Here is a 110,224-nt window from a genome sequence, read left to right on the forward strand (position 1 = left end):
CTCTTTTCAAAGAGGCAACTTCTCTTCTACACATTCCCCCTTTCATATGGAGATGGCTGTGGCTCCCAATCATGGGAAAAGCTGGGCTGTCTTTCTGCCACCAAATGCTCTGCTAGCTGACAGAGCCCAGGGAGCTGTGAACATAGAAACGGGGAGGGAGAGGCTGTAAAGGAGTTACCTAAGGCAACACCGTCTTAGTTCACAAACGCAAGAATTTCCAGCTTACACTGTCCCACATGGACAAGCTAATGTCCAGGATAGGTCAATGGGTTTTAATTCCTACTGTTCCAGTTTTTTGGAAGCCAAAGGTTTTCAGACATAAAAAAAAATGTCAGACTACAAGTGCCTGTACTAGGCTCCTTCCACCAGAACTTCTCCAACAAAGAACTGTGTGGTGAAGCAGAGATGCCCATGATGAACACCACAGGCCCCTCCAGAATTTAGAGAGGCTTGTGCTTCCCTCTACTGTCAAGGCCAAAAAACTTTTCTTTCATAACTTCAACCTAAAAATCCTGAAGGCCTAAGAGAAGCTTATGTCCATACTGTTCAAATCTGTAAAGATGCAGGTTAGGGAACAGGGAAGGAGACACAGCTATTTAGAATTATAGAATGTGTATCTATGTCATAAATGTAACCTATAAAAAAAGTACTATGTGAGTCAACAGATAATGCTGGCTACAGTAAGAAGATATGAGAGGACCAGGTTGTACATTAAGGGCCAAACTAAATGCCAGAGGCCCCTGTCCGTCATGGGTGCTAAGATGAGGTCTGTTCAGAAACGGTTTAGGAATCCTCAGGGGAAAGGCCCCCTCCACCTGGGACAAGGGCTCGGTACCAGAGCATCTGCGGCAAGAGAGCAGAAAAAGGGACCTTACGGACCCAAGAATCTATACCTCCAACTTCCACCCTTCCCCTCTGCGCGGCAGCTGGAGAACACGTGCTGAGCGGCTGTGACCCATTAGAGCCATCAGAGCAACACAGAGGGCAGCAGTGCGGGCACATGCAGTGACGCTCGGGCTGACACTCATGTGCGCACACGGAGTTAAGCCAATTCCAGCGGAGTCTGCACATGCTGCGCTGCCACACTGCTTACCTCCGAGAGGGGACAACCCAGGAACTGGTGGTGCAGGCAAAACACATTCGAATCACAGACATTCTATTTAGATACCAACAGCATTAATTAGGCACAGATGTTAAGTGTGTTTAATGATCTCTTTTAAAGATGTTTTCCATAGATGCTTACTGGTGTTATATAAGCACAGTAAGAATTAGGTAAGTCACCCTGAAATAACAGCATTTACTGTTTCAGAACAAGAGAATAAACAAACACAGTAAACGCAGAAGTCTTTCCCCGCTGCTGTTAGAGAAGCCTGTGTCATGCACTGCTCATCAACAATGGGCAAACCACTGTGTCAAAGAGGTTCAAAGGATTGCACCAGAAAGACGCTAAGGCTGGCACAGGAGTTTCTGACTCTCCCACCAAGGAAAGGTCAGTTGACTAACCACTCCAGAGAATAGCAGAGCTTAAACGGACCTTGAAAACTACTCACTTTTCACACCTCTTTTAACAGAGGCAGGAGACAGGGCTGGGAATGAGATATTGCTAGTTGGCTGCAAAGATGAGGCTGAGAATGAGATACCGCTGGTTGGCTGCAAAGATGAGGCTACCACCTTCCTTCCCCCCATACCTTAACATCCGTTATTCTAACTCTGAAATAAAAATATTTTTGAAAGTGTAACAGGGCTGAAGTTACAGGGCTGATGAGTTAGATAATATCCCACTGTAGAGTTACTGAGTTCCGGTAATAAATGCTGATTTGCATTCCTCTCTGGGCCCTTCATCTCATGCCTATCAGCCTGGCTGCAACCATCCCCGTGAGTGCCCAGAGATGCAAACAGAGCTCAAGAACCAGGTAATCCCGTGTCAGGATCCAGGTGCTTTTTGGGTGTTCTTACCTTCTCGCAGTTGTACTTGAAGATCTCATCAGAGAATGTTCTGCAAGTTCTTTGGCTGTGGCTGAACTAAGAATGACTTTTGAGTTCTCATTAGATGACTGCCAAAGTCAAATTGAGTTTCAATCAAGAACTCATTCAGCCAAGATGGAAACACTGGCTGGCTTCTGGAGCTTGGAGGGTGTGAGTTGGTTTTAATTCTTGCACATGGGGTAGGTTCCAGAAGTGGGTGAGCCATGAGCTAGTAACTGCCCAATAGTCAACTCTTCAGAGGGGACATCTTGCCAGAGAAGTGCAAAATCAGACAAGAAACCATCACTGTCACTTGTCTGACTTCCTGCCAAATGCAATGACAGGCAAAATCATTATGATGCCTGATTCAGTACCATGACATGTTCTCATTGGTGTCAGTTCTAAAATTTTGAAATGTTTTGTGGTAAGGGATTAAACCGCTATACTGAGAAAGTAATGTTGCAAATCACTGGAAAATCAAAAAAGAAAATTCTGTGTTTAAAAAAACAGTGATGTTAAGATTGAAGATGCAGGATGCAGCATACGGAGTCCTAAACTGCCAGGATGCATGCGGAAATTTCCTAGAATATCAGGGTTCACGCTGCATGGTCTGGACTGTGTCTCACAATATACACAAGAAACGCAGCAGCTCACACAAGAACCTGGTTATTCGGGGCCACCATGGAAACTTAGGACTTGTCTTTCACCATTTATCATTAAAATAGCAACCATGTGAAGCAACACAAGTTCTGACTGGGATCTTTTTCCAATGACAGACAATAGGGAAGCAAGACAGAGGCAAACAAACAACAGCAGACCAGAGGCCACCCAGAATGGCCTCACTGCTGTTTCAATAGGGAACACTGCAAAATCTAGTTTTCCTAAAATCCACATCCTTTGATGGCCAGAAGGTAGAGGTCCACCTATAAAGTAATGATCTTGTCTGGTGCAACTGTAGTCCCAGATACTCAGGAGACTGAGGCAGGAGGATCACTTGGGCTCAGCAGTTCAAGTCCAGCCTGGGCAACACAGCAAGACCCCATCTCTAAAAACAAATAGCTAAATAAAATAATAATCTTGATTTTGATTTTTCAAGGTGAGTTGTCTGATCTTCATCTTTCTCCAAAGGCCATTTTATGTAAAAGTCATAAACAAAGAAATGAACTACTCAGAAGCAGAATTAACAGAAGAATCACAACAGAATTCTGAGAAATACCCTCTTTCCAATATCATAAAATGCATGAAAATAGAACATCAGACCCAAAGGCTCAGAAGGAAGTCACTGATCCTGGAATTGTGTAAAAATCAGGGCCAACTGATCAACATTCAGAGCCCAGTAAACTTGATCTAAAAAGACTGATATTTGAAAGATACTTAAAAATTCAAAATCATCTAGTATCCAACAATCTCAAAGGGCACTCATTCTTGATTGGGTGAATATAATATTGCATTAGTTAAAGCATAAAATACTGTTTATAATTTTGTCAATAAACCATTTGAATTTCAGATAATAATTAACGTTGGGCTCACTTCAGGAATACCTTCCTCTTAAATGTTGCTATTAGCAGAGCTCTCTGGACTGATAGGCTGTGTGTTTCTCCCCCTCAAGGGCAGAGGGGATTGTCACACATCAGCCAAATGCATGTTTTCCACTCTTTTTTAAATAAAGTGGGTTACGTCAAGGCTTTTTGAAGTAGCCCATGGGTGTTCTCAATGAGTAGGCACATCCCTGGGCCAGGAGGAATGTGTCATTATTTGGTGGCCCCTCCCTTTGGGGGTGATTCCAGCTTCTCCCACTGCATGGGAGTGACCCATGCAAGGTGGTGGGCTCATATTTATTAGTGTGCACTCCCTGCACTAATAAATACGAAGACTCAAGGAGCATCCTAGACAGGACTTCTATTCTTTAAGCCTAGCAGGATACTTGGCTAGAACTTGCCCTTCATATATAAGTGAGAAGCTTAACAGCCCATTATGCTGCTAAGCATGGCAGAAACTGGGCACTGGATAGAATGTTCCCAGAGGTGTGATGGTGCTAGTAGTGCAGACTGATCCCAGAAAAGAAACAGCAGAGCCTTGCACAGAGAGGCATGAAGCATCTCATCCCCACCAGGGAGCCCCATGCATAGTGATAAAGTGAGAAGCAAGCACGGCCTGGGTGCCCACCAGATTCATGGAGGGGCAGCTGTGCTGGGAACTACCCTGCCGGGGCCCTGCACATTCCCCAGCTCCTTCTGCAGCCAGGCATCATCATCCTCCCCCTCCCCCCCTCCCCCCCTCCTCCAGCAGTTTCCTCTTCACAGTGCCCAGCTCCTGGTGGGCTTCTCACTTGATATTGTTGGCCACTGCCACCGCAGTCTGCAGATCTGGCTGGAATCACCTCCATTCCTTGGCCTCCTTCTGAAAATGCCAGAGCCCACCCCTGTGTCAGACGCCTGCCAGGGCTGGTGTCTGGGCAGAGACCCCAGAGTCCGTGTGTCAGTCACCAAGAAAGAACAGCCAGCAGTGCTTAGTGAGGCCCTGCTTTCACCGTGTCTCACTGCTAGGAAAAGGCACTGGTGGGAATTACACCTTCAGGTTATGAGAGCTTTCCATCTTGACAACAAATGACTGCTTTGATTTTACTTTCTGCTGGCAAGAATTTACAGTTTCAGGGCCCATGTCATGAAAATGTTCCAAGAGAAAGCGGGATAGAGACAGTGATCCAGATCTCCGAGGGGGTAATTTATAGGAAGACTGTGGTGAAGGCTCCCGCCACATCTCTCCTGTATCTGCTCAGTCAGAGTCTTTAGTTGCCTCCCCAAATCTTGACTTCTGTTCCTCCAGCTTGATCACATTACCTAGAAATAGACAATTCAGATAGGCCTTGGAAGAGTTGTGAGACTCTTGAGAGAAGGTAAGTCAGGTAGCAAAGGGGCAGCTCTAGATGCCACAGCAGGTGTTCAAATCTATCCATTCTACTCTAAATGCAACTTTTAGCAATTTCAATTTACCCTGCAAAGAGGGGCTGGAAGAAGTAAGTTCCTCCAAGATAGGGAACAGGATGATCTGAAAAACACATGGTGCATATTGAGGTTATAGCCTCAGCAGACAGAATGCACAACCAAATAGCAGCACTACGGGAAGAGGCCTCCATGGCCATGCACGCTTGCACACCGAGCCCGGCCTCCCTCGCACTCACACACAGTCGTCCTAAGCATCCTTTATCACTGTGAGATAGAGGCTTTCACATAACAGAGCACATGACTGCTTATTCCTCCTGTGGTTTATAAAGCACTTTCCAGAGTCATGGGTGTCAATCACAGTTAAGCCTCTGAATCACTGATGAAGCTTTTGAAAAGCACTTACGTTCTAGTCCCACACTCCAGGCACATGGAGGCAGAATCTCTAAGGGCAAATGGAACCCAGGGATGTGTGCATTTAACATCTTCCCAGGCGGCCTGTCTGCCTCTCCCTACTTAAGGATACCTGCAGCCCCTCATTCTCCCGGCATCCAATTCTTTCCATATGGCTATGAGTCATTCGAGTTTAAATGTGATGGTGTCAGTCACCGAGCTGAAATTTCTCAACAGGTCCTCATCCTCTAACCTAGAGCATTAGTTTTCTCTGAAGGATGTGAATCAGAATCACCAGAGAAGGCTAAAAAGATGCTTGTGGGCAGGTCTTACCCCAGCAGTTCTAGTTCTAGTGGGCCTTGAGTCTGCGTCTGGGATCATTCTGCAGAGTAGAAAACACTCCCTAATTTCCTCTTATTTTTCAGTCCATTTCTCTCCCATCAGGATCTTATGGGAAGGAGTGATTGGTCTAGGGCCGGATTCGTGTGTCCCAGGGTCTCTGAGCAAAAAGATATCTGAATAATAGTTCAAAATCCTTTTAAAAAGTTTAACAGCTTTTCAAAAGATGGCTTGGGTTATTGTCAGTCTTGGATATATGATGATATAACCACAGGGGTGGGCCTAAATTTTGCTGTGGACATTAATTATACACTGGTTTTCTTGGTGTGTCTGTGCTGACTTTTAAGGATTTAGGGACAATACAACCCCATTTTCAACAGCAAAATATCACAAAAACAAAAACAAACAGAACAGAACTTGTCTTCTTTGACTTTTCTTCTCAATCATGGTGCTGGGTTTGGAAGGATACACTGACGATGATGGCGTCCAGGTTTTCAGTTGTATCCTGAGAACAGCCTGGATGGCACCAACACTGAATGTTGAGGTCCCGCAGTTCTACTGCGTGTCATGTCCAAGGAGAAATGGGGCAGGCGCTGTCAACTCTCACTTGTACCAACTCATCAATATCCAGAATACACAGTCAATTCTCAGGTTCGTGCACAGAGTTGCCATGCACACCAAATCAGCAAACACTGAACTATCATGAAAAATACAGGTTAATACAGGTTAGGTTCCCGAGATCCTCTGGTCACAACATTCTCATCAACTGAAATGCCATTTGCATTATACAGGTTCATCTGCCAGTATCTCCATAAAACAAGCAAGTCTCATCAGCAGTGGAAATCCATTCTTCCCATTTCCTTCTTCCTAATACTGAGCAAGTATTTTTAAATTCTTCCTCAGCCTCCTGATCTGCAGAATCTTGCCTTGCCTGCAAGGTTAATCTTTCTCACATTTTACAGCCTTTTGACACTTGGGAGTCGACCAGCATTAGCCAAGAAGGATTTAATATTTTCCTGATTTTGGGCGATGTGCACGTAAATGTCTTTGGTTTTCAGTCTCACAATAACGTTGCCCACTGCTTTTTAAAATTGGCTGTCTTCTCATGAATCCATGAATTTGGCCGCTTTTCTATCTTTTCCACGGCTGCATCACACTCTACAGATGTCCCTTTAGCACGTCAGGGCAGCTTTACAAACGTATTGTCAAACGTATTGTCAAATACAAACATATTGTCAAACTTCCTCTCCCTTTCTCTGATGATGTCAAACTTCCTCTCCCTTTCTCTCCCTTTCTCTTGTCAATTCAACAACTCACGCTTAACAGCACAGGAGCTCATGCCTTCACGAAGCTTCCCTAACACACGTGTTTTCTCTGCACGTCTCTCCCAGCCTCCCTGTGCTTAGGGACAGTGGACAGCACTGCAGCACTGCACTTGGGGCCATTTTAAACAGCGAAGTCACCAAAACCAAGCAAAAAAATGCTAAAAGTGCAGTACTAAATAGACCACAGAAAAGACGTGTACAGTATGAGAAGGTCAAGTATTCGTCTGACCTCATGGGGAGCATAAGCACCAGATGACTCAACTTTTTCACTTCTCTGTGCATGTCCAAAAATGACAAAAATGACTGTGAAAGTGCTCAGTGTGTTGATTTGGGGGTTAAAATACATTTTAGAAGCTGGGTGCCATGGCCCATGCCTGTAATCTCAGCACTTTGGGAGGCTGAGGCAGGAGGATCACCTGAGGTTGGGAGTTCAAGACCAGCCTGACCAACATGGAGAAACCCCGTCTCTGCTAAAAAAATTCAAAATTAGCTGGGCATGGTGGCGCAAGCCTGTAATCCCAGCTACTCGGGAGGCTGAGCAAAACTCTATCTAAAAAAAAAAAAAAAAAAAGAATTTTAGCAAGCAGGTGGATTTCAAAAATGTGAAATCTGTGAATAAGGAGGATCAACTGCATGGGGTGGGGAACTTCTCAGGCAACTGACCAAGCTATTCTTAGTAATGGCTGGTGTGACCTAAATGCTTTGTCCATTAAATCTTTTTTTTTTTTTTTGAGGCGGAGTTTCACTCTGTTGCCCAGGTTGGAGGGCAATGGCGCAATCTCAGCTCACTGCAACCTCTGTCTCCTGGGTTCATGCGATTCTCCCGCCTCAGCCTCCTAAGTAGCTGGGATTACAGGCATCCGCCACCACACTTGGCTAATTTTTGTATTTTTAATAGAGACGAGGTTTTACCACGTTGGCCAAGTTGGTCTCAAACTCTTGACCTCAGGTGATCCACCCACCTCGGCCTCCCAAAGTGCTAGGATTACAGGCGTGAGCCACCACACCTAGCCATGTCCATTAAGTCTTTTGTCACAAAAGCAAAGAACATTAGATATGACAATTTGATAAGGCTCATTTGGACAAAGCAGGCAATGTTTAATCTCTTTTAAAAATTTCTTTCCCAAATCAAAGCAAACAATGAGCTCATAAGCCACATGATGATGCCTCTTCAGCAACTAAGTGGCCGACATCTGTAAGTTACTTGATATCCTATCATCAATGGCACACATGCAGGAATTGTTTTCTTCCTTAGACCAAGAGCACACATTGTTCATCCACTGTGACACCTATCATCCATCTCTATTAGATCTAAGAGACAACACAGAGTCAATACTTGGTGACTGGCAAGGTATTTCTTCTGAATAACCCATTCCTACCCCACAGAATGTCCTTAGGAAGAGTCCCTGTGAACTCTCACACAGTCACAGCTGAAGTGTCCCAACTTGCAGCCTCCAAGCCGATCAGGCTGCATAGAGACAGCGGCAGCAGCATGGCTCACACACAGCATATCTAGCACAGACAAGAAATATTTGTGGTCAGCTACAGTGATTCACATCTGTAATCCCAGTGCTTTGGGAGGCTGATTTGGGATAATCGCTTGAGCCCAGGAGTTTGAGGCTGTGGTGAGCTATAGTCATACCACTGCACTCCAGCCTGGGCAACAGACTGAGACCCTCTCTCTAAAACAACAACAAAATGAACAACAAACAACAAAGCATTTGCTATTTTTCACAGTCACTTATGTTGCTTATTTTTTTCTTCTGTTACCCAGTTTTAAACTTAGTTTAAGAGATTAATGATTGTTTCTTAGGGGCCATTCTTCCTGGGAGACTACAGCACACTCAAATGAAAGACTCTTCATAAACCCCAGCCAACACACGGTCGAAAACCTTCCCACAGTCACCCACTGCTGCTGGGTTCTTTAGTGTCCTACTCACTCCCATTTCACATTTCACCTAGGCTTGACCCCACTTATTTTTTAGCTCACTGATAAGTTGATTACTGTGTAACCTGACAGCCTGGTGCTGTTCCACCTCATGTTCCAATGCAAACATGGTTTCTTTCATGTCTTTGATCTCTGTATCACTCTCCGATGTTTCTTCTCGTAGCTTTAGGCTGGTTCTGTTTAGCTGTTCTGCTTGGTGATTACACATCTCCTTCAGGTATGAATAATCTTTTTCCACTTAAAATAAAAGGACAGTTCCCTGGTTGGTTTAACAACAACAAAGTCCGCATGGTGATCAGTCCACTACAAGCCAAAGCCCCATCATGGACACAATATACCCATGTAACAAACCTGGGCATGAACCCCCTCAATCTAAAATAATACATCACAAAAAGCCCCTGGCAAGTCAGCAGCAGGCTCACGGACACAGTGGCAAAGACGCTCTTGGCATGTGCTATTTCTTGCATTATTGGCCTCAGAAACAGCTGAGGCTACGAATAGTCAGAGAAAGATGATGTATGCTTCCAAACGGCTGGATTTTGTGCCCCTTCCTACAAGTCAAAGGGAATCTGCACGCACTTAAATATTCCTCTTTCCTGCAGCTGGGGGAGCAGTGCTTTCCTGGGAGGCACTGGCCCTGCACCAAGAGGGCTCCTTGGTGTGGCCGCCCCACTCCACATCAGCTGTGGAGTGGCGCCCTCTGCTGCTGAGCTGTGAACAACGCCCCTGAAGCCAGGCTGATCTGCAATCTCCTTAGCCATAAGATACTTAGCCATTAAGTTACAATGTTTCTTTAGAGAAATACATTATGAATGTGATAGAGAAACACAGTGGAAGGCACAGAGCACTGAAACGTACACACACCAGAAGCAGAAAAGTGGCACAGTACAGTCGTTTCACCTGTTCAATTTTTGATTGTTTAATATTTTAAATATACAGGAAACTACCAAAAATAATGATAAACAGGTACCCAGACTTAACAATAACTTTTGCCACACTTGCAAAATCTTTTTATTCTAGGAAGAATTTTTTAAGCTTCAATGTTCCCTCCCACCTCCAAGAGTAATAAGCATTATCCTAAAATTGATATGTGGTCATCCCTTGAATGGTTTTTCACTTTCACTATATATGTATGTATCCATGATAATGCGTAGTATAATTCGGGGTGTTCTGAATGTTTTACACAATGATTTATATATATTGTGCTTTTAGAGTGTACTATATTATGTCGGATTTGTAACATGGTAACATGCTCTATCCCTCACCATCCTATGCTTATTATGCCCTTGCAGCTTGTTTTTAGCTGTGTTTTCAAAATGTATCCATACTGATACACATCCTGCTAGGTGGCTACTTTAGTTGCTGCATAGTATTCCACTGTCTGCAGAAGAAACTATCAACAGAGTAAACAGACAACTTATAGAATGGGAGAAAATATACAGTTAAGGTATATATTAACAAAGGGAAGCCAGGCAGGTGGCTCTGGACTGTAATCGCAGCACTTTGGGGGGCCAAGACGAGTGGATCACCTGAGGTCAGGAGTTCAAGACCAGCCTGGCCAACATGGTGAAACCCTGTCTCTACTAAAAAATACAAAAAATTGGCCAGGCGCAGTGGCTCACGCCTGTAATTCCAGCACTTTAGGAGACCGAGGCGGGCAGATCACTTGGTCAGGAGATGGAGACCATCCTGGCCAAGATGGTGAAACCCTGTCTCTATCAAAAATACAAAAATTAGGTGGGCGTGGTGGCGTGTGCCTACAGTCCCAGCTACTTGGGAGGCTGAGGCAGGAGAATATCTTGAACCAGTGAGTCAGAAGTTGCAGTGAGCCAAGATTGTACCACTGCACTCCAGCCTGGTGAAAAACTGAGACTCTGTCTTAAAAAACAAAAAATTAGCTAGGTGTGGTGCTGGGCACCTGTAATCTCAGCTATTTGGGAGGCTGAGGCAGGAGTATTGCTTGAACCCTGGAGGTGGAGGTTGCAATGAACTGAGAGCACGCCATTGCACTTCAGCCTGGGCAACAACAGTGAAACTCCATCTGAAAAAATAAATAAAAATAAAAAGGAGCACGGCGAGAAGATATAACAATTATAAATTTATATAAACCTAATGACAGGATCGCAAAATATATTTTTAAAAATTGACAGAGCAAAAGGGAGAAACAAATACTCTTACACTAGTATTAGGATATTTCAATACTCCACTTTCAATAATAGAACAACCAGACAGATCAGTAAGAAAATACAGACCTGAACACTACAAACCAATTGGACACAACAGACATATACAGAACACTCCACTCAACAACAGGAGAATACACATTCCTCTCAAGCGCACATGGTACATTCTCCAGGATAGACCACATGTTAGGCCACAAAACAAACCTTAATACATTTTTAAAAATTAAAATAATTCAAAGTATCTTTTCTGATCAAAATGTTATAAAACAAATCAGTAACAAGGAGAACTGGAAAATTCACACGTGGAAATTAAACACACTCTTCTTCAATTGGTCAAAGAAGAAGTGACAAGGGAAATTTGAAAATATCTTGAGACAAAGGAAAATGAAAAGGCAACATGCCGAAAGTTATGAGATACAACAAAACAATATGAAGAGGGAAGTTTATGTAAATGCATACACTGAAAAAGAAGAAACATAACCCGATCATAACCTAATTATACACCTTCAGGAAACAGAAAAAGAAGAGCAAACCAAACCCAAAGCTAGCAGATGGAAATAATGAGATAAATAACATACAGAATGGAAAAACAACAGAGAAAACCAACAAAACCAAAAGCTGGCTCTTTAAAAGATAAACAAAATTGGCAACACGTTAGCTAGACTAATAAAAAGAGAGAAGACTCAAATTAACAATATCAGAAATGAAATTCATTAAGAAAAAGAAAACTCAAATTATCAAAATTAGAAATGAAATATACTAAGAAAAAGAGAGAAGACTCAAATTACTAAAATCAGAGGTGAAACTGGAACCAGTATTATTTATTTTATGGAAATAAAAAATATTGTAAAAGAATACTATGAATAGCAGTATACCAATAAATTTTATAACCTGGATAAAATGGACATATTCCTAGAAACACATAATTTACCAAAACTGCAGAAATAGAAAATTTGGTGGCCGGGCGCAGTGGCTCAAGTCTGTAATCCCAGCACTTTGGGAGGCCGAGACGGGCGGATCACGAGGTCAGGAGATCGAGACCATCCTGGCTAACACGGTGAAACCCCGTCTCTACTAAAAAAAAAAATACAAAAAAATCTAGCCGGGCGAGGCGGCGGGCGCCTGTAGTCCCAGCTACTCCGGAGGCTGAGGCAGGAGAATGGCGTAAACCTGGGAGGCGGAGCTTGCAGTGAGCTGAGATCCGGCCACTGCACTCCAGCCTGGGCGACAGAGCGAGACTCCGTCTCAAAAAAAAAAAAAAAAAAAAAAAAAAAAAAAAAAGAAATAGAAAATTTGAATAGACCTACAACTATTGAGGAAGTCAGGAGACTGAATCAGTAATAAGAAACCTACTGGCCGTGTGTGGTGGCTCACACCTTTAATCCCAGCACTTTGGGAGGCTGAGGTGGGCAGATCACCTGAGGTCGGGAGTTCAAAACCAGCCTGACCAACATGGAGAAACCCTGTCTCTACTAAAAATACAAAAATTAGCCTGGTGTGGTGACACACGCCTGTAATCCCAGCTACTCAAGAGGTTGAGGCAGGAGAATCGCTTGAACCTGGGAGGCAGAGGTTGCAGTGAGCTGAGATGGCACCACTGGACTCCAGCCTGGGCAACAAGAGCAAAACTTCATCAAAAACAAAACAAAACAAACAACCAAAAAAAATCTACCAATAACAAGCCCAAGACCAGACTGCTTTACTAGTGAACCCCACCAAAACATTGAAAGAAGAACCAACTCCAATTCTTCTCAAACTCTTACCATAAATCAAAGAGGAGGGAACACTTCCTAATTCATTCTATGAAGTCAGCATTACACTGATACCAAAGCCCAATGAAGACATCAAAAAAAAGAAAATTACAGACCAATATGCCTTACGTATTTCAACGCAAAAATTCTCAATGAAATATTAGCAAAGTGAACCCAACAGCATATCAAAGAAATTATTCACCATAAGCAACTGGAATTTATTCCCAGAGTGCAAAGATGGTTCAACATACAAAAACAATCAGTAAAATGCATCACATTAAAAAAAATTAAAAGGCCAGGCACGTGGCTCAAGCCTGCAATCCCAGCACATTGGGAGGCTGAGGCGGGTGGATCACGAGGTCAGGAGATTGAGACCATCCTGGCTAACATGGTGAAACCCTATCTCTACTAAAAATACAATAAATTAGGTGGGTGTGGTGGCGGGCACCTGTAATCCCAGCTACCCGGGAGGCTGAGGCAGGAGAATCACTTGAACCCAGGAGGCAGAGGTTGCAGTGAGCCGAGACTGCACCACTGCACTCCAGCCTGGGCGACACAGTGAGACTCTGTCTCAAAAAAAAAAAAAAAAAGAAAGAAAAAACTGTATGATCATCTCAGTTGATGCAGAAAACATAACTTTAAAAAATCCAATACTTTTTCATGATAAAAACACTCAAGAAATTAGGGATAGAAAGTAACTTCCCTATCATGATAAAGGCCATATTTGAGAATCCCACAGCTAACAACATTCACAGTGGTGAAAGAGTGAAAGCTTTCCCCTAAGATCAGGAACAAGATCAGGATGCACACACGCACCTTCTCTTCAACATAACACTGGGAGTAAATAGCCAGAGCACTTAGGCAAGAAAAAGAAATAAAGGTATAAACATTGGAAAGGAGATCATAAGATTATCTCTGTTCACAGATAACATAATCTTCTATGTAGAAAACACTAACAATTCCATTCAATGGGGAAAAGGACAGTCTCTTCAACAAATTATGCTGGAAAAACTGGATATCCACATGCAAGAGAATGAAGTTGAAGCCTTACCTGACACCATATACAAAAATTAACTCAAAATGGACTACAGGCTAAACTATAAACGTTTTAAAAGAAAACACATGAGAAAATCATCAACTGAATTTGGAAATGATATTTTGGATATGACAACAAAGGCACAGACAATGAAAGAAAAAAAATGAGATAAATTGAACATCATGAAAATTAAAACTTTTGTTTTAATTTTAATAGGACCAAAGGATACCACTGAGAGAGTAAAAAGACAAGTCACAGAATAGAAGCAAATATTTGCAAATCATATATTTGCTAAGTGATTGATATCCAGAATACATAAAGAACTCCTGAAACTCAACAGTAAGTAGTGTGCAAGATGAAATGAACGGCTGTAAAAAACAATACTGAACAGGCAAAGTACTTGAGAATTGTTAGTTGGCTCAAGAAACCTAGAGAGAAGTGGAAGTTCAAAGAATGTGGGTGGTGTCGTGTGTCTGGACTAAACTGCAGGCTTCCTGAGGCCAGGGACTCTGCCATATATATATACATAGTAGGCTCTCTGTCAGCATTTTTTGGGTGGATGGATAGGTGACTAGGATATTCAACTGGAAGGCAGGTTGGAGTCATATTGCAAATCGTGTTCATTGCTAAGTAAGAGTATCCAGTATATATTAGTACCCAGAATATATTAATATAAAGAATGCTTATAACAGAATAATGAAAAGACAACCCAAATGTGGACTAAAGATTTCAAGAGACATTTTACCAAAAAAAGACCTATGACTGGACAACAAGCACATGGAAAGATGCTCAACATCACTTGTCACTAGGGAACTGCAAATCCAAACCTCAGTGGGATACCACCTCACACCCCCTGGGATGGCTAGAATGAGAAAGATGGTCAATGACAAGTGTCAGTGAAGATGTGGAGAAATCGGAACCCTCATGAATGAAGTGAATTATAAAATAGTGCAGCTGCTTTGGAAAGCAGTTAGGCAGATCCTTAAAATGCTAAACGTAGAATTGTATGACCCAGTAATTCCACTTCTAGGTATCCATCTACTCAAAAGAAATGACACATGTCCACCCAAAACTTGAACCCAAGTGTTCACGGAGACATTATGAATAATCATAGTAACTAAAAAGTAGAAACAGCCCAAATGTCCATCCACTGATGACTGGATAAGCCACAATATATCTATAAAATGGAATGTTATTTAGCCACAAAACTGAAGCAAGTACTGATACCTGATACAACATGGACGGCCTTTGAAAACATTATGCCAAGTGAAGCACCTAGTCACAATACACCACATATGATTCCATCTATGGAAAATGTCCAAAATAGGCAAATCTGTAGACAGATAATAGATCAGTGGTAGCCCGGGGCTGGGAAGGAATGAAGATTGACAAGGTTTCTTTGTGGGGTCATCAAAATGTTCTAAAATTAGGGTTAAACTAAAATGAGTTAGGTTGCATAACTCTGTAAATACACTAAAAAACAGACTTGCATACTTTACACAAGTGAACTTTATGGCATGGAAATTACATCTCAATAAAACTGCTTATTCGAAGGGAAGCAAGAAGGGGGAAGTTGGTGGGAAAAAAGACTTATAATAAAGTTCTGAGTTTCAAACCATCTGACTATACTATCTATTCAAAAGCAAATCTAAAATCAAAGGATCAAACAAAATTAAAGACAGACTCCTGATACTCCCCCGATTTGGGCTGGGGAGTGGAGAAGAAGGGAGCTACCACCCACCCTGCCATAGTGTGAAGCAGTGGCTGAGTAAAGTCCAGCAGTGGGTTCTATGCGACAAGGGCAGCCTTGGGGAGGTTCCAGGGCCCATTCATGGCCTGGAAGCCACCAAAGCCACTGGACCTGAGGCGGGGAGATAATGCCCGACTAATTAGATGGCAGATGGCCCCAAGTGACTGGAGGAGCTGTCCATGCCCTTCCTCCTCTACCACTACACCTCGACCTACATAAAATCTCAGAACCACCATCAAGCCCAAAGAGGAGCACGAAAACCCCAACTGACACCAGTCAGGCAGAATAGAAGCTTGAAAGAGAAGCTCCATTAACGAAAAGGGAAGAAAGGGAATTCCTCTCTGACACTAGCTCTGTGGGCTGGGCTCACACCCTGGACTACCGCAGACTGGGATGTAGCATGGAGACTCTCCCCTGCATCCCGAGACCAGAGAGCAACCAATGAGGGTGATTCTCAGAGCCCTCTGCTGTGCCTCCTCACGTGCTTGGCCGGTTAACAGGTGTTGCACCAAGAAAGATCTCTGTAGTCAAATTAGCTTGAAAAATGGTAGGTTAAAGAAAGTCAAAACATTTTTTTTAAACTGTAGGCCTTCTCAGAGCCTTTTCTTGTGATTCTTCAAGAGGGAGTCTGGCAGGTTCAAAGCACTTTTGTGTTTTTTGAGGGATATCTAATAGGAAAGACAGTCTTCTTCATTTCACAGCTGAGAGGAAGCGGCTCAGCCAAGCTCCCAGAGTGGGTCAGTGAACAACCGGCCAGGGCTGATTCGGCACCACCAGACAGCCTCTGCCACTGCCACTGCCAGGTCACAGTTCTGGCTGGGTTCCGAACCATGGTGCCAGAGCTCTGGGGAATTTCATCCTGTGTCGAGGCAGCCTCTGGTCACTGCCTTATCCAGCTCTCTCAGAAACTACATATCTGAGCCCCTGGTCGGGTACATGTCTGGGACATGGTCAGTGAGCACAAAAGATGATCAGAGAACAGATCTGCTCCCCGCCTGGGGTGTGGGGACAGAGCAGCAGGGAAAGGCTGTGAATCTAGGCTGTGTTCGGGATCCATCTGGCGGTGGGGTCCATCTGCACAGCGAGGGACCTGCAGTTTTCCCCTCAATCTGTTGGATGTAAATCAGCCACAACCCCTCCCAGCCTCGTGCCCGCACCTTGCGTCTCTGAAGCCCAGGTGGGTGGCTAGGGTCCAGGCTCCTAGCAACCCATGAGGCACTGCCCACCAGTGCGCACAGAGCAGTGGAAGGCCTGCCTGGCCTTGGGATGAGGTATCAACTATGGGATGGCCCAAGTCTTCTAGATCTGGTCCTGGCCAAACCCTTGGTCCTGATCTTCTGCCCCACTCTGCCACACGCCCATGGCCAGCTCTCCAGCCTCCCAGCATCACTCAGGCCCTTCCTTTTTCCTGGACATACTTATTCATTGCCTGGTCAGCTCCTCCTGCTCCTCCCTCAAGGCTCCACTGAGGTGTCACCTCCTCCAGGAAGCCATCCCTGACTTCCCCAGCCCAAGTCAGGTGGTTTTCATTCTCTGTGTCTCGTTGGCCCTGTCCAACATCCAGCAGAGCACTTGAGAGGCTGAACCCCTGGGCTGGACAGCCTGGGTTTGAATCTTGATCCTGCTGCACACCAGCAGAAGGCCTCGGTAGCAATTTATGGAACTTCTCTGTGCCCGCATGTTCTCTAAGCAAGAGGGGACGAGAACATTGCCCATCTCACAGGTGGTTATGAGCATGAAGTGAGGGAGCACAGTTACGTTCTTAGAGCAGGTTCTTGGCAAAGCAGTAAGTCCTCGATAAAGGACGTGGAGGATGAACATTGGCCTGTATTGCACTGCATGGTGACTGTACTCCTGTGTCTTCACCATCCTCTGAAACCTCCCAGGGGATGGGAAGCCCAGCAAGTCAACAGCAGAGTGACAGGAACGTAAAAGCCAAAGAAAGCCCATGGGCCTTTGGGAAGAAACTGAAGGACGAGGAGGACGCGGGCAGGTGGAGAGGAAGGAGGGAGGCTCCGGGAAGCAGCTGGAGCAGGGTGATGGTGCACAGAGCAGGAGAGGAGATGCAGACGGTCAGCAAACATGGAAAATGTCCAGTCTCCCAAAAATCAGAAAAACACAACTGAACAATGAAAAACTCACTTTCACCCATCAGGATGCAAAGTTTTAAAGTTGCTAACATCAAGGGCAGAGGGGTGATCTACAGAAACATGAACTCAGGGCCCACTGGAGGGAGGGAGTTGGCAGCAGCATTCTGGAGAGTAACCAGACATGGTCAGTTAAATGCAGAACACAGACCTAACCCACTCCTCAGAAATTCTCCTCCTCGGTGAGCCTCCTAATGACAGTGAGAAATGGGAAACCATGTAAATGTCCATGCAGCAGAGGATGCCTGAATAAGTAGGGTGCACAGGGCAGAGCCAGGAGTCTATGCCATAGTTAAGAGTGTGAGACAGATGTGGAAGCTCTCAGGACAGATATTGAGTGAATACAAGTAGTTTACAGCATGAGCCTTACAGTACTGCTACTAGAAGGAAGTGAGTGTGAGTTGTCCAAGTCCTTGGTGTTTTGAACAAATAACTGAACAAAACACACAAAGTAGTAAAGAAATTAAACACAGGAAAGCAGGGATTTATTAAAGTGAGAAAGCACTCCACAGGGTGAGAGTGGGCCCGAGCATTGGGCTCAAGGGCCTAGTTACAAGGTTTTCTGGGTTTTAAGTACTCCTTTTGAGATCCCTATAGGCTACTCCTTACCTGGATGAAGGATTTGGTGGTGGCTAATTAAAGGCTGGGGCGAATTGGTGCCCTATGCAGAGGAAGGGATGGCTCATGCTTGGCCCTGGCCAATATTATATGAATGAAACCACCCATGAAAACACAGTAGGTCGATACTAAGTGGAATATGCACCAAAATGCAAGGGTCCTTAACATTCAAAATAAATCATGTAAGTTATCCCATTAGCAGAAAAATACAGGAGAAAATAGTAAGATCATTTAGACGAAAAGTTTTTTAAAGCATTTAACAAAATTTAAAATTGAACCACACACACACACACACACACACACACACAAACTTGAGTAAAACATAAAAGAAAACGGGGCCAGGCACGGTGGCTCACACCTGTAATCCCAGCACTTTGGGAGGCCGAGGCAGGGGTATCACCTGAGGTCAGGAATTCAAGACCAGCCTGGCCAACGTGGTGAAATTCTGTCTCTACTAAAAATAGAAAAATTAGCCAAGCAGGGTGGTGGGTGCCTGTAATCCCAGCTACTCGGGAGGCTGAGGCAGGAGAATCACTCGAACCTGGGAGGTGGAGGCTGCAGTGAGCTAAGATCGAGCCATTGCATTGCAGCCTGGGCAATAAGAGCGAGACTCTGTCTTGAACAAAAAAAAAAAAAAAAAAAAAAAGTCAATAACAAACAACATAATTAATAGAGAATTATAGGAAGCTTTTTTCCCCAGTGCAGGACTAGACGAGGATGCCTGCTGTCACTCTCTGATCAGGACTGTAGTGGAGAAACAATACAGTAAGAAAAAAAAAGGCATTAGGATTAATTTTTAAACCAAAAAAATTGTCATTATGCACTAGTACATGCCTAAATAATCCCTGAAATCCCCAAAACCATTACCATTAATAACTTACTGGATACATTATTATCAACCAGATTACTACAAACTAGTATGAAACCAAGAGAAAATAATGATCAAACTAGAGAACAAGTATGAGCACAAAATGAGCAAAGCATATGAAGAAAAGGCACAGAAGCCAATAAACATTTGCTAAACTCTACCTCACATGAAACCTGCCACTGCAAGTTCCAGGTGAGAGGATCCCTGCAGAAACACTGCAGGGCAGGAGGATCCCCGGAGGCAGGACCACTGGGGAAGTGATGGAGCCCCTGCAGTGGGGAGGGTCTCAGGCCCAAGAGGGCCAGGTGGCTCCAGACCTCCTGCTCCAGCTTTCCCTTACTCCCCACACTAGGCACAGCCCCATGTGACTGGCCATGTCTTCTCTGCCACTGTGCAGCCTGCCAAATGGCAGCCTCCTTGCCCATTACATCATTCTAGGCTTCCCTTTCATGGGTCACCTTCTCCCTCCCAACACAATGCCAGAATCCATCCCAGGAGGATAAGGATTGGGAACCAAACTGTGGCACAATGAGTGGAGACCCTGGGGGCAGACATGGGTGCAGGCACCAAGAGTGGAAACATACTAGGCCTGGCCAAAGAGTGACAAGCACAGAAGATGGGGACATTCAAGGGCAGACACGGGCTGTAGGCATAGAAGAGAAGACCTGGGCTATAGTCACAGGGGATCCATACAAAAACAGAGCTCACTGGCTACAGATGCATGGCACAGAGGCACACCAGGGACAGACATGGGTAGAGGTGCAGGACAGAGGAGTAGGTGAAGGTTGGTGTGGGCAGAGAGCACAGACATAGAGACACGCAAAGGTAGATGTGACTGTAAGCTGAAGGGTGGAGTCACAAGAGTCCTAATGTGGGCTGCATGGACAAGGGCTGGAGACACAGGAAGACAGGCATGGGAAGTAGGCACACTCAATGACAGGCCCCTGCTGCGGTAACAACAGACGGAGACACCCAACGAAAGAGACTGGCTGTAGGTACAAGCACCAGGGATAGGAGTTTTGGGCATAGTCTCGAGGGAGAAATGATCCAGAAAAAGGACAGAAATGGGCTGAAGGCAAAGGGGAAGGAGACACGAGTGCGGACATGGCCCAAAAAGCATCGATGAAAACACTGACTGTGGACATGGATTAGGGGGACAGAGAATGTAGCAAACATAAGCTGGCATGGGCAGAAGCTCAGGGGACAGACAGACAAAAACATTGGAATGGGCTCCAATGGATTGAGGCACTGGAAGACTGCTACTGCCTGAAGGCTAAGGAGATGGCAACTCTCAAGGCAAGCAATGTGCTGCAAGCACACAGGATAGAGACTCACGGCTGGCAAGGGCTGCAGGAGCAAGAAATAGAGACTTCTGACAGGAGGCTTAAAGTGCAAGCAGAGGACAGACCAGGTGACAATACACAAGGGCAGACGTGGGCTTCAGTCATTATGGGATGGTGATACTGGCGAGAAGATACAGGCTTCAGGCACAAGGATGAAGACACACAAGGCCTTGCATGGCTACAGGCATACAGGGTGGAGACACTGGGAGGTCAACGCGGCTGCAGACACAGGGTTTGGAAACATCTGGTAGAAAATGTGCGCTGTCAGATAAATCCCTGCTTAGAGAGAAATTTACAGCCTTAAGAGAATGTGTTACAATAGAAAAAAAGATTGACAATCACTCACATAAACTTTCTTCTCAAGAATTAAAAATGATCAAAATGAAAGAATGCAGAATTAAATAAAGAGCAGACATCAATGAAACAGGAAAAAAATGCAACAGAAACAAATCAAGGATAAAAGTTGGTTTATAGGGTCGGGCACGGTGGCTCACGCCTGTAATCCCAGCACTTTCGGAGGCTGAGGCGGGCAGATCATGAGGTCAGGAGATCGAGACCATCCTGGCTAACACGGTGAAACCGTGTCTCCACTAAAAAATACAAAAAATTAGCCAGGCAGGGTGGCGGGTGCCTATAGGCCCAGTTACTTGTGAGACTGAGGCAGGAGAATGGTGTGAACCTGGGAGGCCGAGCTTGCAGTGAGCCGAGATCGTGCCACTGCACTCCAGCCTGGTCGACAGAGCGAGACTCTGTCTCAAAAAAAAAAAAAAAAAAAAAAAAAAAAAAAATTGGTTTATAAATATTAATATACTTAATAAACCACTAGTGAAACTAATTAAGGCAAAGAGAAAAGACACAAAAGACCAATATCAGGAATCAAAACAGAAGCCTGCTCTACAGAGCAGTGCATTAAGACACCAGGAGGGTTCGGTGAAATACTTAGGACTACGAGTTTGACAACAGAGATTCAAATAACACCACAATGAAAAATAAAATTACTAGGCCAGACATGGTGGCTCATGCCTGTAATCCCAGCACTTTGGGAAGTTGAGGCAGGTGGGTCACCTGAGGTCAGGAGTTCGAGACCAGCCTGGCCAACAGGCCAAAACCCTGTCCCTACTAAAAAATACAGCCAGGCACGGTGGCTCACACCTGTAATCCCAGCACTTTGGGAGGCTGAGGCAGGTGGATCACGAGGTCAGGAGTTTGAGACCAGCCTGGCCAACATAGTGAAACCCCGTGTCTACTAGAAACACAAAAATTAGCCAGGTGTGATGGCGTGCACCTGTAATCCCAGCTACTCAGGAGGCTGAGGCTGGAGAACTGCTTGAATATGGGAGGCAGAAGTTGCAGTGAGCTGAGATCGCGCCACTGCACTCTGGCCTGGAAGACAGAGCAAGACTCTGTCCCCCCAAAAATAAAAATAAATAAACTTACTAAAATGGACACAGAAATAACATAAAACAAGAAAACTCCTACATATGCCAAAGGATTTGAATTATTAGAAGTCAAACCAGCCAACAAAAATACTGTTACACATGGAAAATTCCATACCTAAAGAAATATTCCAAATATTTAAGGAAGAAAACACCTAAATTTCTCAGACTCTTCTAAAGAGAAGAAATATAGGAAATATTTTTCAGTTTGTTTTGTGAAGCCTGTATTACGTTGACACCACAATCTGAACAGGACATTAGAAAAAAAATATATAGGCCCTCTCTTTCATTAACAGAAATACAAATATTCTAAAAAAACCCATATCATATGAATTAAACCACATATGAAAATGTAACACATGGATACCAAGTGGGATATACTAAAAAATGCAGGATTGGTTAACACCCAAAAATAGTTCATGTAAAATATCCTATTTGCAGAAAAATAGGAGAAAAATTTATGATTATTTACAGTATATGTAAAAAAAGCATTTATTCAAATTTAACAATTAGTCATAAATAATTCTTAGCATATGTAAAAGAAGGCAGCTTCCTTAATCTGATAAAGTTTGTCTAAAATGAAATTATAACAAACTATATAATTAATACAGGACCACTGAAACCTTTTCCCTGGAATCAGAACCAGACACACCGTGTTCAGGAGGTATGATCGGGACAATAAAAGAAAATAAAGAAAAATGAAGGTGTAAGAACCAACATTTAAGCAATATAGCTGTTATTACATGTGGCTGACAGTAAGTACATAAGTACCTAAGTACATAACTACATGTACATAAGTACACGAAAAATCCACCACAACCCAAAAATGACGGCTATGAATATGTGAACTAAACCAGGTAACAGGATACAAAATCAATATATAAAATCAATTAGATTCTTACTTACCAGCAAGAAAAATATGCGAAATAAAATTAAGGTACAATGACCAGACTAAGAAACAACTATCTGCACTAGAAATGACCCCATAAAGGATGAATTTATACAATATCTTTTTAAATTCTTCAAATCAACATAAGAACACAAACGACCCAACAGAAAAGCCAGCATTGAAAATAAAGAAAAAGATGCAAAGGCCAATAAGTATTCACAAACCTTCGCTTCACTAACTTATTTCCAGTTCCAGATGACAGGAGGCCCGCAGGCACCCAGAAGGCAGGACCCCAGGCCCGGCCTCTGCCTTGGCTCGAGCTAGGCCACAGCTCCCCGCGGGCTGCGGGGGGCATGAAGCCTGAGAAGCCGGACGCTCTGGGTCCCTGCGCACGCTTCCCTCCCTCCACCCGGTTTCCCTCTCTCTCTGTGCCTTGGGCCCCGTGAGATGAGCTCATATCCAGACTCACCAGGCCCCAGATCTTAGGAGAATGGAGAAGCGCTTGCAAGCGGAAAGTCCTCCAAGAACACGTGAAGGAAGCTTCGCCTTCACCTGGAACACCCTTCCCTGATGCTGGCCTCGAGGCAGGCGCGCCGCACACGCTTCCGGTCCATGAAGACCGCAGCCCAGACGACTAAAGACCAGCCTCCACGAAAAGAAAATGGCGGAGTGGGCCTTCGCCTCCCTTTTATAACGGCTGTACGCAACCGCGGTATCTTGGAAGCTTGGTTCTGATTGGATGAGAAGGAACTTTTTTGACAACTCTTATTGGATAATAGTCTCCATCTCTGACTGGATAATCTTAACTAATCAGAGTTGGAGACTTATCCAATCCGTGTTGTAGTACAGAGTCTGCTCTCATCCTATCAGAAAGAGGCTTCCAGGCTATGGTATTTGAATACAGACTCTATAAAAGGGAGGCAAAGATCTGCACCTGCCGTGGAGATTGGGCTCATGTCCTCCGCTGCAATGGAGTTAGCTAAGGAGCGTGTGCAGAAAGCTTGCCGTATAGGCCAACCATAGAGAAGGATGTCCCAGATGCAGGCGAAGTTTTGTTCATGTGTTCCTCGAGGATTTTTCTCGTGACAAGCGCTTCTCCATCCTCCAGCATCTCAGGCCTGGTGAGTCTGGATGTGACCGCTTCCTATGGGGGCCCCAGGCACTGAAAGATGCAAAGGAGGTGGATGGAAGGGGAACGTGGGCAGGGCCCAGAGAGCATCAGGTTGCCCGTTTCACCAGGCGTCCCTGCTCTGGTGCAAGGCAGAGGCCGTCCAGACCCCCACCCAGCGCCCCTCCTGGGCTCTGGCCCTGGCACCTAGACCCATCCCGCCCTTCTCCGCAGCTCCACTGCCCCGCAGACAGGAGCTGCCAGCGTGGAACCTGAGGGCTGCAGTGCGCAGTGGCGGCAGTAGCCGCTGCTCCCTGGATTCCTGGGATGTTTTTCTTTGGCTTTTTTCTTTTTCTATTTTATTTTAGATTCAGAAGGTGCACGTCCTTGTTTGTTACATGTATATCACATGCACAATGGTGCGGGTTGAGCTTCTAGCATACCCAGCACCCAGATATTGGAGGTTGTACCGAATAGGTACATTTTCAACCCTTCCCCCCAACTTTTTGAGTCCCCAGAGTGTATTCTCGCCATCTTCATGTCCATGTGTACCCATTGTTCTCACTTAATACATGAGAACATGCAATATTTGGCTGTTTCTGCATTAATTCACTTAGGATAATGATCTTCAGCTGCATCTCTGTTGCTGCAAAGGACATGATTTTGTTTTTTTTTTTATGACTGCCTAGTACTTTGTGGTGTATATGCACCACATTTTCTTTATTTAATGAACCGTTGGTGGATACTTGGAACGTTAGTTCCATGACCTTGCTGTTGTAAGTTATCTTGTGATAAACATGGGAGTGCAGTGCCTTTTTATATAATGACATTTCTATTTAGGTAGATACCCAGTAGTGGGATTGCTGGGTCGAAAGGTAGTTGTACTTTTAGTTCTTTGAGATATGTCCCTACTTTTTCCATAGAAGTTGAACTAGTTGACATTCCCACCAACAATGTATGAGCGGTTTTAGGTCTTACATTTAGGCCTTTAATCCACCTCGAGTTAATTTTGTACAGGTCAATGATAGGGGTCCAGTTTCATTCCTTTTTTTTTTTTCTTCTTTTTTTGAGACGGAGTCTCGCTCTGTTGCCCAGGCTGGAGTGCAGTGGCCAGATCTCAGCTCACTGCAAGCTCTGCCTCCCAGGTTTACGCCATTCTCCTGCCTCAGCCTCCTGAGTAGCTGGGACTACAGGCGCCCGCCACCTCACCCGGCTAGTTTTTTGAATTTTTTTTAGTAGAGACGGGGTTTCATTGCGTTAGCCAGGATGGTCTCGATCTCCTGACCTCGTGATCCGCCCGTCTCAGCCTCCCAAAGTGCTGGGATTACAGGCTTGAGCCACCGCGCCCGGCCCCCAGTTTCATTCTTAAGCAAATGGTCAGCCACTGTTCCCAGAACCATTTAGTGAATAGGGTGTCCCTTCCACGTTAACTTCTTTGAAGATCCATTGGCTGATTTGCTTCCTGGCATTATTTCTTGAGCAAAATCCTTCAGTAGAATGTTGATGGAAGTGGTCAAAGTGATTACTCATGTATTGTTCCAATGTTATGGAGTAAACATTCTTTCCGCACTAACTTAGTTTAGGATGTTTATTGTAGGTTTTCTTAGAGGCACTTGACCAGATTGTGGAAGTTCTCTTCAATTTCTAGTTTGGTTAGGGTTCTAATCATATGATAGATTTAGCCAAATGCTTTTTTTCCTGTGTCAACCAGATTATCACAACTAAGTCTGGTGGTCAAACCTGTAGACGTGTATAGTCTTATTACACACTGGATCACGGGTCACTCTTATCTCTGCTTTGCCCATGCAGTGCACTAGGCTTCCTGTGCCCATTGATGGACTGAGAGGAAGATGAGCCCTTAGGATGCCTGCTATGCTCACTGTTAAGGTAAGACTCATCCTTCTCCCATGAGCACCAGTGTTGCTCCTGCCCATCTCTCAGTGACCATTTCCTATCATTGGCCTGGACATTCTGGCACTTCAGTTCCCCACCTGAAGGTCTCGCCCCACCAAGTTCTTTGCACTGATGATTAGTCATGCCTACTGGGAACCTTTACAGCTCCCCAGACTCCTCCAGGTGGTCAGTACCTCATAATATCACCCAAGCAAGGCACAGAGGGGATCTGCCCAGTTAATAGAGCTTGTGTTCTGAAACCCACCATCTCACGTTTTAACTCACCAATGGCCCTTTCTCAAGGCCAGGGAAAGGAATGAAGTCTCATTGCTAATAACTGCAACCTCAACAAGGCTGTACTTCCTTTTAGAGCCCCCTTACCTGGCATTGTCATTGTGTTGGAAGAAGTTCAGAATGCTTCTGCCTCTTGGTTTTATTACTCACCTGACAAACCTGTTCTGTCGTGTCTAATTTGTGAAGAAGATAGGTGCAGCTCACTTGGATTTGAAGGCTGACAGTACACCATTAGGAGGCAGCTGATGGACTACCTCAACAATCCTCCACTGGCTCAAGGTTGCATTGACTAGATCTAGCTACCCTCTGACTGCCACCTGATGGCCACTTGTGGCACTATGTGGATAATGTCCTTGTGCCTGATAACAAAGAGGGAGAGGTTCAATGGGCCCTCATATTGACAACAAACCACACAACTCAATGCGGATGAGCCATTGTCCCATATGATACAGCAGCCTGCCATTTCCATCAAATTGTGGGGCTATATTTACTTATTTTTTTGGATGTAAAATGTTAATTTTATAGGAAGAATGGAATTTAAATTGGCATTCTTTAAATGTGGAATATCCAAGTTCAACAGTCTGTACTCATTGATTTCTTCCAAAAACAGAAAAATTTAAGGGGGAGATCTGAACAAGTCACTAATTACTTGAAGCTATATGGTTTGCAAATGTTTTGCCCTTATTTCAGTACACTTTTATATAATGAGATCGGATTTTTCCAAAACTGATACACTATAAATCTCAGTGGACATGCTAGTATACTTTCAATAAATTTTCATTTCAATAATATGGGCAATATCCAAGTATTATATACAGAAGGCTAAGAAACAGAAGAAATTGCCAGACTATATTATTCAAACCATCAAGAAACTGATGTCTAACTAATGTATTCAATCCTTGTTCTAGAAATCAACATTGTGAATGCATGAATTTCTAAGGGAAAATTTTAAAATTATAATTTACTCATGTTATAGATTTTGATGTTGAGAAAATTAGTTTTTGGAATAAATCTTTGATTTTTGTCAAATAATAGAAGAAAAATGTCCAGCGTACTAAATAGCGTATGACATTTTTTATGGCAAAACAAAAACGATTCTAATTGATGTTTCCTTTTAAAAATCTAAAAAGTGCTCATCCTTTGACCTTTCTGAATTCCCAAATATACTCCCTTAAATTAATAACATTAAAAATGCAATTGTAGGCCGGGTGCGGTGGCTCAAGCCTGTAATCCCAGCACTTTGGGAGGCCGAGACGGGCGGATCACGAGGTCAGGAGATCGAGACCATCCTGGCTAACACGGTGAAACCCCGTCTCTACTAAAAGTACAAAAAACTAGCCGGGCGAGGTGGCGGGCGCCTGTAGTCCCAGCTACTCAGGAGGCTGAGTCAGGAGAATGGTGTAAACCCGGGAGGCGGAGCTTGCAGTGAGCTGAGATCCGGCCACTGCACTCCAGCCTAGGAGACAGAGCCAGACTCCGTCTCAAAAAAAAAAAAAAAAAAAAAGAAAGAAAAAGAAAATGCAATTGTATCAGAAAAGAACTATTACATTCTTACATTGTTTTCAACATTGTTAAGCTATTGCTACTTTTTAAAAAAATTTTAGTAGGTTTTTGGAGAACAGGTGGTGTTTGGTTACTAAGTTCTTTAGTGGTAATTTCTGAGATTTTGGTGCACCCATGGCCTGAAGAGTCTATACTGTACCCAATTTGTAGCAGTCTTTTATCTCTCACCCTGCTCCTACCCTTTCCCCGCCAAGTCCAAATTGTGAGGCTGTATTTAGAATAAGGAAGGCAGACAAAATCTACAACCAGTCGGCCTCAGGCTCCTCACCCTCAGGGATCCCATCTCCACCAAGAAGACCCAGGGCATTGTTGGTATTTTTGGCTTCTGGAGAAAACATATGCCAAACCTCCAGTAAGTTCCATTTTTCAGGTCACCTATGAGACATCCACCTTCACACAGGCCCTTCTCCAGAAGAAGCTTTAAGGGCTGACCAGCAGGCAATCCAGGAGGCCCTTCCACTTGTCCTCTGGAGGAAGGATTTGCAGATGTAGGCTTTAGGTTTCAAAGACATCGCTTTTTCACACATAGAAGCTTTAGACTACCCAATCCAGGTCTCTTCTTCCAGTGGGCTTTTGGCGTAAATCCTGTGTTTAATGTGTTTGACTCTCTTGAGACAGCTGGCTGCAGCTTACTTAGCCCTCTCTGAGATGGACACTGATGGGATCCAAGCCCATCACATTAAAAATTGATTCCCATTGTGCCTTGAGTTTAGGATCCTCATCTTTGCAAACTGGGCACCACCACCGACCATCTCTTGCCAAGTGGAAATGGTACTCACAGGACTGAGCCAAGCCCGAATGCTTAGGAGTTTCTGCGCCTCATGAGGATTTCAGTCTCTGCTCCTCCAGTGTGCCTGAGGAAGATCTCCAATAAACAGCTCCCACTCAGCCTTTGGTTAGTTGGGGCCCTTCCACTAGCCAGGGGCCATCACATTGCTGCAGCAGGGGTATGCCTGCTTTGCTGATGGGGCATGCAGAGGTGCCATCTGGGTAGCTACCAGCCATCCTTCTGCATCAGACAACCCCTTCCAGCTGCAGAGGAAGGGTCACTCAGCTCAGTGGACAGAAATTACAGCCATTGTCCTGGTTCTACCATCCAAGGCCATCCTGAAATCCACATCTTCACCAACTCTGGGGCCTTCACTGATGGCTGTGGGTGGTGTCACGCTGGATGACCATGACCAGGCACTGGGACAGGGGTACTTCCCTTTGGGGGTACATTGCTGATACTTAATAGTTGTGCCACTTGTTCGTTGTGTGTTAGCTCACAGCAGTCACCAAGGTGCTGCCTGTCAATATGATCAAAAGGCAGACTGCCTTTCCCACATCTCTACCCTTATAGCTGAGACTGTGGTACTTGGATAGGCTAGACCTCCTGGGCACATCTTTGTGACATCTAAGCTAGGCCTGACCATCAACTTGGATTTGCACATGGGGCTTCCTTGTCCCATCCAACTCATTTGCTTGGGCCATCCAAGACTGGCTGCGCTGTTGATTAGACATCACTCTTTTTTCTCCCTTAGTCACCTTTGGAGAGGTGACTACCCACGTGCCAAGTGGCAAGTCGATTTTATTGGCCTACTCCAGCAAGAAGCAGGCCTCACCAGCTATGTTCACTATTGTTGACATCTACTCTAGCCTGCTCCTTGCTTTTCTGTTGATGTTGACAGCCCAGAACTGAGGTCCTACCTCAGTTGTGACCCCTTTGTGGAACCCCTATGTCATTCAGTCCAACCAAGGTACTCATTCTACAATTGAGGTCACCCAACAGTGGGCACTGGGGAATGGCATTTACCTGGGCATTTCACCTTCAATACCAGCAGACTGTGGTGGGATAATGGAGAGAATGTGTGGGCTATTGGAAAGACATCCCTTCTTTGTAAACAAGTTGGCCACTCGACTCCTTCTTGGCACTAATGTCTGCCCCTGGTGCTGGCCCATTTTAACGGCTGTCCACTGCTGCCACTACTCATCTCCACATCCAGGAGGCAAACCCACCTTTCAGTCTTTCTGTATGGTTCTTTAGGCCAACCTGCCACTCCACTGTGGGTTAACTAGACTTTGATGCTGCCATGGCCCTTGTCCTGGCCCTAGGACAGGAATCCTTGAATCACGTTTTCCACTTACGTATCTTCTCAGGGATGCTACCCATACCTCAGGGCCACCCACCATGGGCATTGGCATCTCAGGGTCTCCTCACCTTTCCCTATCCAGTTACTGTTACAGGGATGGGTGTGCCACCAACCATCCTGTATTTGATCTCACTTTGAGACATGGCAGCCACCACCATCTTGCTGTCCCAGGGGGTACCTGACTGCAAAATCAACCCTGTATGAGAGTGAGCTGACAGCTGGCAGACTAGAAAAATATCTTGGCAGATGCCCTGGGAAGCACATCACCCTCTTTATGTTTCTAGCAATAAGGTAACATGGGCTGAATCACGTTTCTGCCCTACATACAGACATACCTGATCCTGGTTATTGCCACTGATGCCTTTGCTTTATGTTAGTGCTTCTCTTTCATGGCCTCATCTCTATAGCCTGGGCAAATCTCCTGAGAATGACCACCATGCAATGCTCTGGACTGGAAGCCTCCCTGTTGGTGTCCTCTACTGTATGACCATTTTCTACCACAAACCTCAGAACTGAAACTGCCCCTCCAGTGCCAATAAGCACCCCTGGGGTCACTTGTACCAAAAATACACCTGATTAGTGAGGACAGGACCCTGCTTATCCTGCTAAAATGCCTTTTGATTAGCATCTCCAGTGTTGGAAGGAGTGCCCTGACATCTGTTCCTACCAGTGCTACTACTACTGCTGTCAGCAAGCCTGTAAGCTGTGCTTCCACTTACAGCCCCAACTAGGAACTCTTGAATGGTGCCTAAGACAGAGGCCATCCACTGGACCAAGTTCACCTCCTGGGGATTCAACTTCTTGCGCTGCTTCTGGACTGGGCTGATTCAGGGTCCCATTGTCATTACATTGACTGGTTCTGACTGTGTTGCCTACAAGAGTTACTCCAGATTTGACCCCCTTTTCTCACTCTGATTTCTCACCATGCAATGCCTCCACTGCTGGATTGCCAGAATTCCAACAATTAGTTGCAGCATCGGCCTCATGACACCTTCTCTCTGGCACTTACATCTTTCCTCATGAGAAGTGGAAGCTGGGACTTCACTGCTAATTGACTCCTATCCCGCGGACTCTGCCATCTTGCTATGTGACAGTGCTACTGGCTAATATCACTGCCTGATTGACCACAGGCAGCCTTCTGTGTCACAGGCTGTCTTCTCTTATAAGAAGTCTGCTTTCTTCTAACACATAGCAAGCTTCCCTTCTGGATCAGCTTCCATAAAAGTCTCCTCACCTTTTTTCTTAGCTTTTCTTTGGACCCCTCTATTGCTGTGATAACTATACAGGCTAGCGCTTTTGTGACACTCATCTAGTCCTTGAGTCCACTCAGAGCTTTCCAATCTTCCAGGAAGTACTTCATGCCCATGAAGCTTCTATGCCTTGTACCCTCTGGAGACTAGTTCATGCCTTTGCAGATCACATACTGATTTTTCCACCTGCTGGAAGACTCTCTCATTGTAACCATTCCTGTCATGCACCCAGGATGGCCACACACGGTCCCACTAACCATGACTACATTCCTATCCAGCAAGACCTTTACTGGTGTATTTAAAACTTTAGACAAATTAAATTTCACAGATTTTAATTGAGTAAAGAATTATTCACAAATTAGGCAGCCTTCAGGACCAGAGGAGGTCAGTGCTCTGCTCCAAAGTGTGTGCAGGAGGGAGCATTTATAGATAGAAAATGGAAGTGAGGTCCAGAAACAGCTGGACCAGTTATGGCTTCACATTTGCAATTATTAGGCATGCTTTGATATGTTGGCAGCCTATGATTGGCTGAATCTCAGCTGCTCTTATTGGTTCGGACTCAGCTATTTGTTACAAAAAATACACTCCTAAGTTAGGCTTCAGGTTTCTTTCCATGCTAAGTTAGGTTGCAGCTCCATATGTAGAAACTCAAGGTATGGAGGCAGCCTCAGGCCACATTGAGTTTAACTCTTAGGCCACGTTTATCACAGTTTCTACAGCCTGTGCCTCCTAGAAACCCTTGGCATCTCAGTTGTGCTTCACAGCCATTCAGGATAGATAGAACTCAAAACTTAGGGTTGATTGGGCCACCTCCGAGATCAAGCTTTTGTGCCTATGACATCACCTCCAGCACACACAGTGTATTTAGACCTTACTGCTTAGTTCTGAGTCCTCTTGGTCCTGTCCCATTCTAGCCTGTCATTGTTCACAATGCAATAACTCCAAGCCTACTACCACCCAGACCTTTTGAATCCTTTTACATCCCCATGGAACCATTTTTCCAAGCCTTCATGTGCCATGGCTTTTGCTGTCCCAGGTTTCCCAAAGTTCCTCACATAATTGTGTCTTCTCCAGGCCTATTCACCAATTACTCGGCACTGAGGTCATGGACAGCTTTTATCATAAGATCATTTCAGACACCACCCAGTAGCCAGCCTTTTAGCTCACCAGTCATGCCTCTGCTGACATTCTGCAGCCTTACAGTCAGACCCTGGTTATGACCCATTTGCTGTTTTTCCCTCACCATTGGTGAGTCTGCCTCAAATCTGCAGCTGTACCTCACTCACAGAATCTCCTCTAATAGTTCAGCCACCAATGGACCTACTAGGCCCTCTCTGCTGACGGTGCAGTTCAGTTCCCAGCAACCGTTTCAAGGATGCCACTGAGTCCTGTCTTACCATCACAATATGCCCTCCTATGAGATACCCTCACGCTATTTTTAATTTTAATTTATCTTATGTTGTCTTTTTTGACCCATATTTTACTTACAAGCATATGTTTTAAATCTCCATGTATCTTGGAATTTTCCAGATCTTTCTGTTACTGATTTCTAGTTTGATTCCATTGGGTATGAAAACATAGAACAGGCCGGGCGCGGTGGCTCAAGCCTGTAATCCCAGCACTTTGGGAGGCCGAGACGGGCGGATCACGAGGTCAGGAGATCGAGACCATCCTGGCTAACACGGTGAAATCCCGTCTCTACTAAAAAAAAAACACAAAAAACTAGCCGGGCGAGGTGGCAGGCGCCTGTAATCCCAGCTACTCCAGAGGCTGAGGCAGAAGAATGGCGTGAACCTGGGAGGCGGAGCTTGCAGTGAGCCGAGATCGTGCCACTGCACTCCAGCCTGGGTGACAGAGCAAGACTCCGTCTCAAAAAAAAAAAAAGAAAACATAGAACATATGTTTTGTGATTTCTTTTTTTTTTTTTTTTTTTTGCCTTGTTCAATGTATATTTTATGGCCTAGAATGTGGTGTATCCTGGTAAACGTTCCCTTATTCTGTTGCTGGGTGGAAGTATTCTATACATATCTATTATATTCAGTTGATTAATCATGCAGGGGGAGTTCAACTAAGACCTTCCTGATTTTTCTGTCTGCCATGTCTGTCCATTACTGATAGAGGGTATTAAAATCTTCAACTAAAATACCGGATGTATCTAGTTCTTTTTGCAATTCTATCAGTTTTTGCCTCGTGTTTTGATGCTTTGTTCTTAGGCATATACATTGAGGTATATATATGTACATTGACATCCCTGATAGAAAAATTGACCCTTTTAAAATTAACAGATGTTCCTGTTTATCCCTGATGAATTACCTTGTTCTAAAGTCTCCTCTGTCTCAAAACAAGCTTTTTTAAAATTAGTCTTAGATAGTATATCTCTCTGTATACCTTTACTTTTAAACTATATATGTATTTATATTTAAAGAGTGTTTCTTGAAGATGCCATACAGTTGCATTTTGTTTTGTGATTCACTTTACATCTGTCTTTTAATAGATGAATTTAGACCATTGATTAGTTATGGGCATAACTGGATTAATATCAACCATATTTGTTACTGTTTTCTATTCATTGCACCTGTTCTTTGTTTCTATTTTTCCTTCTATTATTTAACTGCCTTTCACAAAATGAGTTTATGGAAGGATGATTGACTTACAAAAAGCAGTAAATGTTTAACATATAAGTTGTATAGTTTTGGAGAGAAGTATATATCTGTAAAACCATCAACACGGTCTATTCTGTAAACATATCCAATAACTCCAAAATTTTCCCTGGTGCTCTTATTTATTATTATTTTATGTGATAAAAGCACAACATAAAATACACCCTCTAGGCAATTTATTTATTTATTTATTTATTTATTTATTTATTTAGAGACAGAGTCTTGCTCTGTTGCCAGGCTAGAGTGCAGTGATGCGATCTCAGCTCACTGCAACCTCTGCCTCCTGGGTTCAAGTGATTCTCCTGCCTCTGCCTCCTGAGTAGCTGGGACTACAGGCATGCACCACCAAACCCAGCTAATTTTTTTGTATTTTTAGTAGAGATGGGGTTTCACCGTGTTAGCCAGTATAGTCTCGATCTCCTGACCTTGTGATCTGCCCACCTCAGCCTCCCAAAGTGCTGGGATTACAGGCGTGAGCTACCATGCCCGGCCCAGCCGGTGAAAACAATTAAAAGCTTTCAGGAAGACAGTGATGCTGATTGATCATAAAACATATAGGGAGATTTTATGCATGAAGAGTTGACTTTGACAACTTTCTAGTTTTTTTGTTTTGTTTGGTTTTGGTTTTGGTTTTTGAGACAGAGTCTTGCTCTGTCGCCCAGGCTGGGGTGCAGTGGTGCGATCTTGGCTCACTGCTATTTTTTTTTTTTTATTTTTAGTAGAGATGGAATTTCACCATGTTGGCCAGAATGGTCTTGATTTCCTGACTTTGTGATCTGCCTGCTTCAGCCTCCCAAAGTGCTGGGATCACAGGCATGAGCCACCTGGGCGTGAGCGCCTGGCCTAGGTCTTCATTTTTTACAGAATGAGAATAGGCCAGTACAAAGATAGGAGCAGTTGGAATTAGAGCAACAAAAATATTTCTAGATGATGTTTTGGGGAAGACATCAGTGAGATTTAGGTGTATCAACTACTGATATCAAAAGAAAATTTACAGGAGCATTTTTTCCCCTATTTTAAACGAACCAGAGATATACTATGTATGTCTATGTGTGTGTTGACTTACACATTTCAGTGCACTAATAAAAATCCATTATACCTAGAGTCACTTCTTAATGTCTTTCATTTAGGATCCCAGATAGTTAATTTTGATGGAAAAAGTTCCTTGCTGTACACATTTAATCAGAAATTTGATAACCCCAACAAAAGAAATTATTTCTTTGAAATTTAAAACCAATTGGAGTGATGGGATCCTATTCCCTGGGGGACACAATGGCAAACACATCGCCCAGAAATTGAAAGAAAACTCATCTTAATTCAGGTAAAAAACTAAAGGGCAATGGTTTTTGAAAATATGATTATTTAGAAGAAAGTATTTTTTCATACTTCATTTTTTTCAGTTAAGTGTTGATTTATCTTGAAACCAGAACACATTTGAGAATGAAAGGATGTCCTGTAAGTAATTCCTTTGGGCAGTAAGGGTGAGTCAGAACCATGTAGGTGTCAGGAACACAGTTACCCTATAATTGAGGTGTATTAAGGGCAACCTGTGTATATCTTAAATATGCTTTTATGTGAAAAGTCTTACAGTTTGGTAATTGTGTAAGACCATTATTAGATGCTCCATAAATAAACTGATGACATCATAAAAGGCCCTAGGAAGAAAATAATTTCAAGAAAAATAAAAATGCAATGAACAATAATATTTTATAAACAGAAAACATTTCTGAAGGTGGATAGTAGATTGTATTTAGACAAAGCCAGCTGATGAATTCTTGGAGCCGAAGGATGTAAGGAAAGTGCAGTGCTTGTGAGAAATGCTAAACCTCTGTAACCATGGCATTGAACTGGATGGAACAGTGCAGTTACTTTTCCTCTCTTTCCAGGCGATGCTAACCTGCTCTCCATGGATGCCCTCGTGACTCTCTCCCTGCCCAGGGCAGCCTGCTGGGCAATCAGCACTGGCATTCCGTCCTCTTCAAGCTCCTCCAGACACATGTCAGCATCACCGTGGACAAGCACAATCATCATTTTCAGGCAAAGGGAGAGTCCAGCTATTGTGGATCTTGATTATGAGGTGTGAATATTACTTTTTAAGTATTATAGATTTTACCATTGACACACCAGTATTATAATTATCTAGATAAAATACTACTACATAGTGGAATATCTTTTCTTAGTAATTCAGAATTGTGATGAAATATTTCCCATAAGTGACTATCACACAGTTGTAGAGAATATGCAGGCACTATTGAGACATATTATCGCTTAAAGATGTACATTTTCAAATGAGAGTCGCTTGTCACACCATTATGTTTAGAAAGCATATAGATGAAGAGCTATCAGTATAGGAAGCAACATATTTTTGTTTATTTATATATTTTTTTCTGGAGCAATATTTATTTTTAGAGTCCCTTGAATACAGAAGTGAAAATGTACTATTTAAGACTTGTATTTAACTTTATAAAATTTCTTTGCTAGATGGATATTACCTCTTATTGAACAACCAATAAAATATATGTGATATATAATCATACATTTAAAACGTGGGAAGACGACTAATACCTTTTTCTTTTTTTTTTTTTTTTGAGACGTAGTCTCGCTCTGTCGCCCAGGCTGGAGTGAGGTGGCGCCATCTTTGCTCGCTCCAAGCTCCGCCTCCCGGGTTCACGCCATTCTCCTGCCTCAGCCTCCACAGTAGCTGGGACTACAGGCGCCTGCCACCACGCCCGGCTAATTTTTTGTATTTTTAGTAGAGACGGGGTTTCACCGTGTTAGCCAGGATGGTCTGGATCTCCTGAGCTTGTGATCCGCCCACCTCGGCCTCCCAAAGTGCTGGGATTACAGGCGTAAGCCACTGCGCTTGAAGTACATGAAGACAAACTTCAGGAGACAAACGTTAAATATATCCCCAAACTAAATGGACCTGTACTTTGCTTGCAAATTGCTTAAATGGAAATGAAATTTGTGTTTAAGAAATGTTTTCACGGATGGAAAATAAATCTAATAAAACCTTTATGTAAAAACATACTGATTTACAAAGCCAATGTGTCTCCATTTTAATTTGTATATACCCTAAATGAGGTTTATATTAAATGAAAATAAAATACTAAGAGTCCGTCAATGTGTAGAAAAGAAATTCAGCTGCTCAAGTACTAGATAGAGCTTCATATTCTTTATATCTATTTCCAGACCTGTGAATTGACTTTTAAAAATTTTATAATTTATCAACTACTCCCTAAGGTTACTGACAATAGCAGGTGTTGGCCAGGCACAGTGGCTCACACCTGTAATCCCAGCACTTTGGGAGGCCTAGGCAGGCGGATCACCTGAGGTCAGGAGTTCAAGACAAGCCTGGCCAACATGAAGAAACCTCATCTCTACTAAAAATACAAAAGTTAGCCGGGCGTGATGGTAGGCACTTTTAATCCCAGCTACTCAGGAGGCAGAGGTAGGAGAATTGCTTGAACCCCGGAGGCAGAGTTTGCAGTGAGCCAAGATCGCATCACTGCACTCCAGCCTGGGCAATAAGAACGAAACTCTGTCCCAAAACAAACAAACAAAACAATAGCAGGTATTATGACTGGGCATATTATGTCATTTGTTTCTCCTATTACTTTTATCTCTGTATTACCACATAAAATTTTCAATCCAGTATTTTATAGCCCTGTGTTTAAACTGATTAGTACCCTTAAAAAAATAAAATTCAGATATAAACTTGGTGGTTTAAGGCCCAGTAAACAGTAATCAAACAAACAATAGATTTGTCCTCATAAAGAGCATATGAAAGCCAAAGGTTTTTTTCTTTGTTGATCCTGCTTTGTATTACTCTGTTCTGTCCATTTTCTTTTCTGTAAGAAAACCCCAAAGAGATATAAAACAGTGGTGAATGGCCTCCAAATGACTGTTTGCCCTTGTTTTTTGAGCCAAAAACCTCTGGGAACAGGTCTTTAATTCTGGCAGCAGATTAGAAAAAATGCTCAAAAATTCATGTTTTCTTCAAAAAATTTCAACTGGCGAGCTTTCACAATGTAAATTGTATACTTTTCACCCATATGCTCCCACAAACGTGTCTGTCTCTCATATTCATCCTCCTCTTCCAAAAGATCATACACCTGCTCTAAAAGCTGAAGTCCCAGGCCCCAAATTACATCAGCTCTCAAGACTTCAACTAGTCTCCTGATCTTTTCAGAACCTCACATGGTAGCTGAAGGCAGTTCTTTGAAATGGAGTTCCTCTGCCTCTTCTGCAACTTTCCCATGAAGTATCAGTGTGTTCTGATATTTCTGATGAAGTTTGAATTATGACACTCGGTTTGCTACCGGGAGATCTTCACAGCTCGCTTTAGAATCCAGTTTCAGGGTCTGAGTCATCAATTGTACCAAGACCTTAATTTCATTTGTCTGACCTTTCCCTTCCCTGGAATCCCCATCTGACTTATCAGTTGCACTTTACTAGAGTTACTAGAGTTTACTAGAGTAACTAGAGTTACTTTACTAGAGTTTACTAGAGTAGGTGCAGTCTGGGTGCAGTGATGGTTTCTCTCTGTGCCCAGAGGACTGCTCCCTCCTTCACTGCCAGGACAGATGTCGGTGTGTGTTCTCCCAGCCAGTAGGACAGATGCAGTCAGTAAACAAAACAAACACAGACACACACACACACCTTCCTCCCTCAGCAACCCCGACCCCTGACAGCAGAGATGAATCATGTTACTTAAAGTAGAAAGTTGCCATCAGTAAGTGAAACTGACAAAAGGGTATCTTAAAAGACAATTGCTTCAAATTTAACATCTGTAAAGAAATATGACTGGGTCCGGTGGCTCACACCTGTAATCTCAGCACTTTGGGAAGCTGAGGCAGGCAGATCACCTGAGGTCAAGAGTTCAAGACCAGCCTGACCAACATGGAGAAACCCCGTCTCTACTAAAAATACAAAATTAGCTAGGTGTGGTGACACATGCCTGTAATCCCAGCTACTGGGGAGGCTGAGACAGGAGAATAGCTTGAACTCAGGAGGCAGAACTTGTGGTGAGCTGAGATTATGCAATTGTACTCAAGCCTGGGCAACAAGAGTGAGATTTCGTCTCAAAAAACAAAAGTGCAGTTGATTATGGAGATTGATTAAGAAGTAAACTGCATGACATAAAGGGGAACATATTAATCAAAAGTAGAATAATAAATTTCATTATATAATTTTTTTCTTTTTCTACAAATTAATATGTAAAGGACAATAGCATAGAATTAGAGGTGTTTGTTTTTATTCAAGAATGATTTTTGTTTCTTTTTTTTTTTTTTTTTGAGCCACAGTCTCCCTCTGTTGCCCAGGCTGGAGTGCAGTGGCATGATCTAGGTTCACTGCAACCTCTACTTCCTCAGTTCAGGGGATTCTCATCCCTCAGCCTCCTGAGTAGCTGGGATTATATGCACTGAGCCACCACACCCAGCCAGAAATACTTACCTTTTTTTTTTTTTTTTTCTGAGACAGAGTCTGGTTCTGTCGCCCAGGCTGGAGTGCAGCAATCTCAGCTTACTGCAAGCTCCGCCTCCCGGGTTCATGCCTTTCCCCTGCCTCAGCCTCCCCAGTAGCTGGGACCACAAGCGCCCGCCACCACTCCTGGCTAATTTTTTGTATTTTTTTAGTAGAGACAGGGTTTCACCGTGTTAGCCAGGATGGTCTTAATCTCCTGACGTTGTAATCCGCCTAACTCGGCCTCTCAGAGCGCTGGGATTACAGGCGTGAGCCACCGTACCCAGTCAAGAATATTTTTAAAAGCATGTCTCTCAGGCTATAAAAATTGAAGTTGAAATAGAGTAATCAAGTATATAGCCTGAAGCAATTGGGCCTATTTAAAATAATAAGTATTCATTTTATTTCTAAGTAAAAGAGATAAATCAAAGGCCAATAAAACATTTCACTTGGGATAACTTTATTTTAAGATGGCTTTCATTCTGATTCTGCTGTTACTTTCAGATCAGTTAATACATAGAAGACGACTACAATTTTGTATTGAGATTTAGAGTATAAACCAAGTCTCATTTCATTAACTAATATAGACCAACAGGTTGGTTAAGAAAGGAACCATTAATTTTACAAAGAGAGTTGTCCTAAACTGTGACCGGTTTTCTAGTACTTAATTCTTTTTACAATTCATTAGTTTTTTAAATGGCAAATAAAATTGTATATATGTTGTGTAAAACCTGTTTAGAAATAAGCAGATTGTGGAATGATTACATTGCACTCAGGAACATATGTATACTTATTTTTTGTGGTGAGAACACTTCTTGATTTTCAAGAATACAATACATTAACTGCAGTCACCATGTTGTGCAATGTATCTCTTAAACTTATTCCTCCTGTCTAACTACAATTTTGAATGCTTTCACTGTCTCCCCAAGCCCCTGCCTCCCAGCCCCTGGTAACCTCCATTCTACACTCTGCTTCTGTGAGTTCAATTGTTTTACATTCCACATAAGTCAGGTCACGTGGTAGTTGTCTTTTTGTGCCTGGCTCATTTCACTTAACACAATGTGCTCCGTTAACCTCCTGTGAATCCCAGTTTCTAACCTGCAATTGCTCTAAGTGTTTTCATTCCCTTTTCATGGTTTCTACGAAGAATTCCAGAGCTCAGCTGCAATGTTTTCACTGCTTTTGAAGTTATTCATTGTTTTTCTTTACTTCTTGTCCAGGGACACACAAATAAATTGTCTGGTGCAAGTGCAGTGGCTATATGCCCTTCCTGTGAAGGCAGGCCGGTTTGATATCTACTCAGCAAATCCATCTCAGCATTCTTAACAGCATTTATATTGTTAGATATCAAGCTCAGCAATTTAAAAAATATGCCTCTGTCTTTGTAAGACTACCTATGGGTTGGAGAAGATTTATGTAATATTCAACTCAGCAGATAATGTATATAAAAATTATTTCATATGATTTAATGATCTTGAATCGATTTAACTGTTTATATGTCATACTTGGAAAAAGCAGGGCAATTATAATATTTAATAATGGCATCTGCATAAAAAGCAATAATTCATATTCTACTTTAAAAATCTTTTCTTTTATGTAGAGGGGTAAGTGGCATCCTAATGGCACCAGAAGGATGTACTGGTGAACTTGTGTAGCGGTCCCTAAGTTAACGCATGTTGCTTTATTTGACTGACACTGATGTTCCCATCTTAGCTTCCGGCACTTACGTGGGCAGAAAACCCAAAGTTAGTAACTTTGAACAGTTCCATCAATATTAGTAACTCAAGGGCCGAAGTGATGGACTAAACTGCCAGTCGAGTCAATCTCTGGTTCGCCCTCATGATGACAGAGTGTTTTAAGGTAGTGAGGCAGTGCTTAGTCTCAAGGTAGCCTCCCTTCCCCTCATGCATTACCTGGTGTTTGTGTGCAGGAATGTGGATCCTCTATACATGCCTGGGGTTGTGGGTGTGGGGAGCGGCCTCCAGTGTGCTGGGGTATACCCTGGGGCCTCTGCAAGTGCTTCACCCATAGATGCTCCTGTGACCTGGTCACAGGGGTCACCAGGCCCATGGAGGCTTACAGTGTGGAAGTTGGAGGCTTCACCATAATCTGTGGCCTGAGCTTTGCCTCAGGGAATATTCCTGGGTGGTGTCAGCTATATCTCCTCCTTACTCATGGTCAAAGGGGAGCAGCGACTCTCTGGGACTGTGGGATGGGTGGTAAAAGAATTTACCAAGACAAACGTAGGTAAAGAAAGGCAGATTTATTGGACACCACAGAGTTTACATGTTTGTGGTGATGTGGGTGTGTACAATTATGTACAGTGCATAATGATCAATGAAAATAATAGATGCTGATGTTAATGTTTTATGTATTTAATATCCTATGTTTTTTATTGTTATTTTAGGGTATATGCTTACTACTTTTTTTTTTTTAAGTTAACTGTGAAGCAGCCTCGGGCAGGTCCTTCAGGTTTCCAGAAGAAGGCATTATTATCAAGGAGATGACAGCCCATGTTACTGCCCCTGAAGACCTTCCAGTGAGACAAGATGTGGCGGTAGAGGACAGTGAAATTGATGATCCTGACCCTGCTTAGGCTTAGGCGAAAGTATTTGTTTGTGTCTTGGTTTTTAACAAAAACGTTTTAAAAGTGAAATAAATAAATAAATAAATAACGAAAAAAGCTGATAGAATAAGTTTAAAAGGAAAGAAAATATTTTTGTATAGCTGTACAATTTGTGTGTTTTCCTGTTGATCTGTTTGAGACAGGGTCTCACTCTGTCACCCAGACTGGAGGGCAGTGGCACAATCACAGCTCACTGTGGTCTCAACCTCTTGAGCTCCAGAGATCCTCCCACCTCACTCAGGAGGACGCCAGTCCTGCAGGCAGACATCAGGCCCCAGATGGACCCTGGACTCAAAGGGTACACCAGGCCCCAAGTTGACAGCCAGGCCCCAGATGGACACCAAAGCCCTAGGTGGACAGTAGGCCCATTTGAACACCAGACTCCTGTGGACATTTGGCCGCAGGTAGACACCATGCCTTAGGTAGATACATAGGCTCCAGGTGGACATTAGACCCAAGGTACACAGCCAGTCCCCAGGAGAACATCAGGCCCAGGTGAAAACAGGCCTTAGGTGCACATCCGGCCTTAAGTAGACACCCAGGCCCCAGGTTGATACCCAAGTCCCAGGTGATCACCAGACCCCAGGTGGACACAAGGCCTTAGGTGAGCAACAAGACCCAGTAGGCCATCAGGCCCCAGCTGGATACAGTCCCCAGGTGAACACAAGGCCCCAAAAGGAACACAGGCCCAAGGCAGACATCAGGCCCTAGGTGGACATCAGGCCTGAGGAGGACATCCGGCCCCCGGTGAACATCAGGCACAGGTGTCCAAGCAGACCCTGGGTGAACATAATGGTGTCTAGATAAGGAGTTGTCCTGGGGGGAGGGTGGGCAGTCAGCAGCCCAGTGGAGTTCTGAGTAGGACGTATGGAAGAAAGGGGCCAAGGGGACGGAACCTTAAAGAAGCGACCTCACTTCCTTGATGACACATCCAACAGAATTTAGAAGTGTGGTAACCAGGCGCCCAGATCCTAGGGTCAGCCCCGTAACCAGCTCACTTGGTGGGAGACGCTCGAGAGAGCAAGATGTTCTCGTGTTGCTTCCCCACTTCCAGAGGCTGCTGCTTCAGGAATGGAGGGAGTGAGAGCCTTTTCCGACGATGCCGAAGAAGGCTCATCCCTCACCCCAGACGCCTGTGGCCCTTTGTAAGAAGGCGCACCCAGGTACCACAGGGCAGCCCAGGCCAGGCCCTCGCAGGCCAGGCCACACCAGAGATCCCATCGGGGCTGCATCTGCACATTGTCCCTGTCCAGGAGGAGATTCAGGAGCCCATGGAGGCGCAGGCACAAGGTGAGGTGGCCTGCAGTCTGGAAGACTTTGTGGGGTCGGTGTTTAGGGGCTGGAACTCCTTTAAATTCAGTGAGGTTGTTTCTGTGTTTGGAAATTCCAGTGGAAAGTGACTGACGCTGGTGACCCTTTCTCCTTTTTCAGCTCCTGGTCCATATGCAGAAATAGGAGCACTTCCAGCACCAGCTGTTGAGCCAGAGCCAGCATGGGAAGACACCCCTCCAGAGAGAGCACTGGAGCTGGAGGGAGCTCCGGCCAAGGACCAGCCCAATGAGGAGCTGACTGAAATCATGGCACCTACTGTAGCCACTGGCCTTAGCCCTACAACTGAAAACGTGGCTGTAGAGAGAAGTCGGAGGGAGGGGGTGACCAACACGGCCCCAGCCAGCAGCTCCCATGCTGCCCCTAGTCCTGGGCTCGGTGGCAAACATGGAGACGGAGACCAGGGTTTTGAGCCTGGGCTCCTCTACCTTGCTGGAGAGAGGCTTGTCTCATTCACTAGAGCTGTAGTCCTGCTGCTGCAGGTCCTGTTTATTCTACTGCTGCTGGTGGGGTCTATCTGTGTGCAGGCGATGCTTGAGGGCATTAAAAGAAGGCTGAGAGGAAGAATTCTAGTAGCTCCTCCTGCACCCAGAGGCGGCCTCCTCCAGGCATGGATGTCTGTCTGCAACTGGGCATCCAGGCTGTTTGCCCCTGTCGTGCTGCCCAGGACAGGCTCTTAAAAGGCGGGCAGAGGCTGAGGGGACCAGGAGGCAGCTCCAAAGGGTACAGCAAGCAAAGCTTTTAAAGACAGCACTTGTGCCCTAGGCTGTCCATGCCACCACTTGCCCTAGCATTTATTAATAGTGTTAGAATTACTAGTTGATTAAACAATATTTCAATAAAGTTTAATTTCTGAAACTTTGTGCCTTTTTGAACTCTCTAATGTTAGATGGTGTTTTTGAGGTGATCCTGAAAATCTCTGATGGCTGTGTCTTTTGTTGTGGTTGTTTGTGTGATTGAATTACCATCGAGTCAACTGTTACTGGAAACCTTTCAGGTATGGCTTTTAGAAGACCTTGACCTACTCTTGCCTGTTTTGACTCTCTGGTTTATTGTGGAAAGAGGGATGATGTAGGCTCATGTCTCTGGCAGATCAATCACCTTTTGCCATCAAGAATTTGGCATCAGAATTTCCAAGAATGATGTATGCAAGTTGACATGCTGGCACTTTAGCTAATCTGGGTGTCAAAACAGAATGCCATAGACTAGGTAGCACAGAAAATTGATTTCTCAGAGTTCTGGAGATGGCAAAATCCAAGGTCAAATGGTCAGCAGATTCCATGTCTGCAGAGGGCTGGCTTCCTGGTTCATAGACAGCCATCTTTTACGGTGTCCTTACATGACAGAAGGGACGAGGGAGCTCTCTGCAGTCCCTTTGATAGGGGCACCAATTCCATTCATGAGATCCCTGCCTTCATGAACTTAATCACCTCCCAAGGTCCCACCTCCAAATACCATCACATGGAATTAGAATTTGACACATGAATTTGAAGAGGACAGTAACATTTGCTTTACAGAATCAGGTCTCCCCGAGCCATATGCACTCACAGGAAATCTATAATCCTCTATTAAGTATTTGTTGGTCCCCTTTGGGATTAGGGAATTTTTTTTCTTTAAGAAAAATGATCTTTCACGTGATCCATGGTTTATTCATAGAAAAGCACTGTGAGTTCACACGCTTGCTAAAAAGAAGGGCAATGGTGACACAAAAATGACAGTGACCTCTCTCTCTCTCTCTCTCTCTCTCTCATTTTAACCAACCCATTGGGCTGAGACGTTGTAGGGGCCCTTGGCTGGGCAGTAGGACTTGTGTAGCCACAAACGGCAAATACATCTTTTTGGTCAGTTTGGAGTAGAAAAGGTGACAGTTTGTCAACGAAAGAAAAAGTAAAGCAGATGGAGAAGTTCTTAGTTCGCTTTCTAGCTGTACCACCCTTCCCTATGAAACCCCACCCCCAACTCAGGAACTAGGACATAAAAGAGTGAACACCAAGGTAACCAACTGACTTTTCTGGATGCCCTTGCTGTCTCCTACAACAGTTCCAGGCTGAGCATAGGGGCCAGGAAGGTGGCAGGACACGATGATTCCCTGTGGGGGTCAGCCAGGGCTAAGACAGGGCTGCTCACTAGGGCTAGAAATTAGGAAGGAGAGGCTCAGTGCAGACCAGCCCTAGCCTCCAAGTCAGCAAGCAATGAGACTGTGACAAAAGCAGGCAGAAGAAGCCTGAGGTAGAAAGGCAGGGGAAGAAAGCAAGTACGGGGCGAGAAGAGAACTGTGCAGCGAAAGCAGCCGATCTGATGGCAGAGGGAGACGGGTGCTTAGAAGCTCATTTGGGGAGAGAATGAATAGAGGAGGCACAGAGATGGGGAACAGACATTTAGCGGGTGAGAGAGATTTAAGACGAATGGGAAGAGAGATCTCACAAAAAGGACACATTCATACAGATCTTCAAAGATGAACACGCCGTCATTCCTACCTGTAGAAATATGCTCTGTTACACATATAAAACCACACATGCATGGAGAGCAAGCATACACACAGACACATATTTCTACACATGCGCTCATGTGTGCCCAGATACACACACACTAAACACGCAAAACAAGAGCATTTACACATAGATATGCATCCTCACATGTATGCAAATGTTACATCCTCACACAGAGACCCACAGTCCAGTGTGCACATATCCACACAGGTACACAGCCATAGAATGGACATAGATACGCATAAATATGTAATGTGCACAGACAGACAGGCATGCGCAGTTATATCTATGCACATAGACACATGTACTTAGTCATACAGATACACACACTCTCTAACACAAAGGTGATCAATGTAGATGAATATTGTCATCTTTTCCCTGCACTTGTTTCAAAGCTGCTCTGCAGACTCCTGGCGAGGCTGTGTGAGGCAGGGGCAGGAGCTTCAGAGTCCTCACAGCTTTGTGAGGCAAAAGTCTAAGTCCAGTCCTGGCCTCTGCCGTTCACCCACCCCTGGGCTATTAATGCCCTGTCTGTAGGCGAGAGATTTTGCATAGACTAGTCTTGGGATATTTTCTAACTGACCATTTTTCTCCTTGGCACCCCCACTATCCCACTGGGAAGGGCATACACTCTGCAAGGGAAACCTGAGAAATGGCTGTGAGTCTCCTCAGACAATAAGCATATCCTCCACCCACAGCTATCTCAAGGTCCCATCAGATCAGAACCAGGATTATAAATACTTATGACTTTACAGTAATTGGCAACACATATACTATAGTATTTACAGTACCATAAATGCATCTATTTATCTAGTAGAGCAATCTCTGAGCTGGAACAGTGTTCTGTGTTTGCCAAGGGAGACAGGGCCAATGCCCAGGACACGCAGGACGTAGGGGCAGAAGGTGGCGTATCATGGGGTTTCTGGTCGATCTGCAGGGCCCAGCTTCTCCATGAACAGTAGGCTGTAGTGACAAGCTTGCCAAGACAGGCATATTGACTGGAGTTGGACTCTCCCCATCCTTAGCCCTGTGGTCCTTTGGCCTCAGCCACAGGTGCTCAGAGTCCTTTTAGGGTGGACAAATGTTTCAGTGTTTTTGACCTGACCTGATACTTCCTGGGGACCCAGCCTGCAGGGCCGGTGAGCTATCTGGTTTCTCAGCCAAAGGGCTCTCAAAGCAGCAGTAGCAGCTTTTTCTTGCCTTTGTAGATCTGTTTGAGATTGTCGATGAACTGGGCAAATTGCAGGTAGCCATCCTGGGGCAGCAGGAAGGTCTCCCGAGCCTTGCATAGAAACTCAATGAACTGTCCATACTGGCAATGGCTTATGTGCGTTAGGTGTAGTGTGGGATGTTGATGTAAGCATTGATGGTGACATCGGCAACTGGCACAATGGAGCTCTGTCAGTGGAGATGAGCTTTCCAGAGCTGCGGCGGCCTGGGATGCCGACCAGGCCAAGTGCAGTCACCACGCAACCTCGCACACAGGATGTCTGAAAGCACCATGGCAATGTGCACACTCTTCACTACCAGGGGGATGAGAACTGCCAGCTCATTCTTGCCCAGAGAGTGGCTGAGGGCACAAACTCAGAGCACATCATTGATGGCTGGGTGGGTATCCTGGTTAAGAGCCAGGTTAAGATGGCTCATGGCCAATGAGGCCAGCTTGAAGGCACGGAGCGTGCAGCCACGGAGCTGCACATAGCAGGCAATGGGGAACAGCTGGGAATGGGCCGTGCCACCGGCAGCAGCCTCAGTGGCAATCTGGCAGGTGGTCTCAAAGGCAATGTGGTCTTTCTGAGAGTGTAAGGGCTGACAGGGCACAGCTCTGTGGATGCTTCAAAGCACGCTGCAAGGCCAGTGTACAAGCACAGCTAGCCAGTTTCTCCCGCTGTGGATAATCAAGACTGAGGCACAGGACAGTGGTGTGGGATACGGCTGTGGCAGCTACAATACTAGTAGCCTCAGTAGGGGTGAAGAGTGTGTCCCAGCTCTGCAAGATGCTCACTGGGGCCTACACACCTGTCAGGCCAGTGCCTGAGCTCAGCCATGGCCATCCAGGTCCTGATTCAGGTCTGCTCAGACTACCATGTGGGGTTTGAACTTGGCCTGCAGAGATGAGTTCTCCTTCCTCCTCAGCGACCTTGAGATGATCTGAGGCAAACCAGGGCAAGGAAGGCATCCCAAATGGCCAGACCCTGCTTGGGATCTCTTCCTATCCCTTCCTTCCCCAGGCCAGAGGGTTGAAGGTTTCTGCAGGTGCTCTTAGCCCCTCACAAGGATGAAGCAGTAGAGCCTGGGGTTTGCTTGCCCTGAGGCCTGGGTTGCAGATCTGCCAGGAGTTCTAGCTGAACTGGGACCTCTCAGGGTTGAGTCTTGTGCTGGTCTTTGGGCTTTAGAAAGGGTCCTGAGCCGGCCAGGCGTGGTGGCTCACACCTATAATCCCAGCACTTTGGGAGGCCGAGGCGGGTGGATCACAAGATCAGGAGATCCAGACCATCCTGGCTAATACGAAACCCCGTCTCCACTAAAAATACAAAAAACTTAGCCAAGCATGGTAGCAGGTGCCTGTGGCCCCAGCTACTCGGGAGGCTGAGGCAGGAGATTGGCATCAACCTGCGAGGTGGGGCTTATAGTGAGCCAATATTGCGCCCCTGGACTCCAGCCTGGTCGACAGAACGAGACTCCGTCCCGAAAAAATAAATAAATAAATAAAATGTCCTGAGCCTCCAAGCTGTCTGGGGTTTCTTACAAGCATGGACAGGGACGGGACCAAGCCACCAGGCCCACATGCTCAAACCACAGTGGCTGGCCTTGGGAATTAACGAGTAGTCTTGACCAGGCGTGGTGGCTCACGCCTGTAATCCCAGCACTTTGGGAGGCCCAGGTCGGCAGATCATGAGGTCAGGAGATGGAGACCATCCTGGCCAACATGGTGAAACGCCGTCTCTACTAAAAATACAAAAAATTTAGCAGGCGTGGTGGTGGGCGCCTGTAGTCCCAGCTACTCAGGAAGCTGAGGCAAAAGAATGGCGTGAACCCAGGAAACTGAGCTTGCAGTGAGCCAAGATCATGCCACTGCACTCCAGCCTGGGTTGCAGAGCGAGACTCCGTCTCCAAAAACAACAACAACAACAACAAACAAACATTAACTGGGCAGGGCGCCTATAATCCCAGCTATTCGGGAGGCTGAGGCAGGAGAATCGCTTGAACCCAGGAGGTAGAGGTTGCAGTGAGTCCAAATCACGCCACTGCATTCCAGCCTGGCAACAGAGCTTCTAGACTCTGTTTCAAAAAAAAAAAAAAAAAAAATTGCACAGATCCCTAAAAATATGATCATATACATTTTCTTTTTTGTTTTGTTTTAGTTTGGTTTGGTTTGGTTTGGTTTTTTGAGACGAAGTTTCGCTCTTCTGCCCAGCCTGGAGCAATGGCATGTTCTTGGCTCACTGCAATATCTGCCCCTCCAGTTCAAGTGATTCTCCCACCTCAGCCTTTCAACCAAGTAGCTGGGATTACAGGTGCCCGCCACCACGCCCAGCTAATTTTTGTATTTTTAGTAGAGATGGGGTTTCACCATCTTGGCCAGGCTAGTCTCAAACTCCTGACCTCGTGATCTACCCGCCTCAGCCTCCCAAAGTGCTGGGATTACAGGTGTGAGCCACCGTGCCCAGCCAATAGTTATATTTCTGTGTGTGTGTGTGTGTGTGTGTGTGTGGTGAGAACATTTAAAATTTGCTGTCTTAGCAACTGCAAATATTACCACATTATTATTAACTATAGTCAACATGTTGTACAATAGAGCTCTTGAGTTTTTTCCTCCTAGCTGAAATTTTTAGTGACAAGCATTGCATTTGAGCATATGTATTACTATGACCAAGCTATTTCATTTGTAGGGCTGTACTTAACTAAAATATACATGTGAACCAAAAGAAATTAACAAGAATGTTCATAGTGGCTTTTTTGCTAATAGCCCCAAACTGGGAACAAACCAATGTCCACCAACAGTAGAATTGATAGATGTGCCCTATTCAGGCAGAGCACTACTGAGCAGGAAAAAGAAATGAACTGCTTCACGAAACCGCTTGAAGGAATGTCACAAATGTAATAATGCTGGGCCAAAGAAGCCACACACAAAACCATTCCTACCGAATGGCCCTCCATGCATCCATTTATGAAACAGGCAACATTAATGGGGCTGCTAAAACCCGGGTGACTCTTTGCTTTGGCAAGACAGATGGGCAATGTTTAGGGAGCAGACCTTCAGGAGAGGGCTTGCCAGATTGTTATTTTTATTTCATTTTTTTGGACTGTGTGGTAGCTCCAAGCATGTGTCCTCTTTGTGATAAATCAGAGTAGTAGAATAATAGGATTCCTGTGTATATTACACTTTAATAAATGTATTTGAATTCATTTTTGCCATTAGGGCAAATAGTATAAGTTATAATAAATCTTTGCAATTTTAATATGATTTCTGCTTGATTACAAATAAGTCACCTGAAGGATTCCAAACTCGGATTTTTTTTTTTTTTTTTTTTTTTGAGACGGAGTCTTGCTCTGTCGCCCGGGCTGGAGTGCAGTGGCCGGATCTCAGCTCACTGCAAGCTCCGCCTCCCGGGTTCACGCCATTCTCCTGCCTCAGCCTCCGGAGTAGCTGGGACTACAGGCGCCCGCCACCTCGCCCGGCTAGTTTTTTGTATTTTTAGTAGAGACGGGGTTTCACCGTGTTAGCCAGGATGGTCTCGATCTCCTGACCTCGTGATCCGCCCGTCTCGGCCTCCCAAAGTGCTGGGATTACAGGCTTGAGCCACCGCGCCCGGCCTCGGATATTTTAATATAGAACTTTTGCCTGCAAATATATATTTCTAGTGACCCACAACTGTCTGATTAATGTCATTTGAGTGTAAAAAAAGCAAAGTTATGTTGAGAATTTGATGACTCTCTAACCTTTTACTTGAAGTTAAGCTAATTATCTACATCCATCAATGAAATTGCATTCACGGAAGAGTCCAGTCCACGGCATAAATGATAGGAACCTCAGAAAAGCCATTTCTTCATTATTTATGTAAAAACATGAAATTTCTTAGAAACACAGACCAGCAAACTCTCAGTTTAGTGTTGCTTCCATTGCTTTCTGTAGTCTTGCTACCAGAGAAGATTTGTATGTTCCAGAATTGCACAGAGGGAAGAACTGCCTGTTATGGTTACCACTGTGGCCATTGAGAAAGGCACATGATTCCTAGGATCCCAGCAATGACCCTCCCTGGAGGTGACGGGAATTAAGAGACCTGCTATGGAAACTGTGAGGGCTGAGTAAACAGTCTCTACAAAGCTTTCTCTGTGTCTGGTACTTGAAGTCCACAGGCAGTAAAAAAGGGAAGATTACAAAACAGGCTGGGAGGGATTCCATGAGCAAGAGCTGGAACCCCATAAAAATAAAGTGAAACCCATGTTCATGAAGCTAAACACAGGCAAGTAACCCAGCAGTCAGAGAAACTAAAGGAAAAATCCAGGGAAAGGCAGAGCAATTGCAGGCTCAGCAGCTGTTTCATGCTAATGAGGCAAGTCAGCAGACAGCAACAAGTGCGTGTGTGTATGTGCACTCCTGTTGACCCAGTTTCTGCTCTATGTCCGGGTCCATGACCCTGGACGACCCCAGGTGTGCCCTCGATGACATCTGCAGGGACGGAGCACAGTCCCTGCCATTGGGCATTGCACTGTGTGATGCCATCCTTGGGGCCCTCAGGGTGATGGAAACCAATAGGCTTCCTTAGGCTTTCCTTTCAGATGGACAGGAAATAGATGATGCTCTATTGTCGTTTTGTTTCATTTCCTTCCATGGATTCTGTCACTATCTTCCTCTCCTCCTCAACTCTACAAGAAGGGGATTCCTGATGGGGGAAGGGTAGCTGGAGAGAAATGAGGCACCAAGAAATTAGCAAAGGGTCTTTTGGCCTTCTGGGGACAGTCCTCACGTGGTCCCCAGCCCAGTTGAGGGTTCCGGGCCGGTCACCCTGCAGCCTCGGTGCTATGTCTCTGGATCCAGCCTCCACAGGAAGAACCCTGGGAGACCCAGCAAAACGGGGTGCCTGGTCTGGCAAATATCCCCCTATTCCTCCAGGAATAGGCCCAGACATTATGTCCAGGCAGTGCCAGGCCACCTCATTGCCCCCTTTGAGGTGAGCACAGAAAGCTTTTGGGGGCAAGCATGAAGCTGGACACCCAGAGCCTGAGGCCGACTATGCCTCTCTGTGTCCTGGAGAGGGGGCCTTGACCCAAGGAGACCCCCAGGGCATGGCCTGTGGGTGCTGATGTGGGGAGAGGAGGGTCTGTGGACTGAGGGGGGGCATTGGCAGGGGACATTGGTCACCGCGGCTCAGAGTTCTGCTCAGGTCAGTGGGAACCTGGTCAGTGAAGGCCTGGTCAGTGGGGGCCTGGTCAGTGGGGTTCTGGCTAGCAGAGGCCTGGCTAGGTGGCCGCTAGGTGACCTCAGGCAGGGTTTGTCCTTGGAGCATCCTTGCCGCCATCTGTAGTGGGAATTAGTCATGGCATGCTGGAGGGCTACTGGAAGAATGAGGTGAGCAGGTGTGTGAAATGCAGCCCTGCCACACAGATCTAGCACTTCACAGCCTAGCTGAGTCCCCTGCTAGGGAGGGGACCTGCCCTTTGCCCTTTGCCCCCAACTCTCAACCCTCTGCCCCCTATCCCCCATCTGCAATCTCAGGACTGCCCTGGATGGGGAGGTCTGAGGTTAGGGAGCACCCGTGGATGCTTTCATGATGGCCATGGGTCCTGCTGGGGGAGACAGTGACAAGGGTGACCCAGTGTCCTGGGTGTACATGTGAGTAAGGCAGCCGGGCTCAGGCAGAGCAGTGATACAGGCATGTACACGTGTTCACCCACATACACGTGCATGCTCACATGCACAAACACTGCATGCACACACGTTGACACTTCAGAGGGTGAAGGGTGCTGACTCTGGGCCCAGCTGACCCAGGCAGGGGCCCATTGTGATGGGTGTCATGACCCCACAGTGTCACTGGTGCTGAATACTCACCCACATGCCCGCCTGCCATCTCTATGTCTGGAGCTCTTGGAAACAAGACATAGAGGTGTCTGGTCCTGAGAAGAGGAAGTTTTGCTAATCGAGAGACACGGCTGACTCAGCCGACTCAGGTGAGTGTGACCTGCTCTGTTCCCTCCCTGCGGACCTGGTGACAGTCAGTACCTGGTGGGCAGTGCTGGCCTCTGGGCAGGTGCCGAGGAGGGTCATCCCTGAGCACTCACCAGGTGCCTGTTGTGCACTGACCTGGTGGACTTGGTGGGGTAGGTGCTGTCCTCGAATGTACCCATTCCACAGGTGAGATGTCTAGGGTCAGAGAGGCAGTGACTGGCCAAAGGACCCAAACATGACTCTGGGCTGTGCTCTTAGCCCTGCCCTGTGCAAGCCCTGACCTCTGTGGCCCCCCTACCCTAGATTCCAAATCTGCCCAGGGTTTTCCAGCCCCTGATGGGGCAGAGTCTGGCCCTGGAAGAGCCAAGATCATGCCATTGCACTCCAGCCTGGGCAACAAGAGCAAAACGCTGTCTCAAAAAAGAAAAAATATACAATATGTTCACATGCTAAAACAGCACGAAAACATAAAAATTAACAAATTAGCCATATATTGAAAGTGATTAAAAATTAAAGTGATTAAAAATTAAAGAAGCTATTTCACTGAATATTATACTGGTCAGCATTGAAGTTTACCAAAATTTAAAGATTTCAGATTGCTGAACATGTATGTTAATAAATTGTAGATAAGAATATATGTATTTATAAATATATTTCAACAGTTTCACTTCCTCAGAATAGTGTTACTACTCAAGTATCAAAGAGGCCAGTTGGGTCATGAACACACGTAGAAGCATAAATGCAATGTTTATCATCTAATCTCCATGGAAAAAAATGCTCAAAAACTTAGAGATGTGAGCAGTACCAATAAAAATTTCTACAATTTGAAAAGATTGTTTAAAATGATGTCTATTTCCCTGGTTGGTTGTTACTTTTCTGGAAGCGTGAGGAGAGGAGAAGCTGCCAGTGAGGTCCCTGAGGTTACCCAGGCCCAGGAGAGACACAGCATCAGCTGACAACTGTGGTAAATGCCACTGAAGACTCTCACTGGGAAGAGGCTGCAGGACCGTGTCTGCTATGCTTGTGTTTTAAATGCTGGCCAATATGAGTCAAAACTCCTTTTCCTTTATTAAATAGAAGAATTTTCAGGTACTCACAAAATGTTACACAAGACTAATTTATTGTGTTTGCCCTATATAATTTCTTTCTTAAACAATTTAAGCAGGAGTTATTTCACATACTGTATTTGGCAATCAGCTTTTGTTATTTCGAACCACCGGACAATAAATTTGCTTTCTTCCCCTTTTCTCTCTCTCTCTCTCTCTTTTTTTTTTTTTTTTTTGATATGGAGTCTCACTCTTGTGGCTCAGGCTGGAGTGCAATGGCGCGGTCTGAGCCCACTGCAACCTCTACCCTGGCTCACTGCATCCCTCCCTTCTGCAGGGAAGATGTCAATATTCACCCTACTGACCCTGGCCCATTCTTGGTATTGCACAAGTCCCCTGGGCCTTCGAACTGGCAGGTGACCTCAAGGCACCAACCACCCTGGGTCTCTCCTGGAACAAACACTTGCCTTCCACCATTATCATGTCTTGTTCAGCCTCAGAGGAGCGTGGTTGGGGTGGATTACTTCATGCCTTGATTCTGCCTTGCCGGAAACCACAGTGGCAGCAGGCTTGGGTGTCACCAAGTCCTCACGTTTCATGCTATTTCTGGAGGTTCTGGCCTTTGTGGCCTCCGAAAGGAAGGTGATCTGGTGCTTTGGGGAAGGCCCTCAGGATGCTCCTCCAGATGGTCTTCTTCAGGCCTTTTACTCAGCATTGATCTGATCAGTTCTGCCAGCTCTGGGCCATGATCTCTGGCACCCTCGCGGCTTTCCGTCAATAATTTCATAAACTCCAGACTTCGTGTCTTTTGCATGGAAAGCACTTGGTGCCCATTTCATATGACACCGCACCCTGGAGCCCAAACGTCAGCCCTGCGGGTGTGGGGTTTGTTGGGGACAATTTCGGGCTCAGGTGCAGGGGCACTTCCCCAGGGCAGGCGCGTCCTGGTCCCCATCTGAGGCCGTGGGCTCCTGGCAGGAGGACCTGGAGTTTTCAGATCTCCGGGAAGGGTGCATTTCCCCCACTCTCGGGCACAAGCTGCCCTTTGGTAGCTTTGGGCACGGATCACCGCCTTGCAGCAGCCCACTATAGCGTGGAGCAAGCGGTGTCCCTGCCCGGGACTGCTCCTGGGTGATGGCGCCGGGAGGCCTTGGCTGGGACAGATTGGGGCCTCCCGGTCGGTCAGCGCCCGGCTGCTGCTTTCAGAGGCTTTTGGTCACTGCCTGCCATCAGGATCCGCTCCCCCGAACCGGCCCTGCCCACGGCGCGCGGGTAGTAGCGGGCAGCCAGGAGCCAGTGGCAGGCGCCGCCGTTGGGATGACGGGCAGGAGGCTGCGCTGGAGCCCGCTAGGCAGCGACGACCCCTAAAGCAGCGGGGCGGGTGAGCGAGCGGCGGCGCGGGCGGCTGAGAGGCTGAGGTGGGTGAGGCGGTTGAGGGGCTGAGGCGACTGCGGGGATGAGGCGGCTGAGGCGGCTGAGGGGCTGAGGCGGCTGAGGGGCTGAGGCGGCAGGGGGCTGTGGTGGCTGAAGGGGCTGAGGGTCTGAGGCGGCTGAGGGGCTGAGGCGACTGAGGGGCTGAGGCGACTGAGACTGCTGAGGGGGCTGAGGCGGCTGAGGGGCTGAGGGGCTGAAGGGGCTAAGGCGACTGAGGGGCTGAGGGGACTGAGAGTGCTGAGGGGGCTGAGGGGCTGAGGGGGCTGAGGGGCTGAGGGGCTGAGGGGGCTGAAACGGCTGAGGGGCTGAAGGGCTGAGGCGGCTGAGAGGCTGAGGCGACTGAGACTGCTGAGGGGGCTGAGGCGGCTGAGGGGCTGAGGGGCTGAGGGGGCTAAGGAGACTGAGGGGCTGAGGGGACTGAGGGTGCTGAGGGGGCTGAGGGGCTGAGGGGGCTAAGGAGACTGAGGGGCTGAGGGGACTGAGGGTGCTGAGGGGGCTGAGGGGCTGAGGGGGCTGAGGGGCTGAGGGGCTGAGGGGGCTGCAACGGCTGAGGGGCTGAAGGGCTGAGACGGCTGAGGGGCTTGAAGCGGCTGAGACCGCTGAGGGGGCAGAGGCGACTGAAGGGCTGAGGCGGCTGAGGGGCTTGAAGCGGCTGAGACCGCTGAGGGGGCAGAGGCGACTGAAGGGCTGAGGGGGCTGAGGCAGCTGAGGGGCTGAGGGGGCTGAGGGGGCTGAAGGGCTGAGATGGCTGAGGGGGCAGAGGCGACTGAGGGGCTGAGGGGGCTGAGGCAGCTGAGGGGCTGAGGGGGCTGAGGGGGCTGAGGGGGCTGAGGCGGATGAGGGGCTGAGGGGGCTGAGGCGGATGAGGGGCTGAGGGGGCTGAGGGGCTGAGGGGGCTGAGGGGTCTGAGGCGGATGAGGGGCTGAGGGGGCTGAGGCGGATGAGGGGCTGAGGCGGATGAGGGGCTGAGGGGGCTGAGGCGGATGAGGGGCTGAGGCGGATGAGGGGCTGAGGGGGCTGAGGCGGCTAAGGCGGATGAGGGGCTGAGGGGGCTGAGGGGGCTGAGGGGGCTGAGGCGGATGAGGGGCCGAGGGGGCTGAGGGGGCTGAGGCAGCTGAGGGCTGAGGGGGCTAAGGGGGCTGAGGCGACTGAGGGGCTGAGGCGACTGAGACTGCTGAGGGGGCTGAGGGGGCTGAGGCGGATGAGGGGCTGAGGGGGCTGAGGCGGATGAGGGGCTGAGGGGGTTGAGGCGGATGAGGGGCTGAGGGGGCTGAGGCAGCTGAGGGGCTGAGGGGGCTGAGGGGCAGAGGCGGCTGAGGGGCTGAGGCGGCTGAGGGGCTGAGGCGACTGAGACTGCTGAGGGGGCTGAGGGGGCTGAGGCGGCTGAGGGACTGAGGGGGCTGAGGCGGCTGAGGGGCTGAGGGGTTGAGGGGGCTGAGGGGCTGAGGGGCTAAGGGGCTGAGGGGCTGAGGTGGCTGTGAGGGGCTGAGGAGAATGGTTTGAACCTGGGAGGTGGAGGCTGCAGTGAGCCGAGATCACGCCATTGCACTCTAGCCTGGGGGACAAGAGTAAAACTCCGTCTCAAAAAAAATAATAACACCTGAGACTTGTCAAAATTTCTATAATGAAATGCTTGTTTGCCTAAAATAAATTCCTATAAGAACAATAAAAGTGAGAAACAAAACAAATGTAAAATGGAAACAATTTCTAAAACCTGGCAACAGACAGTAACATTAACCTATAATTAATGAACACATCTAAACTCAAACCAATAATTTTTCATTGTAGTAAAAATATACAACAGAAATTATGAGATGGTTTCCTCAGTGAAAAGCACCATGTGTACAATCAGTCCCTAGGTCACTTCATATTTCTTTCTAACTTACAGTAACCAAATTCCTTTTCAAAGTAACCACATTTCTTTTAAGTGAAAAATTAAATATTACCTTCTGTGATCAAGAATTCTCTGAATACAAAATTTTTTTTTAACTTTAGAAGAAATTGAAAATATCTAGATGTACTAATCTAAAAATACAGGCCCTGGGTTTATATGATGTTAATATGTCTTCCAAATTTTAAGGAACAGGTATTTAAATGCCATACACTTTGTTTTCAAATTTAGAAAATGTTTCAACCTTTTGGCTGGGCATGGTGGCTCATCCCTATAATACCAGCACTTTGGAAGGTGGAGATGAGAGGATCACCTGAGCCCAGGTGTTCTAGACCAGCCTGGGCAACATGGTGAAACCCCATCTCTACAAAAAATTACAGAAATTATCCAGGCATGGTGGCACCACCTGTATTCCCAGCTACTTGAGTGGCTGACGGGAGGTTTGCTGGAGCCAGAAAAGTTGAGGCTGCAGAAGGTAAAGTGTTGAGGCTAACAGATGGTAAATATTTAATTTTTCTCTTAAAAGAAATATTGGTTACATTGAAAAGAAAGTTGCTTAATGTAAGATAGCTAAATTTCTGTTAAAAAAATTTTCAAGTGAGCCTTGTTAGCACCACTGCACTTCAGCTTGAGTGATAGAGCAAAACCTGTCAAAAGAAAGAGGAAGGAAGGGAGGGAGGGAAAGAGAAAGAAAAAGAGAGGGAAGGAAGGAAGCGAGGGAAGGAGAGAGGGAGGGAAAAAGGGAAAGAAGGAAACCAAAGAAAGAAAATGTTTCAAGCTTTACAGTAACAAAGCCACTGTGTAATGAATAAACTACAGAACCAAAACAAAATCGGATTCTACCGACCAGTCTAACCAACAATATGATAAACTTCTGATTCGAATATCAAAAACCAATTTCAATAATAAATATATGGTATGAAAACCCCACAAAGGTCAAGTAGGAGGTATTATACTAAAATGAAATTATGAGTTGAGAACAGGAAATCTATAAATCTAATCAAACAAATTGAAGACTTATGAGGAAATTGTACTGCCAATGTATTACTTGGCAAGCTATTCAGTGGAACACAAAGATATTCTTAATGAAGTTGCATATGTATTTTTAAATGTTTTCGTTGAAAAGGATTTTTTAGGCCGGGCACGGTGGCTCATGCCTGTAATCTCAGCACTTTGGGAGGCCGAGGCAAGTGGATCACCTGAGGCGAGGAGCTCGAGACCAGCCTGGCCAACATAATGAAATGCCGTCTCTACTAAAAATGCAAAAATCAGCCCAGAGTAGTGGCACATGCCTGTAATACCAGCTACTGGGGAGGCTGAGGCAAGAGAATCACTTGAACCCAGGAGGTGGAGGTTGCAGTAAGCCGAGATGGTGCCACTCTATTCCAGCCTGGTCGAAAGAGCGAGCCTCCATCTTGGGGAAAAAAAAAAAAAAAAGTGGATTTTTAAAACTGAGGACGTTAATAACTTGAAAAAGTATTCAGGGATAAAGAGAGAAAAAATAAATTCAGATTGTTGTTTACATATATAAATATATTTTAAAAGATAAGCTTGTCTTTTTTTTTTATTCCTTGAATAAAAGGAGCAGATATTTAAATCCCATGCCTTTCATTTTAAAATTTAGGAAATGCTTACAGCTTCCCACACTGAAATTTATACTAACACAACTAATATAATCTATGGATAAGAAAAAAAAAAATGGAATTCTCTTGACCAATCTATTTTCTTGATTTTTAAAAGTCTAAATGTATACTCAAAGAAAGAAAACCATTAATAATTGATTCTCTTATTCGAAAATATTTACTGATCATTTACCTTCCACTAAGTGATCTCCAGCTCATGGAGATACTTCAGTGGAAAAATATATAAAGTTGCCCAGCTTCGTTAAGCTTAAATTTCGATCAGGGAGAAAAGAAGTAATTGGTCAGTGAGTTTTTTTTTTTTTTTAGACTGAGTCTCCTTCTGTCTCCCAGGCTGGAGTGCAGTGGTGCCATCTCGGCTCACTGCAAGCCTCCTGGGTTCATGCGATTCTCCTGGCTCAGCCTCCTGAGTAGCTGGGACTACAGGCGCCCGCCACCACAACCGGCTAATTTTTTTTTTTTTTGTATTTTCAGTAGAGACGGGGTTTCACCGTGTTAGCCAGGATGGTCTTGATCTCCTCACCTAGTGATCCCCGCACCTGGGCCCTCCAAAGTGTTGGGATTACAGGCGTGAGCCACTGTGCCCAACCTGCACAGTGACTTTAAAACAGGAGTATTATGATACGGCTTGGAATTATAAAAATTGCATACTGTGGTTGCTGTGTGGAGACTGGATTGAAAAAAAGGGCAATGATAAAAGCTTAAATTCATATAGAATATGGCTAGCCTATAATTTTGAGGGTCCCTGAAATAAGAATATATAATAGTTCTCAGGCTGGGTGCAGTGATTCGTGTCTGTATTCCCAGCACTTTGGGAGGCCAAGGCAGGTGCATTTCTTGAGGTCAGGAGTTCAAGACCAGCCTGGCCAATATGGTGAAACTCCATCTCTACTAAAATACAAAAATTAACTGGGCGTGGTGGCTGGCACCTATAGTCCCAACTACTCAGAAGACTGAGGCAGGAGAATGGCGTGAACCCGGGAGGCGGAGCTTGCAGTGAGTGGAGATGGCCCACTGCACTCCAGCCTGCACAATAGAGCGAGACTTCCACCTCAAAAAAGGAAACAAACAAACAAACAAGAAAACTTGTATTATTGGCTTTTCTATAAATAGCATTTGGACTTATAATTCAGACACCATAGAATAATGTACCAAAATATTTTGCTTCCTTTCCCTTCTCTTACCAAACAATTCTCAGTTTCCTTTTCTTTTCAACTCCTTTTTTATACTTGTTTTTTTTAAAAAAACTCTGCACATTTTCAATCTTAGTATTGCAGAAACAAAATATGTGGTCAAACCACATATACAGGAAGAGTTGAATTATATCCAAGCACTTTTTATATAAGCAATTCCCCATCACTTTGTTTTGTGATTATTTTATACAATCGAATGTCTTCCAGATGTACATCCCAAAGCAGTGGTTGTCAAGCTCTGCTGTGTTGTCTAATTGCATCAGAATTATCCAAAATTCTAATGATAAATACAGATAAATTGGCACAACTCCAGATTTATGAAATCAAAATTTCTGCCGGGCATGGTGGCTCATGCCTGTAATCCCAGCACTTTGGAGGCCGAGGTGGGCGGATCACGAGGTCAGGAGATTGAGACCATCCTGGCTAACCCGGTGAAACACTGTCTTTACTAAAAAATAAAAAAATTAAAAATTAGCTGGGCGCGGTGGCAGGTGCCTGTAGTCCCAGCTCCTGGGGAGGCTAAGGCAGGAGAACGGCGTAAACCCAGGAGGCAGAGCTTGCAGTGAGCCAAGATGGGGCCACTGCACTCCAGCCTGAGCAACAGAGCGAGACTTCGTCTCAAAAAAAAAAAAAAAAAAAAAAATTCCAGAACCCGGGAATATGCATTGAAAAAAGTCTCCCTCAGGTGATTCTGATGTGATATGTGGTCTGAGTTTAGAATTCAAGGAAAATTACCTTCCTTGCCTTCCATTTGACCCGTATATCCACATGTCCTCTTCCTCTTTCCCATTCTGCTCTCTCTCTTTCTGCACCTTCGTCCATCCTCTCTTCCCTCCACTTCTCATCCAGATCCGAAGCCTTCTCTCACCAATTCTCCTAAGACTCCAAATGGTCAGTTGCCTCTAAAGTTCCCTCTGTCCCATGAGCAAGTTATGCGTGCAAATGTAGAATTTAAGCCTGGGCCTAGCTGAATCAAAGGCTGAAATTAAAGATTTCCCTAAACCCAGAGGGGACCAGCAAATACTTATAGAAGGTTATAGATTTCCTATGAGTGCAGATGGCTCAGGGTGACTGGATGCTATAGACCAAATCTTATTGTCCTCCTCAAATTAGTGTGTTAAGATCGAATTCCCTATGTGATGGTCTTTGGAGGTGGGGCCTTGGGAGTCGATTACGACATGAAGCAGAGACCCCATCAATGGGATTAGGCTTAGGCCTGTAATCTCAGCAACTTTGGATGCCGAGGCAAATGGATCACCTGAGATCAGGAGTTTGAGACCAGCTTGGCCACACGGTGAAACCCCGTCTCTACTAAAAATGCAAAAATTAGCCAGGTATGGTGGCAGGTGCCTGTAATCACAGCTACTCTGAAAGACTGAGGCTGGAGAATTGCTTGAACCCAGGAGGCGGAGGCTGCAGTGAACCAAAATTGCACCATTGCACTCCAGCCTGGGTAAAAAGAGCAAAACTCTGCCTCAAAAATAAAATAAAATGAAATAAAATAAAATAAAGAGAAAAATAAAACATAAAAAGAACTCATGGAGATTTCTGATCCAAGACTGGCATTTCCACACAGCATTTTGCCAGTCTTTCTAAGAAGCAGCTCTGTGGGTCAATAACACAGCTGCATTTTTATTGTGCAAAAGCACAATTAAAATCATAATCTCTTTGGGAGGCTGAGGCGAGCAGATCACGAGGTCAGGAGATTGAGACCATCCTGACTAACACAGTGAAACCACATCTCTACTAAAAATACAACAGATCAGCCAAGTGTGGTGGGTGCCTGTAGTCCAAGCTACTCAGGAGACTGAGGCAAGAGAATGGCGTGAACCCAGGAGGTGGAGCTTACAGTTAGCCAAGATCGTGCCACTGCACTCTAGCCTGGGCGACAGAGCCAGACTCTGTCTCAAAAAATAATGATAATAATAATAATAATCTACGTCTTTCACTAAAACTACAGTCAGTCAAGGAGATCCTTTCAGCTGAGAATTCATACAGAGAGCTAGACTCTTTTGTTTCTGGCTGTTTTATATTTTCCTGTTAGAACTTTGGAATGTATTATCTTTTTAGCGCCTCCAATGCCATCAAAAAAAAAAAAGAATCTGGGACATCATTTTTCGCCATGAAAGCTGGGACTTCTTGTAAGTAGGCATTAAAGAACTCCCAGGTGTACTGTAAGAATTTTGGGGACAAAAAGGCACACCAAAAGGCAGCAGGTTGCCTCATTTGGAGTGAGTGCAGGGATGGTGCTAACCCCAGGGAGGAAAGGAAATGGCTCCTTCCAGGAAATGCTGAGCCAAAGTGCCCTGTGCTCCCCACACTTCATCTGCAGCAACAGGAAGCTTCGCCCTGGGAAATCGCCTCCAGGCTGCTCCTCATCTTAAGTTTCACCAGATTTCCCTCAACCACATTCTACTCCTTTGCTGGTTGCTCAACAAAGACCTACAAACCTGCTGATGGCTGTGGTGAAAACCAGGAGGAGGGCAGACATGGGACTGGTTCTCTTCCTCTTCCTCCCTGGGTCAAACTCTGAATCCCTGCTTTACTTTGCTCTGTTTTTTTTGTTTTTTTTTTTTCTCTCTCTTTTTTTTGAGCCACAGTCTTACTCTATCTCCTAGTCAGGTATGCAGTGGTGTGATATCAGGTCACTACAACCTCCACCCCCCGGGTTCAATTGATCCTCCTGCCTCACCCTCCCATGTAGCTGGTATTACAGGCACATGCCACCATGGCCACCTAATTTTTGTATTTTTAGTAGAGCTGGAGTCTTTTGGCCAGGCTGGTCTCAAACTCCTACCCTCAAGCAATCCTCCCACCTCAGTCTCCCAACTAGCTGGGATTACAAGCATTCACCACCTCGCCCAGCTAATTTTTGTATTTTTAGTAGAGTCAGGATTTCACCATGTTGGTCAGGCTGGTCTCGAACTCCCGGCCTCAAGTGATCCACCCAACTCCGCCTCCCAAAGTGCTGGGATTACAGGCACAAGCCACCACAGTGGGCCCCTGCTTTACTTCTGCATAAGAGCTGACAATCCCTTTGCTCCCTTCCATTTCCTCCTCTTGTTTCTTCCCCTGCCTCTCTTCTCCCTCTTCTTTCCTTCGCTGCACTGGCACACCTTCCCCTCTGCCCGTTCTCCATCCCAAAGTTGGAAGGCAGTAGTCAGCCCCAGGTCCTATCTGACAAAAGCAAACCTGGGTCCAAAGGGCAAAGTACAGAGCTTTTAATGCATTTTTTACTTCTTCTCCCTTTCAATTCCTGTTTTCTCCTCTCCTAAGCACACAGAAGCAATCTCTAGAACATCCCTTCCCTGAGCAAAGCCGTGGCTTTCTTTTTCCTGTCCTCCTCCTGTTCCTACTTTGAAAAGGAAAGTATTGGCCAGGCGCAGTGGCTCACGCCTGTAGTCACAGCACTTTGGGAGGCTGAGGCAGGTGGATCACGAGGTCAGTAGATCGAGACCATCCTAACACGGTGAAACCCCGGTTCTACTAAAAATACAAAATATTAGCCAGGCATTGTGGTGGGCACCTGTAGTCCCAGCTACCCAGGAGGCTGAAGCAGGAGAATGGCGTGAACCTGGAAAGTGGAACTTGCAGTGAGCTGAGATGGCACCACTGCACTACAGCCTGGGTGACAGAGCGAGACTCTGTCTCAAAAAAAAAAGGAAAGTATCTGTACCTACTTATGTGAACAAGGGGCTTCCTTGTGAAGCTGTTCTTCAGAGGATTCATTCGCTATGTTCTTTCTGATTTCCAGTCTCTCCATTCTAGAATCAATTTCCTTCATTCCAACACCCTACGTCCGAGATCCAGGATACCCCCACTCGTTCTCAAACATGCACTTCAAAACTTCTTTCTGGCACTCCCTTTGTCCCCAGTCAATCATGGTATCCAGTGGCTTGACATGATGCTTCTGTTCTTCATGTAATCTAGAGCAGAGAGGCTGAGAATGACTGATGTCCCTTTAAATACAGGACAGTGCACAGTCTCTAGAGGCGAGAGTCTCTTAGCCCATCGTAGAGAACCTTTCTTTCTTTTTAAAGAAAGATTACAGATTATAGAATTATTCATCCACACAATTTCCAAATAGCACACAGAGGGGTTTCATGGACAGTAGCCTTGATTCAGATAAACCTGTATCTCTGCAAACTTCACCGAGGTGGTATTGGGTGCAGATGAGGCTACCCCTCTGGGGCCATATTTTCACAGCAGAGTTGCTATTGGGCTATGGCTTAAAGGATGACCAAGAATTCCTCAAGCATAAAAGGAAAGTAAGGGCACTAAGAAGGGTGTATGTGCCCACCCTTTAGGGAGATTGCTTCGATATCACGATCTCTTATGTGAACAGCTACAATTATTTTTCTTAACTCTCATCTCCCCTCCCTCCATACACCATTTCCAATGTGAAAAACAAGATGATGTGTCTTCCCTAATTAAAAAATAAAACAAAATAAAAACCGTAACATAACTCCCCATAGTAGATATTCCAAACTCCAATTCCAAAGTCCAAGGAAAATTGTTCCTGGAGATGTTAATAGTTGTTATGGGGGAATGGGAGAGAGGGGAAATCAGGAAGGGATAAAAGTTGAGACTAGATTCATCACGACCCTCTTCACCTAGCTGAGTTTGGACTTTGGACTTTTAGCTGAGTTTGGAGTTCAGCATCTCACAGAGGACTAGTCCATGAAGATGCTAATCAATGCTCCAAGAACAAAGAGCTCACTTGTTTAATAAGTTAAGGAATTTGAATCCTGAATCCCCTTCTTGAAGAGTCCTAATTGATTTTAGAAAATTGAAGCCTTGGGTGGGTGCTGTGGCTCACACCTATAATCTCAGCATTTTGGGAGGCCGAGGCAGGCAGATTGCGAGGTCAGGAGTTCAAGACCAGCCTGGCCAAAACACTGAAATCCCATCTTTACTAAAAATACAAAAAAATCTAGTTGAGCATGGTGGTGCATGCCTGTATTCTCCAAAGGCAGGAGAATTGTTTGAACCGGCAACCAGGAGGCGGAGGTTGCAGTGAACTGAAATCACACCACTGCATTCCATCCTGGGCTACAGAGCAGGACTCCATCTCAAAAAAAAAAAAAAAAAAAAAAAGAAGATGAAGAAAATTGAAGACTCTGAGAAGTCCTGCAATGGAAAGAAAATGTGTTTAATCTTGTATAAAGGTTAATCAAAGTGTTTTTTGCAAGGAAATGATTTCCCCTCTCTCCCATTCCCCCACAACAACTATTAACATCTCCAAGAACAATTTTCCTTGGACTTTGGAATTGGAGTTTGGAATATCTGCTATGGGAGCTATGCTAGGGTTTTTATTTTGTTTTATTTTTTAATTAGGGAAGACACACATCTTGTTTTTCACATTGGAAATGGTGTCTGGAGGGAGGGGAGATGAGAGTTAAGAAAAACAATTGTAGCTGTTCCCATAAGAGATCATGATAGCTAAAGCAATTTTCCTAAAGAGTAAGGTTGACTAGTTCCTTGCTTAAAACGCTGCTGACATTCCCTCTGCTGACAGGTTAAGATTCAAACTCCTGAATGTGATTGACAAAACCTTCCACGATGGTTCCCACCTGCTTCTCCACTTCTACCTCCCTTAGAACAAATCCTCAACCAACCAACCAACCAACCGTCACCCCCCAGCCTCAAACCAGAATTACTTACATGCTCCCTCCAGCTGTTCCTGTCTGAGCTCTTCCCATTGGCTGGAATGCAGTTCTTTTGTCCACTTGGCAAATGCCTATTCATCTTTCAACAGAGATCAGCCTCTCTAGGAACTTTCCAGACCCATCCCTGACCTCTACCATCTGTGCAGCCCATCAAGCCCCCTACCCCTGTGTAGAGAGATAGTGAAGCACATGTAACTAAGAGAATTCTGAAGATGGAAACAGGGTGGGGAGGTGGAAACAGGAAACAGGATGGAAACAGGAAGATGGAAAAAGCCCTACAGACGTGGAGACGTATCATGCCGCATCCTCATTGCTGCTGTTTGGGTTTGCCAAAGTTCCGAGCACATGGAACAAAGACGCTCGGAGACTAGAAGCTGCAAAAGTACATAATTCTAGATGATGAGGATGATGTTGTTTCCCGTCCCTTTTCCCCAATTATTAAACGTGAAGCTTGACCCAGTATTTTTCCCCCCAGCTTTCCCAACAACCCAAAGTCAAAGCTCTGTTTTACCTCAAAAAAATCCACTGGAACACAACAGTAATAGGAATTTCTAGAGCATTAGGAACTATAAAAGATGGAGTTGAAAACTCTTAATGTTTAAAACTGCCGGGAAAAAATTACCATGCCTATAGATACTATGTTTACAAATTTTGGAAAACAGAGAAGCAAGAAAAAACTGAGATGTAACTATAAAGTAGGCAGCTTTGAACCAGTCTGGTGACCATGCAGTTAGTAATACCCTGCATAAAGTGTGGGCAAAGTTGGGGATGACCTGTACTAATAATAAATTTTTAAATAAGAATTGTTAGAAATGCCTACACATCTCATGCCTGTAATCCTAGCACTTTGGGAGGCCGAGGTGGGCAGATCATGAGGTCAGGAGATCGAGACAAGCCTGGCTAACATAGCAAAACCCTATCTCTACTAAAATAGAAAAAATTAGCCAGGCATGGTGGCATGCGCCTGTGGTCCCAGCTACTCAGAAAGCTGAGGCAGGAGAATTGCTTGAACCTGGGAGGTGGAGGTTGCAGTGACCTGATATCACACCACTGCACTAAGCCTGGGCAACAGAGCAATACTCCATCTCAAAAAGAAAAAAAAAACAAAACAAAAATAAATGCCTACACATTCAGCAAGGTGCATTTCAAACAATAAAATGCAAAACACTCTATTATTGTATCTGCCTTAACACATACAACATGCATCATGATTTTATTTATGTATTTTCACGATTCTGTATGCATTGTCAATGTTAAAAACAGAAATAACGTTTAGTTTTTCCTACATTAAAAAGTGTAATTTCCTTAAGATTCAAAAATCCACAAGGAATAACTAATACACTTACATTTTTACCCTAGGATGTTTTTTCAAAACAACAATCATAGGAATTAAAACATTGATATGTGATGTTATAGACAGGTTGATATTTAACACCAGGAATTAATTCAGTGTATTATCCTCACATTTATAATAAAACAAATATCCAGGTTCACTCCCCCTATAATCTGGTGGTTCCTTCTACCTTGTTGGCCACTGGTTCCACAACACAGCTAGATAGTACTATGTTGGCAATAATCTATGAGCTTTCCTTAGGGGGAATCACAGGGGCTTACCCAAATAAAGCCATGCCATTTCATTTTGTCTGATTTTGGTAGCAACCTGATTCAATAAAACAATTTCTTAACTTTTAGGATGTTCATTGTATGTTTCTTCCTGTCTTGCCAAATATAAGGCTGGTCACTTTATTAAAATTTTTAGACAGGATAAAAACTTAACAATGCTAACTTTTCTATATGAAATGAGTGTTCTGATACCTAAATAGAATTGGAATGGCTACTAAGTCATTCATATTTTTTGGTGCAAAGCTATTAGTTTGGGTCATATTAAATTGCTGACTTGTTGACTTGCAAAAGTGATAGTTTCAGATGCTTCAACCTGTATATCTTGGAGTGAGTTGTGGCTTTGTGATTGTTAGGAATTAAAACTTACTAAGTTCTACACAGATAAAGGGCATGAGAAAGGTAAACTAGATGAGAAATTATTTGTCAATAAATCAGGAATACACATGTGATTGAAGTATTACAACAAAAAATATGAACATCTTAAGAGCTGCAGAAAAATCGCCTTACTCTGTCCAGAGGGGAGGTTGTTGGTCCAGCCAGCTCACCTGCCAGGTCTCTGGCTCCTATGCTAGTCCTTTTCCTGTTGGAACCACAGATACTAGTGTTTCCCCAAATATTTGCTTACGTGGTGATATTATTATTGTCATTATTATTTGTAATATCCAGCAGATTTCCTGGGGGCATGAATGATACTTATGTCCACATGTCCGACACACAGGCCAGGCAAATACAAGATGTGCAGTAAGTGTCGATGCACGGGTGGTGACAGTTATTGGCCAAGCACTTTCCCATACATTATCCTACACAATAACTTTAAGAGTGCATTGTACCTTCCTCTTGCTCTTGAATCAGTATTTTTTTGTTTTTAAATTTGTAACATCACAAATGGCTAATAATCACAATAGGAATCTCTTAGGACTTTAGCAATAAAGTTCTGATAAATTGAAATCCTAAATCTTTTCAGTCAGGTGTTTTTATGGTGAAGGCAGATTGCTATTCCTTGCATGGTAACTGGATTTAAGTTTTATGCAGTGGCTACATTGGAAAGAGCAGTGGCGTGCTTAATTGCATGGAGAATGTAATCTCACGTCTGCACCCACGACCACTTGCTTTTCTGTGGTCAGGTTCATGAACAGTGAACACTGGTCCTCAGATGACCTCACTAAATACATTACTATGTTTGTAAGTGTTCACATGAGCATTTTGATTTCCCTGCTATTATGGATGAAAAAAAAGAGTCGAATTCTATAAATTATCTGAGGAGATTTATTCTGAGCCAAATATGAGTGACCAGTCGTCCGTGACACAACCCTCAGGAGATCCTGAGAGCATGTGCCCAAAGTTGTTGGGGCACAGTCTGTTTTATACGTTTTAGGGAGACACGAGACTCGGTCAGATACATGTGAGATGCACATTGGTTCAGTCTGGAAAGGCAGCACGAAGTGGGGAAGGGAGGCTTCCAGATTATGGGTAGATGGAACAATTTTCTGATTGCCCATTGGTTGAAAGAGTTAAGTTATTAACTGGAAGACTTGGAGTCGGTAGAAAGGAATGTCTGGGTTATGATGATAAGGGGTTGTGGAGACTGAAGTTTATCATACAGATGAAGCCTCCAGGTAGCAGGCTTCAGAGAGAAGAGATTGAAAATGTTTCTCAGCAGACTTAGTTTGTTCCGTCAGTAATTCCAAAAGGGAGGAGGGTGTAATGAGGCAGCCCCTGCCCCTCTTCATGGCCTGAACCAGTCCCTCAGGTTAGCCTTGGAATGCCCTTGCCCAAATGAAGGGTCCATTTTTAGTAGAGAGGGGATTCTATCGGGTTAGCCAGAATGGTCTCGAACTCCTCCACTTGTGATCCGCCCACCTTGGCCTCCCAAAGTGCTGGGATTACAGGCGTGAGCCACAGCACCAGGCCAACATTTTTTTAAAAACAGAAGTTAAATGCTTATAAAAACTGAATGGTAACGCAGTATTGCCTAAGGTCTTGCCGTTTAATAATATAAATAACACATTAATAATAACTTAGAGACTCACTCAGTTTTCATGTGCTTAATTTCAACTTTTTCCTTTATTGAATGAAAATGTGGGGACTTGATTGTTGGTGCTTTTTTTTTGTTTTGTTGTGTTTTGTTTTTGAGATGGAGTCACCCTCTGTCACCCAGGCTGGAGTGCAGTGGCGAAATCTCGGCTGACTGCAAGCTCTGCCTCCCGGGTTCACGCCATTCTCCTGCCTCAGCCTCCCAAGTAGCTGGGACTACAGGTGCCCGCCACCATGCCTGGCTAATTTTTTTTTTTTGTATTTTTAGTAGAGATAGGGTTTCACCGTGTTAGCCAGGATGGTCTCAATCTCCTGCCCTCCTGATCTGCCCACCTTGGCCTCCCAAAGTACTGGGATTACAGGCATGAGCCACCTCGCCCGGCTGACTGTTTGTGTTTTTTAAGAGTTGAGTTCTCACTCTGTCACCCAGTCTGGAGTACAGTGGTGCAGTCACAGCTCACTGCCACCTCCAACTCCTGGGCTCAAGAAATCCTCTTGCCTCAGCCTCCTGAGTAACTGGGACTACAGGCATGCACCACCACACACAGCTGAAAATGGGGGGAAAAGGTATTGTTTCTTATAACCTACTTGGTCTTGACTTTTGAAATAATTAGAATTGGATTTAAAATTTGGTCTTGGAATAGCCATAATTGATCATTATTCCAGGAAAAGTAAATAATGGTGCACCCAACTAAATGCTTAACAGATTCAGATTATATTAAATAAATTAAAACAAAATGTGTTTTAGAACCTGTATTCACAGTTTAGTACTTCATTGGTTTTACTTTACTTGGTAGCCATGTGTGTCTAGTTCATCATAGTGGCAACTGGGGATATGCCAATGATAATTTTTATAAAATTCTGTTTTGGCCCATTAAAATTGTTACTCCAAGAATGTAAGACTTAGAGCAAAAATTTATAATAAATTCTAAAGAGAAGAGATACATGTTCAGCACTGTTCCTCCATAGATCTTGCTAGGACGTAACCTATAGTCAAGGTGTTTTGTTTTAACAATATTTAGCAATGAGATTGTCAAGTAATCATTGATGTTTGACCATTCAAAAGACCAAGCTCTTCTCATTGGTTTTCCTTTACCTGGCAGGGAAATGTCAGATTTATCATAGTGACTACTGGAGACGTGCCAGCGGGAACCCGTTCCCACTAGGTACAAAAGAACAAATGCTACAGCAAATTAACCTGAAGGAAAAATCAAGATTTGGCTTAAATAGGAATACATATTTATGTATGCACAGAGACCTATAATTATGCCTCTGGAATAATACATAATTATGTATGCACAGAGGCTCATGCCTATAATCCCAGCACTTTGGGAGGCCGAGGCAGCCAAGTCACTTGAGGTAAGGAATTCAAGACAGGCCTAGATAAAAAGGCCCTGTCTCTAGGAAAAATACAAAAATTACCTGGGCGTGGTGGTGGGCACCTGTAATCCTGGCTACTTGGGAGGCTGAGGCAGGAGAATCACTTGAACCTGGAAGGCGGAGGTTGCAGTGAGCTGAGAATGCGCCATTGCCCTCCAGCCTGGGCAACAAGAGCAAATCTTGTCTTAAAAAAAAATTAATTAATTAAAAATAAAAATAAAAGCTCCAGAGCATTGAAATTATGCAATGTCACTTGGTTTTGAAGAATAACTGTTATATGTTGAATCTGTATATAGCATACATTTTTCTACTTGCATTACAAAGTTCCTATTGAAATAAGAAAAACTTTGGCTGGGCGCGGTGGCTCACACCTGTAATCCCAGCACTTTGGGAGGCCAAGGCGGGTGGATCACGACGTCAGGAGATCGAAACCATCCTGGCTAACACGGTGAAACCCTGTTTCTACTAAAAGTACAAAAAAAAAAAAAAAAAAATTAGCCGAGTGTGGTGGCAGGCACTTGTAGTCCAAGCTACTCGAGAGGTTGAGGCAGGAGAATGGCATGAACCTGGGAGGCAGAGCTTGCAGTGAGCCGAGATCACGCCACTGCACTCCAGCCTGGGCGATAGAGTGAGACTCTGTCTCAAAAAAAAAAAAAAAGACAAAAAGAAAAGCTTTGAGGTTTAAAGCAAGTCTGTTTGTGGATTATACCTATTATAGGTACTTAAAACACAAATAATCATAGAGGAAAAAGGGATAGACAGTGGAGTGGGGTGGAATTTGATGTATTTGTAACAGTTTTCCCCTGTCTAAATCATCTATTGTTTGAAGTTAGTTTCTTTAACCTTTGTGATAGCACTAATGCTATATGGCTTATTTTTATCATTTTTCTTGAATTTCCTTTGATTCCCCTTCTCCTATTATCAAAATTGCTTACTGGCCTGGCACAGTGGCTCATGCCTATAATCCCAGCACTTTGAGAGGCCAAGGAGAGAGGATTGCTTGAGGCCAGGAGTTCGAGACCAGCCTAAGCAACATAGTAAGACCCCATCTCTACAAAAAGTTTTTGGAAAATTAGCTGGGTGTGGAGGCACATGCCTGTAGTCCCACCGACTCAGGAGGCTGAGGCTGCAGTGAGCTATGATCATGCCACCACACTCCAGCTTGGGCAACAGAGCAAGATCCTGTCCCCCTGGTGGGGGGGTGGGGGCGTTGGAAACCACTCACCATTTTACCATTTCAACATTTGCTTCTTGTAGGAATACTTAATAGGTTAACCAGAATACAAGGAGAGAGAATTCTCGTTCATCAGAGACAGAATTCAATGATTCAATGTTGTCAAATCCCTTATGTTGGAGGCAATTTTAGGAAAGAAAAAGAAAGAGTATTTCCCCCATGACATGGATCAGAGACCCTATATTGCAAATGCAGGAAACATTGGTTATGCTGAAAGAAGCTCCTTGTCATATTCATAATTTCCCAGTGAGAGACAAGGTAGAAACTGCTCTCGCCTGAGTGCATATGTCATCCTCAATGCTACCTGTGAGACCACCAGGACCTTCCATGAAAAATGCTTCCACACTGACTCCCTCACTTGGCCATCAGGCATAATGTAAGAAATTTAGCATTTTTCTAACAATTCAAGAAAGCCTAAATCAAAGCAGACATCAACTTCACAAATGATATATTAATCTGGGCTCAAATATGGAAATTATTATTAGTATTATTATTATTATTTTGAATTGGAATCGCGCTCTGTAACTCAGGCTGGAGTGCAATGGCATGATCTTGGCTCACTGCAACCTCTGCCTCTTGGGTTCAAGCAATTCTCCTGTCTCAGCCTCCGGAGTAGCTGGGATTGCAGGCACCCGACACCACACCTGGCTAATTTTTCTATTTTTAATAGAAAGGGGGTTTCACCATGTTGGTCAGGCTGGTCTTGAACTCCTGACCTTGAGGTCCACCCACGTCAGCCTCCCAAAATGCTGGGATTACAGGCAGGAGTCACCGTGCCCAGCCAGAAATTATGTAACGATAAAACTAGATTTAAGTATATGGGAAGAAGAGAAAGAACTGTTCATTTTCTTTTAGCAAATGAATACATTTAAGGCTGTGGCTTGGGTCCTGCCTTGCCTGTGGATTGAGGTGAGATGTGTCCAGTGCTCCCCGCTACTCTTGCAAACAGGACCTAAACATTCTGCAGACATTTTTTCCGGCTACTGGTGATTTTCCATAAAAACATACTTTACTATTTAGGCATTACATTCTTAATGCCTTTATTATGTTTCCTTCTTCACAAATAATTACATTGAAATATAAATAAGTTTTCACCTTCTTTCCAGGTGTGCATTTGGACAGTCCCAGCTATTCAGGAGGCTGAGGTGGGAGGATCTCTTGAGCCTGGGAGTTCAAGGCTGTAGTGAGCCATGATTGCATCACTGCACTCCAGCCTGGGCAACAGAGTGGCCCCGGTCTCAAAAAAAATAGTTATTTATTTTCTTTTTGCTCGTATATAAATTGTACATTTTTAAATATTTAAATATCATTTAGAGCAAATCCCCCTGTGGCATGTTTATGATTCCTGCTTTGGTACTTGAGACTCAGCCAGGTCTATTTTGTCCTAAACGACCGCTGGGATTTTTGTTGTTTTTTCAGCCATTCGTACATTGATTCTCCTGGTCATTTCTTTTATCCCTGTTTATAATAGCACAAACCTGGGAATGTTAGAGAAGACACATGAATGGGCATTTAAAATACATTCAGAAGCACAGTAACTATTAAAACTAGCATGGCTTTCAAACAGATGATGATTAATAAAATTGTGACTTCTTATTTTTCAAACAGGAAATGCTGTGAATTTTAGTGCACTAAAAACCAATGTGTAACAGAGAGTGCAGCCTGACTGAAAGATTTTTAAATTCTGTTTAAAACAGTGTCATAGTATAGGAAACCAGAAAGAATTGGAAACACAAATGAAAGAAAGAGACTGCTCCCTGCAACTTTTAGCCATGAGAGTAACAGTACGCATTTAGATAGAAAAGGCTATGGGATTCCAAAAAGTTCAAAGACAGTATTGAGTTTCAGAAAATAGTGGGATGTAACCCAGTCCTTGGTGGTCAGCTGAACCATATTATGATTGTTTTTAACATGGAAGGAAGAAGACTCTGCTCTCTTTCTAAAAACCTGCTGTTGAGCTGTGTACTCTCTGCCCAAGCTGATAGTCACTGCCTTGTCCTTAGTGTGAGCGGAGGGAGGAACTGATCATCTCACTAGTGTGCAAGCTCTCAGACTTGTTCTTTACTAGGCTAGGTGCAGTCTGGGTGCAGTGATGGTTTCTCTCTGTGCCCAGAGGGCTGCTCCCTCCTTCACTGCCAGGACAGATGTCGGTGTGTGTTCTTCTCCCAGCCAGTAGGACAGATGCAGTCAGTGAACAAAACAAACATAGACACACACACACACCTTCCTCCCTCAGCAACCCCAATGCCTGACAGCAGAGATGAATCATGCTACTCAAAGTAGAAAGTTGCCATCAGTAAGTGAAACTGACAAAAGGGTATCTTAAAAGACAATTGCTTGAAATGTAACATCTATAAATTAATACAGCTGGGTACAGTGGCTCACACCTGTAATCTCAGCACTTTGGGAAGCCAAGGCGGGCGGATCACCTGAGGTCAAGAGTTCGAGACCAGCCTGACCAACATGGAGAAACCCCGTCTCTACTAAAAATACAAAATTAGCCAGGTGTGGTGACGTGTGCCTGTAATCCTAGCTACTGGGGAGGCTGAGACAGGAGAGTAGCTTGAACTCAGGAGGCAGAGCTTGCAGTGAGCTGAGATTATGCCATTGCACTCAAGCCTGGGCAACAAGAGTGAGACTCTCTCTCAAAAAAAAAAAATTGCAGTTAATTATGGAGATTGATTAAGAAGTAAACTGCATGATACAAAGGGGAACATATTAATCAAAACTAGAATAATGAATTTCATTGTATAAATTTTTTCTGTTTCAATAAGTTAATATATAAAGGACAATAGCATAGAATTAAAGGTGTTTGTTTTTACTCAATAATTTTTTTTTTTTTTTTTTTTTTAGGCAAAGTCTCCCTCTGTTGTCATGATCTCGGCTCACTGCAAACTCCACTTCCTGGGTTCAAGGGATTCTCATCCCTCAGCCTCCTGAGTTGCCGGGATTACAGGTGCTGAGCCACCACACTCGGGAAGGAATATTTACCTTTTTTTTTTTTTTGAGACGGAGTCTCGTTCTGTCGCCCAGGCTGGAGTGCAATGGCACGATCTCAGCTCACTGCAAGCTCTGCCTCCCGGGTTCATGCCTTTCTCCTGCCTCAGCCTCCCCAGTGGGTTGGACCACAGGTACCCGCTACCACTCCTGGCTAATTTTTTGTATTTTCTTAGTAGATACGGGGTTTCACTGTGTTAGCCAGGATGGTCTCCATCTCCTGACCTCATGATCCGCCTGCCTCGGCCTCCCAGAGTGCTGGGATTATAGGCGTGTGTCATCGCATCCAGCCAAGAATATTTTCAAAAGCATGTTTCTCAGGCTATAAAAAATGAATTGAAATTGTGTAATCAAGTTTATAGCCTGAAACAATTGGGTCTATTAAAATAATAAGTATTCATTTCATTTCTGAGTAAAAGAGATAAATCAAAGGCCAATAAAACATTTCACTTGGGATAACTTTCTTTTCAGATGGCTTTCATTCTGATTCTGCAGTTACTTTCAGATCAGTTAATACATAGAAGACGACTACAATTTGAGTTGAGATTTAGAGTATAAACCAAGTCTCATTTCATTAACTAATATAGACCAACAGGTTGGTTAAGAAAGGAACCATTAATTTTACAAAGAGAGTTGTCCTAAACTGTGACCGGTTTTCTAGTACTTAATTCTTTTTACAATTCATTAGTTTTTTAAATGGCAAATAAAATTGTATATATGTTGTGTAAAACCTGTTTAGAAATAAGCAGATTGTGGAATGATTACATTGCACTCAGGAACATACGCATACTTATTTTTTGTGGTGAGAACACTTCTTGATTTTCAAGAATACAATACATTAACTGCAGTCACCATGTTGTGCAATGTATCTCTTAAACTTATTCCTCCTGTCTAACTACAATTTTGAATGCTTTCACTGTCTCCCCAAGCCCCTGCCTCCCAGCCCCTGGTAAACTCCATTCTACACTCTGCTTCTGTGAGTTCAATTGTTTTACATTCCACATAAGTCAGGTCACGTGGTAGCTGTCTTTTTGTGCCTGGCTCATTTCACTTAACACAATGTGCTCCGTTAACCTCCTGTGAATCCCAGTTTCTAACCTGCAATTGCTCTAAGTGTTTTCATTCCCTTTTCATGGTTTCTACGAAGAATTCCAGAGCTCAGCTGCAATGTTTTCACTGCTTTTGAAGTTATTCATTGTTTTTCTTTACTTCTTGTCCATGGACACACAAATAAATTGTCTGGTGCAAGTGCAGTGGCTATATGCCCTTCCTGTGAAGGCAGGCCGGTTTGATATCTATTCAGCAAATCCATCTCAGCATTCTTAACAGCATTTATATTGTTAGATATCAAGCTCAGCAATTTAAAAAATATGTCTCTGTCTTTTTAAGACTACTTATGGGTTGGAGACGACTTCTGTAATATTCAACTCAGCAGGTAATGTATATAAAAATTATTTCATATGATTTAATGATCTTGAATCGATTTAACTGTTTATATGTCATACTTGGAAAAAGCAGGGCAATTATAATATTTAATAATGGCATCTGCATAAAAAGCAATAATTCATATTCTACTTTAAAAATCTTTTCTCTTATGTAGAGGGGTAAGTGGCATCCTAGTGGCACCAGAAGGATGTACTGGTGAACTTGTGTAGTGGTCCCTAAGTTAATGCATGTTGCTTTATTTGACTGACACTGATGTTCCCATCTTAGCTTCCGGCACTTACGTGGGCAGAAAACCCAAAGTTAGTAACTTTGAACAGTTCCGTCAATGTTAGTAACTCAAGGGCCAAAGTGATGGACTAAACTGCCAGTCGAGTCAATCTCTGGTTCGCCCTCATGATGACAGAGTGTTTTAAGATAGTGAGGCAGTGCTTAGTTTCAAGGTAGCCTCCCTTCCCCTCATGCATTACCTGGTGTTTGTGTGCAGGAATGTGGATCCTCTATACATGCCTGGGGTTGTGAGTGTGGGGAGCGGCCTCCAGTGTGCTGGGGTATACACTGGGGCCTCTGCAAGTGCTTCACCCATAGATGCTCCTGTGACCTGGTCACAGGGGTCACCAGGCCCATGGAGGCTTACAGTGTGGAAGTTGCAGGCTTCACCATAATCTGTGGCCTGCGCTTGGCCTCAGGGAATATTCCTGGGTGGTGTCAGCTTTACATCCTCCTTACTCATGGTCAAAGGGGAGCAGCGACTCTCTGGGACTGTGGGATGGGTGGTAAAAGAATTTACCAAGACAAACGTAGGTAAAGAAAGGCAGATTTATTGGACACCACAGAGTTTACATGTTTGTGGTGATGTGGGTGTGTACAATTATGTGTAGTGCATAATGATCGATGAAAATAATAGATGCTGATGTTAATGTTTTATGTATTTAATATCCTATGTTTTTTATTGTTATTTTAGGGTATATGCTTACTACTTTTTTTTTTTTAAGTTAACTGTGAAGCAGCCTCGGGCAGGTCCTTCAGGTTTCCAGAAGAAGGCATTATTATCAAGGAGATGACAGCCCATGTTACTGCCCCTGAAGACCTTCCAGTGGAACAAGATGTGGCGGTAGAGGACAGTGAAATTGATGATCCTGACCCTGCTTAGGCTTAGGTGAAAGTATATGTTTGTGTCTTGGTTTTTAACAAAAATGTTTTAAAAGTGAAATAAATAAATAACGAAAAAAGCTGATAGAATAAGGTTAAAAAAAAAGAAAATATTTTTGTATAGCTATATAATTTGTGTGTTTTCCTGTTGATCTGTTTGAGACAGGGTCTCACTCTGTCACCCAGACTGGAGGGCAGTGGCACAATCACAGCTCACTGTGGTCTCAACCTCTTGAGCTCCAGAGATCTTCCCACCTCACTCAGGAGGACGCCAGTCCTGCAGGCAGACATCAGGCCCCAGATGGACCCTGGACTCAAGGAGTACACCAGGCCCCAAGTTGACAGCCAGGCCCCAGATGGACACCAAAGCCCTAGGTGGACAGTAGGCCCATTTGAACACCAGACTCCTGTGGACATCAGGCCGCAGGTAGACACCATGCCTTAGGTAAATACATAGGCTTCAGGTGGACATTAGACCCAAGGTACACAGCCAGTTCCCAGGAGAACATCAGGCCCAGGTGAAAACTCAGGCCTTAGGCGCACATCCGGCCTTAAGTAGACACCCAGGCCCCAAGTTGATACTCAAGTCCCAGGTGATCACCAGACCCCAGGTGGACACAAGGCCTTAGGTGAACAACAACACCCAGTAAGCCATCAGGCCGCAGCTGGATACAGTCCCCAGGTGAACACAAGGCCCCAAAAGGAACATAGGCCCAAGGCAGACATCAGGCCCTAGGTGGACATCAGGCCTGAGGAGGACATCCGGCCCCCGGTGAACATCAGGCACAGGTGTCCAAGCAGGCCCTGGGTGAACGTAATGGTGTCTAGGTAAGGAGTTGTCCTGGGGGGAGGGTGGGCAGTCAGCAGCCCAGTGGAGTTCTGAGTAGGACGTATGGAAGAAAGGGGCCAAGGGGACGGAACCTTAAAGAAGCGACCTCACTTGATGACACATCCAACAGAATTTAGAAGTGTGGTAACCAGGCGCCCAGATCCTAGGGTCAGCCCCGTAACCAGCTCACTTGGTGGGAGACGCTCGAGAGAGCAAGATGTTCTCGTGTTGCTTCCCCACTTCCAGAGGCTGCTGTTTCAGGAATGGAGGGAGTGAGAGCCTTTTCCAACGATGCCGAAGAAGGCTCATCCCTCACCCCAGACGCCTGTGGCCCTTTGTAAGAAGGCGCACCCAGGTACCACAGGGCAGCCCAGGCCAGGCCCTCGCAGGCCAGGCCACACCAGAGATCCCATCGGGGCTGCATCTGCACATTGTCCCTGTCCAGGAGGAGATTCAGGAGCCCATGGAGGCGCAGGCACAAGGTGAGGTGGCCTGCAGTCTGGAAGACTTTGTGGGGTCGGTGTTTAGGGGCTGGAACTCCTTTAAATTCAGTGAGGTTGTTTCTGTGTTTGGAAATTCCAGTGGAAAGTGACTGACGCTGGTGACCCTTTCTCCTTTTTCAGCTCCTGGTCCATATGCAGAAATAGGAGCACTTCCAGCACCAGCTGTTGAGCCAGAGCCAGCATGGGAAGACACCCCTCCAGAGAGAGCACTGGAGCTGGAGGGAGCTCCGGCCAAGGACCAGCCCAATGAGGAGCTGACTGAAATCATGGCACCTACTGTAGCCACTGGCCTTAGCCCTACAACTGAAAACGTGGCTGTAGAGAGAAGTCGGAGGGAGGGGGTGACCAACACGGCCCCAGCCAGCAGCTCCCATGCTGCCCCTAGTCCTGGGCTCGGTGGCAAACATGAAGGCAGAGACCAGGGTTTTGAGCCTGGGCTCCTCTACCTTGCTGGAGAGAGGCTTGTCTCATTCACTAGAGCTGTAGTCCTGCTGCTGCAGGGCCTGTTTATTCTACTGCTGCTGGTGGGGTCTATCTGTGTGCAGGCAATACTTGAGGGCATTAAAAGAAGGCTGAGAGGAGGAATTCCAGTGGCTCCTCCTGCACCCAGAGGCGGCCTCCTCTGGGCATGGATGTCTGTCTGCAACTGGGCATCCAGGCTGTTTGCCCCTGTCGTGCTGCCCAGGACAGGCTCTTAAAAGGCGGGCAGAGCGTGAGGGGACCAGGAGGCAGCTCCAAAGGGTACAGCAAGCAAAGCTTTTAAAGATAGCACTTGTGGCCTAGGCTGTCTATGTCACCACTTGCCCTAGCATTTATTAATAGTGTTAGAATTACTAGTTGATGAAACAATATTTCAATAAAGTTTAATTTTTGAAACTTTGTGCCTTTTTGAACTCCCTAATGTTGGAGTGCCACTGCACACCAGCCTGAGCTACAGAGCCAGACTCCGTCTCAAAGAAAAAAAAAAAAAAAAAAAAAAACATAATCTACGTCTTTCACTAAAACTACAGACAGTCAAGGAGATCCTTTCAGCTGAGAATTCATACAGAGAGCTAGACTCCTTTGTTTCTGGCTGTTTTATATTTTCCTGTTAGAACTTTGGAATGTATTATCTTTTTAGCGCCTCCAATGCCATCAAAAAAAAAAAAAAAAAAAAGAATCTGGGACATCATTTTTCGCCATGAAAGCTGGGACTTCTTGTAAGTAGGCATTAAAGAACTCCCAGGTGTACTGTAAGAATTTTGGGGACAAAAAGGCACACCAAAAGGCAGCAGGTTGCCTCATTTGGAGTGAGTGCAGGGATGGTGCTAACCCCAGGGAGGAAAGGAAATGGTTCCTTCCAGGGAATGCTGAGCCAAAGTGCCCTGTGCTCCCCACACTTCATCTGCAGCAACAGGAAGCTTCGCCCTGGGAAATCGCCTCCAGGCTGCTCCTCATCTTAAGTTTCACCAGATTTCCCTCAACCACATTCTACTCCTTTGCTGGTTGCTCAACAAAGACCTACAAACCTGCTGATGGCTGTGGTGAAAACCAGGAGGAGGACAGACATGGGACTGGTTCTCTTCCTCTTCCTCCCTGGGTCAAACTCTGAATCCCTGCTTTACTTTGCTCTGTTTTTTTTTTTTTCCTCTCTCTTTTTTTTGAGCCACAGTCTCACTCCGTCTTCTAGGCAGGAATGCAGTGGCGTGGTATCAGCTCACTACAACCTCCACCCCCCGGGTTCAATTGATCCTCCTGCCTTACCTTCCCATGTAGCTGGTATTATAGACACATGCCACCATGACCATTTAATTTTTGTATTTTTAGTAGAGCTGGAGTCTTTTGGCCAGGCTGGTCTCAAACTCCTACCCTCAAGCAATCCTCCCACCTCAGTCTCCCAACTAGCTGGGATTACAAGCATTCACCACCTCACCCAGCTAATTCTTGTGTTTTTAGTAGAGTCAGGGTTTCACCATGTTGGTCAGGCTGGTCTCGAACTCCCGGCCTCTAGTGATCCACCCAACTCCGCCTCCCAAAGTGCTGGGATTACAGGCACAAGCCACCACAGTGGGCCCCTGCTTTACTTCTGCATAAGAGCTGACAATCCCTTTGCTCCCTTCCATTTCCTCCTCTTGTTACTTCCCCTGCCTCTCTTCTCCCTCTTCTTTCCTTCGCTGCACTGGCACACCTTCCCCTCTGCCCGTTCTCCATCCCAAAGTTGGAAGGCAGTAGTCAGCCCTAGGTCCTGTCTGATGAAAGCAAAGCTGGGTCCAAAGTGTAAAGTACAAAGCTTTTAATGCATTTTTTACTTCTTCTCCCTTTCAATTCCTGTTTTCTCCTCTCCTAAGCACACGGAAGCAATATCTAGAACATCCCTTCCCTGAGCAAAGCCGTGGCTTTCTTTTACTTGTCCTCCTCCTGTTCCTGCTTTAAAAAGGAAAGTGTTGGCCAGTCGCAGTGGCTCACGCCTGTAATCGCAGCACTTTGGGAGGCTGAGGCAGGCTGATCACGAGGTCAGTAGATCGAGACCATCCTAACACGGTGAAATCCCGGTTCCACTAAAAACACAAAAAATTAGCCAGGCGTTTTGGTGGGTGCCTGTAGTCACAGCTACTCAGGAGGCTGAAGCAGGAGAATGGCGTGAACCTGGGAGGTGGAACTTGCAGTGAGCCGAGATTGCACCATGGCACTAAAGCCTGGGTGACAGAGCGAGACTCCGTCTCAAAAAAAAAAAAAACAGGAAAGTATCTGTACCCACTTATGTGAACAAGGGGCTTCCTTGTGAAGCTGTTCTTCAGAGGATTCATTCACTATGTTCTTTCTGATTTCCAGTCTCTCCATTCTAGGATCAATTTCCTTCATTCCAACACCCTACGTCCGAGATCCAGGATACCCCCACTCGTTCTCAAACATGCACTTCAAAACTTCTTTCTGGCACTCCCTTTGTCCCCAGTCAATCATGGTATCCAGTGGCTTGACATGATGCTTCTGTTCTTCATGTAATTTAGAACAGAGGGGCTGAGAATGACTGATGTCCCTTTAAATACAGGACAGTGCACAGTCTCTAGAGGCGAGAGTCTCTTAGCCCATCGTAGAGAACCTTTCTTTCTTTTTAATTTTTTTATTTTTATTTTTATTTTTATTTTTATTTTTGAGGCAGAGTCTCGCTCTGTCGCCGGACTGGAGTGCAGTGGCCAGATCTCAGCTCACTGCAAGCTCCGCCTCCCGGGTTTACGCCATTCTCCTGCCTCAGCCTCCCGAGTAGCTGGGACTACAGGCGCCCGCCACCTCGCCCGGCTAGTTTTTGTATTTTTAGTAGAGACGGGGTTTCACCGTGTTAGCCAGGATGGTCTCGATCTCCTGACCTCGTGATCCGCCCATCTCAGCCTCCCAAAGTGCTGGGATTACAGGCTTGAGCCACAGCGCCCGGCCTCTTTCTTTTTAAAGAAAGATTACAGATTATAGAATTATTCATCCACACAATTTTCAAATAGCACATAGAGGGGTTTCATGGACAGTAGCCTTGATTCAGATAAACCTGTATCTCTGCAACCTTCACCAAAGTGGTATTGGGTGCAGATGAGGCTACCCCCCTGGGGCCATGTTTTCACAACAGAGTTGCTATTGGGCTATGGCTTAAAGGATGACCAAGAATTCCTCAAGCATAAAAGGAAAGTAAGGGCACTAAGAAGGGTGTGTGTGCCCACCCTTTAGGGAGATTGCTTCAATATCACGATCTCTTATGTGAACAGCTACAATTATTTTTCTTAACTCTCATCTCCCCTCCGTCCAGACACCATTTCCAAGATGAAAAACAAGATGATGTGTCTTCCCTAATTAAAAAATAAAACAAAATAGAAACCCTACATAACTCCCCATAGTAGATATTCCAAACTCCAATTCCAAAGTCCAAGGAAAATTGTTCCTGGAGATGTTAATAGTTGTTATGGGGGAATGGGAGAGAGGGGAAATCAGGAAGGGATAAATGTTGAGACTAGATTAATCATGACCCTCTTCACCTAGCTGAGTTTGGCCTTTGGACTTTTAGCTGAGTTTGGAGTTCAGCATCTCACAGAAGACTAGTCCATGAAGATGCTAATCAATGCTCCAAGATCAAAGAGCTCACTTGTTTAATAAGGAATTTGAATCCTGAATCCCCTTCTTAAAGAGTCCTAATTGATTTTAGAAAATTGAAGCCTCGGATGGGTGCTGTGGCTCACACCTATAATCCCAGCACTTTGGGAGGCCGAGGCGGGCAGATTGAGAGGTCAGGAGTTCAAGACCAGCTTGGGTAACATACTGAAATCCCATCTTTACTAAAAATACAAAAAAAACTAGTTGAGCATGGTGGTGCATGCCTGTATTCTCCCAAGGCAGGAGAATTGCTTGAACCAGGACCCAGGAGGCGGAGGTTGCAGTGAACTGAGATCACGCCACTGCATTCCATCCTGGGCTACAGAGCAGGACGCCATCTCAAAAAAAAAAAAAAAAAAAAAAAAAGGGCCGGGCGCGGTAGCTCAAACCTGTAATCCCAGCACTTTGGGAGGCCAAGACGGGCGGATAACGAGGTCAGGAGATCGAGACCATCCTGGCTAACACGGTGAAACCCCGTCTCTACTAAAAAATACAAAAAACTAGCCGGGCATGGTGGCAGGCGCCTGTAGTCCCAGCTACTTGGGAGGCTGAGGCAGGAGAATGGCGTGAACTCGGGAGGCGGAGCTTGCAGTGAGCCGAGATCCGGCCACTGCACTCCAGCCTGGGCAACAGAGCAAGACTTCGTCTCAAGAAAAAAAAAAAAAAAAAAAGGAAGAAAGAAAATTGAAGACTCTGAGAAATCCTGCAATGGAAAGGAAATGTGTTTAATCTTGTATAAAGGTTAATCAAAGAGTTTTTTGCAAGGAAATGATTTCCCCTCTCTCCCATTCCCCCATAACAACTATTAACATCTCCAGGAACAATTTTCCTTGGAGTTGGAATTGGAGTTTGGAATATCTGCTATGGGAGCTATGCTAGGGTTTTTATTTTGTTTTATTTTTTAATTAGGGAAGACACATCATCTTGTTTTTCACTTTGGAAATGGTGTCTGGAGGGAGGGGAGATGAGAGTTAAGAAAAACAATTGTGGGCCGGGCGCGGTGGCTCAAGCCTGTAATCCCAGCACTTTGGGAGGCCGAGACGGGCGGATCACGAGGTCAGGAGATCGAGACCATCCTGGCGAACATGGTGGAACCTCGTCTCTACTAAAAAATACAAAAAACTAGCCGGGCGAGGTGGCGGGCGCCTGTAGTCCCAGCTACTGGGGAGGCTGAGGCGGGAGAATGGCGTAAACCCGGGAGGTGGAGCTTGCAGTGAGCTGAGATCCGGCCACTGCACTCCAGCCTGGGCGACAGAGCGAGACTCCGTCTCAAAAAAAAAAAAAAAAAAAAAAAAAAAAGAAAAACAATTGTGGCTGTTCCCATAAGAGATCATGATATCTAAAGCAATTTTCCTAAAGAGTAAGGGTGACTGGTTCCTTGCTTAAAACGCTGCTGACATTCCCTCTGCCGAGAGGTTAAGATTCAAATTCCTGTATGTGATTGACAAAACCTCCCATGATAGTTCCCACCTGCTTCTCCACTTCTAGCTCCTTTAGAACAAATCCTCAAACAAACAAACAAACAACCTTCACCCCCCCAGCCTCAAACCAGAATGACTTACATGCTCCCTCTAGCTGCTTCTGTCTGAGCTCTTCTCATTGGCTGGAATGCAGTTCTTCTTTTGTCCACTTGGCAAATGCTATTCATCTTTCAACAGAGATCAGCCTCTCCAGGAACTTTCCAGACCCATCCCTGACCTCTACCATCTGTGCAGCCCACCAAGCCCCCTACCCCTGTGTAGAGGGAATCACTTCTGTGTTCCCAGTGCCCCTGTGGTGTAGTTTCCACCTGAGATTCTAAAATGCAAACTCCAGTGTGACACTATTTATGTGTTGTTTGTAATGTAGACTTACGGCCTCGCACAGTGTCTGGCCCATAGTAGGTGGTCAGTATCATTTGAGTAAAATGTGATGATGGGAAATGATGAGAAAATGTAGAGAAAAGGAAAGTTTCGAGAGAAATGGAATGGGTAGAATCAATAGGTCTTGCTGATTGATTGGGTGCAGAGGCTTAGGGAGCTGAGGGACACTCTGAAGTAAGCTCAAGACCTTAGAAGGAGGAGTTTTGATAGAGGGAAAGATGAAGGTCACTTTAAACTTGCTTCTTTTTAAAACTTTTACTTTTTCTTAAAGTAAGATTTACATATAGTGAAATCCGTAGATCTTAATTACACAGTTGGACTAATAATACATGCTGAATTGAAGATGACTATAAGACATTCAGGTGGAGGTATTGTGAAGATGGCCAGCAGTGTGTATCAAAGCACAGAGTCTGGTGCTAGAGACCGAGCTCTGGGGTCCTTGTGGGAAGTGGTACTGGGTGCAGATAAGAGTAACCCCCTGGGGTGAGAAGCCAGGGCCAGTCAGCCATTGTGAATTGGAGTCACCTTGGGGTACTGGGATATCTGGAGTTCTTTCACTAATCTCTAGGATGTTTTCATCTTCCTTTGAATGTTTTCTGCTTTGTTTTGGCTGGGCTGGGCTTCCCTTTTGTTTATGGGCTCTGAAAGGATTAGAAACTATACTGGAGAGTAGAAGGGACACGGAATGGGATGGCCACAGTTAATTGGGAACGTGTGTAGAGGACCCACTCTTTGATCCACATGACGACGCTTATGAAAACAGTGTTTCTTTACCCATTCACAGGGAGTCAGTCCATCACTTCCTGAGTGGGTGATGGGGCTCCCATTCCTGGTGACCACCACATACAACAGATGAGGAAAGAATTCTAAAATAAACAGAAATGACTCGTAGTTTAATAAGAAAACCAAAAGTGCATTAACCATGCTATTTCTTAGCATCCTGAAGCAGTAGTCATGAACTCATTGGGCAAATAAATGTCCTCATTTAGCGGTTAGCATTCATTTCTCCCCAAAGTATACTGCATTTAATTAAATGTACAGGAAAAATTCTGGCCAGAGGAGTTAACGGTGATGAAACGATCCCTGTCTGGAAGTCTAGACATCTTTGGTTCTTTGTCCAGTTCTGTCTGCTGTGTGACCAAACGCAGGTGATCTCTCTGAGCCTCAGATGCTTCTTTTATAACATGCAGAAGATGTCAGTGTCAACCCTGAATCCTGTATTTACTCAATTTCTCAACAAAGATTCTTAGCTGGGAGTGGTGGCCAATGCCTGTCATCTCAGCACTTTGGGAGGCTGGGGCAGGTGGATCACTTGAGGCCAGGAGTTTGAGACTTGCCTGGGAAACATGGTGAAACCCCCTCTCTACAAAAAAAAAGTCAGCCAAGCATAGTGGTGCATGCCTGTGGTCCCAGGTATTCGAGAGGCTGAAGTGGGAGGATCACTTGAGCCCAAGAACTTGAGGCTGCGGGGAGCCATGATTGCACTAATGCACTCAAGTCTTGCTGACAGAGTGATACCCTATCTCAAAAAACAAACAAACAAACCCAAATATTCTTCAGCTTCTATTCTGTTCCGGGCACAGAGCTGGTTAATAATTCCTGCTTCAGGCTAGGTATGGTGGCTCACGTCTATAATCCCTGCACTTGGGAGGCTGAGGTGGGTGGATCACGAACTCAGGAATTCAAGACCAGCCTGGCCAAGAGGGTAAAACGGTGTCTCTACTAAAAATACAAAAATTACCCAGACTCAGTGGCAGGAACCTGTAAACCAGCTAATCGGGAGGCTGAGGCAGGAGAATCGCTTGAACTCAGAGGGCAGAGGTTGCAGTGAGCCAAGATCATGCCACTGCATTCCAGCGTGGGTGACAGAGTGAGACTCCATCTCAAAAAACAAAACGAAACAAAGCAAAACACAACAAAACTTGTTACCTAATATTCCAAAAAGCAAAAGGGAGAAAGTTTTATACTAGTTGTTATCATAAGGACAGTTTCTATGATTACAGTACAATTAGAATAGAAATTAATAACAAAGAGATAAAAATGATGTGAGGCAATTCAAAAACACAAAAGATTGAAAACAAAGAAATATAAATTGCACTATTCATAAACAGAAAACAATATGGTTGTCTACAAAGAAAGCCCAAGAGAATATACAGAAATTATTAAAATTAATGGGAATTAAGTAAGGCTGCTGAATCTTAGAATAACTGGATTCCTGTGAAGAACATGTTACCATAAGAAAATGCTATAAAAACCACTTGCAAAGGCAATAAAAGGTATAGTGCCTTGGAATCAATATAACAAAAACATGCATGACTTCTGTGGAAAAGGCATTATAAAACTTTATTAGAATTTAAGACCTAAATGCTTGGAGCTAGGACACCACTGTTGTACATAGGCAAACTAAGTATCTCTCCAAAAAATGCTTTCTTTGGTTTAATTTAATTCCAAGATTATGCTGAACATTTGTTTAGGTATTTATTTTTTATTTAACTTTGCATAGAGAGATAGTGAAGCACATGTAACTAAGAGAATTCAGAAGAAGGAAACAGGGTGGGGAGACCAGCCCTACAGACGTGGAGACGTATCATGCCGCATCCTCGTTGCTGCTGTTTGGGTTTGCCAAAGTTCCGAGCACATGGAACAAAGACGCTCGGAGACTAGAAGCTGCAAAAGTACATAATTCTAGATGATGAGGATGATGTTGTTTCCCGTCCCTTTTCCCCAATTATTAAACGTGAAGCTTGACCCAGTATTTTTCCCCCCAGCTTTCCCAACAACCCAAAGTCAAAGCTCTGTTTTACCTCAAAAAAATCCACTGGAACACAACAGTAATAGGAATTTCTAGAGCATTAGGAACTATAAAAGATGGAGTTGAAAACTCTTAATGTTTAAAACTGCGGGAAAAAATTACCATGCCTATAGATACTATGTTTACAAATTTTGGAAAACAGAGAAGCAAGAAAAAACTGAGATGTAACTATAAAGTAGGCAGCTTTGAACCAGTCTGGTGACCATGCAGTTAGTAATACCCTGCATAAAGTGTGGGCAAAGTTGGGGATGACCTGTACTAATAATAAATTTTTAAATAAGAATTGTTAGAAATGCCTACACATCTCATGCCTATAATCCTAGCACTTTGGGAGGCCGAGGTGGGCAGATCATGAGGTCAGGAGATTGAGACAAGCCTGGCTAACATAGCAAAACCCTATCTCTACTAAAATAGAAAAAATTAGCCAGGCATGGTGGCATGCGCCTGTGGTCCCAGCTACTCAGAAAGCTGAGGCAGGAGAATTGCTTGAACCTGGGAAGTGGAGGTTGCAGTGACCTAAGATCACACCACTGCACTCCAGCCTGGGCAACAGAGCAATACTCCATCTCAAAAATAAAAAATAAAAAATAAATGCCTACACATTCAGCAAGGTGCATTTCAAACAATAAAATGCAAAACACTCTATTATTGTATCTGCCTTAATACATACAACATGCATCATGATTTTATTTATGTATTTTCACGACTCTGTATGCATTGTCAATGTTAAAAACAGAAATAACGTTTAGTTTTTCCTACATTAAAAAGTGTAATTTCTTTAAGATTCAAAAATCCACAAGGAATAACTAATACACTTACATTTTTACTCTAGGATGTTTTTTCAAAACAGCAATCATAGGAATTAAAACATTGATATGTGATGTTATAGACAGGTTGATATTTAACAACAGAAATTAATTCGGTGTATTATCCTCACATTTATAATAAAACAAATATCCAGGTTCACTCCCCCTATAATCTGGTGATTCCTTCTACCTTGTTGGCCACTGGTTCCACAACACAGCTAGATAGTACTATGTTGGCAATAATCTATGAGCTTTCCTTAGGGGGAATCACAGGGGCTTACCCAAATAAAGCCATGCCATTTCATTTTTTTTTTTTTTTTTGAGACGAAGTCTTGCTCTGTCGCCCAGGCTAGAGTGCAGTGGCTGGATCTCAGCTCACTGCAAGCTCTGTCTCCCGGGTTTACACCATTCTCCTGCCTCAGCCTCCCGAGTAGCTGGGACTACAGGCGCCCGCCACCTCGCCCAGCTAGCTTTTTGTATTTTTTAGTAGAGACGGGGTTTCACTGTGTTAGCTAGGATGGTCTTGATCTAGTGTAATCCAAAGTGCTGGGATTACAGGCTTGAGCCACCGCGCCTGGCCCCATGCCATTTCATTTTGTCTGATTTTGGTAGCAACCTGATTCAATAAAACAATTCCTTAACTTTTAGGATGTTCATTGTATGTTTCTTCCTGTCTTGCCAAATATAAGGCTGGTCACTTTATTAAAATTTTTAGACAGGATAAAAACTTAACAATGCTAACCTTTCTATTTGAAATGAGTGTTCTGATACCTAAATAGAGTTGAAATGGCTACTAAGTCATTCATATTTTTTGGTGCAAAGCTATTAGTTTGGGTCATATTAAATTGCTGACTTGTTGACTTGCAAAAGTGATAGTTTCAGATGCTTCAACCTGTATATCTTGGAGTGAGTGGTGGCTTTGTGATCGTTAGGAATTAAAACTTACTAAGTTCTACACAGATAAAGGGCATGAGAAAGGTAAACTAGATGAGAAATTATTTGTCAATAAATCAGAAATACACATGTGATTGAAGTATTACAACAAAAAATATGAACATCTTAAGAGCTGTAGAAAAATCGCCTTACTCTGTTCAGAGCGGAGGTCGTTGGTCCAGCCAGCTCACCTGCCAGGTCTCTGGCTGATATGCTAGTCCTTTTCTTGTTGGAACCACAGATACTAGTGTTTCCCCAAATATTTACTTACGTGGTGATATTATTTTTGTCATTATTATTTGTAATATCCAGCAGATTTCCTGGGGGCACGAATGATACTTATGTCCACATATCAGACACACAGGCCAGGCAAATACAAGATGTGCAGTAAGTGTTGATGCACGGGTGGTGACAGTCATTGGCCAAGCACTTTCCCATACATTATCCTACACAATAACTTTAAGAGTGCATTGTATCATACCTTCCTCTTGCTCTTGAATCAGTATTTTTTTTTTGTTTTTAAATTTATAACATCACAAATGCCTAACAATCACAATAGGAATCTCTTAGGACTTTAGCAATAAAGTTCTGATGAATTGAAATCATAAATCTTTTCAGTCAGGTGTTTTTATGGTGAAGGCAGATTGCTATTCCTTGCATGGTAACTGCATTTAAGTTTTATGCAGTGGCTGCATTGGAAAGAGCAGTGGCGTGCTTAATGGCATGGAGAATGTAATCTCACGTCTCCACCCACGACCACTTGCTTTTCTGTGGTCAGGTTCATGAACAGTGAACACTGGTCCTCAGATGACCTCACTAAATACATTACTATGTTTGTAAGTGTTCACATGAGCATTTTGATTTCCCTGCTAATATGGATGAAAAAAGAGTCAAATTCTGTAAAATATCTGAGGAGATTTATTCTGAGCCAAATATGAGTGACCAATGGTCTGTGACACAACCCTCAGGAGATCCTGAGAGCATGTGCCCAAGGTTGTTGGGACACAGTCTCTTTTATATGTTTTAGGGAGACATGAGACTCGGTCAGATACATGTGAGATGCACATTGGTTCAGTCTGGAAAGGCAGCAAGAAGCGGGGAAGGGGAAGCTTCCAGATTATGGGTAGATGGAACAATTTTCTGATTGCCAATTGGTTGAAAGAGTTAAGTTATTAACTGGACGACTTGGAATCGGTAGAAAGGAATGTCTGGGTTATGATGATAGGGAGTTGTGGAGACCATAGTTTATCATACAGATGAAGCCTCCAGGTAGCAGGCTTCAGAGAGAAGAGATTGAAAATGTTTTGTTCCACTGGTAATTCTGAAAGGGAGGAGGTTGTAATGAGGCAGCCCCTGCCCCTCTTCATGGCCTGAACCAGTCCCTCAGGTTAGCCTTGGAATGCCCTTGCCCAAAGGAGGGGTCCATTTTTAGTAGAGAGGGGGTTCCATCGTGTTAGCCAGAATGGTCTTGAACTCCTCCACTTGTGATCCGCCCACCTCGGCCTCCCAAAGTGCTGGGATTACAGGCGTGAGCCACAGCACCAGGCCAACATTTTTTTAAAAACAGAAGTTAAATGCTTATAAAAACTGAATGGTAATGCAGTATTGCCTAAGGTCTTGCCGTTTAATAATATAAATAACACATTAATAATAACTTAGAGACTCACTCAGTTTTCATGTGCTTAATTTCAACTTTTTCCTTTATTGAATGAAAATGTGGGGACTTGATTGTTGGTGCTTTTTTTTGTTTTGTTGTGTTTTGTTTTTGAGATGGAGTCGCCCTGTGTCACCCAGGCTGGAGTGCAGTGGTGAAGTCTCGGCTGACTGCAAGCTCTGCCTCCCGGGTTCACGCCATTCTCCTGCCTCAGCCTCCCAAGTAGCTGGGACTACAGGTGCCCGCCACCATGCCCAGCTAAATTTTTTTTGTATTTTTAGTAGAGATGGGGTTTCACCGTGTTAGTCAGGATGGTCTCAATCTCCTGCCCTCCTGATCCGCCTGCCTTTGCCTCCCAAAGTGCTGGGATTACAGGCATGAGCCACCTCGCCCGGCTGATTGTTCGTGTTTTTTAAGAGTTGAGTTCTCACTCTGTCACCCAGTCTGGAGTACAGTGGTGCAGTCACAGCTCACTGCCACCTCCAACTCCTGGGCTCAAGAAATCCTCTTGCCTCAGCCTCCTGAGTAACTGGGACTACAGGCATGCACCACCACACACAGCTGAAAATGGGGGAACTTAGAAAAGGTATTGTTTCTTATAACCTACTTGGTCTTGACTTTTGAAATAATTAGAATTGGATTTAAAATTTGGTCTTGGAATAGCCATAATTGATCATTATTCCAGGAAAAGTAAATAATGGTGCACCCAACTAAATGCTTAACAGATTCAGATTAAATAAATTAAAACAAAATGTGTTTTAGAACCTGTATTCACAGTTTAGTACTTCATTGGTTTTACTTTACTTGGTAGCCATGTGTGTCTAGTTCATCATAGTGGCAACTGGGGATATGCCAATGATAATTTTTATAAAATTCTGTTTTGGCCCATTAAAATTGTTACTCCAAGAATGTAAGACTTAGAGCAAAAATTTATAATAAATTCTTAAGAGAAGAGATACATGTTCAGCACTGTTCCTCCATAGATCTTGCTGGGACGTAACCTATAGTCAAGGTGTTTTGTTTTGTTTAACAATATTTAGCAATGAGATTGTCAAGTAATCATTGATGTTTGACCATTTAAAATACCAAGCTCTTCTCATTGGTTTTCCTTTACCTGGCAGGAAAATGTCAGATTTATCATAGTGACTACTGGAGACGTGCCAGCGGGAACCCGTTCCCACTAGGTACAAAAGAACAAATGCTACAGCAAATTAACCTGAAGGAAAAATCCAGATTTGGCTTAAATAGGAATACATATTTATATATGCACAGAGCCCGGGTCAGTGGCTCATGCCTAAAATCCCAGCACTTTGGGAGGCCGAGGCAGGCAAATCACTTGAGGTAAGGAATTCAAGACAGGCCTGGCTAAAAAGGCCCTGTCTCTAAGAAAAATACAAAAATTACCTGGGCGTGGTGGTGGGCACCTGTAATCCTGGCTACTTGGGAGGCTGAGGCAGGAGAATCGCTTGAACCTGGAAGGCAGAGGTTGCAGTGAGCTGAGACTACACCATTGCCCTCCAGCCTGGGCAACAAGAGCAAATCTTGTCTCAAAAAAAAAAAAAAATTAATTAATTAAAAATAAAAATAAAAGCTCCAGAGCGTTGAAATCATGCATTGTCACTTGGTTTTGAAGAATAACTGTTATATGTTGAATCTGTATATAGCATAAATTTTTCTACTTGCGTTACAAAGTTCCTGTTGAAATAAGAAAAACTTTGGCTGGGTGCAGTGGCTCACACCTGTAATCCCAGCACTTTGGGAGGCCGAGGCGGGTGGATCACGACATCAGGAGATTGAGACCATCCTAGCTAACACGGTGAAACCGTCTCTACTAAAAATACAAAAAAAAAAAAAAAAAAAAATTAGCCGAGTGTGGTGGCAGGTGCCTGTAGTCCCAGCTACTCGAGAGGTTGAGGCAGGAGAATGGCATGAACCTAGGAGGCAGAGCTTGCAGTGAGCCAAGATCGTGCCACTGCACTCCAGCCTGGGCGAAAGAGTGAGACTCTGGGCCGGGGGCGGTGGCTCAAGCCTGTAATCCCAGCACTTTGGGAGGCCGAGGCGGGCGGATCACGAGGTCAGGAGATCAAGACCATCCTGGCTAACACGGTGAAACCCCATCTCTACTAAAAAACATACAAAAAACTAGCCGGGCGAGGTGGCGGGCGCCTGTAGTCCTAGCTACTCCGGAGGCTGAGGCAGGAGAATGGCCTAAACCCGGGAGGCGGAGCTTGCAGTGAGCTGAGATCTGGCCACTGCACTCCAGCCTGGGCGGCAGAGCGAGACTCCGTCTCAAAAAAATAAAAATAAAAAAAAAAATAAAGAGTGAGACTCTGTCTCAAAACAAAAAGAAAAAGAAAAAAAGAAAAGCTTTGAGGTTTAAAATAAGTCTGTTTGTGGATTATACCAATTATAGATACTTAAAACATAAGTAATCATAGAGGAAAAAGGGATAGACAGTGGGGTGGGCTGGAATTTGAGGTATTTGTAACAGTTTTCCCGTCTAAATCATCTATTGTTTGAAGTTAGTTTCTTTAACCTTTGTGATAGCACTAATGCTATATGGCTTATTTTTATCATTTCTCTTGAATTTCCTTTGATTCCCCTTCTCCTATTACCAAAATTGCTTACTGGCCTGGCACAGTGGCTCATGCCTATAATCCCAGCACTTTGAGAGGCCAGGGTGAGAGGATTGCTTGAGGCCAGGAGTTCGAGACCAGCCTAAGCAACATAGTGAGACCTCATCTCTACAAAAAGTTTTTGAAAAATTAGCTGGGTGTGGAGGCACATGCCTGTAGTTCGACCTACTCAGGAGGCTGAGGCTGCAGTGAGCTATGATCATGCCACCACACTCCAGCTTGGGCAACAGAGCAAGATCCTGTCCCCCTGGTGCGGAGGGGTGGTGGAAACCACTCACCATTTTACCATTTCAACATTTGCTTCTTGTAGGAACACTCAATAAGTTAACCAGAATACAAGGAGAGAGAATTCTCTTTCATCACAGACAGAACTCAACGATTCAATGCTGTCAAATCCCTTATGTTGGAGGCAATTTTAGGAAAGAAAAAGAAAGAGTGTTTCCCCCATGACATGGATCCGATGCCCTGTATTGCAAATGCAGGAAGCATTGGCTATGCTGAAAGAAGCTCCTTGTCATATTCATAATTTCCCAGTGAGAGACAAGGTAGAAACTGCTCTCGCCTGAGCGCACGTATCATCCTCAATGCTACCTGTGAGACCACCAGGACCTTCTACGAAAAATGCTTCCACACTGACTCCCTCACTTGGCCATAAGGCATAATGTAAGAAATTTAGCATTTTTCTAACAATTCAAGAAAGCCAAAATCAAAGCAGACATCAATTTCACAAATGATATATTAATCTGGGCTCAAATATGGAAATTATTATTATTATTATTATTTTTATTTTTATTTTAGTTATTTTTATTTTTTTTTTGAGATGGAGTCTCACTCTGTCGCCCAGGCTGGAGTGCAGTGACCGGATCTCAGCTCACTGCAAGCTCCGCCTCCTGGGTTTACGCCATTCTCCTGCCTCAGCCTCCCAAGTAGCTGGGACTACAGGCGCCCACCACATCGCCCGGCTAGTTTTTTTGTATTTTTTAGTAGAGACGGGGTTTCACTGTGTTAGCCAGGATGGTCTCGATCTCCTGACCTCGTGATCTGCCCGTCTCGGCCTCCCAACAGTATTATTATTATTATTATTTTGAGTTGGAATCGTGCTCTGTAACTCAGGCTGGAGTGCAATGGCATGATCTTGGCTCACTGCAACCTCTGCCTCTCGGGTTCAAGCAATTCTCCTGCCTCAGCCTCTGGAGTAGCTGGGATTACAGGCACCTGCCACCATGCCTGGCTAATTTTTCTATTTTTAATAGAAAGGGGGTTTCACCATGTTGGTCAGGCTGGTCTTGAACTCCTGACCTTGAGGTCCACCCACGTCAGCCTCCCAAAATGCTGGGATTACAGGCAGGAGTCACCGTGCCCAGCCAGAAATTATGTAACGATAAAACTAGATTTAAGTATATGGGAAGAAGAGAAAGAACTGTTCATTTTCTTTTAGCAAATGAATACATTTAAGGCTGTGGCTTGGGTCCTGCCTTGCCTGTGGATTGAGGTGAGATGTGTCCAGTGCTCCCCGCTACTCTTGCAAACAGGACCTAAACATTCTGCAGACATTTTTTCCGGCTACTGGTGATTTTCCATAAAAACATACTTTACTATTTAGGCATTACATTCTTAATGCCTTTATTATGTTTCCTTCTTCACAAATAATTACATTGAAATATAAATAAGTTTTCACCTTCTTTCCAGGTGTGCATTTGGACAGTCCCAGCTATTCAGGAGGCTGAGGTGGGAGGATCTCTTGAGCCTGGGAGTTCAAGGCTGTAGTGAGCCATGATTGCATCACTGCACTCCAGCCTGGGCAACAGAGTGGCCCCGGTCTCAAAAAAAGATAGTTAATTATTTTCTTTTTGCTCATATATAAATTGTACATTTTTAAATATTTAAATATCATTTAGAGCAAATCCCCCTGTGGCATGTTTATGATTCCTGCTTTGGTACTTGAGACTCAGCCAGGTCTATTTTGTCCTAAACGACCGCTGGGATTTTTGTTGTTTTTTCAGCCATTCGTACATTGATTCTCCTGGTCATTTCTTTTATCCCTGTTTATAATAGCACAAACCTGGGAATGTTAGAGAAGACACATGAATGGGCATTTAAAATACATTCAGAAGCACAGTAACTATTAAAACTAGCATGGCTTTCAAACAGATGATGATTAATAAAATTGTGACTTCTTATTTTTCAAACAGGAAATGCTGTGAATTTTAGTGCACTAAAAACCAATGTGTAACAGAGAGTGCAGCCTGACTGAAAGATTTTTAAATTCTGTTTAAAACAGTGTCATAGTATAGGAAACCAGAAAGAATTGGAAACACAAATGAAATAAAGAGACTGCTCCCTGCAACTTTTAGCCATGAGAGTAACAGTACGCATTTAGATAGAAAAGGCTATGGGATTCCAAAAAGTTCAAAGACAGTATTGAGTTTCAGAAAATAGTGGGATGTAACCCAGTCCTTGGTGGTCAGCTGAACCATGATTGTTTTTAACATTGGAAGGAAGAAGACTCTGCTCTCTAAAAACCTGCTGTTGAGCTGTGTACTCTCTGCCCAAGCTGATAGTCACAGCCTTGTCCTTAGTGTGAGCAGAGGGAGGAACTGATCATCTCACTAGTGTGCAAGCTCTCAGACTTGCTCGTTACTAGAGTAGGTACAGTCTGGGTGCAGTGATGGTTTCTCTCTGTGCCCAGAGGGCTGCTCCCTCCTTCACTGCCAGGACAGACGTCGGTGTGTGTTCTTCTCCCAGCCAGTAGGACAGATGCAGTCAGTGAACAAAACAAATATAGACACACACATACACCTTGCTCCCTCAGCAACCCCAATGCCTGACAGCAGAGATGAATCATGCTACTCAAAGTAGAAAGTTGCCATCAGTAAGTGAAACTGACAAAAGGGTATCTTAAAAGACAATTGCTTGAAATGTAACATCTATAAATTAATACAGCTGGGCACAGTGGCTCACACCTGTAATCTCAGCACTTTGGGAAGCCAAGGCGGGCGGATCACCTGAGGTCAAGAGTTCGAGACCAGCCTGACCAACATGGAGAAACCCCGTCTCTACTAAAAATACAAAATTAGCCAGGCATGGTGACACATGCCTGTAATTCTAGCTACTGGGGAGACTAAGACAGGAGAGTAGCTTGAATTCAGGAGACAGAGCTTGCAGTGAGCTGAGATATGCCATTGCACTGAAGCCTGGGCAACATGAGTGAGACTCATCTCAAAAAAAAAAAATTGCGTTGATTATGGAGATTGATTAAGAAGTAAACTGCATGATACAAAGGGGAACATATTAATCAAAAGTAGAATAATAAATTTCATTGTATAAATTTTTTCTTTTTCTACAAGTTAATATATAAAGGACAATAGCATAGAATTAAAAGTGTTTGTTTTTATTCAAGAATGGTTTGTTTTTCTTTTTTTTTTTTTAAGCAAAGTCTCCCTCTGTTGCCTAGGCTGGAGTGCAGTGGCATGATCTCGGCTCACTGCAACCTCCACTTCCTGGGTTCAAGGGATTCTCATCCCTCAGCCTCCTGAGTTGCTGGGATTACAGGTGCTGAGCCACCACACCCAGCCAGGAATATTTACCTTTTTTTTTTTTTTTTTGAGACGGAGTCTCGTTCTGTCGCCCGGGCTGGAGTGCAATGGCATGATCTTGGCTCACTGCAAGCTCTGCCTCCCGGGTTCATGCCTTTCTCCTGCCTCAGCCTCCCCCTTGGGTGGGACCACAGGTGCCCGCCACCACTCCTGGCTAATTTTTTGTATTTTCTTAGTAGATACGGGGTTTCACCATGTTAGCCAGGATGATCTCGATCTCCTGACCTCGTGATCCGCCTGCCTCGGCCTCCCAGACTGCTGGGATTACAGGCATGTGTCATCGCATCCAACCAAGAATATTTTCAAAAGCATGTCTCTCAGGCTATAAAAATGGAATTGAAATTGTGTAATCAAGTTTATAGCCTGAAGCAATTGAGTCTATTAAAATAATAAGTATTCATTTCATTTCTAAGTAAATGAGATAAATCAAAGGCCAATAAAACATTTCACTTGGGATAACTTTATTTTAAGATGGCTTTCATTCTGATTCTGCTGTTACTCTCAGATCAGTTAATACATAGAAGACGACTACAATTTTGTGTTGAGATTTAGAGTATAAACCATGTCTCATTTCATTAACTAATATAGACCAACAGGTTGGTTAAGAAAGGAACCATTAATTTTACAAAGAGAGTTGTCCTAAACTGTGACCAGTTTTCCAGTACTTAATTCTTTTTACAATTCACTGGTTTTTTTAAATGGCAAATAAAATTGTATATATGTTGTGTAAAACCTGTTTAGAAATAAGTAGATTGTGGAATGATTACATTGCACTCAGCAACATACGCATACTTATTTTTTTGGTGAGAACACTCCTTGGTTTTCAAGAATACAATACATTAACTGCAGTCACCATGTTGTGCAATGTATCTCTTAAACTTATTCCTCCTGTCTAACTACAATTTTGAATGCTTTCACTGTCTCCCCAAGCCCCTGCCTCCCAGCCCCTGGTAAACTCCATTCTACACTCTGCTTCTGTGAGTTCAATTGTTTTACATTCCACATAAGTCAGGTCACGTGGTAGCTGTCTTTTTGTGCCTGGCTCATTTCACTTAACACAATGTGCTCCGTTAACCTCCTGTGAATCCCAGTTTCTAACCTGCAATTGCTCTAAGTGTTTTCATTCCCTTTTCATGGTTCCTACTAAGAATTCCACAGCTCAGCTGCAAGGTTTTCACTGTTTTGGAAGTTATTCATTGTTTTTCTTTACTTCTTGTCCACGGACATGAAAATAAATTGTCCAGTGCAAGTGCAGCAGCTGTACGTCCTTCCTGTGAAGGCAGGCTGGTTTGACATCTATTAAGCAAATCCATCTCAGCATTCTTAACAGACTTTATAGTGTCTGATATCAAACTCAGTAATTTAAAAAATATGCCTCTGTCTTTGTAAGACTACCTATGGATTGGAGAAGATTTATGTAATATTCAACCCAGCAGATAATGCATATAAAATTACTTCATATGATTTAATGATCTTGAATCGATTTAACTGTTTATATGTCATACTTGGAAAAAGCAGGGCAATTATAAAACTTAATAATGGCTTCTCCATAAAAAGCAGTAATTCATATTATACTTTAAAAATCTTTTGTCTTATGTAGAAGAGTAAGTGGCATCCTAGTGGCACCCAGAAGGATGTATTGGTGAGCTTGTGTAGCGGTCCCTAAGTTAACACATGTTGCTTTATTTGACTGACACTGATGTTCCCATCTTAGCTTCTGGCAGTTACGTGGGCAGAAAACCCAAAGTTAGTAACTTTGAACAGTTCCATCAATATTAGCAACTCAAGGGCCAAAGTGATGGACTAACCAGCCAGTCGAGTCAATCTCTGGTTCGCCCTCATGATGACAGAATGCTTTTAGATAGTGAGGCAGTGCTTAGTCTCAAGGTAGCCTCCCTTCCCCTCATGCATTACCTGGTGTTTGCGTGTAGGAATGTGGATCCTCTATACATGCCTGGGGTTGTGGGTGTGGGGAGCGGCCTCCAGTGTGCTGGGGTATACCCTGGGGCCTCTGCAAGTGCCTGACCCGTAGATGCTCCCTGTGTCCAGGTGACCGGGGTCACCAGGCCCCTGCTGGCTTACAATGTGGAAGTTGGTGGCTTCACCATATTCTGTGGCCTGAGCTAGGCCTCAGGGAACATTTCTGGATGGTGTCAGCTCTATCTCCTCCTTACTCAGTGTCATAGGGGAGCAGCGACTCTCTGGGACTGTGGGATGCGAGGTAAAAGAATTTACCAAGACAGTTGCAGGTAAAGAAGGGCAGATTTATTGGACACCACAGAGTATACATGTTTGTGGTGATGTGGGTGTGTACAATTATGTACAGTGCATAATGCTTGATGAAAATAATAGATGCTGATGTTAATATTTTATGTATTTAATATCCTATATTCTTTATTGTTATTTTAGAGTATACGCTTACTACTTTGTGTTTAAGTTAACTGTGAAGCAGCCTCGGGCAGGTCCTTCAGAAAGTTTCCAGAAGAAGGCATTATTATCAAGGAGATGACAGTTCCATGCCTGTTACTGCCCCTGAAGACTTTCCAGTGGGAAAAGATGTGGAGGTAGAGGACAGTGAAATGATGATCCTGACCCCGCTTAGGCTTAGGCGAAAGTGTGTGCTTGTGTCTTGGTTTTTAACAAAAACATTTTAAAAGTGAAATAAATAATGAAAAAAATTCATAGAATAAGGTTAAAAGGAAAGAAAATATTTTTGTATAGCTATATAATTTGTGTGTTTTCCTGTTGATCTGTTTGAGACAGGGTCTCACTCTGTCACCCAGACTGGAGGGCAGTGGCACAATCACAGCTCACTGTGGTCTCAACCTCTTGAGCTCCAGAGATCTTCCCACCTCACTCAGGAGGACGCCAGTCCTGCAGGCAGACATCAGGCCCCAGATGGACCCTGGACTCAAGGAGTACACCAGGCCCCAAGTTGACAGCCAGGCCCCAGATGGACACCAAGGCCCTAGGTGGACAGCAGGCTCATGTTGAACACCAGACTCATGTGGACATCAGGCCGCAGGTAGACACATGCCGTAGGTAGACATGTAGGCTCCAGGTGAACATTAGACCCAAGGTACACAGCCAGTTCCCAGGAGAACATCAGGCCCAGGTAAAAACTCAGGCCTTAGACGCACATCCGGCCTTAAGTAGACACCCAGGCCCCAAGTTGATACCCAAGTCCCAGGTGATCACCAGACCCCAGGTGGGCACAAGACCGTAGGTGAACAACAAGACCCAGTAGGCCATCAGGCCGCAGCTGCATACAGTCCCCAGGTGAACACAAGACCCCAAGAGGGACATAGGCCCAAGGCAGACATCAGGCCCTCCGTGGACATCAGGCCTGAGGAGAACATCCGGCCCCTGGTGAACATCAGACATAGGTGTCCAAGCCAAGCAGGCCCTGGGTGGACATAATGGTGTCTAGGTAAGGAGTTGTCTTGGGGGGAGGGTGAGCAGTCAGCAGCCCAGTGGAGTCTTGAGGAGGTCTTATGGAAGGGGCCGAGGGGACAGAACCTTAAAGAAGCAACCTCACTTCCTTAATGACAGACCCGAACAGAACTTAGAACTCTGGTAACCAGGCGCCCAGATCCTAGAGTCAGCCCCGTAACCAGCTCACTTGGTAGGAGACGCTCAAGAGAGCAAGATGTTCTCATGTTGCTTCCCCACTTCCAGAGGCTGCTGCTTCAGGAATGGAGGGAGTGAGAGCCTTTTCCGACGATGCCGAAGAAGGCTCATCCTTCAACCCAGGCGCATGTGGCCCTTTGTAAGAAGGCGCACCCAGGTACCACAGGGCAGCCAGGGGCAGGCCCTAGTGGGCCAGGCCACACCAGAGATCCCATCGGGGCTGCATCTGCACATTGTCCCTGTCCAGGAGGAGATTCGGGAGCCCATGGAGGCACAGGCACAAGGTGAGGTGACCCGCAGTCTGGAAGACTTTGCGGGGTCGGTGTTTAGGGGCTGGAACTCCTTTAAATTCAGTGAGGTTGTTTCTGTGTTTGGAAATTCCAGTGGAAAGTGACTGACGCTGGGGACGCTTTCTCCCTTTTCAGCTCCTGGTCCATATACAGAAATACGAGCACTTCCAGCACCAGCTGTTGAGCCAGAGGCAGCATGGGAAGAGACCCCTCCAGAGACAGCGCTGGAGCTAGAGGGAGCTCCAGCCAAGGACCAGTCCAACAAGGAGCTGCCTGAAATCACACCACCTACTATAGCCACTGGCCTTAGCCCTGCAACTGAAAACGTGGCTGGAGAGAGAAGTGGGAGGGAGGGGGTGACCAGCACAGCCCCAGCCAGCAGCTCCCATTGCTGCCCCTAGTCCTGGGCACGGTAGCAAACATGGAGGCAAAGACCAGGGTTTTGAACCTGGGCTCCTCTACCTTGCTGGAAAGAGGCTTCTCTCATTCACTAGTGCTGCAGTCCTGCTGCTGCAGGGCCTGTTTATTCTACTGCTGCTAGTGGGGTCTATCTGTGTGCAGGAGGTGCTTGAGGGCATTAAAAGAAGGGTGGTTAGAAGAGTTCCAGCAGCTCCTCCTGCTCCCAGAGGCGGCCTCCTCCTCCAGGCATGGATGTCTGTCTGCAACTGGGCATCCAGGCTGTTTGCCCCTAGTGCGCTGCCCAGGATGGGCTCCTAACAAGCAGGCAGGGAGTGAGGGGACCAGGAAGCAGCTCCAAAGGGTACAGCAATCAAAGCTTTTAAAGACAGCACTTGTGCCCCAAGCTCTCTGTGCCGCCACCTGCCCTAGCATTTATTAATAGTATTAGAATTACTAGTTGATGAAACGGTATATCAATAAACTTTTATTTCTGAAACTTCGCACCTTTTTGAATTCCCTAATGTTATATTGTGTTTTTGAGGCAATCCTGAAGATCTCTGATAGTTGTGTCTTTTGTTGTGTTTGTGTCATCAAATTACCATTGAGTCAACTGTTATTGGAAACCCTTCAGGTATGGCTTTTAGAAGACCTTGACCTACTCTTGCCTGTTTTGACTCTCTGGTTTATTGTGGAAAGAGGGATGATGTAGGCTCATGTCTCTGGCAGATCAATCATCTTTTGCCATCAAGGATTTGACATCAGAGTTTCCAAGAATGATGTGTGCAAGTTGACATGCTGGCACTTTAGCTAATCTGGGTGTCAAAACAGAATGCCATAGACTAGGTAGCACAGAAAACTGATTTCTCACAGTTCTGGAGATGGCAAAATCCAAGGTCAAATGGTCAGCAGATTTCGTGTCTGCAGAGGGCTGGCTTCCTGGTTCATAGACAGCCATCTTTTTACTGTGTCCTTAATGACAGAAGGGATGAGGGAGCTCTCTGCAGTCCCTTTGATAGGGGCACCAATTCCATTCATGAGATCCCTGCCTTCATGAACTTATTCACCTGCCAAGGCCCCACCTACAAATACCATCACATAGAATTAGAATTCAACACATGAATTTGAGGACAGTAACATTTGCTTTACAGAATCCGGTCACCCCAAGCCATATGCACTCACAGGAAATCTATAATCTTCTATTAAGTATTTGCTGGTCCCCTCTGAGATTAGGGATTTTTTTTTCTTTAAGAAAAATGATGTTTCATGTGATCCATGATTTATTCATAGAAAAGCACTGTGAGTTCAGACACCTGCTAAAAACAAGGGCAATTGTGACACAAAAATGTGATATCTCTCTCTCTTTTTTAACCAACCCATTGGGCCGATACGTAGGGGCGCTTGGCTGGGCAGTAGGACTTAAGTAGCCACAAACGGCAAATACAACTTCTTGGTCAGTTTGAAGTAGAAAAGGTGACAGTTTGTCAACGAAAGAAAAAGCAGACAGAGAAGTTCCTAGTTCGCATTCTAGATATACCACTCCTTCCCTAACAAACCCCACCCCCAACTCAGGAACTAAGACATAAAAGAGTAAACACCAAGGTAACCAACTGACTCTTCTGATAGCCCTTGCTGTCTCCTACAACAATTCTAGGCTGAGCATAGGGGTCAGGAAGGTAGCAGGAATATGATGATACACTATAGAAGTCAGCCAGGGCTATGACAAGGCTGCCCACTAGGGCTAGAAATTAGGAAGGAGAGGCTCAGTGCAGACCAGCCCTAGCCTCCAAGTCATCAAGCAATGAGACTGTGACAAAAGCAGGCAGAGGAAGCTTGAGGCAGAAAGGCAGGGGAAGAAAGCAAGTACGGGGCGAGAAGAGAACTGTGCAGCGAAAGCAGCCAGTTTGATGGCAGAGGGAGGCTGGTGTTTAGAAGCTCATTTGGGAAGAGAATGAATAGAGGAGGCACAGAGATGGGGAACAAACATTTAGCTGGTGAGAGAGATTTAAGACGAATGGGAAGAGAAATCTCGCACAAAGGACACGTTCATGCAGATCCTCAAAGATGAACACGCAGTCATCCCTACATGTAGAAATACGCTCAGTTACACATATAAAACCACAGATGCATGGAGAGCAAGCATACATACAGACACATATTTCTACACATGCACTCATGTGTGCCCAGGTACACACACACTAAACATGCAAAACAGAGCATTTACACATAGATATGCATCCTCACATGTATGCAAATGTTACATCCTCACACAGAGACCCACAGTCCAATGTGCAGATATCCACACAGGTACGCAGCCATAGAACTGACATAGATGCACATAAACCCATAATGTGCACATATAGACAGGCATGTGCAGATTTATCTATGCACATTGACACATGTACTCACTCAGTTATACAGATACACACACTCTTTAACACAAAGGTGACCAGTGTAGATGAATATTGTGAGCTCAGTGGCTTTGCAGACCTCCATCTTTTCCCTGTACTTGTTTCAAAGGTGCTCAGCAGACTCCTGGCAAGGCTGTGTGAGGCAGGGGCAGGAGCTTCAGAGTCCTCACAGCTTTGTGAGGCAAAAGTCTACATCCAGTCCTGGTCTCTGCCGCTCACCCACCCCTGGGCTATTAATGCCCTGTCTGCAGGCGAGAGATTCTGCATAGACTAGTCTTGGGATTTGGGATTTTTTCTAACCAGTCGTTTTTCTACTTGGCACCCCCGCTATCCCACTGGGAAGGGCATACACTCTGCAAGGGAAACCTGAGAAATGGCTGTAAGTCTCCTCAGACAATAAGCATATCCTCCACCCACAGCTACCTCAAGGGCCCATCAAATCAGAATCAGGATTATAAATACTTATGACTTTACAGTAATTGGCAACACATATACTATAGTATTTACAGTACCATAAATGCATCTATTTATCTAGTAGAGCAATCTCTGAGCTGGAACAGTGTTCTGTGTTTGCCAAGGGAGACAGGGCCAATGCCCAGGACACGCAGGACACAGGGGCAGAAGGCGGCATATCTTGGGCTTTCTGGTCGATCTGCAGGGCCCAACTTTTCCATGAACAGTGGGGCTGTAGTGACAAGCTTGCCAAGGTATGCATATCCACTAGAGTTGGACTCTCCCCATCCTTAGCCCTGTGGTCCTTTGGCCTCAGCCACAGGTGCTCAGAGTCCTCTCAGGGTGGCCAAATGTTTCAGTGTTTTTGGCCTGACCTGATACTACCTGGGGACCCAGGCTGCCAGGCCGGTGAGCTATCTGCTTTCTCAGCCAAAGGGCTCTCGAACCAGCTGCATCAGCTTTTCCTTGCCTTTGTAGATCTGTTTGTGGTTGTTAATGAACTGGGCAAATTGCAGGAAGCCATCCTGGGGCAGCAGGAAGGTCTCCTGAGCCTTCCTTAGAAACTCAGTGAACTCCATACTAGCAATGGCTGATGTGTGTCAGGCTGATGTGGGTGTTGATGTAAGCATTCATGGTGGTATCAGCAACTGGCGCAATGGAGCTCTGTCAGTGGAGATGAGCTTTCCAGAGCTGCGGCGGCCTCGGGTGCAGTCACCGTGCAGCGTCGCACACAGGATGTCTGAAAGTACCATGGCAAAGTGCACACTCTTCACCACCAGGGGGATGAGAACTGCCAGCCAGCTCATGCTTGCCCAGAGAGTGGCTGAGGGCACAAACCTAGAGCACGTCATTGATGGCTGGGTGGGTATCCTGGTTATGAGCCAGGTTAAGATGGCTCATGGCCAATGAGGCCAGGTTGAAGGCATGGAGCGTACAGCCACGGAGCTGCGCATAGCAGGCAATGGGGAACAGCTGGGAATGGGCCGTGCCACCGGCAGCAGCCTCAGTGGCAATCTGGCAGGCGGCCTCAAAGGCAATGTGGTCCTTCTCAGAGTGTAAGGGCTGACAGGGCACACCTCTGTGGATGCTTCATAGCACGCTGCAAGGCCAGTGTGCAAGCACAGCTGGCCAGTTCCTCCCGCTGTGGATAATCAAGACTGAAGCGCAGGATAGTGGTGTGGGATACGGCTGTGGCAGCTACAATACTAGTAGCCTCAGTAGGGGTGAAGAGTGTGTCCCAGCTCTGCAAGATGCTCACTGGGGCCCATATACCTGTCAGGCCAGTGCCTGAGATCAGCCGTGGCCATCTGGGTCCTGATTCAGGTCTGCCCAGATTATCGTGTGGGGTTTGAACTTGGCCTGTGGAGATGGGTTATCCTTCCTCCTCAGCAACCTTGAGATGATCTGAGGCAAACCAGGACAAGGGAAGGATCCCAGATGGCCAGACCCCACTTGGGCTCTCTTCCTATCCCTTCCTTCCCCAGGCCAGAGGGTTGAAGGTTTCTGCAGGTGCTCTTAGTCCAGTAGAGCCTGGGGTTTGCTTGCCCTGAGGCCAGGGTGGCGGATCTGCCAGGGGTTCTAGCTGAAGTGGGGCCTTTCAGGGTAGAGTCTTATGCTGGGGCTTTGGGCTTTAGAAAGGGTCCTGAGCCGTCTGGGCGTGGTGGCTCACACGTATAATCCCAGCACTTTGGGAGGCCGAGGCAGGCGGATCACGAGGTCAGGAGATGGAGACCATCCTCGCTAACACGATGAAACCCCATTTCTACTAAAAATACAAAAAACATAGCCGGGGTGGTGGCAGCCACCTGTAGTCCCAGCTACTCGGGAGGCTGAGGCAGGAGAATGGCGTCAACCCAGGAGGTGGAGCTTGCAGTGAGCCGAGATTGAGCCACTAGACTCTAGCCTGGGCGACAGAATGAGACTCCATCCCCCACCGCCACCCAAAAAAAAGAAAGCATCCTGAGCCTCCAAGCTGTCTGGGGTTTCTCACAAGCATGGACAGGGACAGGGACCAAACCACCAGGCCCACTTCCTCCGAGGGGCACACTTGAGTATTGGCAGCTGAAAATTCTTTCTCTTAGACATGTCTCTGATGCGAGGGTCAAAGTGCTGCTGACGTCAGCATACGGACAGACGTATGCTGTATGACAGCATACATGACGTCAGCAGTGAGGACAGAACTTAGGCTGGCTGAACAGAGGCCATCTTCTCCCACCATCAGCCCCCTCCTTTCTTAGGCCATCAAGAATAGGAATATGAGGGCTCCATGGATTCGTTGTCCTGTCCCAAGAGTAGGGCATAGAAACTCCTTTCCCCTGGGCATAGAGGGAGGTGGGAGTTACCCAATTTTGTAGCACAGATCACCAACGATCGTACCATCTCTCGGGGTCTCCAGTTAAGGGTTGATAAGGTCATCCGCATCACCTGTAGCCCAGGTTCCAGGGCCACGTTGAGCAGGGTGCTGTCAGTACTACTCTTAGTGGGAGTAGCAATCTTGAACGCATTTTTGGCCAGTTTGAAGATGAGGGGGAAAGAACAAATGTGCCTCTGCATTGCTTCCGGAATTGTTCAGAGCCTCAAAGTGTCTCCTTTGGCAGCAGTTCCCACCACTGGAGGCCAGTGGAGGCCTGGCATGGTGGAGGCCAGTTCCCACCGCTTTGACTCCAAGTGTCCAAGCGGGAACCAGGGAGGAAAACGGCTGGGCACCAGAGACACCATGTGGTGAGGGAGGGATGTGTCGCCTGCACAACCTGAGTTTTCTAAAACAGGTAACCTTGTGACACGTAAGGCTAATTTATAGGCCGGGTCTGGATCCTGAGACAGCAGAGCTGAGAACAAATACTGGCAGAAGTATGCATGGAAATGCTCTCTCGGTGGATGACTTCTCCCAGATTGCTGAAAGGGCCCCCTTCCAGCAGCAAGATGCTCTATTTTTGGAGAGTTTGCCCTAAGTCTTCATCTAGCTGCAGCTCTTGGAGTTGGCCGAGGAGCTGCTCCTCATTACCGCACACCTCATACTGTGGGTAGGAGCCTTCAGGCATTACCCTCTGTTGACCCAGGCCCCTGGAGGCAGCTTCCAGGGCCAATGACAAGTAGGACTCACTGCTGTTTGGGGAGCCTACAGCCACAGGTACATGTTGGTACACAGGGGGTCTGCTTTCATTCATATCTAGATAATCGTCATCATTCAGGAGGCAGGCCTCAGTCAAAGTGAGAAACAGGCAGTCAATGGGATCCAGGGGGTGGCCCACCCAGCCCTCCAGGTTTGTGATGGTTGTGGTTCCTCTTTCTTCCGATGCTTGTAGATTTTCAGTTGCCACTGCTGCTGCAACCTCAGAGTATTAATAATGGCCACTGTGAGTCTGAGGGCCTCTTTTGGATAACCATGGGAATGTGGGGCATCAACCCCAGCACAGGCTGTGGCACATGCTCAAACCACAGTGAGTGGCCTTGGGAATTAAACACCAGTCTTGGCAAGGCGCGGTGGCTCACGCCTGTAATCCCAGCACTTTGGGAGGCCCAGGTGAGCGAATCATGAGGTCAGGAGATCGAGACCATCCTGGCCAACATGGTGAAACCCCGTCTCTATTAAAAATATAAAAACTTTAGTAGGGTGTGGTGGCGGGCACCTATAGTCCCAGCTATTCAGGAGGCTGAGGCAAGAGAATGGCATGAACCCGGGAGGCTGATCTTGCAGTGAGCCAAGATTGTGCCAGTGCATTTCAGCCTGGGTGACAGAGCGAGACTCCATCTCCAAAAAAAAAAAAATTAGCTGGGCATGGCGGCACGTGCCTGTAATCCCAGGAGAATCTCTTGAACCCGGGAGGTGGAGATTGCAGTGAGTCTAGATTGTGCCACTGCACTCCAGTCTGGCAACAGAGCTACTAGACTCTGTCTCAAAAAATAAATAAATAAATTTGCATGGATCCCTGAAAATATGTTTATATACATTTTCTTTTTTATTTTGTTTTGTTTTGGCTTGGTTTTTGGAGACGAAGTTTCGCTCTTGTGCCCAGCCTGGAGCAATGGCACGTTCTTGGGTCACTGCAACATCCACCTCCCGGGTTCAAGTGGTTCTCCCACCTCAGCCTTTCAGCCAAGTAGCTGGGATTACAGGTGTGCACCACCACACCTGGCTATTTATTTATTTATTTTTGAGACAGAGCTTCGCTCTTTTCACCCAGGCTGGAGTGCAGTGGCACAATCTCGGCTCACTCCAACATCCGACTCCCGGCTTCAAGCAATTCTCCCGCCTCAGTCTCCCGAGTAGCTGGGATTACAGGCACACGCCACCATGCCCGGCTAATTTTTTTTGTATTTTTAGTAGAGATAGGGTTTCATTATGTTAGCCAGGCTGGTCTCGAACTCCTGACCTCAAGTGATCTGCCCGCCCCGGCCTCCCAAAGTGCTAGGATTACAGGCATGAGCCACCGTGCCTGACCAAATACCCTTTATTTCTTTCTTTTGCCTGATTGCCCTGGCCAGAACTTCCAATACTATGTTGAACAGGAGTGGTGAGAGAGGGCATCCTTGTCTTGTACTAATTTTCAAAGGGAATGCTTCCAGTTTTTCCCCTTTCAGTAAGATATTGGCTGTGAATTTGTCATAAATAGCTCTTGTTATTTTGAGATATGTTCCATCCATATCTAGTTTATTGAGAGATTTTAGCACGAAGGGTGTTGAATTTTATCGAAGGCCTTTTCTGCATCTATTGAGATAATCGTGTGGTTTTTGTTATTGGTTCTGTTTATGTGATGGATTACGTTTATTGATTTGCATATGTTGAACCAGCCTTTCATCCCAGGGATGAAGCCGGCTTGATTGTGGTGGATAAGCTTTTTGACGTGCTGCTGGATTCGGTTTGCCAGTATTTTATTGAGGATTTTCGCATCGAAGTTCATCAGGGATATTGGCCTGAAATTTTTTTTGTTTTGTCTCTGCCAGGTTTTGGTATCAGAATGAGGCTGACCTCACAAAATGAGTTAGGGAGGAGTTCCTCTTTTTCTATTGTTTGGAATAGTTTCAGAAGGAATGGTACCAGCTCCTCTTTGTACCTCTGGTAGAATCTGTCTGGTCATGGACTTTTTTTGGTTGGTAGGCTATTAATTACTGCCTCAATTTCAGAACTTCTTATTGGTCTATTCAAGGATTCAACTTTTTCCTAGTTTAGATGTGGGAGGGTGTATGTGTCTAGGAATTTATCCATTTCTTGTAGATTTTCTAGTTTATTTGCATAGAGGCATTTATAGTATTCTCTGATGGTAGTTTGTATTTCTGTGGGATCAGTGGTGATATCCCCTTTATCATTTTTTATTGTGTCTGTTTGATTCTTCTTTTTTTCTTTATGAGTCTGGCCAGCAGTCTATTTTGTTGATGTTTTCAAAAAACCAACTCCTGGATTCATTGATTTTTTTGCAGGGTTTTTCATGTATCTCCTTCAGTTCTGCTCTGATCTTAGTTACTTCTTGTCTTCTACTAGCTTTTGGATTTATTTGCTCTTGCTTCTCTAGTTCTTTTAATTGTGATGTTAGGATGTCGATTTTATATCTTTCCTGCTTTCTCTTGTGGGCATCTAGTGCAATAAATTTCCCTCTAAACACTGCTTTAACTATGTCCTAGAGATTCTGGTACATTGTATATTTGTTCTCAT

The 110,224-nt window shown here is 44.9% G+C and overlaps 2 protein-coding genes and 2 pseudogenes across 3 annotated transcripts; 3 read left to right on the plus strand and 1 right to left on the minus strand.

The window, feature by feature from the left end:
• The first annotated feature begins 42,930 nt into the window (after nucleotides 1–42,930).
• LOC104681449 (CMT1A duplicated region transcript 15 protein-like protein) lies at nucleotides 42,931–44,115 on the plus strand. Of its 2 annotated transcripts, XM_030923289.1 has the most exons (3): nucleotides 42,931–43,215; nucleotides 43,357–43,505; nucleotides 43,782–43,976. In XM_030923289.1, exons 1-3 carry the CDS (start codon nucleotides 42,951–42,953, stop codon nucleotides 43,932–43,934), a joined length of 567 nt encoding a protein of 188 aa, XP_030779149.1. In that variant the 5' UTR covers nucleotides 42,931–42,950; the 3' UTR covers nucleotides 43,935–43,976. The 2 variants fall into 2 exon arrangements, with proteins under 2 accessions (XP_030779149.1, XP_030779148.1); XM_030923288.1 differs by having other exon boundaries at nucleotides 42,937–43,215; nucleotides 43,357–44,115.
• Nucleotides 44,116–46,914: 2,799 nt separating this feature from the next.
• Nucleotides 46,915–108,045, minus strand: LOC104677912 (annotated as a pseudogene).
• On the plus strand, nucleotides 78,697–79,680 carry LOC115894807 (CMT1A duplicated region transcript 15 protein-like protein). The gene is made up of 2 exons (XM_030923290.1): nucleotides 78,697–78,961; nucleotides 79,103–79,680. The coding sequence occupies exons 1-2, from the start codon at nucleotides 78,697–78,699 to the stop codon at nucleotides 79,678–79,680; spliced, it is 843 nt and encodes a 280-aa protein (XP_030779150.1).
• LOC104677911 lies at nucleotides 101,044–102,031 on the plus strand (annotated as a pseudogene).
• Nucleotides 108,046–110,224: the final 2,179 nt, after the last annotated feature.

This window comes from Rhinopithecus roxellana, chromosome 19 (genome assembly GCF_007565055.1).
Source record: "Rhinopithecus roxellana isolate Shanxi Qingling chromosome 19, ASM756505v1, whole genome shotgun sequence".
Taxonomy (NCBI): Eukaryota; Metazoa; Chordata; class Mammalia; order Primates; family Cercopithecidae; genus Rhinopithecus; species Rhinopithecus roxellana.

Bases quoted from the DNA above. Each gene is read 5' to 3' on its own strand.
- LOC115894807 (XM_030923290.1), top strand. From the start codon at position 78,697: ATGTTCTCGTGTTGCTTCCCCACTTCCAGAGGCTGCTGTTTCAGGAAT. The intron at 78,962-79,102 runs GTGAGGTGGCCT...CTCCTTTTTCAG, and splicing joins CATGGAGGCGCAGGCACAAG to CTCCTGGTCCATATGCAGAA.
- LOC104681449 (XM_030923288.1), top strand. From the start codon at position 42,951: ATGTTCTCGTGTTGCTTCCCCACTTCCAGAGGCTGCTGCTTCAGGAAT. The intron at 43,216-43,356 runs GTGAGGTGGCCT...CTCCTTTTTCAG, and splicing joins CATGGAGGCGCAGGCACAAG to CTCCTGGTCCATATGCAGAA.